The following is a 144,179-nucleotide window of genomic DNA, read 5'->3' on the forward strand; positions in this document are numbered from 1 at the left end:
CCTTCTAGCTTCCTAGCAATGGATTGAGTGCTATATGCTCTCTTAGCCTAGGCATAGCTTCCCCACACTTGAATTTCATATCTTTGACACTTCAAATTTGATTAGTAATCCTCTCTCACTTGCTCTCATGTCAAAAAATTATTCTTAAAACAAGGTAATTAAAATGCAATGCAATGAAGTTAAGTGCAAGAAAGTAAGTTAGTATATTTACAAGTAGTGGATTAGGTAGGACTCCACCAAACTCTCCTCCATTTCAATTGGGAGAGGCTCGAGGCGGATGGCCTCAACCTCTCCTATGAAAGCTCCTTCATAATATGGTTTGATTTGTTGACCATTGACCTTGAACCGATTTCCTTCTTCCGACATTATCTCAAAATCTCCATACTTTCCAACATTTATGATCACAAAGAGACCCGTCCATCGTGTATCAACTTTCTGGGGAAGAGTCGATATCGAGAGTTAAATAGAAGGACTTTGTCTCCCTTGTGCAATGCCTTTTGCTTGATCCTCTTGTCATGGAGCATTTTAGCGCGTTCTTTGTAGATCTTTACATTCTCATATGGGTGAAGTCGAAATTCTTCCAACTCTTCGATTTGTAATATCCTCTTTTCTCCACTTAGCTTGAGATCAAGATTGAGAGCTTTTGTTGCCCAAAAGGCCTTGTATTCCAACTCGATTGGCAAGTGACAAGACTTTACATAGACTAACTTGTAAAGGGAAGCTCCTATGGGGGTCTTATAGGCCATCCTATAAGCCCAAAGAGTGTTATCAAGTTTCATGCTCCAATCCTTACGAGTCTTGTTAAATACCTTCTCAAGAATTTGCTTGATCTCTCTATTGGAAACTTCGACTTTACCGCTTGTTTGGGGGTGATATCCCAAGCCGGTTCTATGTTGAACACCGTATTTTGTCAAGAGAGATTCAAGTTTCTTCTCATGGAAGTGTGTCCCACCGTCACTAATGATAGCTCTAGGAACTCCAAACCTTGGAAAGATCACTTTTCTTAAGAGCTTGGTCACCGTCTTTGCATCGTCGGTTGGAGTAGCAATTGCTTCTACCCACTTTGACATGTAATCAACGACAACTAGATTGTATTTGTTGCCTTGGGAAGATACAAATGGGTCTTGGTAATCGATTCCCCATACATCAAAGATTTTAACTTCCAATATGCCTCGTTGTGTGATGAGAGTGTCGTTGGGGTTCTCAATCAAACACATTTATATTTCTCAACAAACAACTAGTTAGTGTTTAAGTCAAGGTCGATCCACGGGACGGGGGGTACTCAAATTGTTCAATATAATTATGGTTGTGCTTGGGGTTGTCACAATTGTAATGGGTTGAAGATTCTAATCTAATAGAAGCAATGGAAAGTAAAACAAGCAATTAAAGGAAGGATGTAAGCAAATGACTAAAAATGCTAGGACATCATGGGTTCATAAGGGATTCATGGGAGTTGATCACACAAACATGTTCTCTACTAGATGCAAGCACTTATTGTTGTGATGGGATCGAGTTAGTGTATATCTTACAATCCCTAAGAAGGTTTGGGTCCCGGAGCCGAATCGATTATATTGTACAACACCTACAAGTCGACTTAGTCCTTCCTATCCAACTATATGCATGATCTAATGAGACTCGAGTTGGTTTATATCTTACAAGTCTCATTGAAAAGATAAGTGATTGGTAAAAAAAATGCAAGGATTCATAGGCTCGCATTTCATCAAACATAACATGTGCATAAGTTGAAATCACAACAAGCAAGCAAATAAATTATGTGAACATATTAGATTAAGCATGAATCATTCCTCATGTTTGTTTCCCCTAGTTACCTATTAATCCTAGCTAGAGGACTACTCACTCATTATCATGGGAAATATGTCATTAATGGTGTCAATCATTACAACAAGTATAAACATGATAATAGAATGAGGAAATAAACAATAAAGAGTAAAGAGTAAAATGGATTATGTACCTATATGAGATGATCCAAATAATAAAGCAAAGAAAAAAAGAAGAGAACTTGATTGATTGATGAAGAGTTGTCAATTCTCCAATAATAACCCAATAATCTTCAATTACCCAATAATAAACTTGAATTACTCAATTATAAACTTGAACAATAATTGAGGAAAGATTAGTGTGTAATTTGTGGAAAGTTTAAATGCTAATCTATTCTAATCTACTACTAATGAAAGCTTAATCTACTCTAAGAGGACTTAATCTAATCTAAGGAAACTTGATTCTATTGATTATTACAAATGGAGTATATATAGTAGTACATCATTAGGTTAAGTAAGAGTAGATTAGTAAATAACATTGCTAAGTGTTGAGTAAGGAAATGCTCCTCTCGAAGGGAGATGCGCATATCATGTAGCTAGTCCCGCCACGAGACGAGCGTCTTGAGAATAGGCACGGGTTCCCTGTACCGAGATCCGAGCGGATTGCAGAGGAGACGCTCAGATCTTCTTGCTTCAGAACGAGCGTCTTCCAGCAGGAGACGAGCGTCTTCTTACGGGGACGCTCGGATTGGCGGCCAGTTTGTTTATTTGAGCTCGGATTGTAAAACGGACGTCATTTCCTCATCCGGATCCCTATTGGAGTGATTCAAAAGCCTAGACCACTTGATTTTTCAACACCGTTTCACCTATCATACTTTCAGAGCCAAACAAGCAACTCTTGGTTTGGGTTCCGAGCAATTTCTTCATGAAATGGCTTCCTTCTCGTCATCCTTGCTTTTTAGCCTATGATCCTTCTATATACTCTTTATTCCTACATCCTTGGTCATCATTATTGCCTCCTCTTCATACTAGTCCATCCAATATCGTCAAAAAGCTTCCAAATATGCACGGGAGATGGGAATTCCACCTTATTATCTTCTTTCCTACAAAACATGTACAATGCAATAGGAAAGCCAAATAGGAAGGAATTGACGGATAAAATGGCCATGAAATGCTATATTAGTATGCAAAATAGGCTCAATTAGGGGATTAAATGTGCGCAAATAAGATTCACATCATTGTGGCATATCATTTCTCCAAGATATGTTCTCGATTCTTTGGCAAGGATCACAATGAAGGATGAACTCTCTAGCATCTTCGAACATGGTGGGCCAATAGAAGCCCGATTATAGGATTTTGGAAATCGTCCTTCTTGCTCCATGATGTCCTACATATGGAGATGAGTGGCAACCCTCCAAAACTCCTTAAACCTCCCCTTGTGGTACACACTTTCGGTATAGACCATCACTACATGCCTTGTAGAGATTGGGATCATCCCAAAAATACCTCTTCACTTCAAATAGGAATCTCTTCCATTGATTGTAGTTCAAGTTCGGGGGAAGGACTCCTTCTACAAGATAATTTGCAAAATCGAAAAACCATGGTGTGATATATTGCTTGAGTTGTGTGTGGATGGCTATTAGGATATCATCGGGAAAGGAATTATTAATTGGTGTATCTTCTCCATTGTCGTCAAACCGAATCCTTGACAAGTGATCCGCAACTACATTCTCGACCCCTTTCTTGTCTCTTATCTCTAAGTCAAATTCTTGGAGCAACATTATCCACCTCAACAAGCGTGGTTTTGATTATTTCCTTACCAAGAGGTGTCTAAGAGTACGGTGGTCCGAGAATACTATCACTTTGGATCTAAGTAAGTAGAAGCGGAACTTGTCCAAAGCATATACTATAGCAAGAAGTTCCTTTTCCGTGGTATCATAGTTGACTTGTGTATCATCAAGGATTTTGCTAACATAGTACTCCCTTCAATTTTTTTTGTTCACCCCATTTCTTTTTACACAAATATTAAGAAAAATTATTAAAGAATGAAAAAGTAATAAAATAGTTGTAAGTGGGGTGAAAAGAATGATTAAAGAATGAAAAAGTAATAAAAGAGATGTGAGTGGGGTGAAAAGAATGATTAAAGAATGAAAAAGGTTGTCTAAATAAGGAAAGAAGAGAAATGGGGTGAAAATAGATAATTTTCCAAAAAGGAGAAATGGGGTGAAAATAGGAAAATGGAGGGAGTATATGGCATATAAAGCTTTACCAATCCATTGGCCAAGAACCGCGCCAACGGCATAGTTGCTTGCATCACACATTATATAGAAAAGCAACTCCCAATTTGGCGATTGAATAATCGGTGCCGAAATTAGAGTTTCTTTAATCCTATCAAAGGACTCAACACACTCATTTGTAAATTGGAATTGGGCATCTTTAAGCAAAAGTTGGGTAAGGGGTTTTGCAATTTTGGAAAAATCTTTTATGAATCGTCGGTAAAATCCCGCGTGACCGAGAAAACTCCACACCCCATTGACATTCACGGGTGGTGGTAATTTCTCTATCACCTTAACTTTAGCTTTATCGGCCTCGATGCCCTTTTCCGAAATCAAATGACCCAAGAAAATGCCTTCATTTAACATGAAGTGACACTTCTCCCAATTTAAAACAAGGCTAACATCCTCACATTTTTGTAAGACAAGTGATAAATTATGCAAACATGAATCAAAATCTTTCCCATAGACACTAAAATCATCCATAAACACTTCTATTATGGTTTCTAGGTAGTCGGAAAAGACACTCATTATGCAACGTTGAAATGTGGCTGGAGCATTACATAGCCCGAAGGGCATTCTCCTATAGGCAAAGGTACCATAGGGGCATGTGAAAGTGGTCTTAGGTTTGTCATCCGGGTGTATCGGGATTTGGAAGAATCCCGAATGCCCGTCAAGGTAGCAAAAGAACTTGTTAGAGGCTAGCCTCTCAAGCATTTGATCAATGAATGGGAGAGGGAAATGATCCTTTATTGTTGCGGAATTCAACTTACGATAATCAATACACATTCGCCAACTGGTGATCTTCCTTATGGATATTAGCTCGTTCTTGTCATTTTTCACCACTGCGGTACCTCATTTCTTGGGAACCTGGTCGGACTCACGATGGAGGTTTAGTTTTCGGTACTTGTCGTTAGGAGCACCTAGACCAAAACACAATTTATAACTTCACAAACAACTCTACAATTAGTAAAGAGGCAAGTAAAGGTCGGATCCCAAGGGACGGGAATTGAGATGAGATTTTCAATTGCAACTAGCGGTGTCTAGGGGTGTCACAATTTGGGGTTTGAAGTAGAAGATCACTAAACTAAATAGCAATAAAAGTAAACAAGCAAGATGATTAAAAAGGGATGTAAACAATTGATAAAAGGCACTAGGGTGTCATGGGGTCATAGGGGATTCATGGGAATTGATCATACAAACATATTCTCAAATTATAAGCAAGCAATTATTGTTGTGATGGATCAAGTTGGTTTATATCTTACAATCCTAGGAAAGTTTGGGTCCCGGAGCCGAATCGATTAGATTGTACAACACCTACAAGTCGACTTAATCTTCCCTACTCAACTATATGCATGGTCTAATGAGACTCGAGTTGGTTTATGTCTTACAAGTCTCATTGAAAAGATAAGTGATGGTTGTAAATGCAAGGATTCATAGGCTTAGCATTTCATCAAACATAACATGTGCATAAGTTGAGATCACAACAAGCAAGCAAATAAACTATGAAAACATATTAAATTAAGCATGAATCATTCCCCATGTTGGTTTCCCCTAATTACCCATTAACCCTAGCTAAGGAAACTACTCACTCATTATCATGTTGAACATGCTAGCAAGGTTGTCAATCATACCAACAAAGTAAAACATGTTGAATAAATGAAAATGATTAACAATAATTAAAAAGGGATTAAGAGAATTATACCTACTAATGATTCCAATAATAAAGCAAAGAATAATAGAAGTACTTGATGCTTGATTGGAAGGTTGTCAATCTCCCAATAATAACCCAAATAATCTTCAATTACCCAAAATGAAAGATGAACAAAAGAGAGATTAAGGAAATGAAATTTGTATTAAGACTTGATTAAATGTTGATTACAAGATTAAAGAGATTTGATTGATATTAACTACACTAAAGATTCCTAAGAAGAACCTGCTTATCTAATTAGACTAATGGGGTATTTATAGTGGGGATTAGTTACATAAATTAGGGTTAACTAAGGGCTTAAATGACGATTAAGTCCTTGAGGAATCGCCGGTCTCCAGAGAGACTCCGGTCTCCTTTTTGCCGGTCTTAGAAAAATATGCGCATCCTTCCTTGAAACTTGTAGAAGACGAAATGGCTGACACACAATCCGAGCGTCCAGGGCACGGGACGGGCGGATTGGAGAGGTTCTGGACGAGCGGATTGTGGTGGTGGACGGGCGGATTGTGCAGTTTCTAGACGGGCGTCCACTGAGGGAAGACGCTCGGATTGCTTTTGCTGGACGGGCGGATTGTGGGCAATCCGCTCGGATTGTCTTACAGCTACTTTCTTTCTTCTTTTCTTCCTTTCTCTTCATAAAATCCTTGAGGATTTCCCCGGAGATGCAAGGATCTTTTCTCATCATTGCCCATCTACTATAGTATGTACAAAGGCCTTCTAGTCTTGTCTTCTCTTTGATGCTTGGTCATTGAATTCAATCAATTTAGCTCTATTTTGCCATGAAAATGCAAGGTTTGCACTCCTTTCCTACCAAGGACACAAAACCTCAAAGAATATGCAAAACAAAGGACTAAAGACAATAAATGACCCAAATATGCACTAAAAAGCATGGGAACAAGGCAAATTCGAGGACTAAATATGCACTAATTATGGTCACATCAAATATCCCCAAACCGAACCTTTGCTCGTCCCGAGTAAAGAGGTGACAAAGACTAGGACCGTTATTTAAACTAACCTAATAGCAAAGCCGATATGAGACAATTAGTGGGTCTCACTCCGCCCCTTCAACTCACAACAAGACAACCATGAGGTAGGATGCCTTCTTGCAAGGCAAGGTGGGTCTTGCCAAAATGGCGACACATCCAAACATTAAAGCACACAAAAATCAAGTAATGGATGCATCTACAAAAGAATAGCCACTTTCCTCATCTAAGTGGCGGAAATTATCTACAAGGGAAACAATTCAAGGGTACACACTCCTTCATAGATGCAATTTCTTCAAACTACTAAGCCTAGAAGGATACCAATAAATCACCTCCAAGTTGTGTCAAGCTAGGGTACCTTTGTCCTCAATCGTTAAATGCTTTTGTCAAAAATAGACTCCCTATGGTGTTAGAAACACTGGCGGATCACGGAATTCCCCCTCTTGCCTAGACAAGAAGAAGGGTCGTCCCCTCTCTACCATGCACAAAAATGAATACGATGGATAAAGGGATCGATAGATATTTGAGTTTCATTTTGGGAGTTTGCTTTGTTGTTATTTTTCCCCCCAATTTCTTGTGGCATATAACATTTGAAAACACTTTCTTGCCATTTCTTTTGATTTTTGGCAATTCAACACTTGACAACTTTTCAACTTTTTGCATTTCTTTTTGAACATTTTCAAAGTCACCCCATATGTAGTGAGGGTGCCTTATATTTGAAGCATAGGAGTTTTCATTTTTGTTACTCCTCTTTTCTTTTGATGCATTTTTGTAAACTTTCTTTCACTTTTCATTTCATTTCATTTCTTGAACTCAAATCAATTTCTTTTTGTGCCCATTCCCTTTAATGACAAAAATGTGGTAGAACATGGATGATGGATGCATGGTTTCAAGAGTCACCTTGGAATAAACGGTAGCCAAGGAGTGTAATACCCCGTATTTTATATAATCGATTAAACGGATATTATTATATATTAATTATTATGTATTTTATATTACTAATTATGTCGGGATAATAGTTGAGTCGATAATTACATTAAGCTATCGTAAGTTATTTGAGACGGGTTTATATGGAATTCGAAATGTGAGCTGACCCATTTGAGTTGGCCCATTAACATGTTCAGCTCATTTAACCCTAAACCCTAAACCTAATAGTATACCCTAACCCTAATAGTTCTCTCCCTCAACCCGCCTCCCTCACGCCTCCCTCCTTCATCAACACCAAACCTCAGCTTTTCACACATAGAGAGAGAGAGAGAGTGAGCTTGGTTGTCGTCAGTGCTGCAAGGAAGAGCTAGGGGCGGTTGTCGACGTTCATAGGCGGCTAGGGTGGCGGTGGTGGTGACGGAAAGGTAAGGATTCAACCTCTCCCCTCTGTTTTCGCATTTATGTCGGGTTTTGTGGGTGGTTGCGTGTCTGATAGGGGCATTTCTGGTGGTTGTTGACGGGGTATATGGGTAGGGTGGTTAGTGACGAGTGTAGTGGTGGTGGTTAGGGTGGTTATAGGTGGTGTTGGTGGTTGTGCAAGGCGGCATCGACAGGGGGGTAGTAAACGTGTTTAAGCAGGGGTCTTCAGGCGATTTAGATGGTTAGGTTGGGGTGGCACCACCGTGGACTCGGGGGAGGTCGAAATGGTGGTGCCACGGTGTCTGGGTTCGTGGGCTGACAGCGAGCAGGACTGTGGTGGTGTGGCAGGTTATAGGTGTTGGCTGCGGTGGTAGTAAGGAGAGAACAGAGGGTGTTTGGTGAGGCTTGGCGGTGAACGGACAAATGGCAGCCCTGGTTCGACTCGCGCCGGCGATGATCGACAGGTGGTGGTGGTTGTTGGTGGTGGGGTCGAAGTGGGGAGCATGGTTGGTGGTTGTCGTGGTGGTGTAGGTGGCGCGTGAATGGTGGGGGTGAGAGTGAAGGCGTGGGTTGTGTTTAATCGGGTTATTCAAATTGTTTTGAGTTTTGAAACGGGTTTGTCGGAGATTTAATCGTTATATTTCGTAATGGGTCGTATTCTTAGTTAATTAATTAATTTAATTCCGAGTTATTTAAATAATTAAAGACGGGTTTAAGTCGGGTCGTTGAGTTGTTCAATATTTGATTCGGGTTTTCTTAAGCGTATAATTTGTTTAATCTTTATTTATCATATTAGTTATTTAACTTAAATTCCCGAGTCTTTTAAAATAATTCAAGTCGGGTTTTGAGTCGGGTTTGTTAAAAGAGAAAAGTTATTATATCGGGAAAGTTTCCATTTTAAGAAATTCTACTTTAGTAACCTTCTATTTTGGGAAGTTGGGTCAAATACTAATCGGGTTATTTTAGTTATCAGTTGGGCATAAGTTTGGTGTCGGGATTGTATTTCGGGAAAACTTCTATTTTGGGAGATTTCTATATTTAGTAGTTAGTAATTATAAATATTATAATTGTTTTAGGTGACGGATTCGTGAAGGATCGATAATCAGATTCGTTGCTTTATTTTCTCGGATTCGCTTGAACTACTTAATTGGATTTCTTTGGCACTTTGAGGTAGGGAAATACACTTGACCTATTATCGTTGTTGTTGAATTGTGTTGACTTGATTCGTGGTTGTTGATTTACGTTATGATTCATATACGGGAAGGTCATTGACTGAATTGATCGTGTTGAGTTTGTTATCACAACATTCGGTAGCTGGCATGATTTCATTCATTAATATATATATTGTGTTGCATTAGTTTCTGTTGAGCATTTCATATGCATTGGAGTTGGAGGATGGTGTAGGAGTGACGATGTTGAGATACGATGTGAGTTGTGATAAGGCCCAGGCGGGTTCTGCAGGACTTGCCCTGGTGTCCTCAGCGAAATGGGCAGATCGGCTACGGTCGATATATATAGTCTATCGGGGATCGGTATGGCTGGGTTGTCCGGGGTATGAGATATGAGATATGAGTTGAGATGGAGATGGAGGTGACGGAGGAGCATGCATATCATATTTTGTTGTTTTATTGTTTTCCCTACTCAACCTCGTGGTTGACCCTGTTGAAGGAAATGTAGATTCATATACATGTTAACATATTCTTATATGTCTAAATAATTTGTCATAAAATTAATTACGGATCTTATGCATGCAAACAATAATATAAATAGAGGAGAAATCATGTCCATACATTGTAAATTTCGGCTATTAGGGCACAAGAGAGATCTCCTTTCTCTTCTTGTTCTTGAGCTTATCCAATGGAAGAACAAAGATCTAAGTGTAAGATCTCTCCCTATGTATTATACCCAAGGCTCCTCTTAATTAAAATTAATATTACAAGTACTAGTTATAATATTAATCAAGGTAGAAAAATGGAACCAAAATATTTATAAACTTCTTATGTATTTCGGTTTTTAGAGAGATAATTAGGAGGATTTTTCTTCTCTCTAAAACAATATTTTGGATGATGGATTGAGAATGAAAATAATACACTACCTTTAGTATATTATTAGGCAAAATAAAAGAAAAACAATGATCACATTTTTCTTCCCAAAACCGTGTAAGAGGAGAAGGAAAGGGAAGCCAATGCATGGACTTGTTGCTCTTAACAATGTTCATAGGCTTGCATGGCTAGACCTCTAGTTAATCATTATGTTTTCCACTAATTACACACAACTTATAATTAGCTAAAACACCTTCTAATTTTCGGCCCTTTGCATAATATGGTGTCCATATTATTTTTGTCAATTGTCTATATGTTACATGTCACATGTCACATATATTTGTTATGTATTTTTAACTTATTAAAAATCAACGTATTATTAAAAATACGTCATATACAAAATCGACTTAGTAATATCATAATTACTTGTACCAAAAATATTTTACCATTTATAAATCACAACAGATTGTATTTATAACAATTCATTCAAATTTAATTGTTACATTAAACAATTTATTTCATCCGAGTAATTATACAATTTAATCACTCGAACCGTATCTTATTTAATCACATTTCAATATGATACGTAAATTTTACTTCCAAAATCGTCCGTCAATTTTCTAGTAATTTAATTAACTCGTAACATTATACGATTAATTAAATAATCAATTAAGAGTATTGCCCTTTAGGTATGACCTAGGGGTCAATCGATCACCACCGTCACACACTGATAATGTCAAACTCTAGTCACCAATCATTACCGATATATGTTGACGGTTGATTGAGTAACATTATTACTTCCCAATTGTATTCATTTTAATGAGACTTAAACATGTGATCATCATGATCAACAGTCGTGATCGCATTATTGTCGGAGGACACATATTCCAACAATCTCCCACTTGTCCTCGACAAGTGTGCGTCACCAATTCTCTTGTCCTATTACTATCTCCCACTCAATGCAAGGTGTCTTTCGTGTCGTACTTGCAAGTGATCATATCGAGAGTGGTTTCCTCGATCCGGAGAATAAGCGATTGACCGGATTTATCCACTCGGATACCTTCCGAGCGTGGCCACGCATTTCCATTCATTACTCCTCGAGTGGCCCTGAGATATTGTTATAACCCTGACTAGGGGTGGACAATTCCTATCGCACTCATTCCCTTCGACTAGCCACAGCCATCATAACCCAAAATATGCCCATTTGACCCCATTTACGAAGGTCGTAGTAACACAAATCAAAGTTAATCTGAAACTGTGCCATCTTAGGTGAATAGTCTTTAGTCAAAAGAATCGACTCATTTGAATACTATAGTAGCTCTCGCCACGACCAGGCTGTATAAATTTGCCAGAACTCTATAAGCGGTCATTTGGCCCGACAAAATGTTCCTAACAATCTGCCTATGTGATCGACTAGTCATCTCACATGACTGTATGGCACTTGAACTTGCCATCAATCGCCTCACACTCTAGTCACTTCGAGACGTCACCTCATATAAGTAACTATGGGCAAAACAATGTTAATCCATGTTCACTTTAACGGGGTTCAATTGTCTCCACAACCCGTTTGGATGTAACAATGTACAAGGTGAGTTAATAATAACTCAAACGACAAATGTCGACATCACACTCGGGTAGTCAATATCATATTACAACCTTGTGATGTTTATCATAAGTGTAAACACTCATTGATTGCAATAGAAGTTTAACATCCCATGTGTCCATGTGTTCAAACTTCTTACACTTGCTTCTTCCTTTACATTCATGTTCTCTCTCATAACATGAATCTTACCAAGCACACATCAAGGTTCCCAACCTTGGTTTCGGTTCTTTAACTTGAAAGAACTTTCTTATCGATCATCTCATAACGAACGAATTTGCTATGAATAATACAACTTGCACCGATCAAGTATTTCATCCACACACAATGCACTAGGTATATGTTTTGTAGAATCTTGTAACAATTGACAAGATTATTTAGCATAGCACTTCTCATAAGTCCTAGCTTTTACTAGGAAAGATTGTTATTGAATAACCTCTTATTCAACCAAGCATCTTTCCAAAAACTTCTCATTTCTCTTTCTAGGCTTGAAAGAATTGGGATTCTCATAAATCCTCATATTGTTCTCGGATTTTCTATAATATGTGCAACTTCTTGAAACATAATAGAACATTCCGTCAAACACTGAAATCGCTCATCGGATTCTACTCGAGAATTCATGACGTTTTTATTATGGCGCACCAAGTCAATCATCATGCTCTTATGCATATGATTCATAATTGGACATGTACATGATTATTCTAATGGCGGAAACATTAGTTACTAATAATCATGAGATCAACCGTTCTCAGGTTCAATGAACTACCATGACTGCTAATGGTAATCCCATTTTTCATTCATATGAATAACCTATGTAAATGTTGATACGATGTGTATCTCTTTAATACTAATCCAACATCTCATGATGTAATTGGTTCATCATTGTCCATTTTCATCCAGAATTGAAAACTCAAAAGCTTCTTTATGAAAGAAGGTATTAGCTCGTCATTCTTTAATGAGTAATGAGTTTTATACATTCAAGGATGATAGCTCCCACTAAATTCCATGTCTTCACATGAGAATTTCCTGACTCCCACTCAATTCTACATATTTCAAAATTGACTTCTCAATCGAAATTTGTCAAGAATATAAATATAAATCGCTTTGCCAAGTTACTAGGATAAAACCATATATGTTCCCATCATATCCTTTCAAAATGCCTATTTTGAAGTGGTCTCATCTCAACCTTACGGAAAGAGATTTTAAATCTCTAACACACTCATTGATAATGATGTGTAGCAATGTCATTATTCAAATACAAATAATATTTAGAATAGGTCCTTTGGAATACCCTTTCGGAAGGAGGTTTAACCATTTCATAGCGAGGTTAAACAATGACATTTGCGTGGTTAAAACGTTGGCTATTGAAGATATCGGAATATCAATCTTTGCAACTTGATCATAACTAGTATGTTACTATGATTCATTTAGGCTCTTAAGTAAAACTCATGATTGAAACTATTGGTCAATTGATTCATAACCTTAGTCAAAAGCTTGTTAAGACTTTACATTAGTCATTTTTCTTCCAAAACTTCTTTTGGTCTCCTCGTGTAGTAATCTTGAGAATAAACTTTTATGATTACTTCACTTGGTCTCTTAAGTCATTTAGAACTAACTTGAGACTATAGATCTCATCTATTTGGTATACTATGTAAATAGATATACCTTCATTCAAATCATCTATTTGGTATACTATGTAAATAGATATGCCTTCATTCAAATCATTCTCTTTTGCGTAGATCTTCATTTACACAAGTACACAATTATATCTTGCCTTGTGTGTTGTGTCCTCATTTTTCTCCCACTCTATCTTTAGAATGAATACACTAAACATTCAAAGATAGCATATGAGACACAAATTAATGATGTTGAAGTATAAGGAGAACTATCTCATAGATTAGACTAATAGTTATTGTATTCATATGTATACTTGGTGATTGACATACCTTTAGGAGAGTTCATAGACTCAAAATCACTTTATAAGTGATCATACACACGCCTTAAGCATGTGGACATATAATGAAACCGGTCATTATATTTGTCTATTAGATCACTTTAAGTGAATAATCTTATGTTTCAAAACGCAAGCATTTTAAAGATGAAATTTAGAACATTAAAAGGATAAATGATAAAACGGGTGACTTGGGTTGCAAACCAAGTCACTATCATCCAAAATACAAATCATCATCCAAAATACCTTTCCATGTCGAACACGGAAACTAAAGTTCTAAAAATTCAAAGCATAACTTAAAATAAGACAATGAAAAACAAAGCTCCACAAGAGCTATCCTTAGCTTCTCCATGGTTTATCATGCTTGTTTTTCTTTTCCTTTGTCTTTGCTTGGTGGAGGCCCTATTTACAATAAAAAGGGAGATACATTATCACAACTTTGCATCATAATACCATAGTTGAATTTAGAAACATAAAAGAAGGTTAGTCATTCACCTACTGGAGTGATCTTTCCAGCTTTGATATCACCAAGGTATTTGGAACAATTCCTCTTCCAATGTCCCATGCCATTACAATAATGGCATTTGTCAAGAGGACCCTTCTTGACTTTGGAGGTGCTAGCTTCACAAGACTTAGCTTTGGTGAATGTGGGAGCTTGCTTTTTACCCTTTCTCCCATTCTTCTTGAACTTCCCCTTACTCTTTGTGCTTATGTTAAGCACATCCTTGGGAGGGTTCACATTTAACCCCATGTCCCTTTCGGCTTGCACAAGTAACTTGTGCAACTCCTCAAGAGACACATCCTTGTCTTGCATATTGAAATTCACCCGGAATTGCACATATGCCTTGACCTTAGACAAGGAGTGTAGAATCCTATCTACGATGAGTTCTTTGGGGATTTCAACCTTTTGAATTTTCAAGGTCTCGACAAGCTCCATGAGTTTGAGCACATGAGGGCTAACCTTTTGGCCCTCTTTGAAGTCGAGATCAAAGAATGCCGCGGCCGCCTCATATTGGACGATCCGCGGAGTTTGTGAAAACATGGTCACAAGTTTGGAGTAAATCTCATTAGCATTGCCCATTTTGAAGGCTCTCCTTTGGAGTTCCGCCTCCATCGCAAATATTAAGACATTTTTCATTGCGGCGGACTCCTTTTGGTAAGCCTCATAGGCTTCCCTAGTGGCCGCGGTGGACCTAGTGGAGGGCTCGGGTGGAGAGGCCTCGGTAAGGTAACGAAGCTTGTCGTCACCCTCGGCGGCTAATTTGAGTTGGGCATCCCACTCGGAGAAATTTGACCCATTCTTTTCAAGTTTACATCGATCCATAAAGGATCGGAGCCAAGATGAAGTAGCGAGTGGTGTAGCATTAGGAGTTGGTGTTGCCATTTGTTATGAATAAGAAGTGGTCTACAAAACAAAATATAAGGAGTAAAACAATTGTCGTTTTAATTATACTCGTAAAAATGAATGATTTAAACAAGTTTTATGCATTTTTCTAGTGACCTCTACCCAACTAGAATAAATGATTCCAAGACCCAAATTCATATCGACTTAGGCACGGGGTAGCCGATGAAACCCTCATCAATATAACTCGGTGGATTAACCTTTTAATCGATTCTACTTTTAGAACTCTTGGTCGATAAAATTACTCTAATATTTATCTATAGCCCAAAACACATCAATTAAGGGCACGGGGTAGCCGATGAAACCCTTATCAATTACTTTTGTTGAGTTCAATCCAAATTTCGAATAAATGTGTCCATTATCCAAACCCACATTAACTTAGGCACGGGGTAGCCGATGAAACCCTCATCAACATGAATTCGGTGGATTAGACATTTATCACCCACTTCCCCTACGTAACAAGGTTTGTACCCCGGGGTAGCCGAGTGCACTCCCTCGCGAAATAGGTTTTCATGGTTTCTACTATTTGGTAAGGCTATGTCTCAATTGATAGTTTTAGCGAGAGGTCATGTCAATTTATTATCTATCACGTTTTAAGTGAACTAAAGCGGTGAACTACGATAATTCTAATTGACACGGTCGATAAACTCGATAAAATAACAATGCATGTTTAGTTATGGCGATTTAGCGATGCATGTGACATAAAATAAAATGCAAGCATAAAAGTAAATGAATCCTAGTATGGCCTTTCCTAAAATAGAAAAACTATTAATCTATTACATATTCGGAAACCAACTCCATTGGTCCCTTGAACTTCGGTTGTGGCACACATCTCGAGGTAACACCGTCTTTATGTATCGCCATTCTTGAAGAAATCCGTCTTTTGGAACTCCGGAATGAATAAAATTACATAATAAATTACATAATTTCCTATTATACATTTGTAACTAAAATAAAATAAATCTATTAAATTACAAAACGGTGATACGAGATCACAATAAAAATTACAACCGAATCGATATTCCCATACATTTCGGGAAATACCAATTAAAAATCTAAGGCCATACTAAGTAAATTACATAATTCAAAATTACATAAATTAAAATTATGACAATCATAAAGAAAAATGCAGCATTATAATATGTATGAACATGCTCAATTTTTATGCTAAATCGCCTTTAATTAGCCAATATCATATATTACTCGGTTTTTACGGATTTGCGTGATTTCATCATTTTATAATCACAAAAATGCATAAACTCATATTTATGCATAAGTTAATTACCCTAACCTCTTAGGACTCAAAATATAGTCTCCACTAGTAATTTGACCATAATTAACTTTTATTTACAAAATTGTTCATAAGAGGACCAAAATTACAAAAATAAGCTATTAAACTTCAAATAAATCACAAAATTTCAAATAAATTCAAAATTTGAAATTTAAATTCATGAACATTCTGGAAAAAATCCATGACACTCATAATGTTCAAAATCTTAGGTTAAAAATTTCGAAAATTTTCCGGAAAAACAATGTTGCGGTTTATCGATATTTAATAAAATAATCATAAAAACATGGAAAAATTATTTTCATTAACTTTTCAATTTTAGATCTGAAAAATACAATAAAATGCAACATTAGACGTTTTTCCTAAGTCATAGAATATATTTTATTAATTTTCACTAATAATGTCACTATTTATGTCATTTTTCTTCAAAAATTCATAAATCATGCTAAAAGACTTCTTTATAGCCAATTATTTTACACACATCTTGTAAAATTGCATGTGACAACATATAAATTTTCTATGACCAGATTCGAAATTTAACTCATATTAACCTATTTTTCTCTTAAATCCATATTTAATAATGAAAAATTCATTTTTCGAGCATAACAAGTGCAAAAATTATGAAATATTACAGGTTATCTCAAAATAATATATGTGACAACATATCCAAAAACCAAGTGAAAATTCGAAGTATAGCTAATTTTCGACCAAAAATGACATTTTTACTCATAAAATCACATTTAAATGTCATTATTATTAAATATGAACAATAAAAATCCGAAAAATTAACCAAAATATCCTAAAACACTTTAGGACCAGAAATATTAACATGCATGTAATTATTTCGTGATATATCATAATAACACAAATTTTACAAGTTTTATTTTGTTATTCATATAACTCGGAAAAACTTTTAACCAATTTGCATGCAAACAACCGTGGCTCTTGATACCGATTGAAGGAAATGTAGATTCATATACATGTTAACATATTCTTATATGTCTAAATAATTTGTCATAAAATTAATTACGGATCTTATGCATGCAAACAATAATATAAATAGAGGAGAAATCATGTCCATACATTGTAAATTTCGGCTATTAGGGCACAAGAGAGATCTCCTTTCTCTTCTTGTTCTTGAGCTTATCCAATGGAAGAACAAAGATCTAAGTGTAAGATCTCTCCCTATGTATTATACCCAAGGCTCCTCTTAATTAAAATTAATATTACAAGTACTAGTTATAATATTAATCAAGGTAGAAAAATGGAACCAAAATATTTATAAACTTCTTATGTATTTCGGTTTTTAGAGAGATAATTAGGAGGATTTTTCTTCTCTCTAAAACAATATTTTGGATGATGGATTGAGAATGAAAATAATACACTACCTTTAGTATATTATTAGGCAAAATAAAAGAAAAACAATGATCACATTTTTCTTCCCAAAACCGTGTAAGAGGAGAAGGAAAGGGAAGCCAATGCATGGACTTGTTGCTCTTAACAATGTTCATAGGCTTGCATGGCTAGACCTCTAGTTAATCATTATGTTTTCCACTAATTACACACAACTTATAATTAGCTAAAACACCTTCTAATTTTCGGCCCTTTGCATAATATGGTGTCCATATTATTTTTGTCAATTGTCTATATGTTACATGTCACATGTCACATATATTTGTTATGTATTTTTAACTTATTAAAAATCAACGTATTATTAAAAATACGTCATATACAAAATCGACTTAGTAATATCATAATTACTTGTACCAAAAATATTTTACCATTTATAAATCACAACAGATTGTATTTATAACAATTCATTCAAATTTAATTGTTACATTAAACAATTTATTTCATCCGAGTAATTATACAATTTAATCACTGGATCAGTATCTTATTTAATCACATTTCAATATGATACGTAAATTTTACTTCCAAAATCGTCCGTCAATTTTCTAGTAATTTAATTAACTCGTAACATTATACGATTAATTAAATAATCAATTAAGAGTATTGCCCTTTAGGTATGACCTAGGGGTCAACTGATCACCACCGTCACACGATTTAAAGTAATGTCAAACTCTAGTCACCAATCATTACCGATATATGTTGACCAGTTGATGATAACATTATTACTTCCCAATTGTATTCATTTTAATGAGACTTAAACATGTGATCATCATGATCAACAGTCGTGATCGCATTATTGTCGGAGGACACATATTCCAACACCTGTGTATTCGTGAACACCTGTGATGACCCAAATATTGGCGAGCAGACTTGACAGGTTAAGAGATAGAACGGGAGCTGGATGGGCGTGAGACACCTGGATCGACGACTTAGTAGCTAGATCATCATCTAGAAGACTTTCACTTTTATTTATGTTAGTTCTTGTAATTTGACGTAAAGAGGTTTTGTAATAATTCGATTAAAAATAATTATATAAATTGCCTTGGAGTTTAATTTGTTATTCACTACCTCGGGAAACCGAGATGGTAATGATCCGGTTTATTAGGGAATGTCTTGACGAAGGCTTCTTTTATAAAACGGGGTGTTACAAAGTGGTATCGAGAGAACGATCCTCGAGGCCTAAACCAATGAGCCCAATGAACCTAGGATGTGTCTAATTAAAATGAACCCGGGATAGAACTGTTAGGGGCACACTAAGGTAAGGTATGAGTTAGGGGCCCCTCACACCGAACAGTGCCCTCTCGGTTTGACCGGAAACCCCGAGTGTATATGAGAGAAAGGGTAGAAAAGTTGCTTGAGGTTGAACATGAAATTCATCTATCGTTGCCTAAGTGTTAATTGATTGATACATTGATTATTGCATAAAAGAGTTGATTATACCTTGAGACCCATATATTCTAACCATTCTGCAGGACAACGCTACGGTAAGTATTTTGTATGAATGATGGCGTGATCATGTGATGTTAGGGAGATGAGAAATAAAATTTCGAGTTCAGGTTAATAATCAATGAAGTGTTGTGCTAGTCGTGAGCATGAAAATAATTGCGAGTCGATGATAGTTACCTAGGTGGATGTTGAATGATGTGCTGATAGTACTATTATGTCTAGTAATATGCGGTTATGTGATCCCAAAGCCATGCTAGTATAGTCTTGTGATAGTAATTAGAAACACTGTTAAATTGCATGTTTATAGTCATAGCAATCGTGATTTAGATGTACGGAGTAGATCGAGATGCGAAGGGATTCTATGGGATAGATTTTTACGTAAGTACAGTGTGAGATTTAAGTTAGGATGAGTTAGTATCGATAGTATGGTTGTAAGAGTTTGAAACATAGAAAATGAACGACTTAGTGCTGAAACGCGTTTTGTTTGATTTTACTCTTTAATTGACCTTACTGCCATCGCTTTTCTGTTTATTGCCTATGGATGGAAATTTTATGAGAAATAGCCTTGGGAGTTAGTGTTCATTTGGCGTTGGTTTCATGCTTATAGGATATACGGATTAGGAGTAATAAATATTTTAGTGGGCTGTGGTCAGGAAGTTTCTGTGCAGTGATGTTTTGACCAACGATTTTGTAAAAAATCCTCATTTAGATTGTATTAATAATTTCGCATAATTCCAACTCCATCGATCATAAAATTCGCATATGTTTTCAAATTGATAAGCTACGAAAAATCTTGATGTCTCTACATTAAATAATAAATTTTGCAAACTGACCCAAGTTTTGGACCAATTGCTGTCACATGTTGTTTGGACCAACTGAGTTGTAAAATCCTTTAAAAATGGAATTCTTGTACTTTAGACCTAATTCTTTTTCCCCTGTGTTTTTTTTTTACTCTCCGTATTTTATAAAAGTAATATGAATCGAGTTTTAATCGAACGGTTATTTATTCGTGAATTTTGGAAGTTACAACGTGAATCAAAACATTTACAATGTGCGTTCTATGTTGAATTTTCATACGATTGTTTGGTTAATTCATGAGCTTTAGTAATGTGAATTTATAATGTCCTTATATGATGATAGTAGCACGCATGTTCGGTAGTTGTGTATCTTAACAAGTGATAAAATTAAAGTCTAGTTGATAACATTGTTGGCATGATAGTATGAGTGAAATTGAATAGCTTAAATTGATTCTTAATCAAGGGTGAAATATTTTATACGAGTCCAGTTGTTGCATATTTTATGTATGTTTGGCATGTTGTAATATCTCTAGTATGTTCATCATATTTGCATAGTGGTCGGATATATATAAAAATAAAACTATATTGTCATATCTTGGTAAAGTTGATGGCGTTAAAAGTTAATTTGATTGTTCTAATATACTCGCATGAATAATTATAATAATTATGTCTAAATGTTTACACATGGATGATAGTAATGAGTATGTCTAAATGTTCACACATGTAGGATGCATCTAAGTTCTAATGTCTTTCATATGAGTTGTGTGCCAATAGTTATATTTATTACCTTCATCACATTAAATTATTTCAGTTGAACCTAAATCTATAACATGATAATAAACAGTGAGTTATTTCTTATTAGATATGTTCGTTATTATATTGTCATAAAATGCTAAAGTGATTCTTGTAATCGTAACACGACATCTGACATATCTATATTCTCGAGTCGTTACTATCAATTATATTCTAATAAAGATTGTTTATGATAACTATGTTGGCAATTATAATGGGATACCTCCTTTGATGATTCACATGATATGCATTGGTTTAAATGATAGTCATTATGGTTACATTTAATTGAGCCACGAGTTGCCTAACTATTCAAATCGTGCAAATCAGGGAAGTTGTTCAAGTTGCTAATCTTTTATCATAGCTAGTGTTCTACAAAGTATATGATGGCAAATGTATATGTTTAAACTATTTATACAATATCTTTTGTTTTGCTGAAAATGAATTATAATAAGTTGCTGGACACAATTGAATGATATGGTTGCTAAAATGTGAAACATAGGGTGATATGGAAGTAATGTTGTCGTTGTCATAGATCATATGTAGTTACTTTTATTGGGAAACATGTTTTCAGAGTTGATATCGTGCAAACAATTTTTATAATTTAAAATATGAATTATGAGTATGTTGTTAATTGCTTAAATTCATCGACCTAATTCGTGACCTAAACCAGTGAGTGAGTAAATGGTTGTATGGACATGTCAATAAGACCCTGTGATTGTGATAGATAGTAGTGGTAAATCTATTTCTGTGATATGTTTACAAATGTGAGAAGTTCTTAAATTGTTTTGTTGATTTTGCTCTCGCTCGTTCATAGTCTATAATTGATCATCAAATTTGTTTAGTTGTGAAACCGTGTAAACCTTGGTTCCTTTCTTGTTGATCTTTTAGTTTGATGTTGTGTTTTTAAGTTAAGCATGAGCTAGTAATAAATGTTACTTGTTGACAATCAGTTAATTCCTTACTAAAACCTTGTTTCGACCTTAATGTTGATGCGCAATCTCTTATCATGTATTCTTTCCTGTCACATGTGATTGATAATGATTTTTTTTGCATAGGTATATGAAAATTGAAAAGAGGTTACGAGGACGTAACCATGTTTCTAGTCGGGTAGGATTGTAAAATCTTAATGTTTATATTGCACTTGTTTGTAGATGGCGGTTTTGATCAAGTAGATGTTTCGTTGTGGGGTACCTATGGAAATGAGTTCTATATATTTTATTCATACTTCTGTTAGTTGGTTGAGGTGTAAAAGGAGAGTATAAGTTAAACTACTGGTATTGAGTTATGAGTTGTGGGGCCTTTGTGCCGAGTTACATTTGCGGTCCAGTGAGACCATGGTTATGGAGTTACTTGAGTTGAGATCGGAATTTAGATGGAAGATGACGGTGTTCTCAAGTGATTATTTAGTTGTTATACATTTGTGTTCTCAGGTAATCATTAGTCGTAGTTAGTTGGGTTAAGTGAAGACGAGTTAAAGTTCGGGACGAAGTTTATTTTTAGGAGGGCAGAATGTAACATTTCGTAATTGTTATGTTTAATTTATGCGTCAAAAGTGTGTGTTAACCGTGTTAGAAATGCGTGACGTCCGTAAGTACGATATGCAATACCCTTCTGAGGTTTTGGTACGGGAGCGAACTTCGGGACGAAGTTCATTTTAAGGGGGGAAGACTGTAATACCCCGTATTTTATATAATCGATTAAACGGATATTATTATATATTAATTATTATGTATTTTATATTACTAATTATGTCGGGATAATAGTTGAGTCGATAATTACATTAAGCTATCGTAAGTTATTTGAGACGGGTTTATATGGAATTCGAAATGTGAGCTGACCCATTTGAGTTGGCCCATTAACATGTTCAACCCATTTAACCCTAAACCTAATAGTATACCCTAACCCTAATAGTTCTCTCCCTCAACCCGCCTCCCTCACGCCTCCCTCCTTCATCAACACCAAACCTCAGCTTTTCACACATAGAGAGAGAGAGAGTGAGCTTGGTTGTCGTCAGTGCTGCAAGGAAGAGCTAGGGGCGGTTGTCGACGTTCATAGGCGGCTAGGGTGGCGGTGGTGATGACGGAAAGGTAAGGATTCAACCTCTCCCCTCTGTTTTCGCATTTATGTCGGGTTTTGTGGGTGGTTGCGTGTCTGATAGGGGCATTTCTGGTGGTTGTTGACGGGGTATATGGGTAGGGTGGTTAGTGACGAGTGTAGTGGTGGTGGTTAGGGTGGTTATAGGTGGTGTTGGTGGTTGTGCAAGGCGGCATCGACAGGGGGGTAGTAAACGTGTTTAAGCAGGGGTCTTCAGGCGGTTTAGATGGTTAGGTTGGGGTGGCACCACCGTGGACTCGGGGGAGGTCGAAATGGTGGTGCCACGGTGTCCGGGTTCGTGGGCCGACAAGCGAGCAGGACGTGGTGGTGTGGCGAGGTTATAGGTGTTGGTGCGGTGGTAGTAAGGAGAGAACAGAGGGTGTTTGGTGAGGCTTGGCGGTGAACCAGGCCAAATGGCAGCCCTAGTTCGACTACGGGGCGGCGATCAGCCAGGTGGTGGTGGTTGTTGGTGGTGGGGTCGAAGTGGGGAGCATGGTTGGTGGTTGTCGTGGTGGTGTAGGTGGCGCGTGAATGGTGGGGGTGAGAGTGAAGGCGTGGGTTGTGTTTAATCGGGTTATTCAAATTGTTTTGAGTTTTGAAACGGGTTTGTCGGAGATTTAATCGTTATATTTCGTAATGGGTCGTATTCTTAGTTAATTAATTAATTTAATTCCGAGTTATTTAAATAATTAAAGACGGGTTTAAGTCGGGTCGTTGAGTTGTTCAATATTTGATTCGGGTTTTCTTAAGCGTATAATTCGTTTAATCTTTATTTATCATATTAGTTATTTAACTTAAATTCCCGAGTCTTTTAAAATAATTCAAGTCGGGTTTTGAGTCGGGTTTGTTAAAAGAGAAAAGTTACTATATCGGGAAAGTTTCCATTTTAAGAAATTCTACTTTAGTAACCTTATATTTTGGGAAGTTGGGTCAAATACTAATCGGGTTATTTTAGTTATCAGTTGGGCATAAGTTTGGTGTCGGGATTGTATTTCGGGAAAACTTCTATTTTGGGAGATTTCTATATTTAGTAGTTAGTAATTATAAATATTATAATTGTTTTAGGTGACGGATTCGTGAAGGATCGATAATCAGATTCGTTGCTTTATTTTTCGGATCGCTTGAACTACTTAATTGGATTTCTTGGCACTTTGAGGTAGGGAAATACACTTGACCTATTATCGTTGTTGTTGAATTGTGTTGACTTGATTCGTGGTTGTTGATTTACGTTATGATTCATATACGGGAAGGTCATTGACTGAATTGATCGTGTTGAGTTTGTTATCACAACATTCGGTAGCTGGCATGATTTCATTCATTAATATATATATTGTGTTGCATTAATTTCTGTTGAGCATTTCATATGCATTGGAGTTGGAGGATGGTGTAGGAGTGACGATGTTGAGATACGATGTGAGTTGTGATAAGGCCCGGGCGGGTTCGCAGACTTGCCCTGGTGTCCTCACATGATGGGCAGATCGGCTACGGTCGATATATATAGTCTATCGGGATCGGTATGGTGGGTTGTCCGGGGTATGAGATATGAGATATGAGTTGAGATGGAGATGGAGGTGACGGAGGAGCATGCATATCATATTTTGTTGTTTTATTGTTTTCCCTACTCAACCTCGTGGTTGACCCTGTGTATTCGTGAACACCTGTGATGACCCAAATATTGGCGAGCAGACTTGACAGGTTAAGAGATAGAACGGAGTGGATGGGCGTGAGACACTTTGGATCGACGACTTAGTAGCTAGATCATCATCTAGAAGACTTTCACTTTTATTTATGTTAGTTCTTGTAATTTGACGTAAAGAGGTTTTGTAATAATTCGATTAAAAATAATTATATAAATTGCCTTGGAGTTTAATTTGTTATTCACTACCTCGGGAAACCGAGAAGGTAATGATCCGGTTTATTAGGGAATGTCTTGACGAAGGCTTCTTTTATAAACCGGGGTGTTACAAAGTGGTATCAGAGAGAACGATCCTCAGGCCTAAACCAATGAGCCCAATGAACCTAGGATGTGTCTAATTAAAATGAACCCCGGGATAGAACTGTTAGGGGCACACTAAGGTAAGGTATGAGTTAGGGCCCCCTCACACCGAACCACTGCCCTCTCGGTTTGACCCGGAAACCCCGAGTGTATATGAGAGAAAGGGTAGAAAAGTTGCTTGAGGTTGAACATGAAATTCATATATCGTTGCCTAAGTGTTAACTGATTGATACATTGATTATTGCATAAAAGAGTTGATTATACCTTGAGACCCATATATTCTAACCATTCTGCAGGACAACGCTACGGTAAGTATTTTGTATGAATGATGGCGTGATCATGTGATGTTAGGGAGATGAGAAATAAAATTTCGAGTTCAGGTTAATAATCAATGAAGTGTTGTGCTAGTCGTGAGCATGAAAATAATTGCGAGTCGATGATAGTTACCTAGGTGGATGTTGAATGATGTGCTGATAGTACTATTATGTCTAGTAATATGCGGTTATGTGATCCCAAAGCCATGCTAGTATAGTCTTGTGATAGTAATTAGAAACACTGTTAAATTGCATGTTTATAGTCATAGCAATCGTGATTTAGATGTACGGAGTAGATCGAGATGCGAAGGGATTCTATGGGATAGATGTTTACGTAAGTACAGTGTGAGATTTAAGTTAGGATGAGTTAGTATCGATAGTATGGGCATTGTCCTCAATGACCAATATGATAGGAAATTATGCAAGTATGATGCATGAATTCTATACTAAATGCAAGCTATACTATACTACACTACATGATGCATGGGTTTTTGTTTATGACGGAGAGCGTAATTTAGATTACCTCCCGTTGCGTATGCATGTACTTCCCCAAACCAAAATAGACATTATTTCTAATGTCTTAAATTCGGGGGTAGTTCATGCACACAAGATGCAATGCATGAAACTAAATTGTCATTTTGGATTTTCAAAACGGGAACAATGAAATAAGAACACCTCAATGGGGCCGAGGTGTTAGTCCTCATGTTGCTAGGACTCTCCAGCCAAAGACAAAGTCAAATATTGTACAAGTTAACAAAACATAAACTTCTTTCATGAAAATTGAAAATAAAGAGAAGAGATGAGGAAACTTCACTTAAGCTTTGAGATGGGTGCCTCACGCCCGCTCCATCTAGCTTAGGAAGAGATCTTCTAGAGATCGCCATCATCTCCCTCTAGATCACTATCCCATATTTCCTTGGATGCATCACTTGTATTAGGGTCTATGAACTCGTCCTCTTCACTACCAAGCTCCACCGTGTCCCCACCGCAAGAATTGTTGCTCCCTTCATCTTGTCGCCCATTTGCCCCCTCATTTGCTCTCTCCGAATTGGGGAAGAGTATATCCATTTGTGCCCAAGAGGGAAATGCTCCCTCCTCACTAATCTTCCCCCTTTGAATCATATCGTGGTATTGAGGGTAAAGTGCATAATAATTGTCCACGGTAGCTTCGTATTGTCGGAAGTGTAAATCTTATAGAATTACCGTTACAAAGTCATCACGGGGGAGGATAAAGGGGTTAGGGTGGTTGTACGGTTGATATGGGAAAGGGTAGGAAGGCACTTTGATTTTCTCATCTTGCGGTTGTTGTTCTTGTTGTTGTTGTTGTTGTTGGGGATTTGGAGGTAGTGGCGCTTGCCTTGCTTGGGTTGGGTTTGGAGGGATGAGGTAGGATGGGATTGGTGATAAAGGTCCCCTTCGTGGTGAGATTCTTGGTAGGCCGGTCATTGGTAGGTAGATTGGATCACTTCCTTTCGTTATCCACTTGATTCTTTTATCAACCCCCTCAAGGGTTATCCAATGATGATGGACAAGAAGGATGTCTTCATTTATCCTTGTATTTCCGGAAAGAGGAGTATACTCATTATTCTCTTTGAATTTTGGATTGAAATACTTTGCAATCTTTGTAATGAGTCCTCCATTAACAATGTGTTTCATCCCATCATCATCACCGTTCCTAAACTTTGCCCATTTTTCGAGTAGCACAAGAGGCGCATTAAAGTGGTACCCTACCCTTCCTTGGATATCGAGATAAGACTCCATGAACACAAGGTCAAGTTCGTTCACTATTGCCGGGTCTCGGCGAGCAAGTAGAGTGCTGGAAAGGAACCGGTAAGTAAGTCTCAAAATAGGATTTTGAATGTGGAAAGCTAGACACTCCTTGATGTACATGAAATCGCGGCCGTTCATGGCCCTCCATAGGGATGCAAAACTATATCTCTTTGGTTTTGATGTCCGGGTAGGCGAGACATCGAGACCAAGCACATTAGAAAATTCCACTAGAGTCATCATTCTTGAAACACTTTCCAACCTAAATTCTATGCATATTGTTCTATTCAAGGTTGTAATTTTCAAGAAGCTTAAAAATTCAAGCACAAGGGATCGGTAAGTTTGCTCGTGCATGTGGAATAGGGTAGAGAGACCAAATACTTCAAAAAGAGCTTCCATTTGATGATAAATCCCAAGTTTCTTTAAAGTTCTATGACATAAAAACTTAGTAGGGAGAATGTTCTTACGAAAAAGCCGGTGGAAAACGAGCTTTTGCACATCATTGACGAATTCAACATTTGAGAAGTCATCAAGCCTTGTAAGATCCACAATTTCTTCATGCTCCCTCCTTAAGGTGTTGATATGGGAGGTAGAAGAGCTTCCCCTTACTCTTGGTCTTCTTCTATCCCTAAAGGAAGATCCCTTTGGTGCCATTCTTTGATTGTTGAGTTGGAATTTTTGATTTATTAAAGTATGAAGATGCTCTTTGTGGATTGAATGTTGCCTTTGAAACCCTAGAAATTTAGGGCTTTTTTATTTTGTGGAGTAAAAGAGTGTTTGGGATATGCCTTGGAGTCATAAGGAGGTGGGTTTTTATAATATAAGTGGAAGGAAGGGTGATGTGTCACAAATTGTGTGGTGGGGTGTATTAAAATTAGGAAAATCGGGAGTGAAGAACGCAGGAAGACGAGCGGACTCGGGCACAAGACGCTCGGATTCTGTCATTCTTGGACGAGCGGATTCCAGGGAAGACGCTCGGATTCTCTTACAGCTAATTTTTGCAAAAATTTGACGCAGCCAAGACGAGCGGCTCGAGCACAAGACGCTCGGATTTTCTGAAAGGAGACGGGCGTCTTTTCTCAAAGACGAGCGGATTTTGTTACAGCAACTTTGGTTATTCTGCACTGGTAAAACGACGAGCGGATTTATCTTCAAACGCTCGGATTCCTGCCGGCCGAGCGGATTCTCAAAAAGACGGTCGTCTTTGTACAAACCGAGCGGATTCTTTCTTCAGACGATCGGGTTGCTTGTTGTGGATTCCCTTTGATTTCCTTGACTCCGATAAATGCTTCCCCATACTTGAAAATTAGTTCCTTCCTTCATCAAAAAATCATTAGTGACCCTCCCTCACTTACTCTCATGGAAAGAATTTATGTTTATAATTAAAGGAATGCAATAAAATTATAAATACAAGTTAGAGGGGTTAGTATATTTACAAGTGGTGGTTTAGGGAGGACTCCACCAAACTCTCCCTTTGATGATTCTTTCAAGGATGAGGAGGCCCGAGGTAGGTGACCTCGACCTCTCCAATAAATGCTCCCTCATAATATGGCTTCAATCTTTGACCATTGACCTTGAATTTGCTTCTATCTTCCACCTTGATTTTAAAATCCCCATATTTTCCAACCTCGGTGATCACATAGGGACCCATCCATCTAGAGTTCAACTTCCCGGGAAGGAGTCGATAGCGGGAATTGAATAGAAGGACTTTATCTCCTTTGTGCAAGGCTTTTTGCTTAATCCTCTTGTCATGAAGCAATCTTGTCCTTTCCTTGTAGATCTTGGCATTCTCATAAGATTGTAGTCGGAATTCCTCCAACTCTTGAATTTGAATCATCCTCTTTTGACCACTTAATTTGAGATCAAGGTTAAGGGCTCGGATTGCCCAAAAAGCTTTGTACTCCAATTCGATTGGCAAGTGGCATTCTTTTCCATAGACAAGCTTGTAAGGGGAGGCTCCTATGGGAGTCTTATAGGCCGTCCTATAAGCCCAAAGAGCGTCATCAAGCTTTGTGCTCCAATCCTTTCGGGTCTTGTTTACAACTTTCTCAAGAATTTGCTTGATCTCTCTATTCGAAACTTCAACTTGACCGCTTGTTTGAGGATGGTATCCCAAGCCGGTTCTATGTTGAACACCATACTTGGTCAAAAGAGATGCGAGTTTCTTTTCATGAAAATGCGTTCCTCCATCACTTATTATTGCTCTAGGAACTCCAAATCTCGGGAAGATTATTCTCTTGAAGAGCTTGGTGACCGTTTTTGCATCATCGTTTGGAGTGGCAATTGCCTCCACTCACTTTGAGACGTAATCTACGGCCACAAGGATATACTTATTCCCATTGGCTGTCAAAAATGGACCTTGGTAGTCGATCCCCCAAACATCGAAGATCTCTACCTCTAGTATGCCTCTTTGTGGCATTTCATTCCTCCAAGAGATATTCCCCGTTCTTTGACAAGCATCACAATGAATGATGAATTCCCTTGTGTCTTGGAACATTGTAGGCCAATAGAAGCCCGATTGAAGAATTTTTGCAATGGTTCTCTTTGCTCTATGGTGCCCACCGTAAGGTGATGAGTGGCATCCTTCCAAGATTCCTTGGACTTCCCATTGGGGGATGCATCTCCGGTAGAGCCCATCACTACACTCTTTGTAGAGGTTTGGGTCATCCCAAAAGTACCTCTTTACTTCGAATAGGAACCTCTTCCTTTGGTTGTAGTTCAAGTTTGGAGGGAGTACTCTTCCAACGATATAGTTGGCATAATCGGCAAACCATGGGGTGATGTGGCTTTCAAGTTGTGTTTGAATGGCCATCAAGATATCGTCAGGAAATGAGTCATCGATCGGCGTTTCTCCTTGTTCATCATGAAACCGGATCCTTGACAAGTGATCCGCCACTACATTTTCGGCTCCTTTCTTGTCTCTTATTTCCAAGTCGAATTCTTGAAGAAGTAAAATCCATCTCAACAACCTTGGTTTTGCCTCCTTCTTTATCAAGAGATGTCGGAGAGCACGGTGATTTGAAAAGACAATTACTTTGGATCCAAGCAAGTAGGAACGGAATTTGTCCAAAGCATAGACAATGGCAAGAAGCTCTTTCTCGGTGGTATCATAGTTCACTTAGGAGGGATCAAGAGTCTTGCTTATATAATAGATGGCATGAAGTGCTCTTCCTACCCGTTGGCCAAGAACCGCTCCAACGGCATAGTTACTAGCATCACACATAATCTCGAACGGTAGTTCCCAATTTGGAGGTTGAATGATCGGTGCCGAGATTAGTGCTTCCTTGATTCTATTAAAGGCTTCAACACACTCATCAGTGAAATGGAATTGGGCATCTTTAAGCAAGAGTTGAGTGAGGGGTTTCGAAAAAACCCGCGTGACCGAGAAAACTTCTCACCCCTCTAACATTCACGGGAGGTGGGAGTTTCTCTATCACCTCAACCTTAGCTTTATCGACCTCGATGCCCTTTTCCGAGATTAAATGACCCAAAACAATTCCTTCATTGACCATGAAGTGACACTTTTCCCAATTTAAAACAAGACTTACATCTTCACATTTTTGCAATACAAGAGAAAGATTATGCAAACATGAGTCAAAGTCCTTTCCATAAACGCTAAAATCATCCATAAAAACTTCCATTATGGTATTTAGGTAGTCGGAGAAGACACTCATCATGCATCTTTGGGAAGTGGCGGGGGCATTACATAAGCCAAAAGGCATCCTCCTATATGCAAAAGTACCATAAGGGCATGTGAAGGTGGTCTTATGTTGGTCATCCGGGTGTATAGGGATTTGGAAGAATCCCGAATACCCGTCAAGGTAACAAAAGAATTTGTTGGAGGCTAACCTCTCAAGCATTTGGTCAATGAATGGTAGGGGAAATGGTCCTTTCTTGTTGCGGAATTCAATTTTCGATAGTCAATGCACATACGCCAACCGGTGATCTTTCTCGTGGGTATTAACTCATTCTTCTCGTTTGCTACCACCGTGATACCTCCTTTCTTTGGTACCACTTGAACGGGGCTAACCCACAAAGAATCCGATATGGGATATATGATTCCCGCATCAAGTAATTTCATAACCTCTCCCTTGACAACTTCTTGCATGTGGGGGTTTAATCTCCTTTGAGGTTGAATGGTGGGTCTATGGTCCTCCTCTAGATGAATTCTATGCATACAAAAATTGGGACTTATCCCCTTAAGGTCATCTAGACTATAACCTATAGCCTTTTCATGTTGTTTCAACACTTCAAGCAATTTTCCCAATTGGTTCTCATCAAGTCTATCATTAACAATCACGGGTTTTGTCTTTGATTCATCAAGGTAAGCATATTTCAAATTTGGGGGAAGGGGTTTTAAAGTAGGGGTTTGTACCTCACTTTCCTCCTTTGGAGGTTCATTGAGAATTTGCTCCATTTCCATTAGACATTCCATTCTCATGGCATATTCAACTTGTTCTTCATTCTCATCAATCTCATCACATTCGAATTCCATGACGAATTCCTCTTGCTCTTGAGCTTGTAAGATGTCTTCTAGGATGGATTGCTCATCTTCTATAGGTTGACATGCTTCCACAAGGATGTTATGTACTAATTCGGATTGTGCATGAGTAAGTTCTTTGTTAGCTAGAGCGGCCTCAAAAAGATCTACCTCCAATTCCCAATACATATTTTTAGCCTCACTTGCTTCCAAGGCTTCCAATGCTTGCATGGGATCTTTGAAGAAAGGTATACTTAAGTGGTCCTCTACAAAACAATCTATAAGGTCTATCTTGCAAAATATCGAACAACTCGAAAATAATTAGAACAATCCTTGAGGAGTTTTACTTCCCCAAGGCAAAGAAAGACACAACTAATAACAATATAAGAAAATCTAAATCAAGTTAACACCGTCCCCGGCAATGGTGCCATTTTTGGTCGGACTCACGATGGAGGTTTAGTTTTCGGTACTTGTCGTTAGGAGCATCTAGACCAAAACACAATTTATAACTTCAGAAACAACTCTACAATTAGTAAAGAGGCAAGTAAAGGTCGGATCCCAAGGGACGGGAATTGAGATGAGATTTTCAATTGCAACTAGCGGTGTCTAGGGGTGTCACAATTTGGGGTTTGAAGTAGAAGATCACTAAACTAAATAGCAATAAAAGTAAACAAGCAAGATAATTAAAAAGGGATGTAAACAATTGATAAAAGGCACTATGGTGTCATGGGGTCATAGGGGATTCATGGGAATTGATCATACAAACATATTCTCAAATTATAAGCAAGCAATTATTGTTGTGATGGATCGATTTGGTTTATATCTTACAATCCTAGGAAAGTTTGGGTCCCGGAGCCGAATCGATTAGATTGTACAACACCTACAAGTCGACTTAATCTTCCCTACTCAACTATATGCATGGTCTAATGAGACTCGAGTTAGTTTATGTCTTACAAGTCTCATTGAAAAGATAAGTGATGGTTGTAGATGCAAGGATTTATAGGCTTAGCATTTCATCAAACATAACATGTGCATAAGTTGAGATCACAACAAGCAAGCAAATAAACTATGAAAACATATTAAATTAAGCATGAATCATTCCCCATGTTGGTTTCCCCTAATTACCCATTAACCCTAGCTAAGGAAACTACTCACTCATTATCATGTTGAACATGCTAGCAAGGTTGTCAATCATACTCTAGATACCCAGTATCTGCTGAGACTCCAACAAACACCCGATGATTATCGGACTACAACATGTTTTGGAATCGCGGCGTTTGATCGACAGTTTGTGTACAACTTTACGTCGGAAAACTTAAAACGATTTCGAAAATAAAACATTTCAAAAATACCTGGAGTGTTTAATGCACGACGACGGGGTCGCAATGACACTAACTAGAGTCAAAACCGACACCGGACCAAAAACCGACTCAAAAATTCAAATCCCGACTCCAACAACGAGTCAAACCGAGTCAAACACAAAAAACCAAACATTTCAAACCTTCTACCTTAAGTTTTCCCGGATTCATGTTGGTCAAGTACCAAACATGTGACTACAAAACCTAGGATAGAACAAATCATGATTGCGTTTGTTGTGAAAGTGACAACACAGCTCGAAGACCCGCGACGTGGCTCGCGCCTCTTTGAGCAGCCCAAGTGGCCACATCGCTCAAAACTCACACAACCACTCATTCTCCTATAAATACCTCTCAAATGCCACCCATTTGAGACTTACGTGAGAGTCCGCCCCCTCTTTTCTCCCTTAAAATTCTCGACTCGACTTCTAAAGTCACAATCCGACGCGTATTTACGACCTACCGACCGTAAACACGAGCCTTACATATTGTTTGGTACCGTCATCGTGCATTAAATCACTTGACCGACCACTTCGACCACTACACCATCACTAAACTTTTAAAACACTCTTTTTACTTACCAAAACGGTTTTAAACCGAGTTTTTTCCGATCAAACGAGTTGTTACACTTATGTCGGTCACTCGCCATAACCAAACATGTAAGTATGAGGGTGTAAAAATCCTCTTTTATTATGTTTTCATTTGTTTCATGACTCTAACATGCTAAAACATGCATAACATGAACCAAAACATGGAATAAACGAGCCAAAACTGATTTTTGGTCTGAGGCAGAAGCCCCTTAGGTCGCCAACTAGCCCGCGCCTAAATGGGGTATTCAGACCAGAGATCAACCGTGTTTGTTCTCGTTATTTCCTTTAATCCATTTTTCATATTTGTAATCGGTTTTCACCATTTCAAGTATTTTCGAAACTTCGTTGTTTCATTTCACATGTTTTAACCATAAAGCATTTTTCACCCTTGGTTCCTCATACCATGACGGTTAAATCCGTGTTTCGGTGATAATATTTGGTTAATGACATTTAGAAGGTATTTTAAAGCCTTTTATTTCATTTCTTTACATTTTCAAAACAAACATATTAGTCACCAACACAAAGTCATCCTTGGTTCTACATACCATGCCGGATTTTAACCCGGGTACGATGATGAGTATCGACTAATTACATTCAAATGGACTTAAAACAATTAGTCCATAAGCATTTTCAAAACTATTCATGTCAAGTTTGTCAAACCGAACCCGACACCGAATATTATCAAAATGATGATGATTATTCGAGTCTAGTTCTTCAAATCAACAAATGCGGTCTAAACGATCTCTTCAAATCAAACCGGGTTCAAATACCCATTTTCAACACGTTTTATAACGTTTTCTAAAAGGTCAGAACACGGCACATAAACCGTGGGCTAACCCGCGCCTAAACAGGCTCTCCATTTCTCATTTTTAAAACCAGAGGGAGGCCTCTTTCACACCGGTGGCTCGCGCCTCATATAGCCGTGCAGGCATGGGCCTTTCCTTCCAAAGATTAGTCTAGGATGATCCCGACTCCGGCTAACCCAGATATAGGACAGATCAGATGACTATTTGATTATTCAAAAACCATATTTGCAAAATGCCTTATTAAGACAGATGGATCATGTTATGCACCTTAAACCTAATACGGTAAATGGATGTTTAATTTCCGTCTTGCATGCAAATCAATCATTAATCCAACTCGACATCTTATACTTGATACTTGGATTAAATCAACCGACTTAGAAAGCTCTCACATGTTAGGTTTAAATCATTGGATGCGCATTCATGCATTTAAACCGTTTTATCAACTTTTGCATTCAACCAACCAAGATCGATCAGTAGAGGCCGCTAAACGCGGGCGGGATTAGGTGTCTGATTAAAGGGCTTCCCAATACGTACTTTCACCTCTTACTCAGAAACTTTGGATAGTGGACGGCCTTATCCAGGGCGTAAGAGAGTCATTCTAGAGATTGGATGCTAAAGAGGGACGATTTCCTTATCTTTAGTACCTATGTCAAACGCTGCTTTGTGCTTCGATTTGACCGAGGTATAAAGTGGAATTCGAACGGGTTCCAGGCATCCCACAAATGCTTGGTGGCGACTCCGAACATCTCTAATCGTTTCGAGACCCTTACCGAGACGAAACCGACCGATCTAAAACGATCCGGTCGAAAGCATTTTTTACACCGCCGAGCGTGGCTTTCAAAAGACCGCTGTATGTCCACAGATCGGCTGGGCTTGCAGGTGGGCCATGTCCACAGATTGGCGACTCCGCTCGGGAGAACTAGGACACTTACATCTTTGTGATCCCTAGATGGTGAGACTCGAACGAGGTCTTGGTTGGAATGCATTAATTGATATTACGGTCACGGTCGGGTTCCTTGTCCGGGCCCACAACCTAACCCTTTTCGACCAATTGGCTCGTTTCGTCGGCGTGAGTTTTCTCATCCCCGCGTTTCGAATCCCGATTGAGTCAAGCATACCGTTGACGTCACATATTTTCGTTTCACAAAGAGCTTTCATCACTTTCGAGCACGAGGCTAGGGCACCCTCCTTACACATTTTTGTTTGGATTGGTATCCCTCTCGCAAATCGGGGTTTGATTGCTTGGTGTGTAACCCACCCTTCTAAGCCAAAACCCGTGTCAGCATAATGCATAATATAATGAACTGCGAGTGCTTATGTGCTACTTGATCATAAGTCCTTCCGTGTCATTTTCAAACTTTCAAAATCGCCTTTTTGCGCCGTCATAATGGCCATTTCAAACCTCGGTCTTTCGCCAACCGTTGCACGCCTTTCTAGGCCGTCGTAATGACGATTTTCAAACTCGGTTTTGTATAACCAATTCAACACGCCTTTCTAGGCCGTCATAATGACGATTTTCAAACTCGGTTTTGTATAACCATTTCAACACGCCTTTCTAGGCCGTCGTAATGACAATTTTCAAACCCGGTTTTGTATAACCATTTCAACACACCTTTCTAGGCCGTCGTAATGACGATTTTCAAACTCGGTTTTGTATAACCATATCAAATCACCTTTTTACGCCGTTATAATCGCCGCGTCTAGACACGGATTTTAACCCGTTTCGCGCCGACAATGGCTTTCTTTCAAAACTCGAGAAAAGCACACACCCTCTTCTCGAGACACTTTCGGGATACCGAGGACCATGCACCATCCCCGAGACCTCTTCAAACATTTCAAACTCGATTTTCAAAACATACGATTTTGAATTTCAAAAAACCGTCTTGGGAAACAATGCACTGTTTTCCGAGCCGACTCAAACTCAAACCGTCTTTTACAAATAAACTTAAGACAACCCTTTCAACTGATCGACTTGCGGAGATCTCTATCTTCGGAAGCCGCCCATTAAAGCGACAAATGAATCTTTTTGAAAATTTCTATTTTCGGAAACTTTAGTCCACCATTCCAATTCCGCCTCGTGTCTATCGAGTCAAAGCAAACGTACTTATGGGTCTTTACTTATGAGTCGTCTCACCACGAGACCCGCCCAATGGCGTCACGCCGTCATATTGGACTCATGTCAAAGGTTCGGTCAAACACCGTCACGTTATAAATCGAGTTAGCACCGAGGGACCACACACGGTCGCCCCGTCTTGTCGAGTCAGATCGTTGTCTCGTCCTTTGTGTTGTCTGCGTTCAGTCTTGGAACCGTGTCGGATTGAGTTGTAATGTGAGCCGTTTTTCTGCCTCAGAGCCATGGCCCTCGTCTTCAGCTTCGTCGAACAACAACAACGATAACAACAAAGATGTCACCACTGATCAGCTAGCCAGCCTGCTTACCGCTCTTAAGGTCACCCTGGATCGCGTCGAGACCCGTATCGACGCCCTGGAGAACAAGGAAACCGGGGAACATAATTCCCCACCTCTGACTGAAACTGAGAAGAGGCTGAAACTCTTGGAAGAACAACTCCTGGCCCGGGGTAACAATATCCATCTTGAGAACAACTGAAGGTTCGAGCCTGTTGGGGACCAGTTACCTGACAACTTCACCCTGACTGATGTGCCTAAGTTCAAGGGAGTGGAGGACCCACTCAACCATATTCGTGCTTTCAAGGACTACATGGCCATTAAAGGGGTCAAATAGGAACTTTTTACCCGTATCTTCCCATCCTCTTTGGAGCCGATTCCTCGCCAATGGTACTACTCATTGGACCCGAAAAACCTTACTACTTGGGAAGAGATCGCAGTTGAGTTTGCCAAACAGTATGCCGACAATGTCGAAATCCAGGCCAACACCCATACTCTCGAAGTGTTAACCCAAAATGACAAGGAAGGGTTCACTGAGTTCCTAACCTGCTGGAGGAGGGTGAGTACTCAATTGGTCAGTAAGCCAAGCGAATCAACTCTGGTGGAAAAGTTTGTCAACAATCTCCGCCCGGTTTATGCCAACCTACTGAGATATCAAAATATCAAAACTTTTCAAGATCTGCAGATTCTGGGGACACGTATTGAGGACGACCTCCGAAAGGGTGTCTTAGCAAAGACAACTGGCAGGGGTTACCAGGGATCCACCTCAACCGGATCTCGCCCTTACGGTCAGACAAACAAGATTGATGAGGTCAACCTCTTCGAACCATTTGCCAAGAAAACCGAGCGCCCCCAGAGAGTGTTCACCAACATAGGGTCGACTTATGCAAGTGCCCTGAAAAGGCCCATGGACCAAGGGAAGCTACAACCGATCGGACCCACCCCAGATCCGACCGACGCCAAGAAGTCCCGGTTTTGGAACCCCAACGCCTACTGTCAGTATCATCGAGGGAAAGGGCATGATACCGAAAATTGCTTCAAACTCAAGCACCTCATTCAAGACATGATTGAGAAGGGAGATTTGCCACTACCCCCACCAACTAAACCGAACAACAAGACGAATCCTTCGGGAATTCACGCCATTTATGATGATGAGCCGACCCTATACCCCTCTCACCTCATCCTGCCAATTGACGACGAGGTGAATGTTTTGGAAAAGGATCCTTCAGACGAAGTGTTTGTGTTTAGTGCTGCCACTATGCTCACTATGTTTCAGCAAGTTGAAGAGGCTATAGCCAGCCTCTCTGAAAGAATCACCCGACTCGACGACGCCTACCGTCGACTCATCTTCAATCCCCCAACACCGCGCCCAAGGGAGAATTCCCCAAGCATTCAAAACTACCCACCCCAGGATGGATTGCTCCCGCGACCATTCTGGCATAGACCTCACGAAAATCACCTTCAAAATAACTACCCTCAAAATAACTACCCTCAAAATAACTACCTCCATAAAAATCGCCCTCACAAAAATATTCCCCACAAGAACTACCCACCAAGGAATACCCCTCCAAGGTATCCTCGAGACTCTGAAATTAACGGCATATGGAGGGATGATGTTGAGGATGTTTATATCCTCCCAGGGAAGGAGAAGCGGACGAAAGAAATCGGACATCTCACCCGATCCGGACGTCCCTATCAAAATCCGAACAATCCAACGGTCGTTTCAACAACGAATGACCAAATCGTCCCAGAGGTGGACACTCAACCAAAGGCCCCCGAGAACTCAATCCTGAAACAGCTCTAGAAAGTAAAAGCCGAAATCTCAATTTGGCAACTGATCGCAACATCTTTTGAGCATCGACAGGCCTTGCTGCAGGCCTTGGGAAAATTAACCGTGCCCCCCACCTCTTCCCCAGAAGAAATAGTGGCGCACATGACGAGAGACGCCCCTGATCTGGGAAACCCGGTCGTCTTCTCCGACGAGGACATCCCTCCGTTCGGAGCCAATCATAACCTGGCCCTGTACATCACCGTACAATGCCTCCAGAAAAATATACCAATGGTCCTCGTGGAGGACGGTTCCGCCGTGAACGTCATTCCTCTCAAAACTGCCCATATGCTGGGTATCAAGGAATCTGATTTGATCCCAACGAATCAAGGAGTACGCGCCTACGACGGCACTCGTCGCAAGGTCGCTGGGTTAGTCACTTTGACCGTCGCAACCAGACCTTTAGAAAGACAAACCAGTTTTCAAGTGGTCGACATCGACGCGTCCTTCAACATGCTCATGGGACGTCCCTGGATTTACGCCGTCAAGGCAGTCACATCAACGCTCCACCAGAAGATCAGGGTCCCCTTCAACGGGAAAACAATCACGATTCCCGCTTCCCCAATCAAAGCAGTTATGAGAAGGGGGATAGCCTCCCAAGCCATTGAGGAGGACGACAGTGAAATGTGGGGTTTCCAAGCCGTAAACGCCATAACTGATGAATCGGCGCCCTCTGATTGCGACCCGTTCACCAACCTCACGATCAACCGTATCATGATGCGTCAGGGTTACTTCCCGGGTTTGTCGCTCAATCCACTAAAGGACCCTTTGCCTCCCGTAAAGCAGGCTAAGGTCCCCAACATTCCCTTCGGGCTGGGATACGAACCTACTGACGAAGATATCCGGGAGATGAACCTCCTAGTCCGAAAATGCAAGAAGCACGGGGTTATCCTCTGTCCCTACCACCTGACTCTCAACGGATACTTTGTCCCCGAGGGAGAGTCCGAGCTCTACCACGGCTTTCCGGAACCGATCTATGACTCTGTGGCAAAGGCTAGGTACCCGGGAGTGGAAGTCTTCCAGGACTGCTACTTTATCCCCGACAACATCGAAGCTACATCAACTGAGTCCAAGCCGTCACCATGCCTTGACGGACAAGCTGTCACACTCCTCTTTGGGGAAGATAACGTCAAACACCTCGACTATGAGGACATCATCAACATCGCCCTGAAGGACAATCAATTTGATCCAACCGCCTTGATCTCCGATACTGACCCGGAGAAAGTTACCCAAGGCTGGAGGAAGACCGTCAAGTGGACCGATCGCCAGGGCCGCATTCTCAAGATAACAACTGGAGAAGGCCCTATGTTCAAGGAGGGAAGTGATGAAGGATCTGAGTCTGAGTTTGAGTCGGAGTCAGAGTCTGTCGTAGCTCCTGACGCTCCTGATGTCCCAGTCAAGGTCCCCTTCCCACTGTTTTATCACAAAGTCGTGGCTGATTCAGAGGCTAAGTCTACTAGGATCACCCCCACTCCCATGAATGGTGACAACCTGGAGCCTGTTCCAGGGGCCACTTCCTCGGTTGTGTCGCCTCTGACTGACCACGAGATGTCTGTCCTTTCCGAGCTTTTCGCTCGTGTCAACTTAATGAATGCTAAGTTTGCTTATGACTCGTCTCAACTTAACTGCAATGCAATTCTGAATGACTATGAGGAATTTGACTTGAGCGACTACCCACCTCACCTAGCCAAAGAACTTGACAAACGGGAAACCAGAACCCCCATCATTGAGGAGACCGAACCTATTAACGTAGGAACCGACAATACACCTCAAGAACTTAGGATAGGGACAACCCTTGACCCCTCGGAAAGACAACAGTTCATTGACCTCCTCCACGAATACAAGGACGTGTTCGCCTGGTCTTACAGAGATATGCCTGGGATTGACAGAGAAATTGCAGAGCACCGGATACCCATTAAACCCGGAGCTAAACCTGTGAAACAGAAGCTACGTCGGATGCGTCCTGAATGGGCCCTAAAAATCAAGGAAGAAGTGGACAAACAGTTCAAGGTTGGGTTCATCAAAGTGTCTGAATACTCAGATTGGGTGGCCAACATTGTTCCTGTACCGAAGAAAGACGGGAGAATTCGGGTTTGCGTCGACTTCAGGGATCTGAACAAGGCGAGTCCAAAAGACGACTTCCCTTTGCCACATGTTGACATTCTGGTGGACAACACCGCCGAGCATGCTCTCCTATCATTCATGGACGGGTACGCCGGGTACAGCCAGATTAAAATGGCTGAAGAAGACATGCACAAAACTGCGTTCACTACGCAGTGGGGTACATATTGCTACACGGTCATGCCTTTCGGCCTCATCAACGTCGGAGCAACCTATCAGAGAACCGCTACCACTCTCCTACATGATATGATGCACAAGGAGGTAGAGGTGTATGTCGATGACATAATCGTCAAATCGAAAGAACGGGACGGCCACATCAATGCCCTCCAGAAATTCTTCGCTCGTCTGCGGAAATATAACATGAGACTAAATCCTCAGAAGTGTGCATTCGGGGTCACCTCCGGAAAACTCTTGGGACATGTCGTCAGCAAAAGAGCCATTGAGATTGATCCAACCAAAATCAAAGCCCTTCAACAAATGCCTCGGCGTAGGAACGAGAAAGAGATTCGGGGATTTCTCGGTCAGGTCAAATACATCAGTCGGTTCATTGCCAAGCTCACTATGATTTGTGAACCAATATTCAAGAAGCTTCGTGCCTCCGATCACACCAATTGGGACGACGACTGTCAGAAGGCGTTCGACAGGATAAAGGAAATCCTATCCAAACCTCCTGTCCTCATGCCACCGCAACTGAGGATTCCTCTATCCCTATACCTGACTGTTACCAACACAGCCATGGGAGCAATGCTAGCACAAACAGTTGGCAACGAAGAGCGAGCCATCTACTACATCAGCAAAAAATTCATTGAGTACGAGACGAGGTATACCCAACTGAAAAAGACATGCCTTGCCCTAGTATGGTCAACAAAGAAGCTGCGGCATTACATGCTCAGCTACACAGTCCACATTTACTCCAAGATGGACCCGGTTAAGTACATCTTCGAAAAACCTGTACTAAACGGAAGGCTGTCTAGATGGACACTCATGCTGTCCGAATTTGACCTCAAGTTTGTACCCCTCAAGGTTATCAAGGGAAGAGCAGTCGTTGATTTCCTAGCAGAAAATCCCGTCAACGAGGATCCTACGACCGACACATGGTCACTTCCTGACGAAGACATCCTTTGTGCCGACTCCGACGCATGGGACCTATACTTTGATGGTGCATCTAATCTGAGAGGCTTCGTGGTAGGAATCCTTCTAATATCACCAGAGGGAGAACATGATCCAATCTCGGTCAAGCTGGACTTTGTCGTCACCAACAATGCCGCTGAATATGAAGCATGCCTCATCGGCCTACAAGCAGCCATCACACTTGGCATCAAGAGATTGAGGGTCCACGGCGATTCCTCACTCATCATCAATCAGGTATCCGGATCATGGAAAATTCGATCGGACAGCTTAGCTCCCTACCGAGCAAAGATCAATCAAGAGGCCGAGTTCTTCGACCAAATCGACTACTTTCACTTGCCACGAGAGGAAAATCAATTTGCTGATGCCCTGGCAAAACTTGTCGCGCTCGTCAACATACCTGACGACATGACGTCAATGCCCCTATGTGTCGAAAGATGGAGCGAGCCAGCTCACATCTGTGCTATTATCGACGACGAGGAAAGCCATGATGAACCTTGGTACCAAGCCATCCTCAATTACAAAACCAAAAACGAATTCCCTCCCAACTCTGATCAAAGAGGACAAAGAGCCATCCGTTTACTTGCATCACAATTCGTGATAAACCAAAATCAACTCTACAAAAGAACACCCCAAGGAATTCTCCTCCTTTGCATTGACCATCACAACGCCAAGAAAGTCATGGGAGAGGTTCACGACGGAGAATGTGGCCCTCACATGAGTGCAATGATACTTACACGGAAAATCATGCGACTAGGTTACTACTGGACCACCATGGAAGCCGATTGCCAAATCTTCGCCAACATACAACACATACCACCATCCCTTTTATACACCATGACGTCGCCCTGGCCTTTCTCAACTTGGGGCATCGACATCATCGGGAAAGTCAACCCGATAGGCACCAAGAGGCATTGCTTCGTCCTCGTCACCATCGACTACTTCACCAAATGGGTAGAAGCGCAGTCATATGTAGTCTTGACCGCCAAACAAGTGGCCAAGTTCATTCAAAACAACATCATCTGCCGATATGGTGTACCCCATGAAATCATCGGCGATCAAGGCTCTCATTTCCGGGCGGAAACTCAAGCTTTGCTGGACAAATACAAGATCAAGCGACATCGATCGTCCCCCTACCGTCCCCAAACCAACGGAGCGGTGGAGGCAGCGAACAAAACTCTTGTCACCATTATCAAGAAAATGCAAGACAACTACCGCGATTGGCCGAGCAAACTCCCATTCGCACTCTGGGGATACCGAACCTCCATTCGAACACTGACAAGTGCCACCCCCTTCTACCTAGCATACGGTATGGAGACGGTTCAACCGGTAGAATTAGAGGTCCCATCTCTATGCATCCTACTGGAGAGTCAAGACCCTGAGGCAGAATGGACCCGTCGAAGGTACGAACAACTCACTCTCCTAGACGAACGGCGACTCAACGCCTTGCACAACGTCCAGCTATACCAACGACGTATACAACGGGCATTCAACAAGAAGGTCAAACCCAGAAACATCCAGGAGGGCGACTTGGTCCTCAAGTCAGTTCGAGCACCATTACCCGTCGATCCGAGGAGAAAATTCAAACCCAACTGGGCCGGGCCATACCTGGTCAAGAAAATACTTTCGGGGGGCGCAGTGAGACTGAGTGACCTAGACGGGGAAGACTTTACAAACCCGACCAACCTAGACCAACTCAAGAAATACTACCCTTGAACCATAGCAACCAACGACCTAAGCCTAGTTTTACAACTAGCAACGACCTCAACCCTTTTCAAGTCAAGTTCCTCAATGTGTTCTGATTTGAAATTGCATGTTTCATCGAGTCTAAGCTGCGGCACCTTGCCCGTTTCAAATGTCCTTTGATCCATCAAAGGCAACGTCCATTTGCACTAAAACAAAACACCCCCTGAACTACGAGCATGGTTTGATTTCACCTCTTCAGGTGAATACGTAGGCAGTCCCTCTTATGCCTGAGGGATACAACCACAAAACCCAATCAAATTCACAAAACGCTTCGAACTACGGTCATGGTTTGATTTCACCTCTTCCGGTGAATACGTAGGCAATCCTTTCTTACACAAGAAGGATACAATCATCCCCACAATCAAAAAACAACCATCCCCATACAAAAAATCCCCACATACAAAAATCCCTATCAAAAAGGGAGAAAAGGGAAAACCATTCCCCTTTTCCACAAAAATACAAAAATAAGCCTTTCTCCCTTTCCACAAAACTCCACTTTCCCAAGTGCAAATGTTTAGGACGATTCAAACTGAATTGCCTTTACAAAATGGATGGAAGAAACAAGCGTTCACAATTTTCGACACGAGCAATCCTCTTATTTAATTAATAATGGGAGGGATTACAATTTCGACAAATAAAGCTCGACGAGTCTACAACTTGTCAAAGCTAAGGTGTCAACTAACACACCTCACATAATAAAACTAGCACAAAACACACAACATTTAGCTAGTACAACATAATAAAAACTCACAACAATAATACAACATAATAATAGAACGGGTAATGGAGGTTTTCACTCTTCCATTCTACCCTTGCCTTTTCCCTCGGGGTACATCTTCCCCTTGTTCTTCCTGTTGGCCCGCCTAGCATGGATTTCCTCCTCGGAACGGATCCTCAACGGATCTAAGACTGCGACGGCCTCCGGTCTAGCACAAGACCCCATGTTCGACCCAAGACGAGCCAATGCAGGGCCCACCATATTCTTGGGGCCGGAACTCCTCCTCTTCGGTGGTCTCATCACATCGGGGGTAGCTCCATCAACATACTCCTCAAAAAAGGCACGGTTGGCCTTGCCAACCTCTCGATACTTCAAATCGACAACCTCGCCCTTACGAAATTTGGATCTCTCTTCCAAGGACGGAGCACGTGACCGCTTGACATAAGCGGGAGTCACCCATGTCGTGGCAACGGGGTTTGGCACCTCCCAAAGCGGCCGAGTGGCCCACCATCTTTCGAAGAACTCCACAAGCTCGGAGTTCCGGAAAACATTCTCTTGGACAAGAGTATCTTGAGCGGGCACCTTTTGTTGACGCCCCATTTGCCTCATGAGCCTTTCGGGATAAATGAAGGAAACAACATTCAAACCCATCACCATCAAAGAACGAGGACTAGCACCCAAAGCGGGCAACCCCGTGAAGGACCTCAAGTGCCACCACGGCACCACCCAACGGATATGAGGACCACCCTCCTCCACCAATCTTGCGGCCCAATAGGCCTCGGTGGAAGCAAAACTATCCGGGTACAACTTCTTCCTCATAGTGAGGTGACGGAAAGAGTAAGAAGAAGGATTAACCGGAGGCTCTACATACCTTAGCCTCTCCAATAGCCACACTTGGAGGATCCTTGGAGATCCGAAAGAGGGAGCTTCTCCACAAGAGCCTTCCTTGTCCAAAGCTTGGATAATCTCTCCAAGCACCAACCATGATGGATCTCTACCATGCTCCATTTGCTCAATCACATGGATAAGGGTCATGCTACCATGGCATCTTGGCCCCTCCTTCTTCAAGACATCAACAAAGAGGTACACATGGACGAGGCAAAATGCAAGAGCCCTTCTCCTAGCCACCTCCGAGACATTAACATCTAATCGGTTTAAAAAGATGGTGATAAGAGCTAACATATCCACACCATGTGGAGCAAGAAGAAATTTGATTTGGCTTGTTGATAAGCCCAACATGGAACGGAATTTCTCCTTGTAGCACAACCGAGTCGGAGGAAGCACCGGAACACAACCCGGCCACCCACCAATGGCTCCAACTTCTTCGGCAAGAGGACAAAGCTCGCCTTTCGGGAAAACGAAAACATGATGTTTCGAATCCCAAAACCGAGAACATGCTTCAAGAAACGAAGGTTGCACCTTGACTTGACGAAGCACTAACAATTGACCAACTCCCATGCTAACGAGTTGATGCTTTTCGGGAGGCGACAAATCCCGGCACCATTGTCGCAAGGCGTTCTCAAAAGCATCCATGAAATATTTTTATGGAAGAAGAAGAAGTTTTGTAGAGATGATTTTGTGTTTCGGATGATGAAAAAATGAAGCGCAAACGTCCCTATTTATACAAAATGATCAGCACGTTTTTCAGAAAAAGGGGAGAGCCGGCTTCCATCGCCAGGCTGTTCGCGCCTCTTTGAGGCTTCTCCAGGATTCCCGCTGTTGACTTGTCTCTTTCAACATGTGTTTTCTCCTGACACCTCAAACCTCCCGCCAGGAACCTCGCGCCTCTTCGGGATAATCCGGAACATTTTGTGTTTCCTTGCACTCACATTTCCTTGTTTTCGCGTTTTACGAAATCCGACACGGTTTCCATGACGCAGCTTTAAACATACGGATTTTTCTTTCTTTTTTAAAGGGGGGAAGGGCTAGTCGCCCCTATCCGCGATGGATCGTTTCCACGTCAGTCAAAATTCCGAAATTTTTTTCGCTTTTTTCGCAATTTTCCATCAAAAAATCAAAACCGAAGATTGATAACACGACATAAATTTTCCTCAAAAATACAAGCACTCACAAATTCGAGTCTTGACCTCAAAAATCAAATATACTCGCAAAAATTCTTTTCTAAAATTCTTTCCTGACGGTTTGAGTTTGATTTTTTCGAGTTAATTTCAATAATTTCGACGCAATTTAATTCACGACACGAGTTAATTGCTCAAATTTTCAAATCAATTCCTTTTCAATTCCGAACGTGACGATTTGTCACGGAATTTTCAAAATTCATTTCAAAATTTCAATTTTAACTTCAAGTCATCTTGGTTAATTTTGATTTTCAATCAAATGCTTCTACGTGTTTATGTTTATGTATATGTTGTATCTGTTGCCTGTTTTATACACTAACGATGCAGAAACTGGTACAAAGCAAAAGGAGAATCAAACAGCCGACAGCGCTTCTCCGAAACACAACACAAAAAAAGCCAAAAATCACAAAATAAACCACAATCCAAAAACACATATATACAAACCGCCTTACGCAAAATACATCGACAAACGTCTATCATACAGACACTGGCCTAAAACAAACGTCTATCATACAGACACTGGCCTAAAACGAACGTCTATCATATAGACACTTGCCTAAAACAACCGTCTATCATACAGACACTGGCCTAAGACAACGAACTGGGGGCTATCCGTCACCTACCAAACTAAGCACTCCCTACCCTTCCGATCAGAAAAGAAAGGGAGCAACATGGGAAACAGAGGAGCAATAGCGAAAGCAGAGGAGGTTACCATGACGATAACCCCCCGCTCCTGCTCCAGGACAAAAAAGAAGACAGTGTCTTGCAGACTTCGGATGATGAGGAGGCCAAGAACCGTGATGCAATGCACCACTTCGGTGCTGAACCCCACTCATCAGCCACCCTGTCCATGAGCCACAACAAAAAGGACAAGCCGGCCATATCAGCCGCCTCTCCTCCTCTACGGAAGCATCCTCCACCACCGCCTCGAATACGGCAGCCTCCTTGGCCGCTACAGCCCCTCCAGGATCGACTTTCTCCTCCAAAGCCTCAATGACGGACCCCATAGGTCCCAGACGATACCCTGCGATTAAAAAGCAACAACAAACAAAAAAACGTCAGCCGGAATTTCGGCATTACGACGGCATGAAATGGATAAACCCAAAAACAAAAAAACACAACCTGCAATGCAAAAACAAGGGCAATCCCGCCCAAAATCAAACCAAACCATTCACAAAAAAAACACAAAAATGACTCGCCCCTCTTTTCAAGCAAAAGACGAGTCAAAATCACAAAAACGGCATTTCAAGACCCCTACAAGGTCCGCCTACAACCCAAAATACGTTCCTGACACAATGGGATTTTTCTACGGTTCAAAAAGGCAATTCATACGCTAATTTGAACCCCAAACCGGTCAAAAATTCGAAAACGACCACAAAAAAGCAAACGTGATTCCATCACGCCTCAAAATGACCTAAACTACCAATGAGGTCCATTTCAAGGCAAACTGACTCAATTCAAGCCCAAACAGGCGCTTATTTCGTCAGACGTAAGACCGTCACAAAAGGCAAAAATCCCATTTTGCCCACAAACATCCAACGAAGGTCCTTAAATGGCAAATACGGGTTTTTCCCAACTACAATGCAACCTAGTGGGACCCACTACCCAAGCAAATAAACTTGGCATTGCAAAGTGAGACGGTTTCTCGCCTCACTCACGTTTCTCGAGCATAGGGAGCGGGAACGGGGACCAAAATGCAAACTAAAAGCACCCCTATACTCCTAAACAGGTTTCTAACCTAATGCAAGCATCAATTTCACTCGAAATGGACTCAATCAAAAATGCCCAATTCGATTTTTAGGGCAAAATTCGCCCTAATTCAATCAAGCTAAAGATCAACAAATTTGAATGGATTCAAGAGGAAATACTTACCTTGAGATGACATTGTTGATGAAGGCAAGAATTCGAACAAGCAAAAAGGTCCGACAATGGCGGATTTGGCTTTGTTTCGTCGAAGAGAAGGAAGACGAGATTATGAATGATATGCGGCCTGAGCTCGCGTCTTTTACAGAAAATAGGGAAGCCCCTTTGGTTCGCCAGGTGGCTCGCGCCTAAGGCAGGCCTCCCCCTTTGCTCTTTCAGCGGATTTTGGGCTTTAGCCCAATTTCCCGTGACAAACTTCAAATTCTCATTTGACGATATTAAAGGTCGTCATTTTTCTCAAAAACAAATAGTGAAAATTCAAATTTACTATTTTCGAAAGCTTTAAACGACGGCACATAAACCGTCCCTCCAGTCGAATAGTGAAAATTTAAATTCGCTATTTTTAAAAGTTTTCAAAGCAAACGGCGATCAAAACCGCCAATTCCAAAAATAATAGTGAAATTAAATTCACTATTTCCCTCCAATTTCAGAAATAAATAGCGAAAATGCAAAAACCGCTATTTCTCCAAATGTCAACGGCGGCACATAAACCGTCACTTTAATCGATAGTGAAGATTCCAAATTCACTATTCTCATCAAATGTCAACGGCGGCACATAAACCGTCACTTTAATCGATAGTGAAGATTTCAAGTTCACTATTCTCATCAAATGTCAACGGCGGCACATAAACCGTCACTTTAATCGATAGTGAAGATTCCAAATTCACAATTCTCATCAAATGTCAACGGCGGCACATAAACCGTCACTTTAATCGATAGTGAAGATTCCAAATTCACTATTTCCATCAAATGTCAACGGCGGCATATAAACCGTCACTTCAAAACATAATAGCAAACTCAAATTTGCTATTTTCCTTCAAAATTAAAACAACCGGCGATCAAAACCGCCACTTCAAGTTCAAAGAAGAACGACGAATGATGAAGATTCCAAATTCACTATTCTTTCAAAAACCAGCAGGGGGCTTCCTCGCGGAACCCGCTCATTCCAAAAACAGTGATAGTGAAAATCCATACTCACTATTCCCGCAGCGGCATCACGAGTTCGCTACTTTCAAAACAAGCCCATTCGACGCGGCTATTACCATGGTCCATTAACCGACCTTACAATGGCTGGCGAGCCTTTGTCCGCAACCTTTCAAGGACACATCCCGAAGATGCCTCGGGTACATTTCCTTACAATGGCTGGCGAGCCTTTGTCCGCAACACAATCAAGGACAGATCTCGAAGATGCCTCGGGTACATTTCCTTATCATGGCTGGCGAGCCTTTGTCCGCAAGCATTCAAGGATAGATCCCGAAGATGCCTTAGGTACATTTCCTTACAATGGTTGGCGAGCCTTTGTCCGCAACCTTTCAAGGACATATCCCGAAGATGCCTCGGGTAAATTTCCTTACCGCAGCTGGCGAGCCTTTGTCCGCAAGTGCGCAAGGACATATCCGAAGATGCCTCAGGTATGACTCCTTCTTATGGCTGGCGAGCCTTCGTACGTAGTCTAATGGACTTTAAACGACCCGCACGTACAGTCGACAGACTCTAAAAGGTTCCCGACGACAGGTCCTCGACTCGTACCCTCGAGTCGCCTTGGCGTCGCCGCCTCTTCCCGACGCAGTCCTTGGCCCGAATCCTTTCGAGCCGCCTCGACGTCGCTTGGGTCTCCAGGTTGTAATCTTCGATTGACTTGGGGACTCTACTTTGACTTTCGCCCTGTCCAAGCCTCAGTCAAAGTGGGGCTCAGAGATACCCAAGATCTCCGAGACTCCAACAAACACCCGATGATTATCGGATTACAACATGTTTTGGAATCGCGGCGTTTGATCGACAGTTTGTGTACAACTTTACGTCGGAAAACTTAAAACGATTTTGAAAATAAAACATTTCAAAACATTTCAAAAATACCTGGAGTGTTTAATGCACGACGACGGGGTCGCAATGACACTAACTAGAGTCAAAACCGACACCGGACCAAAAACCGACTCAAAAATTCAAATCCCGACTCCAACAATGAGTCAAACCGAGTCAAGCACAAAAAACCAAACATTTCAAACCTTCTACCTTAAGTTTTCCCGGATTCATGTTGGTCAAGTACCAAACATGTGACTACAAAACCTAGGATAGAACAAATCATAATTGCGTTTGTTGTGAAAGTGACAACACAGCTCGAAGACCCGCGACGTGGCCCGCGCCTCTTTGAGCAGCCCAAGTGGCCACGTCTCTCAAAACTCACACAACCACTCATTCTCCTATAAATACCCCTCAAATGCCATCCATTTGAGACTTACGCGAGTGTCCGCCCCCTCTTTTCTCCCTTAAAATTCTCGACTCGACTTCTAAAGTCACAATCCGACGCGTATTTACGACCTACCGATCGTAAACACGAGCCTTACACATTGTTTGGTACCGTCATCGTGCATTAAATCACTTGACCGACCACTTCGACCACTACACCATCACTAAACTTTTAAAACACTCTTTTTACTTACCAAAACGGTTTTAAACCGAGTTTTTTCCGATAAAACGAGTTGTTACACTTACGTCGGTCACTCGCCATAACCAAACATGTAAGTATGAGGGTGTAAAAATCCTCTTTTATTATGTTTTTTATTTGTTTCATGACTCTAACATGCTAAAACATGCATAACATGAACCAAAACATGGAATAAACGAGCCAAAATCGATTTTTGTCCGAGGCGAAGCCCCTTAGGTCGCCAACTAGCCCGCGCCTAAATGGGGTATTCAGACCAGAGATCAACCGTGTTTGTTCTCGTTATTTCCTTTAATCCATTTTTCATATTTGTAATCGGTTTTCACCATTTCAAGTATTTTCGAAACTTCGTTGTTTCATTTCACATGTTTTAACCATAAAGCATTTTTCACCCTTGGTTCCTCATACCATGACGGTTAAATCCGTGTTTCGGTGATAATATTTGGTTAATGACATTTAGAAGGTATTTTAAAGCCTTTTATTTCATTTCTTTACATTTTCAAAACAAACATATTAGTCACCAACACAAAGTCATCCTTGGTTCTACATACCATGCCGGATATTAACCCGGGTACGATGATGAGTATCGACTAATTACATTCAAATGGACTTAAAACAATTAGTCCATAAGCATTTTCAAAACTATTCATGTCAAGTTTGTCAAACCGAACCCGACACCGAATATTATCAAAATGATGATGATTATTCGAGTCTAGTTCTTCAAATCAACAAATTCGGTCTAAACGACCCCTTCAAATAAAACCGGGTTCAAATACCCATTTTCAACACGTTTTATAACGTTTTCTAAAAGGTCAGAACACGGCACATAAACCGTGGGCTAACCCGCGCCTAAACAGGCTCTCCATTTCTCATTTTCAAAACCAGAGGGAGGTCCCTTACACCGTCGGCTGGCTCGCGCCTCATATAGCCGTCTGGTACAGGGCATGTTCCCTTCCAGCATTAGTCTAGGACAATCTCGACTCCGGCTAACCCGGATATAGGACGGATCAGATGACTATTTGATTATTCAAAAACCATATTTGCAAAATGCCTTATTAAGACAGATGAATCATGTTATGCACCCTAAACCTAATACGGTAAATGGATGTTTAATTTCCGTCTTGCATGCAAATCAATCATTAATCCAACTCGACATCTTATACTTGATATTTGGATTAAATCAACCGACTTAGAAAGCTCTCACATGTTAGGTTTAAATCATTGGATGCGCATTCATGCATTTAAACCGTTTTATCAACTTTTGCATTCAACCAACCAAGATCGATCAGTAGAGGCCGCTAAACGCGGGCGGGATTGGGTGTCTGATTAAAGGGCTTCCCAATACGTACCTTCACCTCTTACTCAAAAACTTTGGATAGTGGACGACCTTATCCAAGGCGTACGAGAGTCATTCTAGAGATAGGATGCTAAAGAGGGACGATTTCCTTATCTTTAGTACCTATGTCAAACGCTGCTTTGTGCTTCGATTTGACCGAGGTATAAAGTGGAATTCGAACGGGTTCCAGGCATCCCACAAATGCTTGGTGGCGACTCCGAACATCTCTAATCGTTTCGAGACCCATACCGAGACGAAACCGACCGATCTAAAACGATCCGGTCAAAAGCATTTTTTACGCCGCCGAGCGTGGCTTTCAAAAGACCGTTGTATGTCCACAGATCGGCTGGGCTTGCAGGTGGGCGATGTCCACACATACCAACAAAGTAAAACATGTTGAATAAATGAAAATGATTAACAATAATTAAAAAGGGATTAAGAGAATTATACCTACTAATGATTCCAATAATAAAGCAAAGAATAATAGAAGTACTTGATGCTTGATTGGAAGGTTGTCAATCTCCCAATAATAACCCAAATAATCTTCGATTACCCAAAATGAAAGATGAACAAAAGAGAGATTAAGGAAATGAAATTTGTATTAAGACTTGATTAAATGTTGATTACAAGATTAAAGAGAGATTTGATTGATATTAACTACACTAAAGATTGCTAAGAAGAACCTGCTAATCTAATTAGACTAATGGGGTATTTATAGTGGGGATTAGTTACATAAATTAGGGTTAACTAAGGGCTTAAATGACGATTAAGTCCTTGAGGAATCTCCGGTCTCCAGAGAGACTCTGGTCTCCTTTTTGCCGGTCTTAGAAAAATATGCGCATCCTTCCTTGAAACTTGTAGAAGACGAAATGGCTGACACGCAATCCGAGCGTCCAGGGCACGGGACGGGCGGATTGGGGAGGTTCTGGACGAGCGGATTGTGGTGGTGGACGGGCGGATTGTGCAGTTTCTGGACGGGCGTCCACTGGGGGAAGATGCTCGGATTGCCTTTGCTGGACAGGCGGATTGTGGGCAATCCGCTCGGATTGTCTTACAGCTACTTTCTTTCTTCTTTTCTTCCTTTCTCTTCATAAAATCCTTGAGGATTTCCCCGGAGATGCAAGGATCTTTTCTCATCATTGCCCATCTACTATAGTATCTACAAAGGCCTTCTAGTCTTGTCTTCTCTTTGATGCTTGGTCATTGAATTCAATCAATTTAGCTCTATTTTGCCATGAAAATGCAAGGTTTGCACTCCTTTCCTACCAAGGACACAAAACCTCAAAGAATATGCAAAACAAAGGACTAAAGACAATAAATGACCCAAATATGCACTAAAAAGCATGGGAACAAGACAAATTCGGGGACTAAATATGCACTAATTATGGTCACATCAGTACCACTTGAACGGGGCTAACCCACAAGGAATCCGATATTGGGCAAATAATTCCCGCATCAAGTAATTTCATGACCTCCACTTTTATAATCTCTTGCATATGGGGATTTAGTCTCCTTTGGCCTTGAACGGTGGGCCTATGATCATCTTCTAATTGTATCCTATGCATGCAAAAGTCGGGGCTTATTCCCTTAAGATCATCTAGACTATAACATATAGCCTTTTCATGCTTATTTAACACACCAAGCAAACTTTCCAATTGACATTCATCAAGTTTTTCATTGACAATCACGGGTTTGATTTTAGACTCATCAAGGTAGGCATACTTCAAATTTGGTGGAAGGGGTTTTAAAGATAGGGTTTGTACCTCAATTACTACCTTTGATGGTTCATTGGGACTACTTTCCACCTCCATTACGCTTTCCACCTCTATTATACTTTCTACCCTCATTGCTTGTTCCACCTTGATGGGTTGTGATGACTTTTTGAGAATACCATCTATCCTCATGGATTGGTCATAGGTGAGCTCTTTGTTGGCTAGAGCGGCTTCAATGAGATCTACTTCCAATGCCCAATGTTTACCGTTGGCCTCACTTGCTTCCAAGGCCTTCAATGCTTCCAAAGGATCTTTGATGAGAGTAGAATCTACATGATACTCTACACAACAATCTATAAGGTCCATCTCGCAACTTAAACTAAGAGAAAAAGGTGAGTAGTACCTTGAGGAAATGCTTTTCCTCAAGGCAAGGGAAGACACAACTAAAAACAATGATTGATAACAATTTAATTGAACGTCCCCGGCAACGGCGCCATTTTGATGAGCAGTTGTCGTCTATGCCCTCAAAAAATATTTATAATCTCAACAAACAACTCTTAGTAGAGCGGTATGTAAAGGTCGGATCCCAAGGGATGGGTATTGAATTAAGCTATCAAATTCAAGTAATTATGCCTTAGTGTCACAATTTGATTTGAGTTGAGGATGCAATCTAAACTACTTAACAAAGGAAATGTAAACAAATGGAAAGCAAAGCAAGATAAGTAAGTGGGGATGTAGACAATTGATTAAAGGTACTAGGGTGTCATGGGTTCATAGGGGAATCAAGATGAGATCACATAAATAAGTTACATAGATGCAAACAATTTATTGTTGTAATGGAATCGAGTTAGTTTATATCTTACAGTTCCTAGGGAGTTTTGGGTCTCGGAGTCGAGTCGGTCACAACTTTACAACGACTTAATTCTCCCTATTCAACTATATGCATGGTCTAAAAAGCCTTGAGCTAGTTTATGTCTTACAAGTCTTGTTGAAAGGATAAGAGAATCATGCTAGGTTGTCAATCAAGCATTTCATAAAGCATAACATGTGCATAAGTTGAAACTACAACAAGCAAGCATTCATATGAACTTATTAAGTAAAGATCTACCCCATGATTAACTTCCCTAATCCCCCATTAACTCTAGTTAGGGAACTACTTACTCATTATCATGGAAATCATGTTAATAATGGTGTCAATCATATTAACAAGCATAAACATGATGGAAGAGTAAAGCAATACACAAGGATTATTAAGTAAGGAGTAAAGAAATTGTACCGAACTTATATGAACAAAATAGAAAGGAAAGAATAATAGAAGAAAACTTGATTGATGATGAAGAGTTGTCAATTCTCCAAAACCCAAATAATCTTCAATTACCCAACTAGATCTAAGAATTCTTGAACAATAATTAAGTGATAGGATGTCGCAACCTAATCAAAGATAAATTTACCTAGACACAAATGAATGTAGTAATAGAGGTCGAGCACAAGGAGACGGGAATTGTTAAATAAGTTGTTATGGAGTGAATTCTATCGAGGTCGGTTAACATATGATTGATTGGTTGGATAATGGAAGAAAACAATAATGATAAAGAAATAGTTTAGGGAGGTCGGGTCACACATGCAAATTATGTAAATGCTCAAGTTAATCATAGGAGTTGATACAATCGTTAATTATTTAGGCTTAAAGACAACCACCTCTCAGCCTTATTGTCAACCATAGATCGGGTCCTAGCGAACTCTCGTTATGACTAGGTCGTTCTACTAACACATGTTTAGTCTAATTCAGTTTCGTGCCTCTCAACTTATAAAAGTGAATTAACAAATTTAATCTAAGATGGTGATCAATTATCAAAGACTAACAATACAATGCAAACATGTGAAAGAAACAATGAAACGATATTATAACATCCTAGTTCAACAATTGCAAGAACTACTTATGCATGGTTTCCCTTATTCCCTAGACACATTAAACTACTCTTTCATAATGGAAATTAGATTAATGACAAATGATAAAGTGATCATAATTAGTAAATGTAAATGACAAAGGAATAACAAAGTAGTACTAGAAATAAGATTACCTTTAAGCATGAAAATAGAACTTGAATATAGAAGAACGAATTAAATACTTGAAATGGAAATTGCAAATGAACTTCAAATGTTTAAATGAAATTACAATATGGAAATGCTTAAGGGAAATATAATTTAACCTAAACTAAGAACTGGAATGAGAGTATAAAAGTGGTGTGGAAGGTGTGTAAGAAGTGTATACTCTAAACGTCGAATACCACACCCTTTATATAGGAAATGCAGTATAAAACGTAAAAGTCATAGAAACGGTCAACCCCGATCGGGGACAGGCCACCCCGATCGGGGATGCTTAATTCCGGGTTAATTCACTTTAATAATTAATAATTGCATGAGGAATCCAAAGTATGCATCCTAACTCCTCTTTAATTCTCCGGTTAAATGTGATATTAGCATCCAAAGAGCATCCTAAGCTTGCTCTAAATTGACTTGGTCATTGGACTTTCTTTTGGACTTGACTTTCATTTCTTCACTTATTCATCAACCCAAGCTCCATGCTTCTTACTCGGGCTTGGAAATTACCAAAACACCCTTTCGCGGTCATGCTTAGTCTTGTTAGCCTCATGAACTCGTGCGCTTACTACTTTGATGGGAAAACACTATTAAAAGCTTAATTTCCTACAAAATACAATGAAAATAAGCACACACACTAGAACATGAAATTAGCTCACAAATAAACTAATATTAGTGCAATTGTGCAAATGACATGTAAAATAGAGCTAAAATAAGGGGTGAAATCATATATAAATTGACACATCATTAAGGAAGGATTAGAGTGTAATTAAGCTAATTGATGTCTAATATACTCTAATGACTTGATGTTAATCTCTTATTACAAGGTAGTACTTATACTAAGTACAAGTATTAGGTTAACTAAGTGCTTAAATGACGATTAAGCCCCTTAAATGAAGTCCAACGCCTTGCAAGTCCTGACATGGGACGCACGACCTCCTCTTGATGGACGCCCATCCTGCATTGAAAGACGCCCGTCCTGCTTTGGGGACGCTCAGGCTGAGCTTGGGGACGCCCGTCCTTCTCAATGGGACGCCTGTCCTTCTTCTGGACGTCCGTCCAGAAGGGCAGTTTTGCTCTTTCTTCTTTTGGCTGTCCCCGAACTCGTGGGGATCCTACATAGGTCGTGGGGGTCCTTCATCATTGCCCAATTACTTGTTCTATCAACTTAGGCTTTTAGTATCGGTCTCCTCCTTATTGCTTGGTCGTTAGATGCGATCAATTTAGCTCTGTATTGCTCCATTTAAGCAAGGCTAGCACTCCTTCCCTAACAAGGGCACAAAACCTCATAGAATATGCAAAATAGAAGCTAAAGATAAGAAATGACCCTAATGCATGCTAGAAAGCATAGGAACAGGGCTAGTTAAGGGACTAAATGTGTATAAATATGAGTCACATCAAATATCCCTAAACCGAACATTTGCTCGTCCCGAGTAAAGAGGTGACTAAAACTATGACCTTTATTTATAACATATCTGATGTGAGACAATTAAAAGGTCTTACTCTGCCACTTCAATGCACAACAAGACATCTATGAGGTAAGATGCCTTCTTGCAAGGCAAGGTGGGGCTTGCCAAAATGGCGATGCATCCAAACATTTAAGCACACAAAACACGTCAAACGATGTATCTACAAAAGAATAGCCACTTTCCTCATCTAAGTGGTGAAAATCGTCTAAAAGGGAAGGAATTCAAGGGTACACATTCCACCATAGATATTGTTTCTTCAAGTTACTAAGTCCAAGAGGATACAAACAAGTCACCTCCAAGTTGTGTTAAACTAGGTTACTTTTGTCACAATTGCTAAATGCTTTTGTCAAGAGTCAATTCCCTATAGTGTTAGAAAACATTGTAGGATCGCGGAATTCCCCCTTTTGCCTAGACAAGAAGAAGGGTCGTCCCTTCTCCACCATGCAACAAAGATAGGATCATTAATGGAAAAATGAATTCAAAGTATATGAGTTTCATGATGATAGTTTGCCTTTGGTTTATTATTTTTCCCCATTTTCGTAATTTTTGACATTTGAAGAACATTCTTTGCCATTTTTTATGTTTGGCTTTTGATACTTTGGCATTTCAACTTTGCATTTTTGAACATTTTTTAAAGTAACCCCATTTGTAACAAGGGTACTTCTATAAAAGCATAGGAGTCTATTTTTGCTCCTCATTTCATTAATGCAATTGCAAATATTTGACATTGATAACTTGAACTCAATTTGATGTTTTTGTGCCCATTCCCCTTCTTGGACGCCCGCCCTGAAGAGCAGTTTTGCTCTTTCTTCTTTTGGTTGTCCCTTAACTCGTGGGGATCCTTCATAGGCCGTGGGGGTCCTTCATCATTTCCCAATTACTTGTATTACTTGATTAATTGTAGGATGAACAATAACTTACAAGAGGCAAGGAACAAAAAGGATGAACAATAACTTACAAGAGGCAAGGAACAAGATAGTGTGAAGCTTGGTGCCCAAATCTTCAAGAAAAGTAGATGTCTAAACATAAAGTTGATGAAGGATGTTTTAAAGAGGTTTTGTGGTGGAGAAGGGGTTGGTAGGTGTTTTAGGGTTGTAAAAATGACGAGGAAAGCTGAAAAGGAAGCTTATATATAGCAAAGCCCGAAACACAGAGCCCAACTGAGCCTGAACCCGTACACTCGGTCGAGTATACGAAGGCACTCGGTCGAGTGACACACAAACAGAACTTGGTTGGAGCCCGGGGGCACTCGGTCCACTCACTCGATCGAGTACTCTATTGTACTCGGCCTAGTGCACAGCTAAGAAAGTCAAAGGTATTACAATAACTGAGTAAGAGCATTTGTGCAATTAGTCTCCTTGTTTCACTACTCAGCCGAGGAATTTGTGTTACTTGTGTGACTTCTTCTTCTTGCATTGTAATGTCCTTGACCATTACTTGTGCGATTTCTTGTTCTTCTTCTTGTATTGTAATATCCTTCATCATTGTGCCATCTTCTTCTTATAGTGTTGTTTCTTCATCTAGTGTAGTTGCAGTCACTTGCAGCTGCCATGGCTGCTGTATAGCCATTATTGTTGCCATTGTTGATGTTGCAAGTTCTATTGTTGCCGATGCCGCCATGGCTGCAATATAGGCATCCGATATTCTTGGTGGATTAAAAGAGGATATGTGGGGACATATTAAATAGTTTAAACATTTATTGTTATGAGACTTATTGTGAAGTTGTAAGAAATTTAATGTTTGGATTTTGTAGTAAATGCATTTAGCCCTTTTTATAAGGATAAGTCTTTGGGTATTTTAACTTTGGAGGGAAAAATTTCACTCCCAAATATTTTGGTTATATTTGAATTTGGTAGGAAATGTCCTACCAAATTTTCAGGCCGTTATGTATGTCCCACGGGGAAATATTACAAATTTTCATGATGTATGTCCCACCAAAATATTGTTTAATGAAAGTGATTAAGTTTTTATTAGCCCAACAACTCGCATCCTCCTGTATCTTATATTGAGTTTTATTCCATTCTTTATCTTCTCTCTCCTCACTTGGGTATTTGTGCATAATGTAAGTGTAAACAAATGACTAGGACAGAGGAGTATATTGATAAATGAAACTTATTTTTTTTTATATATTGAGTTTTATTCCAAACCTAAACCGGGCCATTTCTAACGGCTGTAATTCGTTCTACATATACTTTTTTTTCGCCAATTCGTTTATAAATTTTTTTCCAGTAACTTATTAATATTTCATTATATATTGATTCAACAATAAAGTTAATTAGATAAACTATAGTATCAAGCAATTTAAGAAATTTTGTGTTTCGATGCATTAGGAAAATGAAACGAGACAATTTGTTTTTATTTAAAATTTAAATTTTTTTGTATTGTTTTTAGTGAAATGGTAGTTCGGTTCGATTAACCGATTTCTAAAATTGCAAGCTGAACCGAACCGTTTCTATGACAAAATTAACGGTTCAGTTCATCGATTCGCTTTGCTTAAACGAACCCAAAATTACACGGTTTTTCGATTTTTTAGTTCGGTTATCGCGATTCGCCTTGTGAACATCCCTAACTCGAGCTTCGAATCCTGTAGACTCGAGTCGACAAAGTGCGCTCCCTTAGGCCGCGTTTTTCCAGGCATTTAATTTCACTGCGTTTCATTTTTGCTCATTTCTATTTAGCGGGTTTATTCAATTAAAGTTCACTTCCCCGACTCCGTTCAATTCAGCTCCTTTCAGCTGAAAAGAATAAGGCCTTACCCAAGTTGGAGGACGACCTCAAATCGGTTAAATTAGCAGAGGTGGAGAACGCGTGAAAGTGGTAAGGGTAAAGTCTGTAAAGAGAGATTGAGAGAGTCCCATCATCGTCGAAGAAGGTGTTATTGTTAGGGTTTAGCTCAACGACGAAGAATAATGGACATTTCAGAGAAGAAAGAATCCCTCAACGACAACAACAACGATAATCAAGCCGCCATTGTCGACCAATCTCTTCTCGATCGAGATTCCGAAGATCGCGAACGCTATTCTCGCGACCTCAAAGCTGGTCTCCATCCTCTCAAGGTCTCATTTTCTCCTTCCTCTCACCTTTTCAACTATTTTTCTATTATTTTCATCTATATCAATTCATTCTTTAGTCAATCCATTCTTTAGTCAATCCATTCGTATATTTCTTATATGTTTCAATTATCTAGTCGCTCTACTGTTTGATTTTTGTGATACCGGATTGTGTTTAGCGACGCTTTAATTTGAAGATTCTAGGTCACATTTATACAAATAAGTTTGAATTGAACAAAATACGCTGTTTTTTTGGGAGAACATAGAAGGATTCTGTGCATTTTTTCTGCTTGTTGTGGCTCGTCTCTATGTACTGATAGGCGGTGCTGTTGTGGCTAGCGGTGATTCAAGAACGCTAGACTATACTTCTTCTTTTTAGTGTTTGTATATTCGCATTTGTCTTGTCTTTTTACATTAGTAATTTCAAATGAGGAGATGATTTGCTTGAATAAAGTCGGGGTGAAATTGCTTGAGCAGGAAAGCATCTAAATGGTTATTTGATAAGACTCTTCTATGTATGAGATTAGTGATTTTGTGGATGGCTCTTTGTTGAAGATGATTGTAAAATCCATTATTTAGATTTCAGGATTCCTTTGTAAGGTGGTAAACTGTGCCAATGTCGCAAGATGCTTGGACTTGAACAACCGATACTACTTTTATCTTAACTAGCGCTATCTGGAGGCTTGGAGAACAGAAAAGGTTCCTAGGGGTAGAGGGAGACCGAGACGGACATGGTTGAGAGTGATAGAGCATGATATGAGATTTTTGGGGCTTGAGGAGAGTATGGTGACGGATAGGGCACACTGGAGGGAAAGGATACATGTGGATTTTTAGTATTTGATGTTATTTGACATATTTAGTGTTTTTATTTATTTTTTTTAAAAAAATTATTTGTTCTTCTCTCCTTTATTACACCTTCTTACCAACTACTTTCTTATACTCCCTCCAATTCATCATAATGATCCCTTTTGAGATGGGCACAATACTTAAGAAAAATGAATAAAAATGAATAAAGGACAAATGTGGGGTTTGTTGATAGGAGAGAGAGATGAATTATTAGGAGTTAAATAAGGAGTTGTGGGGTCAAAACATTAAGGAAAGTAATAAAATAAGAGTAAAAGAGTTGTGTGGGGTTTGGTAATAGGAGAGAGGGATGAATAAAATAAGAGTAAAAGTTACCAAAAAAGGAAAGGGGAACATTACTTGAATAATCCGTTTCGGGAAAGAGGGAACATTATAGCGAATTGGAGGGAGTATATTTTAATTGGTTTACTTTTAAGGTATTCCGGATCCTTAAATTCTACTTCGGTTTTCAAAATCGTTTTAATCTTTATTCTCGATTTAAATTTTAAGTTTTTATAAAAGAAATCCGGACTTCGATTTTAAAACATATAAATTTACCTTGACTTTGTATTATGTTTCGCTCCCCTTTTGTTTTTCATTTTTCCCTTTTCTATTTTTTTCCCGCATTTTGAGGTGTGCGTTCACCCATGGACGGTTCTAAATGATGATTCATGTCAGCCGACCCCATATCATTTTGGGATTAAGGCTCTGATGTTGTTGTTGTTGTATATGAATCTGGTGTTGCGTTTTTTTGCTGTCAAAGAAAATGTTATTGACGGTTTGCAAACCTGTTTGAGTGCTTACGTCCTCTCCACACTAGTTATCAGTTTAACAACCTTCTCCATTATAACAAGTTTTTCATTTCTTGTTCTTTGGCTTCCTCTAGTTACTTCAGTAAACATCATGAGTAAATCCAGATTGGGTTGTATTCTGTTCAATGTTTTCCCAGATATGGTTCGTTAGGATATCAGAAATGAGATTTATACATCCGCAAGATGCATTCAAGCAGAATGTGACTTGCTTACCTTTTGGTCATATTGTTGTACTTTTGTAACACCCATAGTCCCATGTACATTTTTGGAATTGCTTATAATCTACCTTAGTACACCCTACCATGAGAAGTGATGTTGTATGCGGAGAGACATACTTTGCACTACTTTTATGAGGTTTATGTAGAATGGAGTAGATACTAAAGTGACCAATAGGTGGGAAGAGTACTGTCTTACTATCACAAGAGTTAAACTTGTTGCTAGTTATGTTCTTGAACATAATGGAGGGAGCGTATTAAGAGATTTTGTGACCAATTCTCTACGAATTCACCAAATAACTTTTAGTCCATGATGAATGAAAGGAAAAGTTTCTTTCGTGAACTTTGTATTATTATCTGCTTTATACCTAATAACATTTCATTGGTGGATTTTTTGTTTTCAGTATTTAACATCAGTAGCTTGCTTGATACTGGTGGGTTTAAATTGTTCTCTATCATTCCTAACATTACTTTTTAAACTTTTATTCTGGCGATACAAGCAGCACAAGTTTGTGTTTTGGTATACCCGTCGAGTAGCCGGTGCAAGAACTCAAACACCATATGAAGAGAGCATGAAGAAACTTGTGGAGTTTAGCACGGTAAGATTCTGCTTATATGTAGATTTTTACTAGTTTAAGGTTGCTGTGAAATTTTTTATTTTACGTCCTCTATGTCTTTGTTTAAATGTATATAGGTTGAAGGGTTTTGGGTTTGCTATTGTCATTTTGCTCGCACTTCTTCTTTGCCAAGCCCAACTGATTTGCACCTTTTCAAGGATGGAATTCGACCATTATGGGAGGTATATCCTTTATGGCTTGATGCTATGCCTAAAATTGTTTCTTGTTAATGCCTTGTGAGTATGCTTTGACATTTTATAAATCTTATAACCTGTATATGTTGCTGTACTTGGTCAGGATTCTGCTAATTGCAATGGTGGGAAGTGGATTATTCGTTTCAAGAAGGCTGTTTCAGGGCGTTTTTGGGAAGACTTGGTAACAGTTCAATCTCGAAACTCGAAATGTTTTGATACTTTTATACATCAATGTTGAACTGTTTGAATAGTTGGTCATCGGCAGTTCTGCACATTTTGCTGGCACTAGTGTCCATATGGAATCAAGAGGGCCAGGTGGGCTAGTAGACTAGTAGAGGAACATATTTAACATTCTTATTTCATATAGTGATTAAAAATGTTGACCAAGTAACAAGATATGCTAGTCCTTTGTTTCTCTTCTTTGTTCTTGGTCTCTTTATACTCTTCTTTTAGGGTGTGTTTGAATTGAGGAATTTGGAGGGAAAAGAAAGAGAGGGAGAGTTCGGGATTTAAAATCCCTTCTTTGGATAGCAAATGAGGGTTGAGGGAAATGGAGGGGGAGAGATTTGAAGGGATCCATTTCCCCTCCTCCAAGGCAAATCAAAATCTCTCCACAAGAGGCAAGATTTGGAAGGAAATTATATCCAAACACCCACATCCCATTGCCCTCCCCTCCTTTTCCCTCCACTTTGCTATCTGAAGGGATTTGGAGGGAAAAGAAAGGGAGGGAGAGTAGGAGATTTAAAATCTCTTGTTTGGATAGCAAATGGGGGTGAAGGGAAATGGAGGGGGAGAGATTTGGAGGGATCCAATTTCTCTCCTCTAAGCATAATCAAAATCTCTCCACAATAGGCAAGATTTGAAGGAAAATTGTATCCAAACAACCACACTCCATTCCCCCTCCCCTTCCCTTCTCTCCTTTTTCCCTTCCCTCCTTCCCCCTCCCCTCCCTTTCCCTCCACTTTTTCTATCCAAACACACCCTTAGGGAGGTTAGAGCAGCCAGGCATCAGTGAGCCTGACATTCTCTAATAATCAGTCTTGCAGTACTCGGTCTTATTAGTACAAGACGGTTAACAGTAACCTTTGCAAGCATGATAACCAAAGCTATTGGACTTTCTAAGCTTTCCTAATAATTTGGACTCATAGGCCTTGATTGGATGGGTGGATTTGAAGGGAAAGGGAGGAGAGGGGTTTGGAGGGAGCCGATATCCTTTGTTTGGGTAGAAAAGTGGCGGTGGAAGGATTTGGAAGGGAGGAAAAATGGTTCCCCCATTTTCCTCCTCCAAGACTAATTATTTCCCCTTCAATAAAGGAAATATTTGGACGGAAATGATATCCTTTTTTTTTATTAGCAAAATGATGGTTAAGATTTGGAAGAATCCCTTCATTTGCTAATGCAAATTAAAATCTCTCCAACAAACGAGAGATTTCAATGTAAACTTATCCCTCCCTTCCCCTTTCCTATCCAAACAAGGCCTTAGTTTGTACTTTGGGTAAGTTATTTTTATTTGTATTGAATTATTGGACTGTCTTTCGCAGTGTGTGTATTTGGTACTCCCTCCATTCATTTTTGTTCACATCTGCAAATGGCACATGCCATCCTAAAGGGACAAGTGGAAGTGGTGTATATGTATAGTAAATAGAGTAAGTAAAAGTAAAGTGATGCACACCGAAACCTACAAACGTACTAGAGAATATTTTGTCATCTTATATTCAAAATTTGCCCGGAGTTGAAATGCAATAAATTGATTTCAACATCCCCCAAAAGAAAATATAGTGAATCAATTGAATTGATGGAGTTTTCGTACGTCGATTGGCTTACCTGCCCGTCTATTTTAGCCTTATTCTTACATCTCTTTTGGATGTTGAAATTTGCTGATTCATGGCCTTAACTGTACTCGCATGTATCTTTGTCCTAGGTTCTAGCCTTGATAGGTGATCAGCTCGACTACGGAGAAAATATATGCGGCGCAGTACTTAGCATTCGGTTCAGTGAGGATATAGTGAGTGTTTGGAACCGGAATGCATCTGACCATCAGGTGTGTAATGCATTTTGAAGATGATTGCATTCTTCATTCATCCCGGTTTATTATCATCGTATTCTACTACAATGCCTAAGCATTCCTATTTTTGTTAAATACAGGCTGTGATGGCTTTGAGAGATGCAATCAAACGACACCTAAAGCTTCCCCATAGTTATGTAATGGAGTACAAACCTCATGATGCTTCTTTACGTGATAACTCGTCATACCGGAACACCTGGCGGGGTTAAGAACCGTTGTCTTACACAACAGCCAGTGTTGGGTTCAGAACCGTTTTCTTACACAACGCCAGTGTTTGTTGCGCCTCCACTTAGATTTCCCTGTATCTCAGAACGGATAGAGGCCCAATTGTTCTCAAGTACTGAATGGTGTGCTGTATTGTCATGTAGCAATCTGGTTAACTACCTTTTAGAAAGTGGTCTATTTGTTCCTCTGATATTTTGATCGTCTTACTGAGTTACTGATTATGTGTTGTGTGTCTGCGTAAGGGAGGCGCCATTTATATGATCACCAGTTAATAATTGCTGTTAAACGATATCAATCAGATTAAGGATGTGTTTAGGGTGTGTTTGGATTTGAGAGATTTGGAGGGAAAAAGAAGAGAGGGAGAGTAGGGGATTTAAAATCCTTTGTTTGAATAGCAAATAAGTGTGAAGGATTTGAGGGATTCATGGTGTGGGTATTTGGATACGATTTCCTTCTAAATCTTCTAAATCACTCCCACTCCATTTCCCCAACCTTTATTTGTTATCCAAACAAAGGATTTTATATTCCTAATCCCCCTCCTTTTCCTTTCCCCCTAAACCCCTCAATTCAAACACACCCATGATTTTTGATAAACTAAAGATGACAACATTTCCCAATTTCTATTCGTTATCGACGATTTACTTAATATTGTTATATTAATGCATTTTACGTCAACAAACAAAAACCGCTTTCAAAACCTTGATTTTCCATCACCAACAACAAATCGATGCACTCTAATCTTGAAATCCGCCACCAACAACAAATCGAGGATGTGAGTGGTCTTTTTTTTTTTTTTTTTTTTTTTGGCAACAGTACAAAAAGATTCCTTACACAGTGCCTATCCGATTCGCTGAATCGGAATTTATTCTTACATTATCTGCAAAGGAAATTAAACTAAGGACGGTGTTAGTAAAAAGACTTCTTGAGGGACGATCTGAGCTTGGCAATTGAGCGAAAACTTCTTTTCTCTTCTTTGTCAATTGAGCTTCCTGGGAGTACCTGCAACAAGACACACTTACGCCGCGAGGACGTAGAAATTTACGGGAGAAAGACCTACTTACACACGAAGTAGATACATTGTGTCTCGGAGATTCGATCCCATGGGTATGCTTTTTCTTGGAGTTATTAATACACTTTTTCTCACTCACTTGCCGATTTGAGGGGTACCTGCTAAGTCTACGTGTAGCCGAGGCACGTGACACTTTACCAACCGAAGAACTCTTACTCTTTTTAGGACGAGCTGAAAAAAGAAACAACTCATGTTCGTTTGAATTTGAATCCTTGTGAGCTTGAGAGCAATTAGAGATGTTGGCCGTGTCATTCACCAAAGAAAGAGGTAAGCTTGTATTAGAAGCGACAATCGTAGAGTCTCCTTGGAAGATTTGAATACTAGCTGAAGATAAGTTGTCACAAACCGAGGACGACCTCGAACTTACACTACCTAAAGATGACTCCCTGGAAGGACTTTCATTGATACCACCTAAAGGAGAAGACATGTCTTCATTCATCACCCTTGTCTTAAATTTCCGCTTTTTTGAACGTCTCCTCCTCTTCTTTATCTTATCATGGTTCCTAGTTTTTCCTTCCTCCTTGATAACCTCAATGTTAAGGATCCGAATAGTCATAATTGACATATCTCTTTTATGGTAATAGCTCACCGTACTACCTTGAATGATTTGTTGATAAGCTTGTTCGGAGATCCTTAGTCGCGACTTTCCTCCATTCTTTCTTGAGAACTCAAGAACCGGGTTGTTAAGGATATGCTCATTATCACCCATTTTAACGTCATTGTGATTGTGTTCCAACTCCATGTTTGTAGAAGCATTTTCTTCTAAATCTACAGGAAGGACATTTTCAGGAAGGATGTGAGTGGTCTAATTTTGCACTTTTTTCATTAATTTCATTTATTATTAGTAGATTAGCATTTAGAATGGATTAGAGTATGAATCAAAGCTGCATCTTGCTCCCAAAATCACGCCCAAACTTAGGCAGGCTCGGACGTCCAATAGGTCCAGATGTAGATGTTCCATGTTCGAGCTTTGGCTTAGAGCATCCGCAACAATGGGGTTCCCCATATTTTATCTCTCTTTTTCTTATTCACCCACCTCATTTTCCACTAAGTTTTCCATCTACCCTCCTCAATCTGTAACCACGTTTATACAACAATGAGGTTCCCCATTTACATATAAAAATTTGGGAACCTCCCTCAAAAGGAACACAATTTACCCTTACTTTTTTTTGGGAACCTCCTCTAATAATGGTGGAACCTCAAATTATGGAGAGGTTGGTGCATTAGTGAGGTTCCCCATATAAGGAGAAAAAGTGCATATGGGGAGGTAGTTCTACACCTTTGCGGATGCTCTTAGATGTACTTGGCGCCCCCTATATATCAGAGTGGAGGTGTGTTGGCAAAGCCAGTGAAGAAGGTGGTGAGGTCGAGGACCGTTTTTAACTTTGTACATGGGTATATGGCGGCGTTGTTAGGGATGACAGTATGACACCCTTTGTTGACAAGTCGGGCCATAACACATATTTTTTCTTTATTATTCTAGAAAGTGTTGTTAATTTAGGAGAAATTTAATTATGGTGCTGTTTGGCCTAGTTTATGTGAAATAACTTTTACTTTCTAGAATGAGTTTTTTCATAAACTACTTTTTGAAAAAGTTGTGGTTGTTTGGCCTAACTTTTGTAAAAGTAGTTTCTTAACAAATTGATGTGTTTGGCCTACTACTGCTTTTTAGTTTTTTGTTTTTTTTTTTTTGTTTTTTTTCCATAATCCTAAGAGTTTTTGGGAGAAGTAGAAGCACTTCTGTTTCTAGTAGCTTTTTATTAATTTCTGACTTTTCAAAAGTAGTTTTTTATCTCCTTAAATTATAGTGTTTGACCCAGCTTCTACTTTTACAATTAGAAAAGCACTTAGAAAGTTTGGCCAAACATCTCATATATTATGCTTTAAGTGACAGGCCTTGGAAATAACCAAAATGCTTTAGGTTACGGGTCTTGGGAATAACCGATGTTTCGACCCTACACTCGAATTGATAATAATATAATTGAAAACGGCCCGAATTCTTGTAAACCCAAAAAAAAAAAACTAATTCTTCGAAGAAAAATCTAAGCCAAACTGTCCTGGCTCGAATGACTCATTTACCAAGTTTAACCTGACTCATATGACACGAACCCGAACTCGATGGGTCGGACCCGTTGACAAAGACGGATGATATCACGTCATTAACATTGAACTTGCAAGATTTAAGAAGTCTCTCATTAACTTAGGCACAGAGCCAAAGACTGTCTCCAATCTCGCCCCGCCCTCGCCCTCACCATCTCCTCTTCATCTCTATTCTCCAATGTCCCACCTTATTCAACGACTCATTACCGTATTTCGACCATTTTCAACTTCTTCCTTCAATTGCAAAACCTTCAAATCCGACCCGTTAACCCATATCTACTCCGTCCTTAACAAAAACCCGCATTTCGAACCCGAACTCGATCGCTTGGGTTTCCTTATGAAACCCGATACGCTGTCCTCTGTCCTCATCAATCCGCCCGATCTCAAGTCCGGTTTTCGGTTCTTTTTATGGGCCACCAAGTTCAGGTGCATTCAAGCTTATAAGTTTATCGACATGGTCGTTGAAATTTTATTGACCCGAAACCGGGATCATGATGATGGCTTTACTCTTTACTGGGAGACGCTTGATGAGTTGAGGAAATGTGGAATTGTCATCCCTTGTGAAGCGTTTTTAGTCTTGATTTCGGGTTATTATAAGGCCGGTTTCGCTGAAAAGGCGGTCGAATCTTTTGGTAAGATGAAGGATTTTGATTGCAAGCCAGATGTTTTTACCTTTAATGCTATTTTGTATGTTTTAGTGCAACAAGATGTGCTTTTGTTAGCTTTAGCTATTTATACACAAATGTTGAAGTTTAATTGCGCTCCCACTGTCGCCACTTATAGCATTTTGATTCATGGTTTGTGTAAATCTGGCAAGCTTGAGGATGCCTTGTCTTTGTTTGATGAAATGACTCAGAGAGGGATTTCTCCCAATACTATTACGTATACTATTGTCTTGTTGGGTTTGTGTCAAGCTGAGAGGCCTAATGAGGCGACCGACTTGTTGAATAAGATGACTCGTAAAAGGTGTCTTCCTGATACAATTACTTGGGATGGTCTTATTGCTGGGTTTTGCAAGCTGGGCAAGGTTGATGAAGCATTCTCGCTTTCTAAAGGCTTTGAGACTCAAGGATATGTTCTAGGGGTTAAGGGTCATAGCTGCCTCATTGATGGCTTGTGTAGAGTTGGAAGAATCGAAGAAGCTAAAAACTGGTTCCGCAAACTACTTGAGGACAATATCACTCCTGACGTCGTCATGTACACTATTATGATTAAAGGTTTCTGTGCGGCGAAGAGACTCGAGGATGCTTGTAACATGTTTCAAGAGATGACCGATAAGGGTATCGTCCCTGATACACAATGCTATAACATATTGATCAAAGGGTTTTGTGATGCGGGTCTCTTGCAGCAAGCTCGCTCCCTTAAGCTTGAGATTTCAAAGAACGGTTGCTTTCCCGACACCCACACTCATACCATTCTCATTTGTGGTATGTGTAGGAAAGGGCTAGTAGGGGAGGCAAAACAAATTTTCGACGAGATGGAGAAACACGGATGCCTTCCTTCAGTTGTGACTTTCAATGCACTCATTGACGGCTTGTGCAAAGTTAGGCAATTTGAGGAAGCCCGTCTTATGTTCTACAAGATGGAAATTGGGAGAAATCCCTCTTTGTTTCTCCGTCTTTCTCAAGGCACCGACCGTGTTATGGATAAAGCAAGCCTCGAGAACTTAATTGCTCGTTTATGTGAATCGGGATTATATCACAAGGCATATAGGCTTCTTACAAAGCTGGCTGAGAATGGTGCTGTACCCAATATTGTCACATATAATATTCTTATAAATGGCATGTGCAGAATTAGGAACATGGATGGTGCTTTTAAGATCTTTAAAGAGTTACAACTGAAGGGAGAGTCTCCTGATGCAGTGACATATGGGACCCTTATTAACGGACTCTTCAAAGCTGATAGAGAAGAGGAGGCCATGGCAATGGTTGAAGGCATGATAAAAAAGGGCATTTCACCCAGCTCCTCTATCTATAGGTCACTGATGACTTGGTCATGTCGCATGAGAAAGGTTTCAATGTCTTTTGCTTTGTGGATGAATTACCTTAGAAGCTTTGAAAATCTAGATAATAATGTTATCAGATTGATTGAGGAACATTTTGAGAAGGGAGATGTAGAAGAAGCTATCAGAAGCTTGCTGAAGATAGACATTAAAAGGAAGGACTTTGATTTGGGGCCATATTCAATATGCCTTATAGGGTTTTGTCAAGCTAGAAGAGTAGACGAAGCTCTGAAATTTTTTCAAGTGCTCCAGGAGTTCAATGTCACTGTTCCTCTCCAGAGTTGTGTGAGACTTTTACACGTTTGCTGCATAGCACGGAAACTGGATTCAGCTGCAGATGTTTTTGGCTATGCTCTTGAGAAGGGATTCAGAATACCGCGACGAAAATGCAATCTGATTCTTTGCTCGATGTTCCGTTCTGAGCCTCATGTGAACCATGCCATTAATCTTGTTAAAAAAATGGATGCAATGGGGTTTAACTTGGATGCCCAGCTTTCCCAGAAAACAAAAGCACTCTGGCAGTATCACAAAGCAATGCATAGGTTACCAGGGATAGAACAAGGGGTATAGTAGCAATGGCTGAGAATTTACGTATTGGTGCGCTGTTCGGGCATGCAGTTTTTGAATCAACCAAGTGAGTGCCTGCGCAAAATGGGTTTTTTCCAAACATATACTTTTGTGATGGTTTTCTTCCATTTATAGGAAGGAGCATATGCTTTTGTGATGGTTTTCTTCCGTTTATAATGTTATATCCATAGAGGTGTCTCTTACCAAATTGCAGGTTGATGGAAGTGCCACTGAAGAAGTTTTTTTTGCTCAGATTTAAAGGCACACTCCAAGTTTGTGGATGAAAGGGGTGCTTCAGAATTAGTGGATTGGACTTGGACCTGTAACAGTCAGATGTTTGGTATGATGCTCTGTTCCTCTCCCTGCTAAAAATGCTTTACTTCTTCCTTGTTGCCCTTGACCAGGGAGGTCAGAGGGGTCTTGTCGTTATAGAAGCATTATCAATAATCAACATTAAGCGTCAAAATAACATGGTTAGATTTGGGTATCTAGTCGAAATGAGGATGTGCAAATAAAGAAAGAGATGGGTCAGAACCTAAGTTACTCTGACGCTTCACATTGGCCACGTGTCCCATGTCCAGCACGACATGACACTCTGACAAGTCATAGACAAAAAATTTAAGTTCCAGAAATTTTTGTAATGCTCTTTCCCGATTATGTAAAGTTCCAGATAACCGGGCAAATACAATATAAGCGACAATTCTAATTGCCCTTATATCAAATGAAAACTAAGGGGAGAAAAATTTGCCCTCTTAAATAAATAATATAATGACACTATTAATCTAGTTTCGGGTAAACAATAACTTTCTCGTTGCGTTTCTGAATAAGCCAAAGAGCAAGAATGTTTTTGTTTCTATAATTTGATGCCAGGCTTACTCTCAGGCTTCCTGGAGAAGGGTAGCTCGAGCAACAGAATTGACACCAAGTGTGAATGCTCCCATACTAAGATCACAATCGTGGGTCTTGCACATTTCTTTCACGTCCTTGAGCCCCCTTGTCGTGTATGTCTTCATCTCTGAATTCACTCTTACTTCTTCCTACATGAATCCTCTAATGTTCTGCAATAGACCAGAAATCCTTTTTTTTTTTCTTTTTTTTTTCTTTTTTTTTTTTTTTTGTAACTGATGAACACGACATCAGATGCATTTTTTGCCTATATCATTAGCAGTTTCCCTTCAATAGAACCATATTAAGAAAATCACATTTCCAATCTTGAAGATGCTTGGGGTTCAAAAGAGGGGGCATTTGGAAAACAAATTTCGTTGGCAAAATTTCAGAGGATCCATACCCTCTGTTTTGTGGTTTGCAATTAAATTGTCGAGCAACCTATTCAGTGTCTAGATAAGATTTCCGTCATGGCTGAGATTGCTGTCATGGCTTTGCTATTTAATGTATAGCTTGCAATTTTATTTTATTTTTTGTTTCAATGAAGTTGTTTATCTTCAAGAGGAAAACCTGATATTTTTATTATTGTTGTCAAATAACGTTCTTGCTAGCATGGAATAAGATGCTTTAGCTCCTTGGTTTAGGTTGTGCAGTGCCAAACTACCAGACTCCATTGAAGTTTTTAGTGATTACCTTTGTTTTACTCTGATAATTATTGATGTATGAAACTCGTAATTGTTAAGAAATCCATCGCCCTGTATCTGTTAGACATTGGGGTTAGACATGATCTATTGAGGGATCCTTAATCTAGGCTGAAAGCATTATTTATTTCTATTTTTGAATGTAACAACTACCAAAGTCTTATTACACCTTTCCTTGTTCAGTGGTCATCCTCAATGTCATTTACATGTTATAAACCCTATTGGTATGGTTTAATTATACTCCTTCCACTTCAGTCAATAAGGCTCATTTGCGTTTTCTCTTGAGAAAATTTTGAATAACCTGGCTTAGTAACAAAATTGGAGGGAGTTGTAATTGTGCAGCAAGTGTTGATTGTACTCTGTAATTCTGTATAATATTTTGGCTTTTGATAAACCTGCTTTAGTTTGACCTCTGATTAATTAGCTGATCTTTCGTTTTTGAATTGTTCCGCAGGCGTAGAAGCACAAGCTGGAAGAGATGGTAGTTTTGGGAGTGGTTTTGTTGGCCGCGGTGGAGGTGGTTTCCGGTGAAGAGAAGGTCCAGGACGTGGAAGAGGTGATCCTCCAAGGGGACGTGATGGTTTTAGGGAAGAGGTGGAAGATTTTAAGCGCAGAGGAGGAAAAGGGCGGTGTTGTGCCTGTAGTAGCCCTAAAACATTGATAATCAATCTTCATGCCTCAGGCATATTGTTATTGTTACTGTATCATTACAAGTTAGAAAAACCTTGGATGCTGTTAATGTGATTGGTTTAATTAGAATTCTAGGTATTTTAATACCCGTCACATTTCTGAGTTTTCTGAGTTCAATCAGTTGTTCTGCAAGAAACATCGTCTCGTTGATGGTAGATTGGTAGTAGATAAAACAGTAAGTGGATTATACATCCGATGTATTACCACCAATTGCTTAGTTTTTGAGCATTATAATAAAGTTTTCGAGTTTTGTTTTAAAGTTTCTGAGTTTTACTATAAAGTTTTTGAGTTCATTCAATTAGACATTAAGCTCAAAAAATTACAATATAACTCAAAAACATTACATATAAGCTTAGTTAAATTTGAGTTTTGAAGGCAAAAAATTAAAATGTAACTTATAAACTTTAAAAAGCTCAGAAAAAATACACATAAGCTCAAAAACTATTGAGGTCTGAGGTAGTACATCCGATGTATGTTCCTATTTCTCTAGATAAAACCCTGAAGCTCGAAAGTGGACAAATTTTAAGATAATACTCGCCCTTTTGCTTTAGTAGTACTCGTTACTGAAATAGCATTAGTCGTGGTTGTCACCTTCATTCCTAGTCCCTTAAACTTTCCGGCTCAGCTCTCTATCGGAAAAGAGGAACGTCTAATTAAACATTGATGTTACAACTTTTCCAATTCATGATTTGAGTAACTTTGTACTCCCTCTCATCCAAATCAAAGGTAACAGTTGATTTATCACACTTGTCGAGATACGTTTTGCAACGTAAATATCTTTAGTTACACATTATCAAAAATTATAAAAATTTGTTATTTTGTTATAGCATTCATGAAGATAAATCAAACAAGATCTCACATGATTATATTTTGTCTTATAGATTAAGAATAATATCAAAGATTCCATACGATCATGAATAGTGCCAAAAAGCAAGTGTTCCCTTTGTTTTGGATGAGAGGGAGTATTAAATAGAGAGTACAAAGTCCTCTCTTTAAATAGTTTGAATGAACAACAACTTCTCTAAACGCAAAGAATTAACTTGCGTTTAATTTCTAGCATGGAGTAATCGTATCGTCCCAATATGATCAAAGATGCCAAATTCCAACTAGAACCATATATTTTTGAAGTGTAATCAATATTTTCATTAACTTTTAAGGACGTGTCAAAACTAGAGCTGAAATGTAAAATTTTAGAGAGAGGAAATCCTCTCAAAAAAAAAAAAATCCCCAGAAATTAAATTTGGTGTTGAATCATCAACTTGGTTTCTTCCCCAGTTTTTGTTCAGCTCTTTTATTAGAAATTTCTATCATCTCTTTTCTTGAGTTTTACCTAACTTTAGATTTGACTTTAATTGATCTCCATTTTAGCATAGGAGAGCTTTTTTAGTCACATATCTTTTAAGAATAAAGGTTTAACTTAAGAATTGAATTAGAATTTTTTGAGTCTATTATCATATATTGATTTTAGCAAAACAATGTTAACTTTCGGAGGTTTTGTTGGTTTATTAATCCTTTCCTCAGGATCTGAATTCTATTCTTCTTTGGACTTTTAGCTTTCTTTCCTTAATGGCTGAATTTGTGTCATTTCACTTTCCTGCTTTTTTATAGATCTTTGGTTTTTGTTTTCTGCATTTTTATAGATCTTTGGTTTTTATTTCCTGTCATTTTAGGCCTGTTTCCCTCCTGGGGTTTTGAAGCTTTTCTATCTTTCTCACTGGATGTTTTCTCTTTACCTTCTCTCTTTATTGTATCATGATTTACCTGGTAAATTAAAAGTTTCGACGACTTTTTTTACCATTCGCATCCGTGAGGATGTTATAGGTTGATTTCTTTCAACCTAGTTTCCTTTCCTTATCAAAAAAAAAAAAATCGATGATCTGAAATGAATATGACACGAAGTTATACGGTATGGGTCAGATAAGGGTCAGGTCAGTTTTGCGAGGTCTACTCCTAGGCATCCTCAAAGTCTAATACTTTTTTGAGTTGTTAACCAAAGAGGTCTTATAATAAATAACCAAAACGAAGATTATACTCGCCTTAAGCCTTCGTTTAAACCCAAAAGATGCGTCTAACAGCCATTTTTCCAACCAACCTGCTAAACATCGTCGACATTTTACTAATTATCGTCGACATTTTTTAATGACTTTCCTAATCTACCCTCACTCTAAACCTTCCATATTTGAACATCTTTTTTTCAAATACGACATTTCCGTCACCACCGCTTCAATTCCGCCACCAAATTTAAGGAATCGACGACAAGTAATCTAAACTAGTTTAATTTTTTAAAAATTTGTAATTAGTTAGTAGTTTTACGTGGTTTAGAATAGAATCGTTATTGTTAGAACGGATTAGTGATTATCGATTACCGCGGCAAAAATTAATCTAAGTCAGAAAATGATTTTTTTTTTCAAATTTTTTTTTCCAGACGAAAATGTTTTTCGTCCGGAATTTTTTTTTTCAAAAAAAAAAATAATTTTTTTACGGACGAACAGACGAAAATATTTTCGTCTGGATTTTTTTTTTCCGGACGAAAAACATTTTCGTCCAGACCTAGGTCCAGACGAAAGATATTTTCGTCCGGAATTTTTTTTTTCGGACGAAAAACATTTTCATCTAAAAAAAAAATTTTTTTTGGATGAAAATATTTTTAAAACCGTTATTAACTTGATCGTTGTTAACGTATGTTTAAAACCGTTTTAATCGAAAAGTTCGTAAATTAAATTACAATTTTTTTTCGAAAAGCCATCTTTTTTTTTGTTTTAGAAAGATTAGGGCGAGAGACAAGGGGAAGTTAATGGGGGGCAAAATTGAAAAGATGTGTTAATTGTCGACGATAATTAGTAAAAGTGTCGATGATATTTAATACGACCGTTTTCCAAACCATGAAAGATTTCACATTCTTTAATACAAAAGTAAAAAAATCAATCTCCATTGGTTTTAAAACGTACTAGTAATTTTGTTTTGTAGCCCATCCCTCTCAAGGTCCTGTTTTCAGGAAAAAAACTGGATCCATCATGCAGAAAACAAAAAATAAATGAAATCCCTTTAAATAACTCAACTCTTATTGTTCTGAAAGGGAGTGAATCTTGGAAGAGTATCTTCACAACATTAAGCATTTGCGAATTTCATATAAAACAAAGAAACATAAAACAACAAATTAAGATTAAAATTCCGCAGATTATAAATGTCTCGAGCTCCAACGGATCGTCTGGTACATGGACCCATTAATCCAACTTTGGATGCATTATCTTATCCTCAAAAGAATCATGTATTCTAATATGATGGTTTTCCCCTAATTTATTTAGCTCCAGCAAAATTTGCAAGTCTCAGTGCAAAACATAATAAAAAAAGCAAAAAGGAAGTTGCTGATGCTTGATGTCAGCTACCTTGACACAAATCCGAGGTAATCTATAGGGTCTGATCCAATTTAGCTGCAGGTGGAGCGGAACTACAATCCAATAGTCTTCTGGACCTTTTGGATTTGGTTCAAGAATATCCATGTCATCTGTAAGTCAATAAACCCGAGGGTTAGTAGTTGATCAATAGGGAGTGGAAGCAAACAGAAATCTGAGTTAAAATATGAGAAGAGTGATCACCATGACGTGTGGGGCGATTCGAACGCAGTACACTGGAAATCCTGTGTAGAATTTAAAAGGTCCTCCTGCTTTCAAAGTTTTCATAGCACAGTCCAAGGAGCCGGTATAAGGATACTTTCCGGTGGCGTCGGGCTGCATTTTCTGTATTTGGGTTTTCACGTAATCGAACGGTAGACTGCATGCAGCAGCAAAGAATCCAGAGACTGCACTTGCACCTGGTGGAGAACAAGCATGAGTCATGACCATAAAAAATAAATAGTTGTAACTACTACTCTGTCGCTGTGAAATTTATACCCAAATTGTTATGGATGACGCGGAAATCATGATAAAACTAAACCACCTACTTAATTAAGAGACCACAAGACAAATATTAAGAAGTAATCAAGAATTTAAGAACCCATTTGAATTCAGAATCAAACTTAGGTAGCACGCAAAATGCATGTCTGGAGGAAAGGGATTCTTTGGAGAAAGGATCAGTTCAAAAATAGAGTGGGGAATAGGAGAAAAGCACATGATTGCTCCTGAGACCCCCACCAGATTGCTCCTGAGACCCCAGGATTTTCACCCAAAATTTTAACCACTAGACGTCATCCTTCCGGGCATGTTTTGCAGCATTTAATAATACTTATGAGAGGTTCCAATTATACTGACTTCGGGATCACTTATTGTAGGGAAAGCACACCTCAGCACTCCGGGGAAAAAGATAGTCGGACAAATCAGCTTTAAATGAGTTACGGAGATTAAGACCTCTCGAAATACAAGTCTATATGGCTCTGTTTACGAATTTCGATTTTCAAATCAATGGCCCTAATATAACTGTGTTCCTATATCAAGTATCACTTACCCAAATACAGGTATACATGGCTCTGTTTCCGAATTTCAAATCACTAACCCTACAGAGTATTACTTTAGAGTAGTAGTTGTAGTTGTTTCTATACGTTTGATTAAAATATAGAATTGCTATATCACGCCCCTAAATTATTTTTTTCCTTTTCTCACACTTCCCTTTACTACTCCTTACACTCCAATAAGCAACGATTACATTATAAAAAAAAATAAAAAAACTTAAATTAGCAATTAATTAACGAAGAAAAACTTTAAATTAAAGAATTAACGAATTTTTGAATATATTATTAAACGACAAAACAACGATGACAATTAATAACGACTTAAATCTGGACAAAAAAATGACGATTACAACTTTGAACGGTCATAACTTAGCGTTCGGTGTCTGATTTTGACGATTTTTTTTTTGTTTTCAAATGTCTTATCTCGATGAGATTAACGCAATGGGAAATTTTTGCGTAACAAGTGGCCCACTCGTGTAGAAACCACGAACTAGCCCATAAATCTTTCTTCAATGAAATGCCTTATCATGTAATGGTTACCGATGCCTAATAAATGCCTTCAAAAATCAGTCTTTAAAATATCACTTCATTTACAGAGGAAAAAAAAGGCAGCAAGTTGCATAAAATGACGATAAACTCAAAGAACAAGCAAGGTATATGCACTGAACGAGATCGAGAGATCATTATAGTACGGTAAAAGAATCAAAGATGCATCTTACCTACAACAGTGGAAGCTTCACCCAAGCCAACAGTATCCCTGAAAAACTCTACGGACTGATCATAAGAAGCAAGCATTCCCATGTTCAATGCCATTGCTCTCACAACTGTAGGACCCGCACCTTTCCACATTGCCAAAAACCCCTCATCTGAGATGATCTTGGAAAGAGCATGGAATGCATTTTTGTAATGCCTCCGTTGAGCAGCTGGAAGAGTAGCATCAGCTTGCATACGGATGAGAGCAAGATCAGCAGGACTACCAACAGAGGCTCCAATAGCACCAGCAGTTAATCCGCAAAGAGCTTTCTGGTAGAGAGGCAACGGCTTCCCATCATTAGCAGCTATAGCTTTGGCTGTCAAAATCCTAAACAAAATACAAAAACAAAAATCAGATTAAAAAAGGAAGAATCGTACTCTCCAAAATCCATACAGTCGAGATTACATGATATTCTAACCTCTCACAAGGTGTAGTGTACAACATAATTTTAATTACCTAAGGCGCAAAATGGCAAAGGAAGATGCTTTCTAGAAGATAGCATACAGCAAAGATGCAACATATGTTATGTATTTGGAGATATATAGAAGTATTTTATGTGGATATGTGTTCAAGTGTTGGACTCGGCTATTTTTTATTCAGATCCTCATAATTTTGGTTCAAAATGACGTGTCATAGGTAATAAGATGGTATGCATAAGCCAGAAATATGCTTACTTGAAAGAACCAAGTCTGGCAGTTGTATATGTGGCTTGCCTAAGCAACCCTGCAGACAGACCCTACACCAAAAGAAAGCAAATGAACAGGTAGGCATTAATATGTCAAGGTTTTAATACACACAATGACTTTAAGAGATCTCAAGTGGTAAGTATTGTACATTATGAGAAAAAATACATCGGTTCCATTACATCACACTTACTAACACCACGCACATGATACAATTTGATTTCCAATTTTACTGCTTTGCTGTGGATGGCAACAAAACGTTTCAACCTGGGTTTAGAACCCTTGTACAATGAGGCCTATTAGCCTCCCACAAACCAAAACTAGAAGATGGCAGCTCTTATAGAACTGGGACACAATCGAACATTGCCACGCCTAAATGTATTGTGTCAAAAGCAACTCTGCCAAGAATCAGTCTTTCTTTTCGGTTGAGACAATGTCGACTACAAGCTAAGTACAGATCTAAGTTTTGGCAAAATGAATAAGATTTCCAACAAATAAATACTCGGTTTTTAGAGAAGGAAAGAATACCTTGTAGAAGGCACCAACACCCTCAGCAGCAAGCATGTTCTTAGTGACTTGAGTAGCAGATCCCTGACCCAATTGAATTCTCACCTACCCAATTCACAACACACATTTGTAATCACAATTCCATTCACAGATCACGATGTCATTCCATGTCAATTAGCATGAAACATTCCTGACCGAATCGAAACAATCGAAAAATCTCACCCATCAATTCCAAACAAAAACAAAATAACAAATCAAGCATTATACAAATCCGGATCAAAATTGAGGTTCCCATCTCATAAAATCCAACTAAAAACAGATTATAAGAACCCAGAACCCTAAAATCACCTAACAAACAGCTAAAAAAATGCTAATTGACATGGTTTCCAATATGATTATCAAATCAATGAAGCATTATATAAACCCAGATCAAAATATAAGCTACCCAATTCATAAAATCAACTAAAAACACATTACAGAAAGCCAGAAGAGTAAATGAAGGTTGGAAAGAGGTAAAAAAAAGGTTAAATAAAAAAGAAGAAGGATACCTTGATCATATCAATGGGTTGAATGACACAAGTGGCAAGCATACCAGAAGTACCACCATTAACAAAGGGTTTAACAGTTGGCCATACTCCTCCACTTGATTTTGTACTTTGATCCGCCATTGTTGAATCTTGATATATACTGTAGATCTCTCTGTTTCGACAATGTAGTACAGTAATTAACAACCAAGAAATGAAAATGAGTGAGATCTCTTTTGGTTGTTCACTGCTTGATGGAGAAGAGAGATCTCAACTAACCAACAAACAAACAAACGAGGAAAGACTCGAAAGAGAAAGAGGGAGTTTAATGAAAGCCGCGAGATACTTATATATAGATGCACACTACTACTACTTGAATTTGACCCTTTTATTATACGTTAAAAATTAGTACTTTAGTAGGACGTAAATGGTTGAGTACACTTTGGAAAGCTCGCCAAAACAAATTGCAGTGGGGCCAACTGCGTGAATCGTGAGGTTGAGCTTTGTTTTTGTTTTGTTTTGCGTTACTTGCAAGCGTAACCAAAGGCGATGCATTTTTGAGTCACAAGTCACCCAACTTGTCAAAATCTGACCCGCCTTAAAACCCGGCCGGAAATAAACCGATCAAATCCACCCAAGAAAAATGTTATCCCGAAATGACCCGACCTAAAAGGCGAAAATGTCCCACCCATTTAGGGTCCGCCCGACCCGTAAATGGGTAAGATTATTGAAAATTTGTAGTTAAAACAAATATAAAATTATTAAACTAATTTAAAACTTCAAATTTTTTAAAATAATAAGGTATGCTTTTATTTGTTTTAAAGCTTAATTTACCATATGATTAATCTGAGACTTTTGGACTTGAGTGTCCTTTTTCTTTTGTACGAAAAACCATTTGACTTGGAGATGTGACATGAAATTTGAAATTAGATGATGCTAGTCCAAGGTGACTTTAGACAATCATAATGTCGTCGGTTCAATGGGTCATGTTAGAAAACCAGTCAAGTTGAGATGAATTTTCATTAGTGTCTAAGGGTCAATTAAATTTCACCATGTTAAGGTCAGTCGACGGTTATATTTAGTATTCCCTCCTATTCGTTATATTCTTCTCTATTTCTTTATTCGCTTATTTAGGTTTTCTTTCTTATTTTCTTTTTTAGGTTGATTTGTGTAGTCCAAATTCAATGACATGTGGCTAGAGTGTTTTGTGTGTTCCAAATTCAGTTTCTTATTTCTTGTGCAAAAAGGAAAGGGGAAGAATATATAGAATATGAGGGAGTATATAATTATGTAACTTGTTATAGCATATACGAACAATGTATGTTGTAATGTTGTTTGAGTGATCTAGAGAATCGTTATTATGAAAGTGTTATTTTAGTTTGATGGAGACTTAGACCCTGTTCTTTTGGATTTAATGTTACTAAACTTTTCTGAACTGAACTTATATGATATGAACTTTTCTAAATTGAACTTATACGATCTGAACTGAATTGAACTTATAGGATCTGAACTTTTCTGAACTGAACTTTTGAGATCTGAACTTTTCTGAAATGAACTTATAAGCTGGCCTTTTATGAACCTAATTTATAGGATCTAAACTTAACTTAAATTAGTTTAACTTAACTTTATTATGATTATTATCTATACTGTTTAAAGATATTATTGAAAAAAAAATGGTGTAAAAACAAAATAAGATAATAAAATTTTAACCTTATATACATGATTTCGTTCGCGTATTACATCTTTTTTGTAATCATCTATTCTCATATTATCCTTTTCCTCATCTCCTTCTTCTTTATCTTCATCTCCTTGCCAAATATTTGTCCTAATAAGATAATTGTACATCTAACTCGAAGATTAGTGTTATTTACAAAACTTTAGGATGATTAATATGTTATATAAATATAAAATGATCATCAATCTAACTTGAAGGCATAAATTAATGTATGTTATATATCTTAACAATAAAAAAACGTGAGACGGTCTCACAATGTGAGACAATCCCAATATAAAAAGACAACTCATATATTAGGATTAAATGAATAATTTATTTCATATATATAATTAATATAAAAATGTATCGTCACGGGTTCGTTCTATTTTATAAATCGTGTTAATTTTAATTAATAAGTTGTTAACAAGTCTAACATAAACAATTTAATATAAGTTAAGTTAAAGTTTCTGAATTTTTTTGAATTGAACTTATAAGATATGAACTTTTCTGAACTGAACTTAATTTGCTAAACTTTTCTGAACTGAATTTAATTTTGCTGAACTTTTTAGAACTAAACTTATAAGATCTGAACTGTACTGAACTTAATTTTGCTAAACTTTTCTAAATTGTACTTATAGAACTAAATTTAAAGGAGTGGCTTTAAATCCAAAAGAACATGGCCTTAATATTTCACTACTTGTTACATTTTTTTTATCGCACACCCTATTTTGTGTATGAGATTTGATTGATAGTTCTTGTTGAGTTGAATCTTGAAAACTTGGTTGTCTGGCCATTTGGGAACGTCGACTTGGTTGTGTCATGTGTGCCCGAGTGAGAGTATTTAAATTCAAACGACCATCAAGGTGTTGGTAGTTACAACTCGTAAAAGATTATTCTATCTTAAGCAGAGTTCTTGATTTCAAACCCCAAGAATTCGCCAGTGTTAAAACTCATAAGAGGATGGTAAACTGGATGGTATACGCAAAAAAATGTGGTGGTTGTTACGAATCGAAAAATTATCATTTTGCATGTGGTACCCAACTTTTTAATTACGTTTGTCACATGGAAGTCTTGAGGTTTGATTTTTAAGCACAGCGTGCTATTTGTATCGTTTTTAAAATATTGAATTCAATTAAGCATAGATCGTAGACCAGAAATCGGAATTGACTATTTTTAAAAAAATGTTTAACTCTCCAGATCTGTAATTTGACGATAAAAAGAAAATGGTCATTCGAAAATTTGAGATCGAAGTTGTGGTTGATTTGAGATTTTCGTACTTCCGTAAAAAAAAACGCGATCAACAATTTTTTTTTTTTCTCAAATCGTGGATTATGACGAGCAGACAAGGTAATCATTTTAGAAAAAGTTTGGTCGATTCTGAATTCCGGTCTAAGAGTAAAGTGTAAGCTTTTTCCAGAAAATAAATACATAAATAAATACGAGTAATAAACAATACTAATAACATATTTCAGCTTTTTCTGGAATTAAAGTGGTCCATTTTGCTAGGGAAGTTACTAAATATCACCCAACTTCCCTATTTCATCTCCCCACTTCCGCAGTTGACCACCACTTATCCATGTTTCCAACTGATTTTTGATGTCAAAATCAGTATAAATGCAACACTTTTTCTGATTAATAAGGTCACCAAATCTACTCTTTGTTAAGTATAATACACAATATATATTAGTGAGTGTGAGGGTTTGGAACCGTAGTCATTTTACACTACAGCGACAGGTTTTCGGAAACGGATTAATACAATCGGGTTTGATTAAAGCTGATGTTGAACCATATAGCTTATATGTTTATGTTTTGATGATGTCAAGGTGTTTTATATTTTATATACTTGTTGCGCGTAATCGTTTGTCTAAGTGATTTAGATTCAACATATCTAATACAAGCAACAAAGGAGATTGTGATGAAAGTATAAGATGTTCAAGCCTCTATTCAAGATCAAACGATATGAAGATTCATTCAAGATTTATGTGAAGACGAAGTCCGTCGAAAGATTAATCAAGCTTGGATGATGACGTAGCCTATACTCGAAGATCTCCCAGAAGATTAGAATAATATAGGTGATTATCTCGTAATGATAACCAAGAATGAGTTTCTTGAATTGGTAAAGTTATAGCTTTGCACCTATAACATTACTAGTAAAAGAGCTCAATGTTATAGCTCTCCTACTATAACATTGAGATGCTGAGTTTATTATACACGACTTATAATGTTTCAAAATTGTTTTGAAAATTGTTTAAAGTTTATTTTAAATGTTTTGATAAAAGTATTTATATAATAAAGCCCGGTTTAGTGCGGAGTTTGGTTTTATATTGAGCGTTGACTAGTAGTCTTGTTGGGTCAACTTATGAGTTGGATCATGCTACTAATTAGGATTTCAACAAAGCCTCTCTTAAAACTTAAATTCTAACCCATATATTGAGCTAGGGTTTGCACGAGTCACGAGGCATATGAGCGGTGATATCTCGTGTAACCTAAGGTGTATTTGGTGAAGATTTTATTCCATAATAATATCTTTACATATCTTATACATCTTACTTAATATATTTGTTTATGATAAAAGATATTCTTATTTTAGGAAATCTTATCATATTTAGAGTTTATAGTAAAGATAATATTTGAATAGATTATATTCTATCTTTTGGAATATTCTTTATTATCTTTTAAGGCTTTTAGGAAAGAAATAATAGAAGATATGATTTGTTAACATATCTCCTATATTCGGCTATTAGGGTTTGTGTAAACCGAGTTGCCCTACTCTTTCCTTCCTATAAATACTTTACTCTTTACAACATCTAAAATAGTGACCTGAAGAATAAAAATTGATTTTAATTTTACAAAGCAAACCGTGTGTTTTCAAGCAGAAAAACTGTTTTGTAATTTTTGAAAGGTCGTGTGTTTTAAACTTGTATACTCGTTCTTATTGTTATCGTTATAAGATAATAGTGCTTAGTTGATTTCTTTCTCGTTCATTAACGTGAACTATTAGAAGAATCATTAGTGCTTTCTTATTAGCGTAAGTTAGTCACTCGAGTATTTAACGGTACTCATTGAGTTACAGCTAGAGTTAGTTGTACGAGTTGGGTTAGTAAATTTGTAATCCGTAGAAAGGTACTAAATTTATTAATCGAGAATAGTGGACGTAGGTTTCGACTTGTGAAACTGAACCACTTCAAAAACCGTGTGTCTCCTCGTTCTTTCGTTCATTTGCATATTTTGTTTTACATTCATTAGTTGATTAGTTAAAGTTTAATCAATAAACTTTAAATAATCAATTACATACGCATAATCGAAAAAGCTTTCAAAAGTTTTAAATCCTCAATTCACCCCCCCTCTTGAGTATTTGGATCAATAGACTCTTCAATTGGTATCAGAGCCTCGTGCTCTTGATTGCCTAACCGCAAAGAGGCTGATCTATCTTGGTTTTCATTTATCTTATCGTTTTATATTCCGCTGCCTATCACGTGATAAATGGATTCCAAATATCTCACGTGTCCTGTCTTTGATGGGAAGAATTATGGATTATGGAAAAACATGATGACTCACTATGTGAAAGGTCACGATTGGGAGTGCTGGAGGATTATCCAAAACGGACTGCACAAAATTCTTGTAGCATCCGAGGAAGGCACTACCTATGAAAAGAAAGAAGAGGACTATGTCGAGGCCGACTACAAGAAGGCCGAAAAGAACTCCTAAGCAATAAGTCTCCTGCAAAACGGAATGACTTCTACAGAGTTTGATCGGTTTTCTTCATGCTCTACGGCCAAGGAGATATGGGATGGGCTTGAACTAGCTTATCAAGGTACTTCCATTGTTAGGAAGCACCGAATAGATTTGCTTATGCAAAAATATGAGCTATTCATTATGGAGCCTAATGAGTCCTTAGATAGTATGTCCGCAAGGTTTTCAAGCATCATAAACGAACTGAAAAACCTAGGTAGGAAATTCAGTACTGAGGACATTGCTAGAAAGGTTCTTAGGAGCCTGACTAAGAAGTGGCGTGCTAAAGTCACTGCAATGGAGGAATCACGAGATCTTGAAAACCTATCTTATCAAGAACTCATCGGTGCTCTCATGGCCCATGAAATTACTCTTAACAAAGATGACGCTGAACCAAGTCGTAATAAGAGTATGGCCTTAAAGAGCGAAGAAGTTGATTCTGAACTAGAGGATGAAACTGTTCTGTTTGCACGCCGTTTCAAAAATAAGATATTTCGAAACAAACAAACAAAATCATCCTACAACAACAACAACAAGTCATCCAACAAAAAGATTACTGAATCAAAGTCGTCCTTCGCAAATAGAGGTTGCTTCAAGTGTGGAAAATCTGGTCATATGATCAAGGATTGTCCAACATGGAAGAAGATCAAGGACAAGACAAAACGCGAGAAGACAAAGAGAGAATTCAAACAAGTGATGATGGCTTCGTGTTGGGGAGACCTTGAATTAGAAGATCACGAAGAATCTGAAGACGACGAAGTAGAAAACCTTTGTCTCAGTAGCGTTAGTCTTGACCTAATCTCCGATAGCGACGATGAAAGCACAAACTCACACTCAAACTATTGCTTTCTTGGAGAATCAGACGAAGATGACGATGAAGAGGTAAATTATCTTGAGCTTAAAAAACGCGTTAAGAAATTGTCTAAAAGTGCTTTAATTGAATTCTTTGAACAATCTCTTGATAAGTGTCACGAACAGGACTTGGAATTAAAAGATCTAAAGGAACAGATTCTCGAAATTGCAGAAGAGAATTACACTCTGAAGGCTAAGGCTAAGAAATTAAAGTCTAAGGTTACAGCTGACAAAGCAACAACATTAGACTCTACTATGGCTGAAAAGAAGGAATTAGAGTCCAAAGTTATAGCTAATGAAGCTATAACTTCCGACCTAAAGCTTAACATCAAGCACCTTCAAGCCAAAGTTATAGCTAATGAAGCTATAACTTTAGAACTTAGAAAAGCCAAAGAACTTTTGGAAACTAGAATCACATCTGATGAAGCATTGATCTTAGACCAAAAGAAAGAGATAGATTCCCTTTCAAAGCAATTAAAGGAATCTAAGACCGACACGATCAATGTTAAGAAACAATATTCCGATGTTGTATTCCTTCTTAACAAACGATTCCAACACTTTCGTGATAACTTTAAGAAAGATAATGATGTAGATCACACAAAATGTCAAGAGGAAATTAAAACCCTAAAAGACCTACTTCTACATGCTAGAAAAGTCCATGATAAGTGGGAAGGTAGCACAAATGTCCTAAACTTCCTAACCAAACAATCTGACAATAATATGAAGATGGGTTTAGGACATGAGTGCTACAGCCATAGAGATCACTCTAAATGCAAATCAACACCTTCAGATTTTGATTTCAGAAAAAGGAAGTATGCTGATCTTCCTGAATACCTGATTTGCAATTACTGTGGTCATACGGGTCACATCCAAATCAATTGTGTCAAAAAAGGCTCATGATATACGAAAAAATGCCGACCATGCTAAAACTGTTGACACGGTTGACGAGAATGATGAAACCCCCATTAAGGAACCTAACGAAGAAAGAAACAATAAATTTCGTTGGTTCTATGACATGGCCTTCGACTACACCAAGAAACTTAGCACCTCACAAAACCCTTGTCGATCTCAACCTAGTAAACCTATTCACAAGGGAAATAGTCATGAAAGACCTAGAGAAATTCCTAGACCAAGAGAAAACCCTAACCCTAGAACTCCTCCCAAGCCAAATAAACCAAGGGTTAGAAAAACGGTTATTAGACGAGTTTGGGTTCGAAAGGATTTAGTATATAGAGTAACTAATCATAAGGGACCCAACTTAGCTTGGGTACCTAAAAACTGTATCTAATCCCTTCTGCAGGAAGTAGTGAAAGAAAACAATCAATGATATCATGATAGTGGATGTTCAAGACACATGACTGGAGATAAGAATCTGTTTCTTTCACTCAAGCCTTTCAATGGAGGAAAAGTGACGTTCAGGGACAACAAAAAGGGAAAAGTTATTGGCGTTGGCAAAATCGGAATTTCTAAGTCTCACGCAATCAGTGATGTTTATCTCGTGGACGGTCTAAAATATAACTTGCTAAGTAGATCTCAACTATGCGACAAAGGTAACAAAGTAGTTTTTCATACTGATAGTTGTCGCATTATTATTGAAGGAACTAGCAATGTTATTCTAGAAGGCCACAGGAAAAGAAATGTTTATATGGTAGATTTAAATGCCGTGCCTACTAACTCTTTTTCATGCATGAAAGTTACTCTTGATGATCCTTGTTTATGACATAAACGGTTTGGTCACATTAGCTCACTAACCTTGAACAAACTCAAGAAGTGGGACTTGGTTGAAGGGTTACCTAAGATCAAATTCGACCAAGAAAGGATGTGTGACACGTGTGCAAGGTGCAAACAAGTAAGATCATCGTTCAAACCGAAAAGAGTTGTAAGCACAAATCAAGCCTTAGAATTAGTACACATGGATTTATGTGGACTAATGAAAGTAAGGAATAGAGGAGGATCCAGGTACGTCTTTGTTCTTGTAGACGATTACTCAAGGTATGTATGGCCTATCTTTCTTCATTCAAAAGACGAAACTTTTGATGAATTTGATTGTCTTATGAAACGTGTTCAAAACAAATATAAGACTAATCTTGTATCTATTCGTACGGATCATGGCACCGAGTTTGATAATCAAGCCTTCATAGAATATTGTAGAGTTAATGGTGTAGGGCATAACCTTTCTGCACCAAGAACTCCTCAACAAAACGGTGTTGTTGAACGTATGAATAGAACCTTGGAAGATATGGCGCGTACAATGCTTTTGTGTAGTGGTTTTCCTCGTAACTTTTGGGCTGAAGCCATTAGTACTTCTTGCTATATCCATAATCGTGCTATGATTCGACCTATTCTTAAGAAAACCCCCTACGAACTCCTTAGAGGTCGAAAACCTAATATCTCCCATCTTCGTTGCTTTGGGAGTAAGTGTTTTGTTCATAATAACGGTAAAAACCGTTTAAGTAAATTCGACCCTAGGAGTGATGAGGCAATTTTAGTAGGATACTCAGATCATAGTAAGGCCTACAAAGTCTTCAATAAAAGAACTCTTTGTATTGAAGAAAGTGTCCATGTCATCTTTGATGAGGATAACGTGTTTGATAAGCCTATACAGAATGAGGAAGAAGACTTGGATGAACCCGACTTCCGTCTCTCAAGAGACGATCCCCCGGAACTAGAATTGGAGGATAATGAGATTGAAGGAACGAATGATGAACTTGATCGTTTCTCAAAAGATAAAAAGGAGAAAACCAAAGTTATAGTTGATGATACTATAACATTGACTCAAAATAAGGATTCCCAAACCAATGTTATAGATGATGTTACTATAACATTGAATCCAAATCAAGGTGTAGAGTCCGAGGTTATAATCGGCTCTAATACAACACCCGGATTGGATTCAGGGGGAACTTCCTCCAATTCCGAGCCAAATGAAGTTGGGTCAAGCTCAAATAACGATGATGAACCAAGTACTTCAACAAAGTGGAAATACAAGAGCTCACACCCCATGGACAATATTCTAGGGAATATTAAGAAGGGTGTTCAAACTAGAAGTTCCTTGAATAACTTCTGCTCTTTCTACTCTTTTCTATCCATGATTGAACCAACAAATATCAATGAAGCTCTTGCTGAATCTGATTGGATTATAGCTATGCAAGAAGAGTTTCAACTGTTCGAAAGAAACAAGGTTTGGCATTTAGTTCCTAGACCAAAGGATCGATCTGTCATTGGAACAAGGTGGGTTTTTAGGAACAAACTGGATGATGCCGGAGTCATTATCAGAAACAAAGCAAGATTGGTGGTCCAAAGTTATAATCAACAAGAAGGAATAGATTATGACGAGACTTTTGCACCTGTTTCTCGTCTTGAAGCTATTAGACTTCTGATAGCATTCGCAACACACAAGGGAATGAAGCTCTTCCAGATGGACGTCAAGACAACATTCTTAAATGGATACTTACAAGAAGAAGTATTCGTTGAACAACCCCCTTGATTTAAGAATAGTAAATTTGAAGATTACGTCTTCAAGTTGGATAAAGCCCTATATGGATTAAAACAAGCACCTAGGGCATGGTACGACAGATTATCTAAGTTTCTACTTGACAGTGGATTCAGTAGAGGGTCCGTTGATAAAACCCTTTTTCTAAAATCTGAGGGTTCTGACCTTTTGGTTGTTCAAATCTACGTCGATGACATCATCTTTGGATCCACCAACCGAAGCCTATGCAAGTATTTTTCTGAGTTGATGACCTCCGAGTTCGAGATGAGTATGATGGGAGAATTAAAATTCTTCCTAGGTCTGCAAATACAACAAACAAATGAAGGCATTAAAATCCATCAACAAAAATACATCAAATAATTAATTCGAAAATTCGGAATGGAAAATTCCCATGCTATGCCTACTCCAATGGTCGAGAACAAGAAATTAACATTAGATGAAGACGGTAAATCAGTTGATGAAACTACTTACCGTGGAATGATTGGGTCACTGTTATATTTGACCGCAAGTAGACCCGATATTATGTTTAGCGTATGCGTATGTGCGAGATATCAATCATCTCCCAAAGAATCGCATATGACAGCCGTAAAACGAATTTTACGATATTTAATTAGAACGGCCAAGCTATATTTATGGTATCCGATGGAGTGTAATTTTGATCTAGTCGGTTATTCCGATGCCGACTACGCAGGATGTTCTCTAGACAGAAAAAGCACGTCGGGTGTCGCCACATTTGTCGGACCGTGTATTATTACGCGAGGTTCGAAGAAACAAAATTCGGTTGCCCTCTCAACTGCTGAAGCCGAATATATTGCTGCAGGACTGGTATATACTCAACTATTATGGCTTAAGCAACAATTACGTGATTATGGTGTTGACGTAGGATGTATTCCTATTTTATGTGATAATACTAGTGCAATAATTATTTCTAAAAATCCCCACAACATTCACGTACTAAACACATTGAAATTAGACACCATTTTATTAGAGACCATGTTGAGAAGGGGAATATAAAACTTGAATTTTGTAGTACTGAAAAACAATGGGCAGACTTTTTGACAAAATCGTTAGCTAGAGAACGATTTGAGACTTTACGGTTGGAAATTGGTTTAATTGGTGGTACCTAAGTTTCTATACACGTTTAATTTCTTTATAACTGACTAGTTAAGTTAAGATTGTATGACTGTGTCCGTATATTGCGTTGCATGAATAATTTCGTTTATAGGAATATATTTATCATAAATTTCTATTTGATATTTAGAATTTAATTGTCTATACAAACTTAATTCCTTATCAAATACATAAGACACACCATATCTTTTATCTTTCCAAATCACATACAAATTTTCCTAAATTGCTTTCCATGTTACACGACTCATCTTTCCTATACACATTCAACTTTCTAAATTTTATCTTTTACCATATTAATTCTATCACCTAAGATCCTATACCTACCATAACTCCTATCACTATTTGACACTTACCATATTTGATAACCACTTGCTATGACCTAGACCTAGACCTACTCCTATAATTACCCCCTCCCTTGCGTGTGAACCGTACCACATCCCCCACTTGCATACTTTTTATCTTTTCAAAATAATTACCATCATCACCATCACCTCCTTTACACAACTATCACCATCACCTCCTTTACACAACCATCATCATCACAATGAATCCTAACCATGCAAAAACCCGATCATCAACCCGCCATCAACAAAGCCGCCACTTTCACAAACCATCATCACCACTACCATCTCATGATCTTAACTCCACTAATTTTCCTTCACCTCAACCAAACCCAACTACGCCCCTGTTTCGTGGTCGGGACGAGTCGATGTCCGAGGGAAAAAGACGCAGCCTTTTTAAAGGGAAAAATAAGGTAGTTGTCGATGAAGGTGAAGATGTTGAGGAACCCGAGGTTATTGTTCGGAACGGTGTTGCTCGTACCTTGCTCCGGGATGTTTCGAAAGCCGCAACCAAAGAAGGGTTAAATCGTGTTCGGCTAACTCACGACGAAAGCATCCTTGTTTCTCGTGTTTTGAGGTATTCTATTCATGGAGGAAGGTATTATCCGAAATCTTGGTTGATTAATGTTCCCGCTCTTAAGTTCTTTGTTGATTTTCTTGATTTTCAAGGGTGGAGTCACATTAGTCAATTTTCGGGTCCTGTTTATCCGGTTGAAATTGTTAAATTCTTTGCTAGTGTGTCGGTTAAGAAGGGAGTCTTGCATGCGTTGGTTAATGGGGTTGATGTGACGGTATCTGTTTCGGATTTTTGCTCTGCTTTTTCGGTTCCCGATGACGGAATTGAAATTAATCCGAGTCTTGAATGGTCTAATGTGGTTAGTGAAAAGGAGATGTTAGTTAAAAGGTACTTTGAGGAGGTTGGGACGGACGGAGGTAATATTGTGGTTCGTCCTCTCTCAGCAAAAATCAAGTTCCTCTTGAACTTTCTTTGTAACACAGTTGTGCCGAGGAGAGGAGGTCGAGATAAAGTTTCGAGTTATGAGGCTATTATAATCTATTCATGGTTGGAGGGACAAAAAGTGAACTTGGCAAGTCTCGTGTTGCATCGTATCATTCAAACGAGTCTCACGGTTACCAAGGAAAAATTAAGTACAACAATCGACCTACCATATGGGATGTGGGTGTCTCGGTTGTTAGAAATAAAACAAGTGGTGGGACGGGATAGCTACGGTGTAAGTGCACGGGATTGCATGTGTGATCGGTTGATCAAGCTTATGGGTCTTGTCGTTGATGGACCCGAGTTAGTTCTTGTCAAGGATGTTGAGAAAAGCCCGGGTGATTCGGGTTTGGGGGCTATGGAGGCGAAATTGGAAGGTTTTATGACGAGTTTAATGGAGAAGTTGAGAAGCATTCAACCAACTTGGCTACGGTTTTGTCACATGTTGGACCATCACGGTCTTTGGAGTCGGGTTTGGATGCTTCTCGGGTTTATTCTTGGATGGATGAGGTGGATAAGAGGTTAGAGGGTTTTGAACGGGAGTTGAAGGCAATCCGTGGGGAAGTGTTCCCACATGGTGACCGTCTTACATTTCTCACGAGTCAAGGTGGAGCGTTGATCATGCACGGAAAGGCTATGGCAAGTGATCAATCGGTTACATTGGAGGCGACTAAAGCTTTGTCCTTGAAGGTGCTCAACTTTGAACGGAGTATTCAAACTTTGTCTCAACTTGTGAGGAGCTCGTTCGATCGTCTCGATGCCTTAGAGCATCGTACTCGCCCTGACTACGTGAACCCTTACAGAACCCGCAACATTTGATCTACCTCTGCCTTACCATATTTAGCTCTTTCTAATTTTAGCTTTCTTTTTCATTTTCTCATGGTGTGTTTTGCAAACTTATCATTCGGCCCAATTTGGCATGCACTTGTGGATTATGGTCCAAGTGTTTCTTTAAACATGTGTTTCATTCGGCCCATCGGCTTTAAACATGTTTTCTTAAGTTTGTTTGATAATTAATCTTCTAGATGCTTATGGTTATGCATGCTAAATTTGCTCTTTATGATGTTTTATCTCTTGTTTCGTCTTATATTATTCTAGTCATTTTTGATTTGTTCTTAACTTTTCGATGATGTCAAGAGGGGGAAAGAACGTCTACAGTAAGCATCTACCTAAGCTTGCTCCTTGTCAAGACCAATTGTCTCTTAAAGTCCTTAAAGTTTCAGTTTTTGATAAATCGTTTTGATCTTGCATTAATCTTTATTATTAAGATGACGGTATTATATTGAGGGGGAACTCTTTACTTAGTCACAAATGTAGGAGGCTTGCCATCATCAAAAAGGGGGAATTTGTTGAACCATATAGCTTATATGTTTATGTTTTGATGATGTCAAGGTGTTTTATATTTTATATACTTGTTGCGCGTAATCGTTTGTCTAAGTGATTTAGATTCAACATATCTAATACAAGCAACAAAGGAGATTGTGATGAAAGTATAAGATGTTCAAGCCTCTATTCAAGATCAAATGATATGAAGATTCATTCAAGATTTATGTGAAGACGAAGTCCATCGAAAGATTAATCAAGCTTGGATGATGACGTAGCCTATACTCGAAGATCTCCCTGAAGATTAGAATAGTATAGGTGATTATCTCGTAATGATAACCAAGAATGAGTTTCTTGAATTGGTAAAGTTATAGCTTTGCAGCTATAACATTACTAGTAAAAGAGCTCAATGTTATAGCTCTCCTACTATAACATTGAGATGCTGAGTTTATTATACACGACTTATAATGTTTCAAAATTATTTTGAAAATTGTTTAAAGTTTATTTTAAATGTTTTGATAAAAGTATTTATATAATAAAGCCCGGTTTAGTGCGGAGTTCGGTTTTATGTTGAACGTTGACTAGTAGTCTTGTTGGGTCAACTTATGAGTTGGACCATGCTACTAATTAGGGTTTCAACAAAGCCTCTCTTAAAACCTAAATTCTAACCCATATATTGAGCTAGGGTTTGCACGAGTCACGAGGCATATGAGCCGTGACATCTCGTGTAACCTAAGGTGTATTTGGTGAAGATTTTATTCCATAATAATATCTTTACATATCTTATACATCTTACGTAATATATTTGTTTATGATAAAAGATATTCTTGTTTTAGAAAATCTTATCATATTTAGAATTTATAGTAAAGATAATATTTGAATAGATTATATTCTATCTTTTTGAATATTCTTTATTATCTTTTAAGGCTTTTAGGAAAGAAATAATAGAAGATATGATTTGTTAACATATCTCCTGTATTCGGCTATTAGGGTTTGTGTAAACCGAGTTGCCCTATTCTTTCCTTCCTATAAATACTTTATTCTTTACAACATCTAAAATAGTGACGTGAAGCATAAAAATTGATTTTAATTTTACAAAGCAAACCGTGTGTTTTCAAGCAGAAAAACCGTTTTGTTATGTTTGAAAGGTCGTGTGTTTTAAACTCGTATACTCGTTCTTATTGTTATCGTTATAAGATAATAGTGCTTAGTTGATTTTTTTATCGTTCATTAACGTGAACTATTAGAAGAATCATTAGTGCTTTCTTATTAGCGTAAGTTAGTCACTCGAGTATTTAACGGTACTCATTGAGTTACAGCTAGAGTTAATTGTACGAGTTGGGTTAGTAAATTTGTAATCCGTAGAAAGGTACTAAATTTATTAATCGAGAATAGTGGACGTAGGTTTCGACTTGTGAAACTGAACCACTTCAAAAACCGTGTGTCTCCTCGTTCTTTCTTTCATTTGAATATTTTGTTTTACATTCATTAGTTGATTAGTTAAAGTTTAATCAATAAACTTTAAATAATCAATTACATACGCATAATCGAAAAAGCTTTCAAAAGTTTTAAATCCTCAATTCACCCCTCCTCTTGAGTATTTTGGATCAATAGACTCTTCAGCTGATCAGAAATCCATTATAATGACTAGAGGTTTAATTCTCGATCTTATTTATCGCTTCCGCTATTTAATTGTTGAATTTGTTGTATGTTTATTCAGTAATTAAACGTGCTACTAAGATTAAGAACTTACATTTGGTATCAGAGTGAGTAATCGTCTTTGCCTTGCTTGTTTTTTTTTTTGTGAAAGGTAAGTATATTAGATAAAAGGTATCAATGTACAAAGCTCATATGATCATATTACATAAGATTCTTGCTCTCTAACCATTCCATATCAAAAATGCTTAAATGACTCTTATCCCTCTCCCTTACTCTAGCTTTCATATCATTCAATATTCTTTTTGCAAGCCATTCAGGACGAAACAATACCATCTCTTGTCTGCAATTGTTACGCTGCTGCCATAGCATATACACTGCACATACCACCACAACATACTGCACCTCCTTTTGTATTTTAGACCCTTGCCTGTGCACACACCATTCCAGTACATTAGTTGCAGGGATATCCATCCCACTGTAATACCTAACCTGCTGTATAACCCGTCTGCTGTATGGACAGTCAAAGAACATGTGCTCCTGATTTTCACTCCCCATTCCACAGAGCTGGCAATTATCTTTATCTACCACTCCATAGTGCAACAGCTTACTTTTTGTTTGCAATGCCTCATACGCCCACAACCACCCCAGGAAGTTGTGCTTAGGAAAACTCCAGCCAGTCCATACTACCCTCTCCCACATCATTCTTGGAGCCTGCCCCTTCAACCAGTCATAGCATCTAGCAGAGGAGAACCCCTCCTATTGGTGCCGTATCCCATCAGTGTATCCAGCGGCTATATCTTGTTTAACTCTGCAAATTCTCCTCCACACCCAGCTAGAATTGGGGCTAGGAGTATAGTCCATCCATTGCTGCCCTCTGAGATAGTTGCATTCCACCCAATGAACCCAGATTGTATCCTTTTTCTCCATCACCCAGTTAACCAGCTTAGCAACTAATGCTTTGTTCCAGGTTTCCAGATCCCTTATCCCCAGTCCTCCTTCTGCTTTTGGCCTGCAAATTTTTTCCCATGCTACTAAGGGAGCTCTTTTGTACTCAGTTCCACCTTCCCAGAGGAAATTTCTACATAATGCCTCAGTTTTGCAAATAACTCCTTTAGGGTTCGTTTGGATTGAAAGAATTGGAGAGAATGGGAGAGAAGGGAAAGGGAGGGATTTAATTTCCTTTGTTTGGATAAAAAATATGGAAGAAAGGAAATGGAAGGGAGGAGAAATGAGAGGACTTATTTTCCCTCCTATAGAACAAACTATAATCTTTCCAAGGGTGGCAAGATTTGGAAAGAAAACATTATTTGGACTCTAATTATACCACCAACATCCTTCAATCCTCCATCCATTCTTCATCTCCCTCCTTCCTCCCCTTCCATTTCCCTTCATAATTTTTGTTATCCAAACACCCACATCCCATTTGCCCTCCCCTTCTCTCCCCTCCCTTCACCTCCCCTCACTCCCCCTCCCCTCCCCTTCCCTCCTAAACTTGTATCCAAACGGACCCTTAGGAAGTACAAACAGAGAAGCCCAGTATCCACATAAAGTTTTCAGAACTGATTGAACTATCACCAATCTGCCTGCATAAGAGAATTTTCGTGCCCCATAACCATGTATCCTGGCACAAATCTTCTCTACCAAACAATCACAGTCCTTCTTCTGAAGTCTAGTAGTTTGTATGGGCATTCCTAGATACCTGAATGGCAAACTACCTTCTGTAAATCCAGATACCTGCAGAATCTCTTGCTTCAGCTGATCACTAACTCCACCAAAATAAGCACTTGACTTAGCAGGGCTAACCCTAAGTCCAGTGGCTTTAGAGAAGGTAGAGAAGGATCTCAATAATAACATCATTGAGGCTGCATCTCCCTTACTGAACATCAACACATCATCAACAAACATCAGGTTAGTTATTCTCATTTGTTTGCACAAAGGGTGAAAGCCAAAATCATTGGTACTTGATACATATTTGAGGGTCCTTGTCAAGTAATCCATACAAAGAGTAAAAATCAAAGGTGATAGTGGATCCCCTTGCCTCAATCCCCTCTTCCCCTGGAAGAAGCCAAACATCTCACCATTTAGGGCTAAAGAGAATGAGGCAGTAGTTATACACTGCATAACTTTGCTTCTGAAACCCTCAGGAACTTCAACATCTGCATAAGTTTGTCCACAAATTCCCATTCCACTGTGTCATAAGCTTTCTGTAAGTCTATTTTAAACATACATCTGGGGGAAGGAGATGGTCTTTCATAGAGTCTGATTAAGTCCTGGCAGATCAATATATTTTCCTGGATGCTCCTATGTTGGATAAAGGCCCCCTGGTTCTTATCAACAAGCTGTGGCAGAACCTCTGCCAGTCTAGAGCACAGTAGTTTGGATATTACCTTGTAGATAACATTACAGCATGCTATGGGACGAAATTGCATCACTATCTGAGGTCTATCACATTTTGGAATCAAGGTAAGACTGGTAGCATTCAACTGTTTTATAAGCTTTCCATGAGTAAAGAAATCCTGAACAGCTTGAATAACCTCCTTACCTACTTCTCCCCAAGCATCTTTAAAGAATTTACTGGTGTATCCATCAGGCCCTGGAGATTTAATATCAGGAATGCCAAACAAAGCCTCCTTCACCTCTTCCCCAGAGACAGGTCTTAACAGCACAGCATACTGATCCTCATTGCATTTAGGGCCTTGATCAATAATTTTCCTATGAATCTTCTTAGTCTTTTGGCTTGATCCCAGAAGATGCTGATAGTATTCAAGAAATGCAGCCTTTACCTGGTCAGGAGTGTCACAAAGCATCCCATTCATATCTTCAATCATGATCACCTTATTTTGATTTCTTCTCTTCTTAATAGAGTTGTGGAAAAAAGCACTGTTTGCATCCCCCTCCTTAGTCCATAAACACTTAGCTTTCTGAAGTAGAAAACCATCTCTGGCCATGGTAAGACTTTTAAGCTCCTGTACAGCCTCATATTCCTGCTGTATCAAGGCATTCCTAGATACCTGAATGGCCTCCATAGTAGAAGTGGTTGTCAATGCCTTGCTTGTTGTTTTGGCTTTGTTCATCTGATTATGATATGAATTCGTTTCAGCTTGTTTCCGTTTAGGTTTCGTTTATGGTAGATAATTAAATCTGGATATTAGTACTTGGTTTAGTTTCCGTTGAACCCATTTAGATTTTGGAATTTTTGGTCTTCTTTTTTGCATGATTTTATATTATAGACATTTGGTTTTATGGGCTTGTGTTTCTGTTTATGTTTTCTGGGTTTGAGTTTGGAGGAAGACGAAGGTTGGATCTGTTTTGTTTTTAAGACTCTTGGCTGACCGTTTTTTCTCAGAAAGTGCAGTACTTTTTCCTTTTACAAGTTGTCCACTTTTTATTATGTTTGGTAGTTTGTTGTCATATGGTGATAAACTAAGTCCATTTAATTTATTTAATGTTAAGTCCATTTAATTTATTTAATGTGTATAGATGGATATTTGGGTGACTATGTTGCTTTTGTCACATGCTTCAGCTATTGGTAGCATTATGTATGCTCAAGTCTGTACTAGACCTGACATTGCATATGTTGTTGGGAGTATTAGGCAGATATCAGAGTAACCCATGCATCGATCACTGGGAGGTTACAAAGAAAGTGTTGAGATACCTTCAGGGTGCTAAAGATTACATGCTTATGTATAGACGGACTGATAGTCTTGAAGTGGTAGGGTACTCTGACTCAGACTTTGTTGGATGGATTGATTCACGAAAATCCACATTAGGATATGTGTTTATGCTAGATAACGGAGATGTATTCTGGTGGTGTATTAAGCAGACATTGACAACCACTTATACTATGGAGGCCGAGTTCGTTTCTTATTTTGAGGCTACCTCACAAGGTGTATGGTAATAATTCAGTTACGGTTTTTATGGATAAGAATTATAGAAGTGGAAGTTGAACTAAACACATCGACATTAAGTATCTGGCCATAAAATAGCATGTTCAGGAAAATAAATTGATCATAGAACACATTAGCAGTGAATTAATGATTGTTGATCCCTTGCTGAAGGCATGCCACCTAAAGGTTTCAAGGGTCATGTAGTGAATAAGGGACTTGGTTCCATAATGTGATACATTTATTTGTTGTATTGAAACTTTTCATTTAGTTGAATATTTTCACATTTGGAATTATGTACGTACTATATTTGAAATTTTCGTGAGAAATATATTTATGTTTGACCTAAAGTAAACATATGGTTTATTCATTAAGTTAAGTGTAAGTGGGTGAGAGATTAAGTATATCGTAATACAAGGAAGATTAATTCTCGTTCTAGAGAATCCGTCTCTATGATTCGTGTATGAAGTTTCTTTTGTTTAAATGGACCAAGTGGGAGAATGTAAGCTTTTTTCTAGAAAAAGAAATAAATACATAAATAAAAAATAAACAATACTAATAATATATTTCAGCTTTTTCTGGAAATTAAAGTGGTCCATTTTGTTGGGGAAGTTACTAAATGTCAGCTAACTTCCCCATTTCGTCTTCCACTTCTGCAGTTGACCACCACTCACTTCTCCATGTTTCCAACTGATTTTTGATGGCAAAATCAGTGTAAATGCAACACTTTTTTTGATTAATAATGTCACCAAATCTACTCTCTCTTAAGTATATTACACATCTATATTAGTGAGTGTGAGGGTTTGGAACCGTAGTCAGTTTACACTACAGTGACGGGTGTTTGGAAATGGGTTAATACACTCGGGTTTGATTAAAACTAATCAGGAATCCATAGCAATAGCTATAGGTTTAATTTTCGATCTTATTTATCGCTTCCGCCATTTAATTATTGAGTTAGTTGTATGTTTATTCCGTAATTAAACATGTTATTAAGATTAAGAACTTACATTTGGTATCAGAGCGAGTAATCGCCTTTACCTTGCTTGCTATTTTGTCTTCGTTCATCTGATTATGATATGCATCCGTTTTAGCTTGTTTCCGTTCAGGTTTCGTTTATGATCGATAATTAAATCCGGATATTAGTACTTGGTTTAGTTTCCGTTGAACCCATTTGGAATATGAGATCTTTTGGTCTTGTTTTTCGCATGATTTTATATTATGCACATTTGGTTTCTGGGCTTGTGTTTCTGTTTATGTTTTCTGGGTTTAAATTTGGAGGAAGACGAAGGTTTGGCCTATTTTGTTTTTAAGACTCTTGGTTGACCGTCTTTTCTCAGGAAGTGCAGTACTTTTTCCTTTTACAACTTGTCCACTTTTTATTATGTTTGGCTGTTTGTTGTCATATGGTGTGTTACCGAGTTTCTCGTACTCCTTGATATGCAAACAATATTTTTAAAACTCAATACCAAACTAATGAATGTAGTAGGCTAAGGAGGTCGATCCACATAGATGGTGTGTTAGAAATGGTTTATAAGTCTCGGTCTTTGTTTTAGTCTAGTCGGTCAATAAGATTGAAGCGATTATCTATGCGAAAAGTCTAAGCTAAGAACATGAAATAACTGAACAAGAAAGTAAACAAATAAGGTAAGCACAATGAGAAGAGAGACTAGGGTGTCGTCGTCGAGGTCACCCAAGTAGGAGGGGTCGAGTCTAAGTCAATGTAAAGGGCATAATGGAGGGTCAAGTCTAGGTGTGTCCCTATCTCTCGATATGAGACGGTCCTTGGGTCAAGTCTAGCTGAACTCTGGCCCTAACTAACCCCAACCCACCAATCTAGTATGGTCCAACTAAGCCCGACTCTCGTCCAAGCAAGTCAAACCAAACACAAGGAAAGTCAAACTCTCGTTCAAGCAATCCCACACATGTTCAAAGCATAAGATAAGAGTCAATCATCCAACAAAATATGTAATAATTGAAACTATGAATATAGGTATTTTGTCTAGGCAAAGCTTAAGCACTTTACTAACTAGTTTTAAACTCTCGCTTCAAAGAATAGCTAATAAGGAGAGTGGTGATGCGTGTCTTTTATATGATGTTTTACATCCTATTTTCCACGCATTTCAGAGCTCATTCATGTAGTTTAAGCTACCATTTCCCCTATTTCCGTCTACTTTCGTATTTTTGTACATTATTGCAGAAATATGAAGAATCCAGCGGAAATCGAGCTAGATCCGTCCCCGAGTATCCTGCATTGCATTTGACGTGAAGGATTCACTTAAGGAACGAGCTTGGTGTGCAATTCAAGGCCCAAAAGACAAAATCCACGAGATTATAGAAGTCAAGTAGCAGCTAAAGTAGTCGATCGACCACTACCTTCAGTCGATCGACCAACCATCGGGTTCAGAAGCTACTGTGCACTGCTACTCAGTCGATCGACCACTACCCTTAGTCGATCGACCAAGACGCTATTCCAGACGAGAATTAAAAGATCGAGATTTATCAAGCCCATGAGTTATTAGGTTTAGGAATTATGTTACGTATACTTTCTATATAACGTAACCTAGTTCAACAGATACAATCATCCAGTTTTATCCAGTTTTTATCAAGTTTTACATAAAGTTTTACATACAGTTCTTTAGAAATAATTAGGGTTCAAGATTACTTTCGGTATTGAATACAATTCGCTTTGTCATTCGGCTTTGTTCTTTTCCTTCGCAATTCACACGGTACTCTCTGGTTTTATTCTGTTATTTTATTTTCGTTCGTAGTTGTTGAATTGCTAGATCAGTTCCCAAGCCGAATTGCCATCTTTTGTTAATTGTTTATTTTATCGTTTTAAGCATGAATTCCGTAGTTTTAATCCTTAATATTATTGTTGCCTTTAATTTCAGTATGAGTAGCTAATTTATTCGTGCTAGGATGTAGGGGAATTGTAGTGTAGGCGGCAGTATAATGAACACGGCCTGATTCGCGTGTTGGTCGATCGACCGCCATGTCTGGTCGATCGACTGACCACGTGAGGTTTACCTTCGTTTTAATTGATTTAAATGTTATATTTGACGAATCGAGTGCACGCGACTAGTTGAATGCTTAATATATGACTGACCCACTAGATCGAGAGATAGAGACAGTTGTTAGATCACCAATTAAAATGACTAAACTATGCTGAGATCGAAAGATAGGTAAAGTTTAGACCGTTAGTCACTTTTCAGGACGAGAGTCAGTATTAGTGATATTTGGGACTTATAGCGAGATCGAAAGATGCTATCTGTTAAGAGTGGACCGAGAGGACCTCTTTATTTCCCGCCTCGTGTGTTTGACTTAGACCTGTTTAGTATGCTGCCGCCGAAACTATAACGAACCGACCATCCTAGTACCTCTTTTTATACTTGATTTTATATATTTCGTTAGTTTACATTTCTTTTATTGTTATTAGCTATAGACCAAACCCCAATTGAACCCCCACCTTATTGTTACCTTAGACCGAATTTAAACAACTAGAAATTACGTTTGCCTCTCTGTGGTTCGACCCGACTGCCGCTAGCTATAGTTGTAGTTGGAGATTATAAATTTATTTTTGACACCTCACGACGGGTATTAAATTTTGGCGCCGTTGCCGGGGAGGCAATAGTTCTAATTTTTAGTTGTTTTATTTTTAGTCTTTCTTAGTTTAAGGGACATCCGTTCCTTAAACTTTTCTTATATTCTTTTTATAGTTTCTTCTTATGCGCAGGTCACAGGGTGGTGAACTATTATCGTTTGATCCTGAGATTGAGAAATCCTTGCGTGAGTTGAGACGATCACAAAGGGTATTACCGACAGAGGAAGAGCTGAGTACTCTGTCAAGCTTTTACGAGAACGAGCTGTTCGAGGAAGATCCACCTACATCTCCTACTTCTATTTCTTCAGCTGAGACAGTCACTTCTCCGTAAATTCCAGTCATGGTGAAGAAGCAACTATAGCAAGTCATTGAGCGACAGTGCGAATCTCTACAAAGGATTCGAACTACCAGGGGAGGCAAGAAAATTCGAGCCAAAGCCTTCCTATATTAACTTGGTTGAGAGAAACCGGTTTGGGGGAGCGCAAATGAAGACATGACCAAGCATATGGAGATTTTTATCGATTATTCTTCGCTCTATACCCGCACGGTGGCGTGACTCAGGATCAGATAAAGGAGACCATGTTCATTTTCTCACTCCGCGATGCTGCGAGGGAGTGGTATAGAGATCTGGATCGAGCCGCTCATGGGATCACCGACTGGAACTCTTTGGCCTTGGCATTCTACAAGAAATACTTTTCTGCATCGAAGACGAATGCCATTAGAGCTCAGATCACGAGCTTTAAACAAGGACCTGATGAGAACTTCCATGAAGCATGGGTCCGGTTCAAGAAGCTGGTGCGAACCATACCGCACCATGGGTTCGAAAAATGGAGTCTCTGCAATCAGTTCTATAACGGGCTGTATGACGATCAGAGGGCTATTTTGGATGCTGCAGCCAATGGCCGATTTGCTGAGAACATGGGAGAGACCAAGGGGTGGAAGATCATTGATGATTTGGCCACTCATAAGGCTGAATATGGGAATTCAAGAGGCAATCAAAGAAGAGCTGCTGAATCTTCTTCTGTAGCTGCACTAGAAGCTCTCACTACAAGGTTTGACAAATATGAGTTGGGAGGAGCTTCAAAAGGAGGGATATATCACGTGAATGCTGTTTCAGACGGTCCTTTCGTCTGTAGAAGGTGTGGAGGAGAAGGGCATGTTTCAGAAAACTGCAGTGCTATCTTTGAGTCTTGTGCTGCCTTTCAACACTATAGGCAGGCAAACAACTACTTTGAGCCAAATGTCCATCCAAACTTGAGTTGGAGGAGCCAAAATGTCTTAAATCTAACTCCACCTCCGCAGCAGCAGCAGCAACAAGCTTATGTGCCCCCTCACAAACAACCATATCAAAAACCTCCCTATGTGCCGCAACAGCAACAATCCCAAAATTCCGAGTTTGCTGAATTGAAGAATATGCTGCAAAAGGAGTCCCAGGCTAGAGAGGCCGGGATGAAATTGCTAGAAAGTCAAATTGCTCAATTGGCTAGCAAGAATACCACTCGAGCTCCGGGACACTTACCGACTCAAACCGACCAGAAAGAGACCCTTAATGCCATCACTTTGAGGAGTGGGTCTACCCTGGAGGGGCCTGCTATGATTGAGGATGCCCCTGCAAAAGATAAGGCGTAACCGAGTCGAAACAAAGCTGCAACGAAAGATAGCAAGAAAAAGGCGTCTACCAGGTATATCAGTCGATCGACTGATATACCCGGTCGATCGACTGAAGTGCGGGTTACAATAGCTTCTGGTACTGTTGAAACCGGTCGATCGACTGACCAACCTGGTCGATCGACTGGAATCGCTGCTGATGGTGATTCCTTTCGTCCTCCGATGCCCGATAACTTGAGGGATCACTTGTTTTGGGGTACGACAGTCCCGAAAATATTAGGGCAAGACCCGAGTGCTGGTGGGTCAGTCCCGGCTCCGAAGTATGACCCAATGACGGTTAATGGCTCACATTTGAGACGGTCTTAAGAGGGGTCGAGCTTCAACAAAGAGAAGGTGGTGGACTTCCAGCCTAAGTCCACGGATGCCGGCATGCGCGATTTAGAGGAGAGGGCTAAGCTACTTCTTACAGCCCCATATCCGGAAAGATTAGTGCCGACGAAGGAACATGTATCTTTGAATAAATTTGAAAAAGTTATTCGTAGCTTAAATGTACAGGTTCCTTTTCTCGAGTTAGTAAACCAGGTGCCCGCTTATACTAAATTCATGAAACAACTTTTGTCCAAGAAGCGGTCACTTGAAACTGTGCATACTGTCGCACTTACTAAAGAGTCGTGTTCTTATCTAACCCACACTGCACCCCACAAACTAGAAGACCCAGGTAGCTTCTCAGTTCCTTGTAGCATAGGTGCCTTTTCTATCGAAAAGGCGTTATGTGACTTAGGAGCTAGTATAAGTAAAATGCCCTTGAGTCTTGCTAGGAAGCTGAAACTGACTAGGTTTGCAATCACCGATATGACAGTACAGATGGCTGACCGATCTGCGGTTCAGCCAATATGGGTCTTATAGGACATTCCTGTCCAAATAGGGAAGTTTTTCTTCCCTATTGACTTCGTTGTACTAGACATGCCTGAGGATGCCCACATACCTATCATTCTAGGTAGACCATTTCTGCACACTGCTGGTGCACTAATAGATGTCGGTCTAGGAACCTTGACTTTCAAAGTGGGAAAGCATTCGATTGTCTTTGCCCAGCCGGCTAAGAAAAAGGACCCCATGTGGCCTGTGACTTGTAATACGGTTTCTGAAAAGAAATCGTACTTTGTGCTTCCTGATATGCCTATCTCTATTCCTGTTGTAACCCCTCCGCCCCAGAATGGGAGCAAACTGGAGGAAGATTTGTCTATTTCTGATATTGCAGGAGTTGGATTAGGGAAGGAAAAGCTGCAAGTTGCTCTAGCTGTGAAGGGGCCTATCATTCAAAGAGGAGGTCTTGGTTGCCTTAGCTATGGCACTGATGAGGAGGTTGATGACGAGCCGGTCAAGGTAACGGAGTCCGACTTGGATTCTGACGAGCTGGAGGAGATCATTGATTGGGGAGATGATGAGAGTGTTGATCCGTTGAGCCATACGGATGTTGAAGCTAAGAAGGGTGCAGCTGAGAAGATAAGCACCGTTGAGGCTACCTCATGTAGCCAGAAGCCGACGAAGTGGGCCATACCGTGGCCATTCTTGATCAACTACTAGTTGATCACATGTTATATCAAACATTTCATTTTATTGCTTTTAGACACTTTTTATTGCATTTGTGTGCGCGAGACTTCGCATTTTATTCTGCTTGCTTAGGATTTTAATTACTTTAGACTTTGCTTTGGGTTTTGCGCAATTTTGGGCGCGTATTATTGTGCAATTATAGGTTTTTAGACCCCATTAGCTCAAGTAAGTGGGCAAATACGAAGAATTCAGGAAGTTACAGCAGCTTACCCAGTCGATCGACTGCCTTCCATGGTCGATCGACCGAGTTGCGCATCTCAGGAGTTTCTGTTTCTGTTCACTTTGGTCGATCGACTGCCATCGATGGTCGATCGACCTCTGCCGCTGCTGTACTTATTCACGACCTCTCTCCTGCTATGTTAGGTCGATTTGCGGAATTAAGGGAGTTTTCTACTCCACTTTATCTTCCGTCATTTATTTATTTCTTCTATTTTTCTCAAATTTTGCACATAATACCGCTTCATTATTGTTTTCTCGATTTTATGCGTGGTACTTTTTGTCTTTTCAGGTACTTATTAGTAGCACTGCTGGCTACTGAAACCTCCTAGCTCACGCTGGTTTGGGGAGGTTTCCTTCGCTGCGCTTAAAGTCTTGTGAGTTCCCGATTTCCACTTCATGTCATATTTATTTATTTCATTTTACGCAAATTCCCGTTTCTCTTTTCTTTCACTACATGATTTTGCACAATGGGGACATTGTGCGATTTGGTTTGGGGAAGGGTTTTGCGTCGCATTTCATTTGCTTGCATTCACATTTATATTTTTGTCTTACATTGCATTTATTTTATATATATATAAAAATCCAAAAAAAAATTGAAAATTTTCAAAAATTCAAAAAAATTGCACGTTTATTTTACCATGTAGGTCGAGTCGGAACGGTAGTATTTCCATGATGACATTGCATTTGCATCTGTTTTGCCTAAGCCTTGCTAATTAACATGTTATTGGTAGAATCATATATGCATAGTCTACGAGTTTTCGTTAATTTATTTGCTGAACTTGAGACTTGACTTCGAAAATTGGCAAACTACATCATTTTCTGAGGTTTAGAGCCTATAACTGGTGACATTCATGACCGGTTTATTTAGGAATGTGAGTAGTACTCCTTATGAGACATGTTACATCAATGTGCATAAATATGAACTTGATCTACTTAATACCTGTATGCATTCGGTTTGTGGTTTGTTGACACATGTGGTAGAGGTTTCCTTTTCTCGTTTTACCCATGAGCTCCACACTGCCAAAAATATCCTTTTTTGTCCTATTTACTACATCCTACATTTAGCCTGCCCTTGTCAAGCTAGTAGTTTAGTTTTGGGATTGTTATTTGTTTTTGGTAGCCTTTTGCTCGATTGAGATATTGTTGGGAGAATGAAAAGAAAGAAAAAGAACTGAAAAAGTTGAAAAAAAATATGAAAAGATGAAGAAAAAAAATGATTTGAAAAAGAGAAAAAAGAGGTTCTGTACTATTCAAAGCGGTCGATCGACTGGCATCATAGGTCGATCGACTGAGGTTCGAGAGAAAAAAAATTGAAGAATCAAATTCGCATAATTCAAGCCTTTATCTTATGGCGATTTTTGCTCCCATGTATTATTTATATCGTATGGGGAGTTAGTTGATTTATTATTTTGGAGATTGTGAGTTTTGTGCTTGCTATAGCACCGTGTTAACTGAAGTTTGAGTAAGAAGTTGGATGTTGCCGTATGGTCCCGTTTAGGTACTAGCTTGATCACCTGTACCTCCACTTCTCCATAAATGTTTTGCCTCTTCTTGCCCATTTACCTCACATATCCCATATATACCTCGGCATGTGTCATGGTCATTTGTTGGTTGGAATGCATATGTACGGTCATAGAGATTACTTTCATATTATATTGCAGGCATGTTCTTATAGGTCGTAGTTAGGTGAGAGCCACTACAAAATTAATTCTTTCTATCCTCTTATATATTCACCCGTGCTTATGTGTGATATGAGCGACCCGTGAGAGTCCAATTTGATAAGTCTCTATGGTTCACGGTTCAGCAGTTTTTAACGACTCCATAACTCGTTTGCATGATTCATTTGCTAATTGATTGTTGGTTGTGCATTAAATTGGTTTAGGCTATACATGTTGTAATTCGCTCCGAGATTGAACTCGTTCCATTAGGTCATTAGATCGAGTCTAGTTCTTGCTTGGGGACAAGCAAGGGTTTGGTTTGGGGAAGTTTGATGCGTGTCTTTTATATGATGTTTTACATCCTATTTTCCACGCATTTCAGAGCTCATTCATGTAGTTTAAGCTACCATTTCCCCTATTTCCGTCTACTTTCGTATTTTTGTACATTATTGCAGAAATGTGAAGAATCCAGCGGAAATCGAGCTAGATCCGTCCCCGAGTATCCTGCATTGCATTTGACGTGAAGGATTCACTTAAGGAACGAGCTTGGTGTGCAATTCAAGGCCCAAGAGACAAAATCCACGAGATTATAGAAGTCAAGTAGCGACTAAAGTAGTCGATCGACCACTACCTTGATCGATCGACCAACCATCGGGTTGAAGCTATCGTGGCATTGCTACTCGATCGATCGACCACTACCCTTAGTCGATCGACCAAGACGCTATTCCAGACGAGAATTAAAAGATCGAGATTTATCAAGCCCATGAGTTATTAGGTTTAGGAATTATGTTACGTATACTTTCTATATAACGTAACCTAGTTCAACAGATACAATCATCCAGTTTTATCCAGTTTTTATCAAGTTTTACATAAAGTTTTACATACAGTTCTTTAGAAATAATTAGGGTTCGAGATTACTTTCGGTATTGAATACAATTCGCTTTGTCATTCGGCTTTGTTCTTTTCCTTCGCAATTCACACGGTACTCTCTGGTTTTATTCTGTTATTTTATTTTCGTTCGTAGTTGTCGAATTGCTAGATCAGTTCCCAAGCCGAATTGCCATCTTTTGTTAATTGTTTATTTTATCGTTTTAAGCATGAATTCCGTAGTTTTAATCCTTAATATTATTGTTGCCTTTAATTTCAGTATGAGTAGCTAATTTATTCGTGCTAGGATGTAGGGGAATTGTAGTGTAGGTGGCAATATAATGAACACGGCCTGATTCGCGTGTTGGTCGATCGACCGCCATGCCTGGTCGATCGACTGACCACGTGAGGTTTACCTTCGTTTTAATTGATTTAAATGTTATATTTGACGAATCGAGTGCACGCGACTAGTTGAATGCTTAATATATGACTGACCCACTAGATCGAGAGATAGGAACAGTTGTTAGATCACCAATTAAAATGACTAAACTATGCTGAGATCGAAAGATAGGTAAAGTTTAAACCGTTAGTCACTTTTCAGGACGAGAGTCAGTATTAGTGATATTAGGGACTTATAGCGAGATCGAAAGATGCTATCTGTTAAGAGTGGACCGAGAGGACCTCTTTATTTCCCGCCTCGTGTGTTTGACTTAGACCTGTTTAGTATGTCATAGAGAAACTATAACGAACCGACCATCCTAGTACCTCTTTTTATACTTGATTTTATATATTTCGTTAGTTTACATTTCTTTTATTGTTATTAGCTATAGACCAAACCCCAATTGAACCCCCACCTTATTGTTACCTTAGACCGAATTTAAACAACTAGAAATTACGTCTGCCTCTCTGTGATTCGACCCGACTGCCGCTAGCTATAGTTGTAGTTGGAGATTATAAATTTATTTTTGACACCTCACGACGGGTATCAAGTGGAATTGCTCAAACTCTTACTTGGTCATTTCCACAAACACCTTGTGTGCATAAGCTTAAAGACTAGTTACCCATAATTATTAACATCCAAATACAACTCATATTCCACCCATTAATCCTACAAGAGCTTCCTCTTAACCCTAGTTTAATCTACTCAAACATACTTAAAGATGAATCAATTAAACTACTCACTAACAATAAATATAAAATAAACATAACCAACACAATAAAGATTCAAACTTTAAACTAATTAATAACTAAAATTGGAACAAACATAAAAGTGAAATAAATGCTATAAAAGGTAAAGGAGAAAGAAATTATACCAACTATGGATTAAATTGAACATGAAAATGGTAGATCTTGAAGGATGGATACAAAAGATTAAAACTTGAGCTAATTTAGTACTAATTTCTACCCTAAAATAATGAGATGGGAAAATAAAGAGAGGAAATAAAAGAGTGTTTTTCCTAGATCTACTCCTACGTACGATTTTCTATTTGGTGCGACTGGGTCAAAAATAACGTGTGTCCCCAATTGGACTTTTCCAATCTTTTATACTACTCTAAAAAATAAATGAAACGACATCCTCTCAAGGCACAAAACGCAGCTATCACTTAAAAGAGGGGCAAAGACGTCTTTCTTCAATTTTTGCTTCTCTTCGTCAATTAACACAGGATGAATAACAAGTATCCCCAGGACGAAGAGGCTAGCTCGATTGGTGTTGTGGGTTCGGTTCCGACGCAGGATTGAAGATGGAGATGGTGGTGCACGGTGGTGAAAGGCTCGTCGGAGGTAGCGTGAATCTGGGCTTGGAAATGAACGGTGGTGAACTGTGAATGTCGTGGTGATTGATTATGGAGTATTTATGGTGATGTGGTGGTTGAACGGTGGTTCTGGGTTTGGTGGTCGAAGTTGCTGCGAGTGGTGGTTGTCCCATAATAGACGATGGTGTTTGGATGTTGTTGCTGCCGCTAATAGGGACGGTGGCCGATTGGTGTCGCAGACCTGTTGTATGCAGGGCAATCTTGGAGATTTAGGGGCCCTTGTGCGAAGATAAAAAATGGGGCCTTGTATTTGTTCAAAGCGGAAATTTGTACGGTAACATATTGTGATACTAAACCTACTCCGTATATTTTATTGTTATAAAGTTGATTTAGGACCCAAATGAAATAGGAGCAATAAATTAAACCACGTAAAAATATAAAATTATTAGTTACTTAATTTTGTGAGCTAAATTGAAAGTCGTCTCCCACTATTTTTAGATCATTACTTAATAAAAAAAAATCTAAATTGGGTTGAGCTTTTAAGATACAAGAAGCAATTATACGACCCAACTATTAAGTGCTAGTAATATAAAATGAAATGGAAAATAGATGAGCGTATGAAGAATCAAACCCGAGGTGACGGAAATAGAAAGCCAGCGACAAACCACTGAGACATTACGCTTTTTATACTAAACATTGCACTAGATTGATATATGTAGTCAGTTGTGGTTTTGAGCCAAAAATTTTGGGGCCCTGTTCAGCCGCACGGGCTCAAAGACGGGCCTGGCTATATCAAGTGGGTTCGAACCATGGTGATCGAGGCTGATGTCGGGTTTTGGGCAAAAAATGGTGGTATTTTGTTGATCAAATTGAAGGTAATGGATTGTGGTAATGCTAGGATGAGCAATGGAGATGGGTTCGGGTTCCAAGATGGTGGTGAGCGTTTGATGATGCACGAAAGAATCTAATAGGCCCATTAGTGGTTGCCTAATTAGGGTTAGGGTTTAATAAAGATGTGAGCTATTATAAATAGCTCACCATATTTCATGTAAGATACAACATTATTATCAATCAATACAATTTCCTTACGCAATCTCCCCTTTATAATCTTAACATGGTATCAGAGCCTCTTTCTTGAGGACTCTAAAAACCTCTTCTGTATTCTTACCGGTGGGTGGCCGGAAATTTATACCCACCGGTAGGGGATTTTCAATAAAAACCATAGAATGATTAATACTATAAACCCTAGACGATAGCCGGCCCTAATGGGCCTAATATCCTAATAGAATCGATGCCGACGCTGCGTCGGAATCTAACTGAGTTTGAATTTCTCTCGAATTAAACTAGAGAAGCCTGAGTTGTTGATTGAAGAAAATGGTAACGGTCGAATTACGTCGGGTGCGGCAAAACTGAAGATGCTGCTGTTGTGTGGTTTCAGACAGGTGGCATGGTTGATGATGGAGATGGTAAGGGTATGTAAATGATATGGGGGATGCAGGTGGTTGTGAATATGGTGAGAAATGTGGTGATGGCAGAAGGTGCAGGGAGATAATTGAGTTATTGGGTCAACAATAATAAGAGCCTTGAGTTTGCTTCTTGGGTTGAATTTGCCTCGTTTGATAACACCATTAGATCTGTCTTGCTAGAATCGCCTCACCCGTCTTATTTTCCCATCTTCGTCTTTATTTACAAAACCGAGTCCTACAAAATTAAAACAAATAGAGCAGTATCAAATTCCCAACAAATAGAGCAGTCTCAGGATTCCAAAACATCCAAGAACTCGTATTTTGGTTATCGTTTGACCATCCAATGACCTTGGCAAAGACCGTCGCAAACAAGCAACCTTTTCTCGAAAAATTGGTACCTGAGAATGGATTTCTGTAGCAAGTTTTAATCAAAATAAATATTAATAAGGTATCAGTTTTTTAAGTAGGGAGAAATTACAAAAAAAATGTTTATAGCTAGGAGTAGTTTCCAAAAACCCTAAATTTTATTCAAAATCACATGTGGAAACTAGACATTTAATTGTAATTAATTATACGTAATATGATGAGACTTACCCGGAGGAATCTTATTATATTTGTATGATTAATTAGGATGATATATTGAATTATGTTTCTTGATCTACCCACAGGAGTTAAGAAATGAATATGAGTTAATAGTTTCATCATAAAGTTTAAATTTTATGAATCTAATTTGAGTAAACTTTAGCCCACAGGCAAGTCTTATGTCACTAGATTTATAGAGCATAATTTAAATTGGTAAGTTGTGATATAGTTAACTCTCAATTTTTTGTTACTAAGCATGTATATTTAAAATTTGCAGTAATGTTTCCTGGAAGTTCCTTTGATATCAAAATTGATATTCCTGAGTTAACTCGTGACAATTTTAAGGTGTGGAAAGAAAGAGTTCTACTGCATTTGGGAGTCATACGTTTTGATTATGCTATACAGAATGACGAACCGGCTGAGACATCGGAAACTAGCACTCTCGATGAAGTTGATCGTCACGAAAAATGGGAGAAATCCAATTATATTTGCATATTGTTCATAAAGACGAAAACGTGTGCTAGTATCCGAGGTTCAGTCGAGCAGCATACTAAAGTTCGAGACTTTCCTAAGGCTATCGATGAGCAGTTTGAAACTTCAGATAAAGCTCTTACGAGCACGTTAATAATGCAGTTCACATCATTAAAGCTCAGTGTCACTAAAGGGGTGCGTGATTTTATCACGCGCATGAGGGACATTGCCGCCCAACTTAAGGTATTGGAAGTTACCATGTCCGACTCTTTCCTAGTACATTTTATATTTTGCACTCTTCCTTCTTAGTATGATCCTTTTAAGATCTCTTATAACACACATAGAGATAAATGATCAATAAATGAGCTAATGAGCTAAATGATCAATAAATGAGCTAATGTGAACCTTATTACTTCTACTAATAAAGCATCATGTATTACGAATAAGTTTATGGATCACACTAAAGACAAAGGAAAGGGAAATATTCCAGCTGAGCAGGGCATTAAGAAGGAGTCTTCGTATCTCTTCTGTCAAATGAAGGGACACATGAAGAAAGACTGCGTTTAGTGTAAGGCTTGGCTAAAAAATAAAGGTAATTTTCATGCGTTCGCTTGTTATGAATCTAATATGGTTAATGTTAATCATAATACATGGTGGATTCACTCTGGTAATACAATCCATGTTTTGAATACCTTGTAGTGTATAACAAACCTGTGGAAACCAGTGGGCAGCGAAAGCTATATCTATTCAGGCAATCAGATAGGCTCACATGTTAAGGCCGTGGGGACATACAATCTAGTTTTGAGTAGTGGTTTTGTTTTAGTTTTGGATAAGACATTTTATGTTCCGAATTTTGCTCAGAATCATTATATTTATAAAAGAAGACCCTTATACTGCTGATGTGGCAGCATGAGGATCCAGAAAAATAAGTTTCATGCTCTCTCATTAAATTGGGTAGAATAGTCCATTCGCTCACATAGTTAAATGACTCAATAGAAGACATAGGGGTAAAATAGTCATTACATTTCCATTCATATACCCGAGGTCATTAACACAAATACCATTTCCAAGAACAGGTGTGCTTTCAACACATTTATTTACATTTCCATTCCTATTCCCACTATCCACTTTTTTCATCATAGTTCTAGTGGGCCTCTTATTTAATCCTTGAACTCATAACGTCACCGCAGAACCACCGCCACGGCGCCACCACAAACTTCCCTTTTCCCGAAAGTGCTAAACCACTAACGAAAATCCGCACATCCCACCAACACTACCAACATAACCCTCAGTCCTTCACCTGAAACACACTCAAACACCACCACTTTATAAACTCGAAAATGAGCATTTGGTTCTTAAATACCCTTCCCTTACCCTCAATAACCATATTTGACCATATTCGACCTCTATACAAAAGAACAAAAACTTGAATACGATACCAATATCACTGTCAACCGTATTCAACAACCAAGCTAACCTCCACCATTCGCATTAACAATACGAATGACCGCTACATAAACTAAAAATCAAGTGTTGATTGTAGATTTGAATGCGTATAAGTGATTTTTAATTGTGAATTTTTTATGTATATGATGAAGTGTTAACAAAGGGTAGGTGAGAGAATAGATGGTGGTGGAAAACTGGAGATATGTAGCAGCTGTGCCTATCCAAATCTGTTACCTTAACTTTTGTTCCACATTTTATCTCCAATGATTTACCCCGTACAAGTTGAAAACTGGAGATAGACAATGTTGAAGTTTGATTGGTTTGCTTTTAGAATTTAGAATTTTGAATTGAATGAGTATAGATTTCACAAATTCTCATTTATGATAGAGAACTGGAGATAGACAATGTTGAATTTTGATCGGTTCGGGTTTTTCAATTGTGGATTTGGATATTGATTTTTAAATAGTGGATCAGGTATGGATTATTAAGAGTTGGGTTTTGATCGGATGGTTACTTTCGGATCGGTTCGAGTTCGGTACCGAGTTTGGGTCATAATTGCCATTCCTAAGTGCTACCCATTTTGGTTGGAGTTCAGATAATCAGATTACCGTCTCACTTTTGTGTCTCAACTTTTGTTCTCTTGCTATCAATACCCACATAAGAAAATAGATATAATAATCAATATCTATTAAACTAATGATGTGTCACAAAGAAAATATTATGGGACTAAATGGGATACAAAATAGGATAGGGAATCTGCTCTCCTTTGGATGATATATAATTAATACTTATATCGGAAAGTCTAAAGGTAAATATTTAAAAAGGTCAACGCAATTATATTTGATAAAATGTGTACTTTAAATGCTAGCCATATACATGTCGAGCAAGGTCGGGGCGGCGAAAATAAATACTGTACAAATCCCACGCGAAAGCATCCCCAAATTCATTTACAGATTTAAAATATGTTATTATATGAGATTTACATAGTTTCAGTTGTCTTAACATGAGTAATGGACCAACTATATTTTTTTAGCTTCATCGTACTAGAAATTTTTGTCAAACAAGCTACTTCAGTAAAAAAAATATCTAAAATGTATTGTCAAACAGACATAAGTAAATACTAATAATTATTAGATACAACGTAGAATATTCGTTGCGCAACTTTAGTAGATAGATTTAATTTCAAAATATTTAAAACAACCCCGTGAATTTTCACGGGTGTTGTAATAGTTTAATTTCACTTCAAGGCTTTTACCGTTTGGATTTTCCTTTAATTTTATAGATTCTAGTTTCAGTATTTACAGAAATTATAAAATTATTGGTTATGGTATTTTGTCTTATAATTTATATCGTCTTTGTTTACAAAATGATGCCACTCAAAACACTATGCATGTTAATACTGGTTTAAAAAGATGTATTATAAATGAGGAGTCCTCTATGTTATGGCACCGGAGATTGGGACACATCTCCCTTAAGAGGGTTAAGAGATTGGTAAAGGAAAGATTACTTGGTACTCTAGACTTTAACGATTTTGATACTTATGTTAGTTGCATTTAATGAAAGCAAACTATCAAATCTAAGAAAAGGTGCTAAAAGAAGTTTTGACCTATTAAAGATTATACACACGGATATTTGTTGTCCGGACATGAAAGATAAAGATCTGAAATACTTTATTACCTTTATTGATGATTATTCACTATATATGTACCTCTACTTATTTCGTTCCAAAGACGAAGCTTTTGACGCCTTTAAACTGTTTAAGGCCGAAGCTGATAAACATTGTGGTAATCACATTAAGATCTGAGATCAGATAGAGGTGGTGAGTACTATGGTTGATATACTGAGGATGGACAAACACCTGGTCCCTCAAGAGCATGGGATTGTTGCCCAATACACTATGTCCGGTTCTCCGGATCAGAATGGTGTAGCAGTAAGAAGGAACCAGACATTAATTGAAATGGTGCGTACTATGAGAAGTAATATTAAACTTCCTTCATTTTTGTGGGTTGATGCACTAAAGACAGCAAGGTATATATTAAATCGGGTTCCTTCCAAGGCCGTCTCAAAGACGCCTTTTGAGTTATTCAAAAGTTGGAAACCGAGTTTACAACATATACGCGTGTTGGGATGCCCGTCTGAGGTGATAATTTATAACCCACAAGAAAAGAAACTAGACCCAAGGACTATTAGTGGGAATTTCATTAGAAATGCCGAAAAGTCCAAAGGTTATAGGTTTTATCGTCCATATCATATCACCAGGATTGTGGAATCTAGAAATGTAAAATTTCTAGAGAATGACTTAATAAGTGGGAGTACTATGGAAGTTGAACCTGAAAAGGATCAACATGAAGCTTCACCCTCTTTCTTAAGTGACAGATTGGTTATTGTTCACGGTTCTGAAGTTCGACCGCAAATACAAAAATTTCACAAAATGTCGATCAAAATATCGTAGATCATAATGAGGAAGTAGTTCACCGTGAGGATGAACAAGTTCCATTAAGAAGATATATTAGATAAAGGAGATCGGCTAGTCCTGACAACTACGAAGTATATCTATAAGAATCGGATTGCAATGTTGGAGCTGATAATGATCCTATGTCGTTTTCAGAAGCCATAAGTTCTACAGATTCAAACTTATGGATAGATGCTATAAAAGATGAGTTGAACTCTATGGCGTCTAATCGATTTTGGGATCTTGTCGAGTTGCACGATGGTGTAAAAACCATCGAATGTAAGTAAGTCTTTAAGACTAAGAGGGACTCACTTGGAAACATCAAGAGATATAAGGCAATACTCGTTGCTAAAGGGTTCACTCAAAGAGAAGAAATCGACTACACGGAGACATTCTCTCATGTATCAAAGAAAGATTCTCTTCGAGTGGTCATGGCATTAGTAGCTCATTTTGACTTTGAGCTACATCAGATGAATGTGAAAACAGTATTTCTCAATGGCAATTTAGAGGAAGAGGTTTACATGAAACAACCTGAAGAATTCTCCTCCAAAGATGGTGAGCGTTTGATTTGTAAGATAAATAAATCCAAATATGGTTTGAACAAGCCTCCCATCAATGGTATAAGAAGTTCCATGAAGTAATTTCTTCATTCGGTTTTGAAGAAAATATCATGGACAAATGCATATCCCTTAAGGTCAGTGGGAGTAAGATCTATTTCCTTTTGTTATACGTGGATGAAATTTTGCTAGCAACCAATGATAGGGGATTGCTATATGAGGTGAAATAATTTCTTTCAAATAACTTTGATATTAAATATATGGGCGAGGCATCTTATGTCATTGGCATTAAGATCCATAGAGATAGATCCCGAGGCATTTTAGGCTTGTCTCATGAGGCCTATATCAACAAGGTACTTGAAAGGTTCAGAATGAAAGATTGCTCACCGAGTGTAGCACCTATTATGAAAACTGACCGATTCAGTTTAGACCAGTGCCCAAGGAATGATTTAGAAAAGGGAACAAATTAAAAATGTTTGATGACTCATAATTATATACGTATTTATGCCTCCCCTTAATTACTTTTGATACGGTTTTCGTCCTAGTTTATATTATTTACATTCCTTTTATGTTAGAATGTTGTTACTTCCGCTATTTGATGTTTAATGCAGGAATAATGCATTTGAGGAGCAAAGGAATGAAATGGGCATCCGTGGACATGGGCCACCTGCGACGCCTAGCCGATCTGTGGGACGCGGCATCGGTCTTTTGAAAGCCACGCTTGGCGGCGTAAAAATGCTTTTGACCGGATTGTTTTTGATCGGTCGGTTTCATCTCGGCAATGGTCTCGAAACGATGCAATAGATGTTCAGAGTCACCACCAAGCATTTGTGAGATGCTTGGAACCCGTTTGAATCCACTTTATACCTAGGTCAACCAAGTAAAAAAGCGGTGTTTGACATAGGTACTAAAGATAAGGAATCATCCCTCTTTAGCATCTTATTTCTAAAATGACTCTCGTATGCCCTGGATAAGGTCGTCCACTATCCAAAATTTCTGAGTAAGAGGTGAAGGTACGTATTGGGAAGTCCTTTAATCGGACACCCAATCCCGCCCGCGGTAGCGGCCTCTACTGATCGATCTTGGTTGGTTAAATGCAGAAGTTGATAAAACGGGTAAATGCATGAATGCGCATCCACAAGTTTGAACCTAACATGTGAGCTTTCTATGTCAGTTTGTTTATCCAAGTATCAAGTATTTGATGTTAAGTTGGATTTAATGTTGATTTGCATGCAAGACGGAAATTAAACATCCATTTACCGAGTTAGGTTTATGGTGCATAACGTGATCCATTTGTCTTAGTAAGGCATTTTGTAAATATGATGTAAAAGAGCAGATTTGTCATCTGATCCGTCCTGTATTCGGGTTAACCGAAGTCGGGATCGTCCTAGACAAGTGCTGGAAGGAAACAATGTCTACATCAGGCAGCCTATTTAGGCGCGAGCCATCAGGCGATGCAAATGGGCCTGTCCTCGTTTGAAAATTGGAAAATGGTTGGCCTGTTTAGGCGCGATTCAGCAGACGATTCAAAGGACATCTTCTGACTATTAAAAGGTTTGTAAAATGGTTTGAAAAGAGGGTGTTTGAACCCGTGTTGGTTTGAAAAGGTTGTTTAGACCGCTTTTGTGTTGATGTGAAGAACGAGACTTGAAAAATCATCATTGTATTGATGATATTCGATGTCGGGTTCGGTTTTGCAAGCTTGACATGAATAGTTTTGAAAATGGTTATGAACTAATTGTTTTAAGTTCATTTGTTTGTGATTAGTCAATGTTTATCATCGTACTCGGGTTTAAAACCGACATGGTATGTGGAACCAAGGATGACTTTGCATTTATGACTAATATGTTTGTTTTGAAAGTGTAAAGAAATGAAATAAAAGGTTTTAAAATACCTTTTAAAATGTAATTAACCAAATATTATCACCGGAACACGGATTTAACCGCCATGGTATGAGAAACCAAGGGTGAAAATGTTTTATGGTTAAGTTCATCATGAAAAATGATTTGAAATATTTGAAATGGTAAAAACCGATTACAAATAAGAAATGAAGTAAAAGAGAAAAGATGATACCAAACATGGCTGGATTAAGGTCTGAGAGGGGGTTGAGGCACGAGCCCACCTCCTGTACAAGCAGCCCCCGTCTCCAGCCAAAATCCGGTTTTGGCTCATTTAACCTATGTTTGAATCATGTTATGCATGTTTTAGCATGTTATAGTCATAAAACAGAAGAAAAACATGATAGAAGAGGATTTTTACACCCTCATACTTACATGCTAGGCTTGAGACGAGAAATCGACGAAAGTGTATCAACTTGTTTGGTCGGAAAACTCGGTTCGAAAACCGTTTTAGCAATGAAAAAGAGTGTTTTAAGTTTACTGATAGTGTAGTTGGTGGAGATAGTCGGTCAAGTGATTTAATGCACGATGACGGTACCAAACAATGTGTAAGGCTTGTGTTTTCGATCGGTAGGTCGAAAACACGTGTCGGTTTGTGACATGAGAAGTCGAGTCTAGAATTTTAAGGGAGAAATGAGGGGGTGGACACTTGCGTACCTTCAAATGGTGGCATTTGAGGGGTATTTATAGAAAAATGGGTGGTTGTGTGCGTTTTGAGCGACGTGGCCGCATGGGCTACTCGAAGAGGCACGAGCCATCTCGCGGGTCTTCGAGCTGTCTTGTCACTTTCATGCAATTCAAATCATGATTTGTTCTATCCTTGGTTTTAGATGACATGATTTGTACTTGACCATGAAGCATTCCGGGAATACTTAACATGGAAGTTTTAAAAAGCTTTGTTGTTTTGTGTTTGACTCGGTTTGACTCGTAGTTGGAGTCGGGATTTGAATTTTTGAGTCGGTTTTAGGTTTGGTGCCGGTTTGACTCTAGTTAGTGTCATTGCGACCCCGTCGTCGTGCATTAAACACTCCAGGTACTTTTGAAACGTTTTGAAATGTCTTGTTTTGGAAATCGTTTTAAATTTTCCGACGTATAGTTGTACAAAACTGCCGATTAAACGCTGCGATTCCTAAGCATGTTGTAGTCCGATAATCATCGGGTGTTTGTTGGCGACTCGACTGATACTGGGTATCTACAGAGCCTCCACTTTGACTGAGGCTTGGACAGGGCGAAAGTCAAAGTATAGCCCCCGGGTCAATCGAAGATTACAACTTGTTGACCAAAGCGACGTCGAGGCGGCTCGAAAGAGTTCGGGCCCAGGACCTGCCGTCGGGAAGGGCGACGCCAGGGTGACTCGGGGATACGAGTCAAGGACCTGTCGTCGGGAACAGTTTAGACTCTGTCGACTGTCCGTGCGGGTCGTTTAAAGTCCGTTAGACTACGTACGAAGGCTCGCCAGCCGTAAGAAGGAGTCATACCTGGGGCTTCTTCGGGATATGTTCTTGAGTTATTTCTTGTTTGCGGAAAAAGGCTTGCCAGCTGTGTTGCGGATATGTTGGGGCTCGCCAGCCGCGTTGAGGGTGCGTTTTGAGGCTCACCAGCCATGTTGGAGTTGTGTTTTGAGGCTCGCCGGCCATGTTGGATGTGCGTTGTGAGGCTCACCAGCCATGTCGAATGTGCGTTGTGAGGCTCGCTAGCCATATCGAATGTGCATTGTGAGGCACGCCAGCCATATCCAATGTGTGTTGTGAGGCTCGCTAGCCATGTCGAATGTGATGTGTTTTGAGGCTCGCCAGCCATATTGACGGTGTGTTGTGAGGCTCGTCAGCCGTGTCGAATGTGCGTTGTGAGGCTCGCCAGCCATGTTAAATGTGCGTTTTGAGGCTCGCCAGTCATGTTGAATGTGCGTTGTGAGGCTCGCCAGCCATGTTGAAGGTCGAATGATCGACTATGGGAAATAGCCGTGTTGGACGGGCTTATTTCAAGAGGTCATTGAGTTAGTAGGCTTCGTCGGGAAGCCTCCGATATCCTACCGGGGAATCTCGGTGTTTATATTGGATTTTTGTGGCGCCGGAAAGGGATATGCTCGTAAGCCTGGCTCCTGTGGTTGGCGGTGATTTTGAATCTCGAAGGGAGGTAACGGTTTTTATCGCCGTTCATTGGAAGTTTGTAGAAAAAGGGCAGATGTGTATTCTGCCATTTGATGTATGCTTAGGGATAACAGTTTTGATTTCGTCTTCCCATGATTTGAGATTTGAAAATAGCGAGTTCCGCTATTTGTTTCTGTGATTTGAAAATGTCGTCAAGAATTTTGTGAAAACGGGGAATTCGAATTTCCCTATTTATTTTTATTTGAAAATGACAGTTTTTAATGCTGTCGTTTGAGAATTTGTGATTTGTAGAAATAGCGCATTTGAATTTCACTATTTCATTTTTGTATTTGACGGTTTTTATTTCCGTCGTTGAAATCTTATGAAAATAGTGAATTTGAATTTCACTATTTTGTTTGTATTTGAAAAAATGACGGTTTTTAATTCCGTAGTTGAAATTTGGTGAAAATAGCGAATTTGAATTTCACTATTTGTTTGTATATTTGAAAAATGACGGTTTTTAATTCCGTCGTTGAAATTTTGTGAAAATAGCGAATTTGAATTTCACTATTTGTTTGTATATTTAAAAAATGACAGTTTTTAATTCAGTCGTTGAAATTTTGTGAAAATAGCGAATTTGAATTTTACTATTTGTTTGTATATTTGAAAAATGACGAATTTTAATTCCGCCGTTGAAATTTGGTGAAAATAGCGAATTTGAATTTCACTATTTGTTTGTATTTGAAAAAAGTGACGGTTTTTAATTCCGTCGTTGCAATTTGGTGAAAATAGCGAATTTGAATTTCACTATTTGTTTGTATATTTGAAAAAAATGACGGTTTTTATTTCCGTCGTTGAAATTTTGAAATTTGTGTGGGATTTGGGCCAAAGCCCAAAATTCCGCTGAATAAAGCAGGGAACGCCTGAATGAGGTGCGAGCTCTTTTTGCGAGGGAAGGGGGATTCCCTGTTTTCTGTAAAAAGACGCGAGAGGAGGCCGCTCCCTATTTCAATCGTCTTCCTCAACACAACATCACAAAAACTCGATAAAATCGCCATTTTCGACCTTATTCTTTGCTTGTTTTCGTGCCTCAAACACCATGTCATCTGAAGGTATGTAAATCCTCTTGAATCCATTTGAATTTGTTTGTCTTTTCGTTAATTGAATTAGGGCGAAACCCTAACCCTCGAAAATCAATTTAGGCGTTTCTGTTTAGCCCATTTTCGAGTGAAATTGATGAATGCATTAGGTTAGAAACCTGTTTAGGAGTATAGGGGTGCTTTTAGTTTGCATTTAAGTCCCCGTTCCCGCTCCCTAGGCTCGAAAACGTGAATGAGACGGAAATTCGTCTTGTTTCACAATGCCATGTTTGTTTGCTTGAGTTGTGTGACCCTCTAGGATGCATTGTAGTCGGGGAAAACCGTCTTTGCTATGTTGAGCCTTCGTTGGGTGTTGTGGGCAAAATTTGAGTTTTTGCCTTTTTGAGACGGTCTTATGTCTGATGAAATAAGCGTTTGTTTGAGCCCAAATTGAGCCAGTTTGCCTTGGAATGGACTTTAACGGTAGTTTAGGTCACTTTGAGACTTTATTAAATCACGTTGTTTTGTTGTGGTCGTATTTTGAATTTTTTGACCTGTTTGTGCCCGAATTGGCGTAAAATTGCTTTTTTGAGATGTGAAAAGTACCCAGTTGTGTCGGGAATTTTTTGTTGTTTATTTGGTGGACCTTGTATGGGCCTTGAGGTATTGGGTAGTTTTTATAATTTTTGTCGTTGTTTTGACTCGTCTTTTGCTTGAAAAGAAGGGCGAGTCGTTTCTTTGTGCGATATTTTGTGAAGTGTTTTTGTTGGATGGGTTTGGCGGGTTTACCCTTGACTTGTTTTGCATTTGCAGGTGTGTGTGTTTTTTTTTGGATTTGTCCATTTTGTGCCGTCGTAGTGCCAAAATTTCGGCTGACATTTTTGTTTTGTCCTGACTGCAGGTGAGTGTTCGGGGCCCACTGGGTCTGTTGCTGAGGCTTTCGAGAAGGAGGATGATCCAGGAGGAGGAGATATGGATGTTGCCTTGTCTTTGTCGAGTTGTGTTTCTCCCTGGTGGCCTTTGTCCAGCCTTTGATCAAGTGTTGATCATTGGCTGTTGTCTACAGAGATTCGGACGTCTGATGATTGGGGGTCAAGATGGGTGCATCGTTCTACGTTACCGTCTTCGATCGTTGTTGAATTCTGATGATTGGGGTTCAACATCGGGGTGGCACCCTATGTCGTGGCTCCTTCTCATCGCCGAATTCCGACGATTGAGGGTTAACGTCAGGGTGATGCACTGAGTCACAATTCCTGATTGTCATGTCGTTCGAAATCTGCCAGGCATTTTTTCCCCTTTTTTTTTATGGAGTAGGAATGGGGTATTACCGTCATGGTAACCACCTCTGCTTTCGCGGTTACCCCTTTCTTTTCCATGTTTCTCCTTTTCTTTTCCTATCAGAAGGATAGGGAGTGCTTAGTTCGGTAGGTGGCGGATAGCCCCCAGTTCGTTGTTTTAGGCCAGTGTCTATATGATAAATACTTGTACCGGATCCTGTTTGTATGGTCAGTCGTTTGTATCAAACGTGTGTTGATGTATTTTGCGTGAGGCGGTTTGTATATATGTGTTTTTGGTTTGTAGTTTATTTGTGTTTGGCTTTTTTTGTGTGTTGTGTTTCGGAGAAGTTTGGTCAGCTGCTGGTACCCTTTTGCTTTGCATTTGTTCCTGCATCGTTAGTGTAGAAAACAAGCAACATGTAGCATGTACGCATAAACGTAAACACACAAAAGCATTTGGTGAAAACAAAAATAACCACGATGATTTGAAGTTAAAATTGAAATTGAAAGAAATTTTGAAAATTCCGTGTCAGGTCATCACGTTCAGATTTTTCAAATAAAAATGATTTGAAATTTCGAGAAATTAATTCGTGTTTGAATTAAATTGCATCGAATTTTGCCGAAAATTGATTTGTAACTCGAAAAACTAATCAACCCGTCACGGATGAATTTTAAAAGAGATTTTTGCGAGTGTATTTGATTTGATTTTTGCGAGATCAAGACTCGGATTTGCAAGAGCTTGAATTTTGAAGAAAATTGACGTCGTGTTATCAATTTTCGAATTTCGTAGAAAATGCGGAAAAGCGAAATTTTTTTTCTGAATTTTCAACTGACATGGAAACGATCCGCGCGGATCGGGGCGACTAGCCCTTTCCCCTTAAAAAAAGAAGAGAAAAAAAACCGTATGTTTAAAGCTGCGACATGGAAACCGTGTCGGATTTCGTAAAATACGAAAACAAGGAAATGTGAGTGTTAGAAAACACAAAGATTCCCGGATAAGCCCGAAGAGGCGCGAGCCTTGAGGCGGGAGGATCTAGGTGTCAGGAAGAAATACAACTTGATAGGGACAAATCAAGGTGCGGATCCTGAGGACGAGCCCAAAGAGGCGAGAGGCCATAGGCGATGGAAGGGAGCTTCCCCTTTTTTCGGAAAAAAGCGATGATTGTTTTGTATAAATAGGGACGTTTGTGCTTTATTGTTTCGTCATCCGAAACACGAAAAACATCTTTATGAAAACCTTTCTTCTTCTTCCACAAAATAAATCATGGATGCTTTCAAAAATAGGTTGCGACATTGGTGCCAGGATTTGTCGCCTCCCGAGAAGTATCAACTCGATGTAATGGGAGTTGGTCAATTGTTGGTGCTTCGTCAAGTCAAGGTGCAATCCTCGTTCCTTGGAGCATGCTCTCGGTTTTGGGATTCGAAACATCATGTTTTCATTTTCCCGTAAGGTGAAATTCGCCCTCTTGCCGAAGAAGTGGGCGCCATTGGTGGATGGCCGGGTTGTACTCTGGTGCTTCCTCCGACTCGGTTGTGTTACAAAGAGAAGTTTCGTTCAATGTTGGGCTTGTCAACGAGCCAAGTGAACTCTCTCCATGCTCCTCCATGGTGTGGATATGTTGGCTCTTATCAACATTTTCTCAAACCGGTTGGATGTTAATGTTTCGGAGGTGGCTAGGAGAAGGGCTCTTGCCTTTTGCCTAGTGCATGCATACCTCCTTGTCAATGTCTTGAAGAAGAAGGGGCCAAAGTGTTATGGTAGTATGACCCTTGTGCATATGTAGTTGAGCAAATGGAGCACGGTTGGGATCCATCATGGTTGGTGCTTGGCGAGATCATCCAAGCTTTGGACAAGAAGGGCTCTTGTGGAGAAGCTCCTTCGTTTGGATCTGCAAGGATCCTCCAACTGTGGCTATTGGAGAGGCTAAGGTTTGTAGAGCCTCCGGCCTATTCTTCTTCTTATTCCTTCCGTCACCTTACTATGAAGAAGAAATTATACTCGGATAGTTTTGCATCCACCGAGGCCTATTGGACCTCGATATTGGTGGAGGAGGGTGGTCCTCATATCCGTTGGGTGGTGCATGGTGGCACTTGATGTCCTTCACGGGGTTGCCCGCTCCGGCCGCTAGTTCTTGTTCTTTGATGGTGGTGGGCTTGAAGGTTGCTTCCTTCATTTATCCCGAAAGGCTAATGAGGCAAGTGGGGCGTCAACAAAAGGTGCCCGCTCAAGATACTCTTGTCCAAGAGTGTGTTTTCCGGAATTCCGAGCTTGTGGAGATCTTTGAAAGGTGGTGGGCCACTGAGCCGATTTAGGAGGTACCAAACCCCGTTGCCACGACATGGGTGACTTCCGCTTATGTCAAGTGGTCAAGAGTTCAAACCTTGGAGGAAAGGTCCAAGTCTCGTAAAAACGAGGTCGTCGACTTGAAGTATAGAGAGATTGGCAAGGCCAACCGTGCCTTCTTTGACGACTTTGTTGATGATGTTAGCCCGGATGTAATGAGGCCATCAAAGAGGAGAGGCTCGGGTCCCAAAGAGGTAATGGGCCGTGTATGGGCTCGACTTGGGCCACGTTTGGGGTCTTGCAAGAGACCGGAGGCCGTCGCTGTTGTGGATCTGTTGAGGATTCGTTCCGAAGAGGAAGTTCATGCTAGGTGGGCCAACAAGAAGAACAAGGGGAAGATGTACCCGAGGGAAAAGGCAAGGGTAGAATGGAAGAATGAAGACCTCCATTACCCATTTTACTATTATGTTGTAATAGTGTTGTGAGTTTTTATTATGTTGTACTAGCTAGGTTTTGTGTATTTTGTGTTAGTTTTATTATGTGAGATGTCTTAGTTCACATTCTAGCTTTGACAAGTTGTAGACTTGCTTAGCTTTATTTGTTGTCAAATTTGTAATCCTTCTCATTATTAATTAAATAAGAGGATTGCTTGTGTCAAAAGAGGTTGTGAACGCTTGTTGTTTCTTCCATCCATTTTGTAAAGGCAATTCGTTTTGAATTATCCTAAACACTGCACCTGTGAAGGGGATTTTTATGGGAAGGGATAAATGCTCTTTTATTTTTTGTATTTTTGTGTAAAAAGGAATGTTTTTCCTTTCTTTTTTTTGAAATTAATATGGGGGGTGTTTTTTTTGTATGTGGGGTTGGTTGTATCTTTCTTGTGTAAGAAAGGACTGCCTACTTATCCACCTGAAGGGGTGAAATCAAACTCTGCCCGTAGGTAAAAAAGTTTTGTAAATTTTATTTGGGTTTTGTGGTTGTATCCTTCTTGTGTAAGAAATGACTGCCTACATATCCACCTGAAGAGGTGAAATCAAACCATGCTCGTAGTTCAGGTTTTTTGTGTATGAGTGCAAACGGATGTTGCCTTTGGCAGATCAAAGGACGTTTGAAACGTGGCAAGGTGCCGCAACTTAGACTCGATAAAACATGCAATTTCAAATCAGAACGTGTTAAGGAACTTGACTTGAAAGGGATATGGTGGTTACTAGTTGTAAAACTAGGGAAAGGTTCGATGGTTGCTAGGGTTCAAGGGTAGTATTTCTTGAGTTGGTCTAGGTTGGTCGGGTTTGTAAAATCCTCCCCGTCTAGGTCACTCAGTCTCACTGCGCCCCCCGAAAGTATTTTGTTGACAAGGTATGGCCCGACCCATTTGGGTTGGAATTTCCCCCTCGGATCGACGGGTAATGGTGCTCGAACCGACTTGAGGACCAAGTCGCCTTTTTTGATGTTTCTGGGTTTGACTTTTTTGTTGAATGCCCGTTGTATACGTTGTTGGTATAGCTGGACGTTGTGCAAGGTGTTGAGTCATCGTTCGTCTAGAAGCGTGAGTTGTTCGAACCTTCGACGGGTCCATTCCGCCTCAGGAACTTGACTCTCCAGTAGGATGCATAGAGATAGGACCTCCAACTTTACTGGTTGAACCGCCTCCATATCATATGCTAGGTAGAAGGGTGTGGCACTTGTTGGTGTTCGAATAAAGGTTCGGTATCCCCAGAGTGCCAATGGGAGTTTTCTCGGCCAATCACGGTAATTATATTGCATCTTCTTGATGATGGTGATAAGAGTTTTGTTTGCTACCTCTACCGCTCCGTTGGTTTGGGGGCGGTAGGGGGATGATCAATGCCGCTTGATTTTGTATTTGTCCAGCAAGGCTTGTGTTTTCGCCCGGAAGTGGGAGCCTTGGTCATTGATGATTTCATGGGGTACCCCATATGTGCAGATGATGTTGTCCTGGATGAATTTGGCCACTTGTTTGGCGGTCAAGACTGCATAGGACAGTGCTTCCACCCATTTGGTGAAGTAGTCGATGGCGACGAGGACGAAGTAATGCCCTTTGGTGCCTATCGGGTTGACTTTCCTGATGATGTCTATGCCCCAGGTTGAGAAAGGCCAGGGTGATATCATGATGTATAAAAGGGATGGTGGTACGTGTTGTATGTTGGCGAAGATTTATCAATTGTGGCAATGTTTGACGTAGTTTCTGCAATCGGCTTCCATGGTGGTCCAGTAGTAGCCTAACCGCATGATTTTTTGAGCTAGCATCATTGCGCTCATGTGAGGGCCGCATTCTCCGTCGTGGACCTCTCCCATGACTTTTTTTGGCTTTGTGGCGATCAACGCAAAGGAGAAGAATCCCTTGGGGTGTTCTTTTGTATAGTTGTTCTTGGTTTATCACGAATTGTGATGCAAGTAAACGGATGGCTCTTTGTCCTCTTGTATCAGAGTTGGGAGGGAATTGGTTTTTAGTTTTGTAGTTGAGGATGGCTTGGTACCAAGGTTCGACATGGTTTTTCTTGTCATTGTTGATGGCGCAGATGTGAGCTGGTTCGCTCCTTCTCTCGACACATAGGGGCATCGATGTCATGTTGTCAGGTATGTTGACGAGCGCGGCAAGTTTTGCTAGGGCATCAACAAATTGATTTTCCTCTCGTGGTAAGTGGAAGTAGTCGACTTAGTTGAAGAATTCGGACTCTTGATTGATTTTTGCTCGGTAGGGTGCTAAGCTGTCGTTTCGGATCTTCCATGATCCGGACACCTGATTGATGATGAGTGAGGAATCGCCGTGGACCCTCAACTTCTTGATGCCAAGTGTTATGGCTGCTTGTAGACCAATGAGGCATGCCTCGTATTCGGCGGCATTGTTGGTGACGGCGAAGTCTAGTTTGACTGAGATCGGAACATGTTCTCCCTCTGGTGATATTAGGAGGATTCCTACCCCGAAGCCTCTTAGGTTTGATGCACCGTCAAAGTGTAAGTCCCATGCGTCGGTGTCGGCGCAAAGGATGTCTTCGTTAAGAAGTGACCATGTGTCGGTCGTTGTATCCTCGTTGACGGGGTTTTCTGCTAGGAAATCGGCGACTGCCATTTCCTTGATAAGCTTGAGGGGTACGAATTTGAGGTCAAATCCATATAGCATGAGTGTCCATCTAGACAGCCTTCCGTTTAGTACGGGTTTTTCGAAGATATATTTGACAGGGTCTATCTTGGAGTAGATGTGAACCGTGTAGCTGGGCATGTAGTGTCGCAACTTCTTTGTTGACCAGACCAGGGTAAGGCATGTCTTCTCCAGTTGGGTGTACCTTGTCTCGTATTCGATGAACTTTTTGCTGATGTAGTAGATGGCTCGTTCTTCGCCGTCGACTGTTTGTGCTAGCATTGCTCCCATGGCTTGTGTCGGTGACAGTTAGGTATAAGGATAAGGGAATTCCTTGTTGAGGTGGCATGAGGATATGAGGTTTAGATAGGATTTCCTTTATCTTGTTGAAGGTCTTTTGACAGTCGTCGCCCCAATCGATATGATCGGAGGCGCGAAGCTTCTTGAAGATTGGTTCACAAATCATAGTGAGTTTGGCTATGAAGCGGCTGATGTATTGGACTTGACCGAGAAATCTCCGAATCTCCTTCTCGTTCTTAGGCCGAGGCATTTGTTGAAGAGCCTTGATTTTGGTAGGATCAATTTCAATGCCCCTTTTGTTGACGACGTGTCCCACGAGTTTTCCGGAGGTGACCCTGAATGCACACTTCTGACGATTTAGTCTCATGTTGTATTTATGAAGGCGAGCGAAGAATTTCTGAAGGGCACTTATGTGGCCATCCCGCTCTTTTGATTTGATGATCATGTCGTCGACATATACCTCTACCTCCTTGTGCATCATTTCATGTAGGAGTATGGTGGTGGTTCTTTGGTAGGTTGCTCCGGCGTTGATTAAACCGAAGGGCATGACCGTGTAGCAGTATGTACCCCAATGTGTAGTGAATACAGTCTTGTGCATGTCTTCCTCAGCTATTTGATCTGGTTGTACCCAACATACCCGTCCATGAATGATAATAGGGCGTGCTCGGCGGTGTTATCCACCAAGATGTCAACATGTGGCAGAGGGAAGTCGTCTTTCAGACTTGCTTAGTTTAGGTCGTTGAAGTCGACGCAAACCCGAATTATCCCGTCTTTCTTGGGTACAGGGACTATGTTGGCCACCCAGTCAGAGTATTTAGACACTTTAATGAACCCGACTTTTAACTGTTTGTCCACTTATTCCTTGATTTTCAAGGCCCATTCAGGGCGCATTCGGCGTAACTTTTGTTTGACAGGTTTAGCTTGGGCTTAATGGGTATCCTGTGTTCTGCAATCTCCTTGTCGATCCTAGGCATGTCTTTGTAGGACCATGCGAATACGTCCTTGTATTCGTGCAGGAGGTCGATGAACTGCTGTCTTTCCGAGGGGTTAATGGTGGTCCCTATCCTAAGTTCTTGAGATGTGTCGTCAGAGCCTACGTTAATAGGTTCGGTCTCCTCAATGATGGGGGTCCAATTTTCTTGTTTGTCATGTTCTTTGGCTAGGTGAGGTGGGTAGTCACTCAAGTCAAATTCCTCATATTCGTTTAGAATTGCATTGCAGTTAAATTGAGATGAGTCATAAGAAAACTTAGCGTTCATTAAGTCGACTTGAGCGGAAAGCTCGGATAGGACATACAACTCATGGGCAGTCAGAGGCGACATTGTAGAGGAGGTGGTCCCTGGAACAAGCTCCAGGGTGTTACCTTCCATGGGAGTGGGGATAACCTCAGTTGACTCGGCCTCTAAAGTCGCCACAAGTTTGTGATAAAACAGTGGAAATAGGACTTTGACTAGGACATCGGGAATGCTAGGAGCTAAGACAGACTCTGACTCTGACTCTGACTCAGACTCAGACTCCTTCTCATCTTCACTTCCCTCTTTGAACATAGGGCCTTCTCCAGTTGTAATCTTGAGAATGCGGCCTTGACGATCTGTCCCCTTGATAGTTTTCCTCCAGCCTTATGTAGCTTTTTCTGGGTCAGTATCAGAGATTAAGGCGGTGGGATCAAACTGGTTGTCCTTTAGAGCAATGTTGATGATGTCCTCATAGCCGAGGTGCCTGATATTGTCCTCTCTGAAGAGGAGACTGGCGTCTTGTCCGTCGAGGCATGGGGTCGACTCAGATTTTGTCGGTGTAGCTTTGGTGTTGTCGGGGATGAAGTAGCAGTCTTGGAAGACTTCTACGCCCGGGTTTTGACTTTGGCTACGGAGTCATAGATTGTCTCAGGAAAGCCATTGTAGAGCTCAGATTCTCCCTCGGGGACAAAGTATCCATTGAGAGACAAATGGTAGGGACGGAGGATGACTCAGTGCTTTTTGCGCTTCCGTATTAGGAGGTTCATCTCCTGGATGTCTTCATCGGTAGGTTTGATGTGACCATAATTAGCGCATATTTAGCCCCCGAATTAGCCTTGTTCCCATGCTTTTTAGTGCATATTTGGGTCATTTATTATCTTTAGTTCTTTGTTTTGCATATTATTTGAGATTTTGATCCCTTGGTAGGAAAGGAGTAAGAATCTTGCATTTTCATGGCAAAACGAGACTAAATCGATCGAATCCAATGACCAAGCATCAAGGAGAGACAAGATTAGAAGGCCTTTGTACATATGATAGTAGATGAGCAATGTTGAGAAAGGATCCTTGAGTCCCTAAGGAAATCCCCAAGGAATTTATGAAGAAAAGGGAAGAAAAGAAGAAGAAATCTTGCTGAGGCACAATCCGTGCGGATTGTCTACAATCCGGCCGTCCTCACCATGCCCAATCCGTGCGGTTTCACCAGAAGACGCTCGGGTTCAGCCACCACAATCCGCCCGGATTCCTCCAAAGCCGCCCGTGTTCAACCAGCAGAATCCGCCCATCCCGACTCTAATCCGCTCGGATTCCTCTACAGCGCGATTTTCTCTTCTCCAAGCTACAAAGAAAGAAGCCCTTCCTTCGAAAAATACCGCCTCCTCCCTGCTCAATCTAAAAAGTGTAATTACTAGTTTAGCCCTTAGTTAACCCTAATGTATCCTCCTAATTTTCACTATAAATACCCCATTAGTCTAATTAGAAGAGCATGTTCTTCTTATTAATTCTTAGAGTAGTTAATATCAATCAAATCTCTCTTTAGTTTTGTAATCAACAATTAATCAAGTTTTAATACAAGTTTTATTTCCTTAATCTCTCTTTTGTTCATCCTTTATTTTGGGTAATTGAAGATTATTTGGGTTATTATTGGGAGATTGACAACCTCTCAATCAAGCATCAAGTACTTCTTTTATCTTTGCTTTATTATTGGAATCATTAGTAGGTATAATTCTCCTAATCCCTTTTTAATTATTGTTAATTACTTTCACTTATTCATCATGTTTCATTTTGTTGGTATGATTGACAACCTTGCTAGCATGATCAACATGATAATGAGTGAGTAGTCTCTTAGCTAGGGTTAATGGGTGATTAGGGGAAACCAACATGGGGAATGATTCATGCTTAAATTAATATGCTTTCATGTTTTATTTGCTTGCTTGTTTTGATCTCAACTCATGCACATGTTATGTTTGATGAAATGCGAGCCTATGAATCCTTGCATTTTTACCCATCACCTATCTTTTCAATGAGACTTGTAAGACATAAACCAACTCGAGTCTCATTAGACCATGCATGTTGTTGAGTAGGGAAGATTAAGTCGACTTGTAGGTGTTGTACAATCTAATCGATTCGGCTCCGGGACCCAAACTTTCCTAGGATTGTAAGATATAACCCAACTCAATCCATCACAACAATAATTGCTTGCTTATAATTTGAGAACATGTTTGTATGATCAATTCCCATGATTCCCCTATGACCCCATGACACCCTAGTGCTTTTTAACAATTGTTTTCAACCCTTTTAATTCATCTTGCTTGTTTACTTTCATTGCTATTTTAGTTAGTGACCTTCTATATCAACCCAAATTGTGACACCCCTAAGACACCACTAGTTTCAATAGAAATCTCATCTCAATTCCCGTCCCTTGGGATCCGACCTTTACTTGCCTCTTTACTAATTGTAGAGTTGTTTGTGAAGCTATAAATTGTGTTTTGATTCGGACATGACCCAACGACCACATCTATTTATTTGTGAACATGAAACGGACCGATCAAGGTTTATAGCCTAGACCAAAGGAGATGTTAGGGACCTTGGCCGGTTTCATAGGAGGCATGGTGCTCTTCAGGGGGTTGAGGGGTAAGCCCGAGAAATAACCCTGGCGCATCAGAATGCGGTTGATTGTGAGGTTGGAGAACGTTTCGCAATCAAAAGGTGTTGATTCATTGCTTAGGGCATTCACAGCTTGGAATCCCCACATTTCGCTGTCGTCCTCCTCAATGACCAGAGAGGCTACTCCCTTCTTCATGATAGCCTTGATCGGGGAAGCGGGAATTGTGATTGTCTTCCCTTCGAAAGGGACCCTGATTTTCTGATGGAGAGTTGAGGTGACGGCGTAAATCCAGGGGCGTCCCAGAAGCATGTTGAAAGAGGCGTCGATGTCGACCACCTGAAAACTGGCTTGTCTTTCTAAGGGTCCAGTTGTAATGGTCAGGGTGATAAGCCCTGTAACCTTACGACGAGTGTTGTCATAGGCGCGTATATACTCCTTGATTGGTTGGGACCAAGTCTGCTTCTTTGATGCCCAGTTTGTGGGCCGTCTTGAGGGGAATGACGTTGACCGTAGATCCGTCATCCACTAGAACCATAGGCACGTTCTTCTAAAGGTATTGTACAATGATATATAGGGCTAGGTTATTGTTGGCTCCGAATGGAGGGATATCTTCGTCAGAGAAGATGACCGGTTTGCTGAGGTCGGGGACATCCCTTGCCATGTGTGCCACAACTTCTTCTGGATATGAGGTATAGGGAACCGTTAACTTTCCCAAGGCTTGTAGCAAAGCCTGCCGATGTTCGAAGGATGTAGCAATCAGTTGCCAAATTGAAATTTTGGCTTTTGCTTTTTGCAGCTCTTTAAGGATCGAGTTTTCGGGAACCTTGGGTTGAGTGTCCACGTCCGAGACAGTTTGGTTATTCGTCGTTTGAATGGTTGTTGTATTGTTTGGGTTCTGGTAGGGGCGTCCGGATCGGGTAAGATGACCGATCTCTTTTGCTTGTTTGCCCTTTCCCGGAACTATGTAGACATCTTCTATGTCGTCTCTCTAGATACCGTTGATTTCGGGATCTCAAGGGTACCTTGGGGGGGTATTCCTCGGTGGATAATTTTTGTAGGGGAAGTTCTTGTGAGGGTAATTTTTGCGAGGTTGATTACTGTGGGGTTGATTATTGTGGGGTGCATGCTAGAACGCTCACTGGAGCAATCCTTTCTGGTGGGGGTAGTTTTAGGTGTTTGGAAGACCCTCCCCCGGGCGTGGGGTTGGTGTTGGCGGGTTGAAAATCAACCGGTGGTAGGCATCCTCAAGTCGGGTAATCCTTTCTAAGAGACTGGCTATAGCTTCTTCAACTTGTTGAAACATGGTGAGTATGGTTGCGGCGCTGAATACGAATATCCCGTCCGGGGTATCCTTCTCCACGACATTTGTCTCGTCATCAATTGGCAGGATGAGGTGTGAGCAATACAAGGTTGGCTCGTCATCAGAGATGGCATGGATTCCCGAGGGATTTGTTTTATTTTTTGGTTTGGTGGGTGGAGGTAAAGGTAGTTCCTCTTTCTCGATCATATCTTGGATGGGGTGCTTCAGTTTAAAGCAAACCTATGTGACATGACCCTTTCCTTGGTGATACTGGCTGTAGGCATTCGGATTCCAGAAACAGGTTTTCTTGGCCTCGGACGGGTCAGGAGTGGGCCTAATCGGTTGTAGCTTCCCTTGGTCCATGAGTCTTTTCATGGCACTAGCATAGGTCATTCCCAAGTTTGTGAATACCCTCTGAGGACGCTCATTTTTCTTTGTGATTAGTTCGAGGAGGTTGACCTCATCGATTTTGTTTGTCTGACCATAAGGGCAAGATCCGGTTGATTTGGATCCCTGATAGCCTCTACTGGTGGTTTTGGTTAGGACACCTTTGCGGAGGTCGTCTTCAATGCGGGTCCCGAGGATTTGTAGGTCCTGGAATGTTTTGATGTTTTGATATCTCAGCAGGTTGACATAAACCGGGCGAAGGTTGTTAACAAATTTCTCCACCAGAGTTGATTCACTCGGCTTACTGACCAATTAAGTGCTTACCCTCCTCCAACGGGTTAGAAATTCCGTGAACACTTCCTTATCATTCTGAGTCAGGACCTCAAGAGTGCAGGTATTGGCTTGGATTTCGACGTTGTCGGCATACTGTTTGGCAAATTCGACGGCGACCTCGTCCCAAGTAGTAAGGTTCTTGGGGTCGAGGGAATAGTACCATTGGCGGGGAATCGGTTCCATGGATGATAGAAAGATCCGGGTGAAAAGTTCTTATTTGAACCCTTTGATGGACATGTAATCCTTGAAGGCTTGAATGTGGTTGAGTGGGTCCTCCACTCCCTTGAACTTAGGTACATCAGTTAGGGTAAAGTTATTGGGTAGTTGATCCCCAACGGGTTCGAATATTTGATTGTTCTTAAGGTGGATATTAACGGGTTCGAATCTTCGATTGTTCTCAAGGTGGATATTGTTACCACGGGCTAGGAGTTGTTCTTCCAAGAGCTTGAGCCTCTTCTCGGTTTCAGTCAAAGGTGGAGTGTTGTGTTCTCCGGTTTCCTTGTTTTACAGAGTGTCGATACGGGTCTCGACACGGTCCAGGGTGACCTTAAGAGCGTGAAGGGGCTTGCTTTGGCGATTACAGGACGTCTTTGTTGTCATTGTTGTTGTTGGACGATGCCAATCTGTGGACATGGGCCATGGCTCTGAGGCAGAAAATGGCTCACATCACATCCAATCTGACACGGTGTAACGACTAAACGTAGACAACACAAGGAACGGAAAAACAGATCAGACTCAACAAGACGAGGGCAACCGTGTGTGGTGCCTCGATGCTGACTCGATTTATAATGTGACGGTAATGACCAGACTTTGACTCGCGTCCAACATAATGGCGTGACACCATTGAACGAGTCTCGAGGTAAGAAGACTCATAAGTAAAGACCCCATAAGTACGCTTGCTTCGACTCGATAGACACGAGGTGGAATTGGAGTAGTGGACCGAAGTTTTCAAAAATAGATATTTTCAAAAAGATTCGTTTGTCGCTTTATGGATGGCTTCCGAAGAATAGGGATCTCCGAAAGTCGGTTAGTTGAAAAGTTGTCTTAAGTTTGTTTTCAAAAGACGGTTTGAGTTTGAGTTGAGGCGGCTCTGAAAACAATGTACTGTTTCCAAAGACGGTTTTTGAAATTCAAAATTGTATGTTTTAAAAATCGAGTTTTGAAAAGTTTAAAAAGGTCTCGGGGACGGTGTATGGTCCTCAGGATTTGAAAAAGTCTCGAAAAAGGGGTGTGTACCTTTTCGGGTTTTGAAAGAGCCAATGTGTCGGCGCGAGACGGGTTAAAATCCGTGTTTTGACGCGACGATCATAACGGCGTAAAAAGGTGTTTTTGAAAAGGTTGTAGGAAACCAAGTTTGAAAATCGTCATTACGACGGCCTAGAAAGGCGTGCTTTTTGAAATGGTTGTAGAAAACCGGGTTTAAAAATCATCACTACGATGGCCTAGAAAGGCGTGCTGTTTTGAAATGGTTGCAGAAACCGGGTTTGAGAATCGTCATTACGACGGCCTAGAAAGGCGTGCTTTTTGAAATGGTTGTAGAAAACCGGGTTTGAAAATCGTCATTACGACGGCCTAGAAATGCGTGCTTTTTTGAAATGGTTGTAGAAAACCGGGTTGAAAATCGTCATTACGATGGCCTAGAAAGGCGTGCTTTTTTGAAATGGTTGTAGAAAACCGGGTTTGAAAATCGTCATTACGACGGCCTAGAAAGGCGTGCTTTTTGAAATGGTTGTAGAAAACCGGGTTTGAAAATCGTCATTACGACAGCCTAGAAAGGCGTGCTTTTTGAAATGGTTGTAGAAAACCGGGTTTGAAAATCGTCATTACGACGACCTAAAAAGGTGTGTTGTTTGAAATACGACGGTCGGCTAAAGACCGAGGTTTGAAACGGCCATTATAACGGCGCAAAAAAGGAGGTTTGAAAGTTTCAAATGACACGGAAGTACTTATGATCACATAACACATAAGCACTCGCAGTTTCATTATATTATGCATAATGCTGACACGGGTTTTGGCTTAAAAGGATGGGTTACACACCAAGCGATCAAACCCCGATTTTCGAGAGGGATACCAATCCAAACAAAATGTGTAAGGAGGGTGCCTTAGCCTCGTGCTCGTATGAAAGGAAAGCCCTTTGACGAAATAAAAATGTGTAACGTCAACGGTCTGCTTGACTCAATCAGGATTCGAAACGCGGGGATGAGAAAACCTACGCCGACGAGACGAGCCAATTGGTGGAAAAGGGTTAGGTTGTGGGCCCGGACAAGGAACCCGACTTATGACCGTAATATCAATTAATGCATTTCAACCAAGAACTCGTTCGAGTCTCACCATCTAGGGATCACAAAGACACAAGTGTCCTAGTTCTCCCCAGCGGAGTCGCCAATCTGTGGACACGGGCCACCTGCGATGACCTGCCGATCTGTGGGACGCGGCAGAAGTCTTTTGAAAGCCATGCTAAGGCGGCGTAAAAATGCTTTCGACCGGATCGTTTTAGATCGGCCGGTTTCGTCTTGGCAAGGGTCTCGAAATGATGCAAGAGATGTTCGGAGTCGCCACCAAGCATTTGTGGGATGCTTGGAACCCGTTCAAATCCACTTTATACCTAGGTCAACCAAGGCAAAAAGCGGTGTTTGACATAGGTACTAAAGATAAGGAATCGTCCCTCTTTAGCATCCTATCTCTAGAATGACTCTCGTACGCCCTGGATAAGGTCGTCCACTATCCAAAGTTTCTGAGTAAGAAGTGAAGGTACGAATTGGGAAGCCTTTTAATCGGACACCCAATCCCGCCCACGACAGCGGCCTCTACTGATCGATCTTGGTTGGTTAAATGCAGAAGTTGATAAACGGGTAAATGCATGAATGCGCATCCACAAGTTAGAACCTAACATGTGAGATTTCTATATCGGTTTGTTTATCCAAGTATCAAGTATTTGATGTCAAGTTGGATTTAATGTTTATTTACATGTAAGACGGAAATTAAACATCCATTTACCGAGTTAGGTTTATGGTACATAACGTGATCCATTTGTCTTAGTAAGGCGTTTTGCAAATATGATATAAAAGAGCATATTTGTCATCTAATCCGTCCTGTATTTGGGTTAACCGAAGTCGGGATCGTCCTAGACAAGTGCTGGAAAGAAACAGGGTCTGCATCAAGCAGCCTATTTACGCGCGAGCCATCAGGCGATGCAAACAGGCCTGTCCTCGTTTGAAAATTGGAAAATGGTTAGCCTGTTTAGGCGCGAGTTAGCAGACGATTCAAAGGACGTCTTCTGACTATTAAAAGGTTTATAAAATGGTTTGAAAAGAGGGTTTTTGAATCCGTCTTGGTTTGAAAAGGTCGTTTAGACCGCTTTTGTGTTGATATGAAGAACGAGACTTGAACAATCATCATTGTATTGATGATATTCGATATCGGGTTCGGTTTTGCAAGCTTGACATGAATAGTTTTGAAAATGATTATGAACTAATTGTTTTAAGTTCATTTGTTTGTGATTAGTCAATGTTTATCATCGTACTCGGGTTTAAAACCGACATGGTATGTGGAACCAAGGATGACTTTGCATTTATGACTAATATGTTTGTTTTGAAAGTGTAAAGAAATGAAATAAAAGGTTTTAAAATACCTTTTAAAATGTAATTAACCAAATATTATAACCGGAACACGGATTTAACTGCCATGGTATGAGAAACCAAGGGTGAATATGTTTTATGGTTAAAGTTCATCATGAAAAATGATTTGAAATATTTGAAATGGTAAAAACCGATTACAAATAAGAAATGAAGTAAAAGAGGATAGATGAGACCAAACACGGCCGGATTAAGGTCTGAGAGGGGGTTGAGGCGCGAGCCCACCTGCTATACAAGCAACCCCCGTCTCCTGCTAAAATCCGGATTTGGTTCATTTAACCTATGTTTGAATCATGTTATGCATGTTTTAGCATGTTATAGTCATAAAACAGAAGAAAAACATGATAGAAGAGGACTTTTACACCCTCATACTTATATGCTACGCTTGAGACGAGAAATCGACGAAAATATATCAACTTGTTTGGTCGAGATGGTCGATCAAGTGATTTAATGCACGATGACGGTACAAAACAATGTGTAAGGCTTGTGTTTTCGATCGGTAGGTCGAAAACACGTGTCGGTTTGTGACTAGAGAAGTCGAGTGTAGAATTTTAAGGGAGAAATGAGGGCGCGGACACTCGCGTACCTTCAAATGGTGGCATTTGAGGGGTATTTATAGAAAAATGGGTGGTTGTATGCGTTTTGAGCCACGTGGCCGCATGGGCTACTCGAAGAGGTGCGAGCCATCTCGCGGGTCTTCGAGCTGTCTTGTCACTATCACGCAATTGAAATCATGATTTGTTCTATCCTCAGTTTTGGATGACATGATTTGTACTTGACCATGAAGCATTCCGGGAATACTTAACATGGAAGTTTTGAAAAGCTTTGTTTTTTGGGTTTGACTCGGTTTGAGTCGTTGTTGGAGTCGGGATTTGAATTTTTTAGTCGGTTTTTGGTTCGGTGTCGGTTTTGACTCTAGTTAGTGTCATTGCGACCCCGTCGTCGTGCATTAAACACTCCAAGTACTTTTGAAAAGTTTTGAAATGTCTTGTTTTTGAAATCGTTTTAAGTTTTCCGACGTATAGTTGTACAAAACTGTCGATTAAACGTTGCGATTCCTAAGCATGTTGTAGTCCGATAATCATAGGATGTTTATTGGAGACTCGACAGATACTGGGTATCTACAACATCGTGGAGTAGGTATGAAGGAATACATGAAGTATGGCACTAGAATCCAATAGAATGAAGGAAGAGAAGTTAAGAAGACAACACGAAGAAAAGAGCTGAACCAGGATGGTTCCTCGATCAACTACACCTAGGCTCGATCGAGGAAGTTGGTTATTCGATCGAGTGCATATAGGCTCGATCGAGGAACCACTTGTTTCCAGAATTTTCCGCAATTTCCTTAAGTCGGTTATGGTTTATTATAAATACCTAATTCGTACCCTAAGTTTTTACTATGCTTTATTTTTACCTAGCTACGGACAATTACCCTAGAAAACTCTCTAAAACTCTTAGTTTAGTTTAGTTTATTGTTCTTACTTCCGGATATAAGCATTCCTCTAATACAGTTTTAATATTTCTTCAATAATTATTATTCAATCGTTATTCATCATTTATTGTTTTTCATCATGTTTCTTATTATTGCTATTGCTGTTCTTCCCTTTAATATGAGGAGATAATTTCATTATCTAGGGTGAAAGGGGAGCTAGGTTGTTAGAAAAAGGAGTTATTAATGAATTGATTGTTAAATTGCTTTTGATTGTTGTTTAATTATCGTCTTACATCTAGGTAATTAATTACTGATCTGAATTGGTTAATTAGTCTTGCATAAACTAGGTTTTTCACCGACCAGGTTAAGACTAGTATATGCCACGATAATTGAATTAGACTGACTTAATAATAGCAATCACATATTAAGCTTAGATCTAAAAAGACATATTAGAATCGACCGATCATCTGACTTTCAACAATATAAATTGCTCAATCAATGAATTAAACCTTATCCTTGCATGACTACCTAGTGAACTCGATCCCTAGACTCTTTTAATGTATTTGAATTAGTTTTATTTACATCGCAATTAGTTTAGAAATCAAACCAATCAAACCCCGTACAATTGTTACCTTTAAGGCGAACTTAAATATAAACAAACCAGATTAATTGCCTCGCCTCCCTGTGGATTCAATACTTTCTTGCCACTAACTACTCGTTAGTAGTAATTTAGGATTTATTTTGATAGGCCAATGACTGGAAATAACCTTATCAAATTTGACCGCGTTGCCGGGGAGGCAACAATTTTTCTGTTTGTTTTTGTTTTTTTTGTCTTTTGTCTCAGGGAGCATCAGTTCCTTGAGACAGTTTGTTATTTTCTTGTTGTTTTTGTGTATGCCCAGGTCTAACAGGTTAGAGATTATACCTTTTGATCCCGAGCCAGAGAAGACTTTTCCATATAGACGAAAATTTCAGAGAGAAGTAAGTCAGGTAGAAGGCTTGAGTACACTTCACTACGAGCAGTTTACTTTCGCAGAAGATTCGTCCTTTAAAGAGGACACACTTATTTCTGCACCCGTTACTCCTACAACATCAAAGATGCCGACCATGGCAAGTCATTTCGAACCCATCGTTGATTCCATTCCTAAACGCTTTAAGCTCTCTACCACTGATAAAGGGACTTTTGAGATCAAACCTTCTTATATAAGCCTGGTAGAGAGAAATTTATTTGGAGGACAAGCTGGAGAGGACCCTGCCAAGCACATGGAGAAATTTGTTACATATTGTTCTATTCTTTTGACAGTTGGGGTGACTCAAGATCAAGTCAAACAAACTCTTTTTCCTTTCTCTCTGAGAGATGATGCAGCATAATGGCTATGCGACTTGGATATGAAGACCGACGCAATCACTAACTGGACTTCACTAGCTCTTGCATTCTACAAGAGGTATTTTCCACCACAAAAAACTAATGCTCTTAGAAGCTAGATCACGAGTTTTAAGCAAGGTCCTACTGAAGATTTTAAGGAAGCTTGGGTTCGTTTCAAACGGCTAGTTCGATCTGTCCTTCATCACGGTTTCCAGATTTGGTTCCTTTGCAACCAATTTTACAACGGGCTGTATGACGATTACAGAGCTTTGCTTGATTCCGCTGCCAATAGAAGATTCCAGGATAATACTAATGACGGTAATGCTTGGAAGTTGATTGATCAGATAGCTACTCACACTGCCGAGTATGGTAACCCCAGAGGTAGCAAGAGAGGAAGTGGTTCAGATAACGCTATTGCGGCACAGATAGAGGCCTTAACGACTTAAATAGCCGAGTTAAAGACTACCCAGTCTTTGGGTAATAAGCAAGAAATGGTCCACATGGTTAAACAACAGGTGTCCTGCGAGAGACGTGGGATAGATGGCCACACTTCGGCCAAGTGTATGAATACCATTGAACAAGTTCATACCTTCCAATCTTTCAAGCAAGGTACTCCTTATTCTAACTTCTTCCCTGAATGGAGTCAGAATGTTCTTGCCCAAGCCCGCCGTAGAATGCTTATATTATTCCTCCAAATCATGGTAAACAACCACAAAGGAATTTTGTTCGACAAAATCAAGGAGGTTTTCAACAGATGCAACCTCCTCCTCAAGCTCCAAGTAATGAGATAGCTAAGATGAAAGCTATTTTGCAACAAAGTTTGATGATTCAACAAAAGCAACGACTTATATTTCCAAACTTATCGCTCACAACAAGATGTTGGATACTCAAGTTGCTCAAATGGCGGCTCAAAATCCATCAAAACAGTCCGGCAATCTTCCTCCTCAAGGTAAATAAGCACATGAGCAAGTTAATGTTATTTCTTTGAGGAGCGGTATCACTTATCCCGGATGTGCCCATTGATGAAGAGGAAGTCCCTTATATGCATGCTAAGGGATTAGGTAATCTCGAGTTGAGTAATGTCGAGAAAGAATTAAGCAAAGATCAAACACGGGATAAGCAAAAAAGCGAAAAAGCGAGAACAGCATTGGATCCTAGATCGATCCCAACCAAGATTGATTGAGGAACCACGATGCTCGATCGAGTACACCACGGGCTCGATCGAGGCACCCCCCCAGATGATAAATTTTCGCGTGTTTTAGCTACGGCATTGGAAGAAAATAGGATCTTCGATCGAGTGACCACTGGACTCGATCGAGTACACCCTGTAACTGAAGATAATGCTTCCAATTTGACTTCTAAAGCTAAATAAGCCGAGCCGATTAAAATTCAACTACCTTTTCCTCAACGATTACAAAAGTCTAAGATTGAACAACAGTTCGGGAGGTTCATGGAGGTAGTGAAGAATCTTCAAGTGAGTGTACCATTTACTGAATTAGTCACTAAAGTGCCGACATATTCTAAGTTTTTGAAAGAAATCTTGTCCAAGAAGCGGTCTTTTGATGAATTTGAGTCGGTAGCATTCACTCAAGAGTGCGCGGGCGTATTGCAAGCCAGCTCACCACCAAAGCTAAAGGATCCAGGGATTTTTTCTATTCCTTGTCATATTGGTAGAATAGCTATTGATAAAGCCCTTTGTGATTTAGGGGCTAGTATTAGTGTTATGCCATATTCAATTTGCAAAAAGTTAAATATGGGTCAACTCCGTGTCACAAATATGACCTTGCAAATGGCTGATAGATCTTTAAAGAAGCCTATGGGTGTCTTAGATGATGTGCCAGTTAGAGTAGGGAAGTATTTCATTCCAGTTGAGTTTATCGTTATGGATATGGCTGAGGACTCTCAAGTCCCCATCATTCGTGGTAGGCCATTCCTTCACACTGCAGGAGTACTCATAGATGTTAGGGATGGTAGTTTGACACTAAGTGTTGGGGATGACACTATTAAATTTGTTCTTGATAATGCTTTAAAGCGTCCTCTTTCAATAGTTCCTTGTTATATGCTTCATGTTGTTGATCCCAGCTATTCATGATTCCTTTACTTTATGTTTGGACAGGAATCAATCTAACGCCCATGCTGCTGCATCATATCCATGGAGCAAGGAAGTCGATGAGATTTAGAGGTTGATTTATGGAGATGAACCTCCTCCTAAGATGGTTTACAGCTGTGATGAGAGTGTTGACTTGGAAGCTGTGTTGGATGCTTTGGAAGC

The 144,179-nt window shown here is 39.5% G+C and overlaps 4 protein-coding genes and 1 non-coding gene across 7 annotated transcripts; 3 read left to right on the top strand and 2 right to left on the bottom strand.

Moving 5' to 3' along the window:
- Positions 1 to 59,927: 59,927 nt before the first annotated feature.
- LOC141657411 (eukaryotic translation initiation factor NCBP) lies at positions 59,928 to 65,469 on the top strand. The gene is made up of 6 exons (XM_074464647.1): positions 59,928 to 60,283; positions 62,651 to 62,746; positions 62,842 to 62,946; positions 63,062 to 63,139; positions 64,880 to 64,999; positions 65,104 to 65,469. Exons 1-6 carry the CDS (start codon positions 60,137 to 60,139, stop codon positions 65,230 to 65,232), a joined length of 675 nt encoding a protein of 224 aa, XP_074320748.1. The 5' UTR covers positions 59,928 to 60,136; the 3' UTR covers positions 65,233 to 65,469.
- Positions 65,470 to 68,498: 3,029 nt separating this feature from the next.
- LOC141657412 (pentatricopeptide repeat-containing protein At1g79540-like) lies at positions 68,499 to 73,521 on the top strand. Of its 3 annotated transcripts, none has more exons than XM_074464648.1 (4): positions 68,499 to 71,053; positions 71,201 to 71,326; positions 71,869 to 71,987; positions 73,027 to 73,521. In XM_074464648.1, the coding sequence occupies exon 1, from the start codon at positions 68,596 to 68,598 to the stop codon at positions 70,987 to 70,989; it is 2,394 nt and encodes a 797-aa protein (XP_074320749.1). In that variant the 5' UTR covers positions 68,499 to 68,595; the 3' UTR covers positions 70,990 to 71,053; positions 71,201 to 71,326; positions 71,869 to 71,987; positions 73,027 to 73,521. The 3 variants fall into 3 exon arrangements, with proteins under 3 accessions (XP_074320749.1, XP_074320750.1, XP_074320751.1); XM_074464649.1 differs by having other exon boundaries at positions 68,505 to 71,053; positions 71,178 to 71,326; XM_074464650.1 differs by having other exon boundaries at positions 68,505 to 71,053; positions 71,240 to 71,326.
- A 2,882-nt stretch (positions 73,522 to 76,403) lies between these two features.
- Positions 76,404 to 80,603, bottom strand: LOC141657413 (mitochondrial dicarboxylate/tricarboxylate transporter DTC-like). The gene is made up of 6 exons (XM_074464651.1): positions 80,199 to 80,603; positions 79,672 to 79,755; positions 79,135 to 79,196; positions 78,426 to 78,787; positions 76,859 to 77,073; positions 76,404 to 76,767 (listed from the first exon to the last, which is right to left on the bottom strand). The coding sequence occupies exons 1-6, from the start codon at positions 80,316 to 80,318 to the stop codon at positions 76,711 to 76,713; spliced, it is 900 nt and encodes a 299-aa protein (XP_074320752.1). The 5' UTR covers positions 80,319 to 80,603; the 3' UTR covers positions 76,404 to 76,710.
- Positions 80,604 to 98,927: 18,324 nt separating this feature from the next.
- On the top strand, positions 98,928 to 99,533 carry LOC141655384 (secreted RxLR effector protein 161-like). The gene is made up of 2 exons (XM_074462468.1): positions 98,928 to 99,300; positions 99,472 to 99,533. The coding sequence occupies exons 1-2, from the start codon at positions 98,928 to 98,930 to the stop codon at positions 99,531 to 99,533; spliced, it is 435 nt and encodes a 144-aa protein (XP_074318569.1).
- Positions 99,534 to 103,612: 4,079 nt separating this feature from the next.
- Positions 103,613 to 103,719, bottom strand: LOC141658289 (small nucleolar RNA R71). Its single transcript, XR_012549183.1, has one exon. It is a non-coding gene; the product is annotated as a small nucleolar RNA R71 (small nucleolar RNA).
- Positions 103,720 to 144,179: the final 40,460 nt, after the last annotated feature.

The sequence above is a fragment of the Silene latifolia genome, chromosome 5 (assembly GCF_048544455.1).
Source record: "Silene latifolia isolate original U9 population chromosome 5, ASM4854445v1, whole genome shotgun sequence".
NCBI lineage: Eukaryota > Viridiplantae > Streptophyta > Magnoliopsida > Caryophyllales > Caryophyllaceae > Silene > Silene latifolia.

Bases quoted from the DNA above. Each gene is read 5' to 3' on its own strand.
- LOC141657411 (XM_074464647.1), top strand. From the start codon at position 60,137: ATGGACATTTCAGAGAAGAAAGAATCCCTCAACGACAACAACAACGAT. The intron at 60,284-62,650 runs GTCTCATTTTCT...CGATACAAGCAG, and splicing joins CTGGTCTCCATCCTCTCAAG to CACAAGTTTGTGTTTTGGTA. The intron at 63,140-64,879 runs GTAACAGTTCAA...TCTTTGTCCTAG, and splicing joins GGCGTTTTTGGGAAGACTTG to GTTCTAGCCTTGATAGGTGA.
- LOC141657412 (XM_074464648.1), top strand. From the start codon at position 68,596: ATGTCCCACCTTATTCAACGACTCATTACCGTATTTCGACCATTTTCA.
- LOC141657413 (XM_074464651.1), bottom strand. From the start codon at position 80,318: ATGGCGGATCAAAGTACAAAATCAAGTGGAGGAGTATGGCCAACTGTT. The intron at 79,756-80,198 runs GTATCCTTCTTC...TGAATTGGGTAG, and splicing joins AACCCATTGATATGATCAAG to GTGAGAATTCAATTGGGTCA. The intron at 78,788-79,134 runs GTAAGCATATTT...TATTTTGTTTAG, and splicing joins GCCAGACTTGGTTCTTTCAA to GATTTTGACAGCCAAAGCTA.
- LOC141655384 (XM_074462468.1), top strand. From the start codon at position 98,928: ATGCTTCAGCTATTGGTAGCATTATGTATGCTCAAGTCTGTACTAGAC. The intron at 99,301-99,471 runs GTGTATGGTAAT...CCCTTGCTGAAG, and splicing joins TTTTGAGGCTACCTCACAAG to GCATGCCACCTAAAGGTTTC.